Here is a 144,179-nt window from a genome sequence, read left to right as displayed (position 1 = left end):
CAAGTATGTCTCGCTCGGCTGGCATGGGCGAGTTGCCCCGGCAAGGGTCTTGTCGGGGCCGCTGCGGCAGCCCCGGCAAGGGTCCTTGCCGGGGAAACCTGCTTTGCCCATCTTTGTGGCCTTGGTCCTTGTCGTTGCTTTGCTTCGTCTTGGGCTTCGATCTTACCTTGTCTTACCTCCCTTGCTCTGCTCGGTGTGGTCACGGGCGCGGCTCTAACTGCCCATGCATAGGTAAAGGGGTACAAAAATGTGCCCCTATTTTTGTACACCAACAGAAAGCCTCATGTGAAGCTCCCACATCATCAAGTGAGAAACAAACCTTCAATGAAGAATTGAGCCTAATGATGAAGAACTTCAACAAGTTCTATAAGAGTAGAAGCAAAGAGAGAAGTTCCAAGTCAAGGTCCTACAATTTCAAATGATCTTCTAGTCGAGAGCGAAATTGCTACAATTGTGGAAGACCCGGACACTATTCCAATGAGTGTACGGCACCCTACAAGAGAAGAGAAGATTCTCCAAAAAGAAGAAGTAGAAGAGAAGAATCACCGTCAAGATAGAGAAGGAGTAGAGATGATCGTTATGAATGAAGAACATCCCGGAGAAGCAAGGATTTGGAAAGGAAGGACAAGTCATCAAGGAGCTACACAAAACAAAGACATCAAGCTCATGTTGGTAAATGGGTATCCGGCTCCGACTCCGACAATCACTCCGAGAGAAGCTATCACTCTGACTCCGAATATACTCAAGATGAAGGTGTTGCCGGTCTAGCACTTGTGTCAACTAACTCCTACAACATATTTGATTCACCAAATGAAGGACTTGGAAGATGCTTCATGGCTAAAGGCCCAAAGGTATCACACTCCGAGTATGTTGATTTCAATAGTGATGAAGATGACTTGTTAGGTGATGATGATTTACTTGTTGACAACTCTAGTGATGAATACTATGATGAAACGTCAATTAAGCATGCTAATAAAGATAAACGAATGACAATGATAAGGAGAAGATTGAGTTTCTAACTAAAGAACTAAACACTCTTAAGTTAGCTCATGAAACTATCTTAGGAGATCATCGAGAACTTTTAAGGACTCATGTGAAATTATGTTTTGAAAAGCTCAACCTTGAGCAAGAGCATGAGTTCTTAAAGGCAATCAATGATGATCTTCGCAAGAAAAGTTCTTCTTACATTGCCAAGCATTTACTCTTATCCATTTACATGCCTCAAGTCAAGGCTCGTAACAAGAACAAGAAAGATTCTTCCTCTAGTAGTAACAATAATCATGCTAAGTCTAATGTTGTTGCTTCTAGTAGTTCTCTTGATTCCACTAATGATTCTCTTAGACAAGTTACACTTGAGCAAGAAAATAGCTTATTGAAGGGAATTCTAGAGAAAGGTGTTTACAAGAGCCTTGCCGAGAGTAAGCAATTGAAGGAAATTGTACGCAAGCAAGGAAGGCACCGGAAGAACCAAGGTGTTAGTTTTGAACAAAAGTTCAATGCCAATGGAGTTGAGTGGGAAGAAGATCAATACCCCAAGACGAAGTTTTTTCCTCAACAAAAGAAGTATGATCCTACTTCCTTCAAAGGGACACAAGCTCAAGATGATCTTCCACCACATGACCACGAGCAAAAAGGCAAGGATAAGCTTCAAGAGGAAATTTATGCATTTGAAGAAGCACCCCAAGGCCTTGGTCAAGTGGGTTCCCAAGACTACATCAAGTTCTACTTCATCAAGTATGACTACAACTCCAAGGATTCCCATCAAGATGATGTGGATCCAGAAGAAGAAGAACTAAAGAGTTCTTGAGGGTGACTCCGCCAACATACTTCAATCTTATCATTTTGGCAAGAACAAGTGCAATCAACTTCCACATCTTGCACTAGTTCAAGGAGTCACAAACCCTCTTGTTGGTAAGACAAGGGACAAGGTAACCTAATGCTATCATAGACATCATCTTGTGTGTGCAATACTCTATGTCTATGGATATCCTTGTTTGTTCCTTGTGGGACTAACCCGTGTAGGTATTGAAAGTGCAACTCACTCCAAAGGATTGCTCCAAATGATCTACATCAACATTGAGCATCCACATCTTCAACAACTACATGAAGTCATCATCGACAAAACCCAAGGTTAGTTCATCCCTCTTAGGGGGGATCTCATATCTAGGGGGAGCTTTACTCTAAGGATTGAGCTAAAGCAACTCTAATGGTGTGAACACAACAACGCTTTATGTAAAAGTGGTAACCCCACTTGTGCTTAAACGATGAGTATGACCTATGATCAAATGTTCTCATTTGACTCCTAAGTCAATATACTCATATATAGATGACCTAGTCATCGCCAATTGCTTGATAGATGCTAGAATTGGTTGTGCATGCTTTGCCACATATTTCATTTGCCATTTTATTGTGTGAGCATGCTGGTTGCATAATTTACTCATTCGAGGACATCCACTTGTTCTTTTGATTGTTTGCTTCCTTTTTCGTTTGCCAAGTGGATGGACAAGAATGCCTAAGAACCTTCTCTAGCTATCTATGCTTTTCTTGTCTCAAACTCTATTCATGCTACATCACAAAGTTTGATCAAGTCAGATTCGAACCACTCTGTGTGAGGAGCACTCAGAGTCCCTGATTCGTCATAGATTTAAACTTCCAAAACTTGTTTGTGCGTTTCGGTCTGACTGATTCATCCATTTCCGTCATACCGAGATCACTAAGTCGATCTAGGTTTTCAATCTCGGTGCAACCGATTTGAACTTTTAGGTCGCCCCGAGTTGCAGTAACTGCTTGCAGTTATGCATCTCGGTGCCACCGAGTTGTTCCACTCGGTCACACCGACTGGGTGAGGCTATATATATCCCCGGGCCAAAATTTGGAAAATTCTCCAAACCCCTTCGCCCGCGCTCAGCCTGCTCTGCCTCCCTGGGTCTCCGGATCGTCCTCCTCATCACCAGCTGCCTCCCGCCGCTGGTCTCAGCCACCGTCAACGGAAATCGTCTCCGCCGTTGCCGCCGTAGTAGGTCCATCGCCGCACTTAGGGTATGGACTTGATCCTTGTGTAATCTCACTCCGATTCCTAGCACATTGTTTTGCCATGTATCTTGCCATGATTGAGATCACTCTATCCAGCGAAATCACTCCATAGTTTAGTTGTGGATTGAAAATTTAGGGTTAGGTTTCCGCCGAAATCATCTCGAACCAACCGAGTTGTTGAAATCGGTTCCACTGATTTGGCTAAGGCCATTGCACATGTGATTCTTGATCTGACAGAGAATTGCAAATCGGTGTGACCGAGTTCAATTCTTTGTGAAACCCTAGCAGTCTCGGTGCCACCGAACTGTGACTCGGTCTGACCGAGTTCACTAGTTTAGGTTCCAAAAGCTGCTTCGGTATCACCGAGTTTTCAAATCGGTAGATCCAAAATGCTTTCTGTGGAAAACTAAAACTAAGTTTTTGACTCATTCTTTTGCAAAAACCTCTATACTTTGTGATGCTCATCTACTGTACCTCATCTATAATCTATTCACAGGGTCTGCTGTCAGTGTTTGCATCATGTCAGATCAGAGTGATAGTCAGAACAAGTCTGAGGAGCAAGTTCACATGAGTGAGGGCACTACTCCCTCTAGCAGCTATGATGAGGGAAGCAGGAGTACACCCAGCAACTTGCCTAAGGCAGCCACCAGGGCCAGAAAGAAGAGAACCTCAGATTCTGAGGATGAGGACTATGTGGCTGTTGAGGAAAAGGCCACCTCAAAGAAGAAACTTCAGAAAAAGGAATATGGCACAGTTGCTGCCACTAAGCCAGGAATGAAGACAAAGGTTCCTGCCAAGAGAGTTCCTATGTCAAAGGTCAGAACATCCACTCAAGAAAATTTGGGATCTGCACCCAAAGAACAGGTTGTGGAAGAGAAGAAAAGGAAAGAAAGGGTCAAGAAGACCATGGCCAGAGTAATTTGGAACCCTCAATGATGGAAGATGAATAGGAAGAGGTTGCTGCACCAGCACCTAAAGCTCAAAATCTTATGGGAGATGCTATAAGATCAGGGGCTGCTCCATCTAAGCCCAAAGAAGCTCCCAAGGCAGCTGCTCCAAAACCCAAAGCTGCACCCAATAGGAGTACAAGGAATAATCCAGCTGCAGAGAAGAACAAGGCTCCAGTGCCTGAAGCTGCTATAGAAGAAGAAGATGATGAGTCACATGTCTTGAGGAAGTTGAAGCCCAAAATTCCAGATCACAATGATGCTCATCCGGTAGCTGAGGACATGAAGCTCAGGAAGGATGAAGGACTCAGACAGTGGAGATTGACTGATCCCTATGCAGTTAGGAGAAGAACTACTGTGGACTACAGGTTCCATACAAAGGAACATCAGGACTTCTATGTGTAAGTGCATCTAGTGCCACCCCTAGTTGGTTTTGGAGTATTGACGACAAACCTAGTTGAGGGACTAATGTGTTTGTGAGAATTGCAGGATAACACAGGTAGAAGTCCCTCATTGATTCGGTGTTACTACCAGAGATGACCCCTAAAAATGTATGAAGACATTGAAGCCAAAGGTGGTATATGAAGATATTCACATTGAAGACTATGACAAAAGAAGACACGTTATGAAGCCTATGGAGCTCAAAGACTTAGATCTTTCGTAGTTCTTTTTCTTTTGTGTTGAGTCATAGGAACCACCGTACTGTTAAGTGGGGTCCAGGAGAACCAGTCATAATGACTGAAGTGATGCCTAAACCAAAAACCTATGTCTTCGAGTGAAGACAATGAGAGCGAATCTTTTCCAGAGCCGGACAAGTCAGCTTTGCTTGTAGCCCAAGTAAAGTTGCCATGAGAGTTTGAAATCTGACCGTTGAGACACGTGTCAGTTCCTTAGTGACCCAGGGTCATTTCGGACAAATCAGGTCGGGTTGCCAAGTGGCCATAAATAGCCCACCCCCTACAACCATAAACGGTTGGCTGCTCAGATTTTAGTGCACGGCTTTTGTCGTTTGAGAGCAACCCACCTCGAAGCCTTTGAGAGAAAATTCCTAGCGAGGAGAAAAGCCCTAACCACCCAGAGCCAGAGAACATTAGGCATCACTTAAGTCTTCTTGTCTGTGTGATCTGAAGACTTATTACACTTGAGGACTGTGCATCCCCAGACGGTTAGGCGTCGCGTTCAGAGCATCCAAGAGACATTGTGGATTGCCAGTGAACGAAGTCTGTGAAGGTTTGGGAGTCTACCTTGAAGACTTACCAGAGTGATTGGGCGAGGACTAAGTGACCTTAGCTCAAGGAGAATACGGTGAGGACTTGGTGTCCTGAGCTGCGTGTTCTTGACTGGGTGTCCGGGACTGTGTGTCCTAAGGTTTAAATACCTAGCCGCTCCAACCAGACGTACATTTGTCACAGCAACCGGAACTCGTCCAACACATCATTGTCTTCAACGAGTCACTGGTTTCATCTTCACTTCCTTTTACTTACTGTTACTCATTGTGAAGCCAGTGCATGCTTGCTATACCTTTTGTCTTCACAACGTAACTATATGATTTGTTTGGCTTCATAACTTCTTCCTACCTGATCCTTATTACACTGCAGCTACTTGTCATTGTGCTTTCACTCTATTGAATACTTGACCATGGCTTGCCTAGTGTAATCTAACTTCCGCTGCATAGTGATAGGCTTATCTCTACTATTTGTCTTCATAACTTCCACGTTTTGAAGACTTCCATAAAAATTGCCTATTCACCCCCCCTCTAGTCAATATAACGCACTTTCAATTGGTATCAGAGCAAGGTGCTCCCTTGTTCTGTGTGATTCGGTTTAACCACCTGGAGTTTTAGCTATGTCGACTGCAGGGATAATCAAAGTCTCCGCTGCGTGCCCCGTCTTCGATGGAACCGAATATCCCTACTGGAAGAATAAGATGCGCATGCATCTTGAAGCCATTGACGTCAACCTATGGTATGTCGTCGAGAACGGCGTTCCCAAGGCTGGAGAAGGTGTCACTGCTGCTGATGTCAAGAAGTTCACTCAACTGGACTCTACTGCCAAAAATATCATCTGTGGTCATCTGACAAAAGGACAGTATGGCCGTGTGAGTGCCTTGAAGACATCCAAGCTGGTCTGGGACTGGCTCTCCAAGGTCAATGAAGGCATCTCAACCCAGAGAGATCACAGAATCTGTGTTCTTCGCAACCTCTTCAACCGCTTCAAGCGAAATGACAATGAGAATGTCCAGCACACATTTGACCGGCTCACTGACATCACAAATGAACTTCAAGCCCTCGGCGCCACTGAGATCACCAAACATGAAATCGTCAAGACGCTGCTGAGATCACTTGATAGTTCGTTTGACATCCTAGCCCTGATGATTCAAGAACGTCCTGATTTCAAGACACTCGATCCGTCTGACATACTTGAGAGGCTCAACACACATGAGTTCCAGCTTTCTGAGAAAAGAGATGTCTACGGTCCAAACTATGTGCGAACTCGTGCCTTGAAGGCAAAAGCTGTTTCCTCATCTAAAGAAGAATCTGACAGAAGTTCTGATGATCCTGAAGACATTGGAAGGGAACTTGCAATGCTAGTGAAGAAGTTCCAAAAATTCACCAAGAAGAAAGGCTTCAGAAAATCTTCATGATCAAGCTCAAGGAATGATGAAGCTTCTGCTCATGACTACAAGAAGAAAACATGTCACAAGTGCAAGAAAACTGGACACTTCATCTCTGAGTGTCCACAATGGGACAATGAGAACAGAAGGAAGAAGAAGAGCAAGGAATATGATTCTGATGACAAGAAGAAGAAGAAATACTCAAAGTCTTCTTCCAAGTCTTCCTCAAAGTATTCATCACACAAGAAGAGCTCATCTGGCAAGGCACGTGCGTTAGTTGGCAAGGAAATGGATTCAGAGGAGGAGTCCGCTTCTGAGGAGGCAGGGGTGGAATCTGAGGAGGAGTCTGATTCTGGCATTGCGAGTCTGGCTACAGCATACGTCGCCAAGTCCATCTTCAACACTGAAGACAATGACTTCATCATCGACACTGATGCAAATGACAAGAACGACTCCACTCCTACCTACTGCTTCATGGCACGCGGTGCCAAGGTAAACACACGCACTACTCGCTATCAAACATCTAGTGACAATGACTCTGACTGTGATTCAAAACCCAGCTACAAAACACTTGCTAAAATTGCAACTGAACAACAGAAAGCTATGGAACATATTCAAAAACTGTTAGACATAAGCGATGATCTGTTGGGTGCTGAAATGACTCGATCTGAATCCTTAATTGAAGACATAAAAAATCTTCACGTTAAGTATCAGGAACTTGAAGATCGTCTTGATACTCTCTCAACAACTCATGAAAAGCTTTCCTATGATTATCTTCAAAGGAAGCAAGAACTTGAGAAATTGAGAGCGGCTCATGAAGATCTTCAAAAGGAAAACGAATCACTTCGCGGCGAACAGATCAGTTCCGCTCAGGAAGGATTTGAACCACCATGTCTTAAATGCATTGAGCGTGATAATGCTACTTCTGTTGCTGAATGTTCCACTGCTACTGCTGTTGCAATATCTTCAACTGTTGATGTGGTAACTAACCCCTCTGCTGAGGATACCACTGCTATTGCTGATGAGAATGCTAGGTTGAAGACATTGCTTGAAACAGGGATGTACAAAAGTCTTAAAGGACATCAGACATTATGTGATGTCCTCAAGAAGCAGATTCTGAACCGAAACCCTAGGAAAGAGGGTGTTGGGTTCATAAGGAAAATAAATGCAGATGGCTCTTACTGGAAACCTGAGCAGTACCCCAAAACCACATGGGTTGTTGCAAAGGAACCTTCAACAGATCCATCCAATTTATCTGGCTTCACATGTGCTAACCCCATTATTATTGATGAATCCTTTGATGCAAACTATAAACTGTTTAAGAATCAGAATGGTGAAGTGTTTGCCAGGTACATTGGTACTAACTGCAGGAATGGACCGCCTATGAAGAAGATCTGGGTTCCGAAAAAGTGTGTGGAAAATCTTCCTGTGAATGTCTTCATGACACCTCACTTGAAGAAGACAAACCTCAGACCAAAGGCTTCATAAGGTCCAAAGGCTTCATACAAACAGAGGACTCACCTGAGTCACACTAACACAAATGTTTTGCAGGGAAACCATACTCAGGCATATGAATATGAGAGCGGTTCATCGAACCATCATGTTCATATGACCAAAAATTATTCTGCTTATTCCTATGAGTATTATTGTCCACCTGCAAGACTGTTTGCTAAGGCTTCAAGGCTAAAATTCTCAGATGCTGCACTTAGACTTATTGCTTCTAAGCCACCCTTGAAGATGTGGGTGGTTAAGAAAGCTTAACTCTCTTTTGTAGGGAAAGGTCTCCAGCAGAAAAACAAAATCTTCTGACGCTATTGCTGGGGACCTTAAAAATCTTGTAGGGTGCAAGATAAAATGCCCGAATGGCATCATTATGTACTTCGTTCCTGAATCGCATGCTACTCTCCCTATTAGTCCTAATCTGGATCTAAGTTTTCATAACCCACTGGTTCGTCAAATGTTTTTGCTTCACAATTCTCTTCGTGAAGCCTATCCCCCTAACTGCACTATAGGGTACGACACCAGCATCGTCAAAGTCTTCAGAATGGATTATTGACAGTGGGTGTACAAATCACATGACTGGCAAAAGAAGCCTTCTTATGGACTCAACCTTACGTCCATCCGACAAGAGCCACGTCACATTTGCTGACACTGGTAAAAGTAAGGTATTGGGTCTAGGTAGAGTTGCAATCTCAAAGGATCAACACATGGATAAAGTCATGCTTGTTGAATCCCTTGGTTGCAACTTAATGTCTGTCTCAATGCTTTGCGATTTGAACATGATCGTAATGTTTGGAAAATATCGTTGCCTAGTACTAATGGAATCTGACAAGTCTCTAGTGTTTGAAGGGTATCGAAAAGATGATCTGTACATGGTAGATTTCTCAGCAGGGCCACAACTTGCAGTATGTCTTCTTGCAAAAGCTTCAGAATGCTGGCTTTGGCATCGCAGGCTTGGGCATGCTGGCATGAGGAACCTCCACACCCTTGCGAAGAAGAAGCATGTCATAGGCATCGAGGGCGTCAAGTTCAAGAAAGATCACTTATGCGGTGCCTGTGAAGTAGGGAAGATGACAAGGGAAAAACATCCTTCGAAGACAATCGTGACTACAACTCAACCCTTCGAACTGCTTCACATGGATCTTTTCGGCCCCACTCACTACTCAACTTTTACTACTACTACTTGCTCTATGGCTTCGTCATTGTTGATGATTACTCTAGATATACTTGGGTGCACATAATCCTTTACAAGACTGAAGTGCAGGATGTCTTCAGACGCTTCGCCAATCGTGCTATGAACAATTTTGGCGCCAAGATAAAACACATCAGAAGTGACAATGGCACTGAATTCAAGAACACTAGCCTTGATACATATCTTGATACCTTGGGCATCACACATGAATTCTCAGCTCCGTACACGCCACAGCAGAATGGCGTCGTCGAACGCAAGAACAGAACACTCATTGAGATGGCCAGAACAATGCTAGATGAATACAAGACTCCAAGAAAATTCTGGACTGAAGCCATTGACACTGCATGCCATACAATCAATTGTGTTTATCTTCACAAGCTTCTGAACAAGACATCTTATGAACTCCTAACTGGCAAGAAGCCAAATGTCAGTTACTTCAGAGTATTTGGCGCAAGGTGCTGGATCAAGGACCCACACCACACCTCAAAGTTTGCACCAAAAGCACATGAGGGCTTTATGCTTGGATATGGAAAGGATTCGCACTCCTACAGAGTCTTCAATATCTTTCACTACAAAGTGGTTGAAACAGTGGATGTGCGGTTCAATGAGACAAATGGTTCACAAAGAGAGCAACTGCCAAATGTGCTAGATGAGATTCCAGCTAGTGAATCAATCAAGCTAATGGGAACTGGAGAGATTATACCTTCTGAAGCTCATCCTGAAGAAGAACTCATCATCTCAGCACCTGATCAACATGAAGACAATGCTCAGCCTGAAGACATTCCTCCCAACAACAACACAGATCAGCAAGAGCAAAGTCTTCGCCCTGTACATCCTCGTGTTGCCAATGAAGTGCAGATTGACAGAATAATTGACAGCATCAATGCACCTGGTCCACTCACTCGTTCAAGGGCAACTCAGCTAGCAAATTTCTGTGGGCACTTCGCATTCGTCTCAATATCAGAACCCAAGAAAGTTGAAGAAGCCTTCATGGAACCTGAATGGATTCAAGCTATGCAAGAAGAGCTTCAACAGTTTGAGCTGAATAATGTATGGGAACTGGTTAAGCGTCCTGATCCACGGAAGCACAACATAATAGGCACCAAATGGATATACCGCAACAAACAAGATGAGCATGGTCAAGTTGTCAGAAACAAAGCTCGTCTCGTTGCTCAAGGATATACTCAAGTGGAAGGCATTGACTTCGATGAAACATTTGCTCCCGTGGCTAGGCTTGAAGCCATACGCATTCTGCTGGCCTATGCAAATCATCATAACATACTTCTATATCAAATGGATGTGAAAAGTTCCTTTCTCAATGGCAAGATTGAAGAAGAAGTGTATGTTGCACAACCGCCTGGCTTTGAAAATCCAAAACATCCTGACATGGTATACAAGCTCAACAAAGGCACTGTATGGCCTCAAACAAGCCCCTAGGGCCTGGTATGACACACTCAAATACTTCCTGAAGAGCAAAGGCTTCATACCTGGTTCCCTGGATCCCACTCTTTTCACGAAGACATATGATGGTGAACTGTTTGTGTGCCAAATATATGTGGATGACATTATCTTCGGCTGCACCAATCAGAAGTATAGTGAAGAGTTTGGATATATGATGCAAGAGCAATATCAGATGTCCATGATGGGGGAGCTGAAGTTCTTCCTTGGTCTTCAAATACGACAACAACGCAATGGCATCTTCATATCTCAAGAGAAGTATCTCAAAGATTGCCTGAAGAAGTTCGGTATGCAAGACTGCAAAGGCTTCACAACACCAATGCCAGCCAAACATCATCTAGGTCCTGACGACAATGGTAAAGAGTTCGATCAAAAGGTATACCGCTCCATGATTGGTTCTTTGCTTTATTTATGTGCATCTAGGCCAGATATTATGCTTAGTGTTTGCATGTGTGCTCGATTTCAAGCGGCACCAAAGGAGTCGCATCACTTAGCTGTGAAGCGAATTCTTCGATATTTGGCTCACACCCCAACTCTAGGATTATGGTATCCAAAGGGCTCAGAGTTTGATTTGGTTGGATTTTCGGATGCTGATTATGCTGGTGACAAAGTTGATCGCAAGTCTACATCAGGCACATGTCACTTTCTGGGATGATCACTTGTATGTTGGTCTTCAAAGAAGCAGAACCGTGTATCTCTCTCCACTGCTGAATCTGAATACATTGCTGCTGGATCTTGCTGCACTCAGCTTCTGTGGATGAAGCAAACACTCAAGGATTATGGCATTCATCTGAAGCAAGTACCACTTTACTGCGACAACGAAAGTGCCATCAAGATTGCCAACAACCCAGTTCAGCACTCGAAGACAAAGCACATTGAAATTCGTCATCACTTTCTCAGAGATCATGTTGTGAAGGAAGACATTGATATCATACACGTCAATACTGAAGAACAATTGGCAGATATCTTCACCAAGCCCTTGGATGAGAAGAGATTTTGCAAGTTACGGTGTGAGCTAAATATCCTGGAATCCTCAAATGTCCTGTGATCAGGCACACATCCTAACCCTTATGCATATTGATGACTTAGATGTGCAACACATGAAGTAAAGTATATCTTCAATCAATGAAGACATACATTCTAAGTGTGAATACATTAATGTGGAATATGACTTCGGAGCGCCACGATAATTGTGCGCCGTGTCTGGGTCTAATACTTCCTATACGGTGGGTAACGCCACCACCAAACGTTCTATTTTGAAGTGTTTCACTCATGGCGTTACCTTGCAATGTCTTCACATTTGGTTTGGCTTCGAACTCAACATGTCTTCATGATTATCTTCACTACGTTGATTATATAGATGTATACATACTAGTGTTCTGTCCTCTACAGCATTCACTTATAGCTATGTCTTCTTGGTTGAATCTTTTGAACTAAGTGAATGTGATCGGACCCCAAACTTCTCTATGCTTTCGATCTCAAACTCTATCTCTCCAAGTCATATGCATTCTATTGAAACTGTCGAATGTCTTCTCTGCGTCCTTGTCAGCAGAAGACACAAAGACAACATTTAAGTCCGTTTTCAATGCTCATTTATCCACGTGAAATCCGGAGAAGCAGGAACGACCGCCCGACAATCCAGGCATGCGTGGGACGTGGAACAAACCCCAAACTTCCGCAAACAGGCCACGCGTTCCTCAGATGCGAATCGCCAGGGGCACCTATGTAATAGCACAGTGCCGCCCCTGTGCCTATAAATTCACACTTACCGCGGTCATTATCTCCTTCTTCCACCCTCGCACGAACCCTAGCGCCACTGCTAGCTCTCGACGACGCCGGCGACGAAGCGCTTCGCTGCCGCAACCTCTCCGACGCCGTCCTCACGCCGACCGCGGACATTGTTCTCTCCGCCGTCGCCGTAGGTGTCTTCTGTCGCCAAGTTAGGGCACGGAGGACTGAACTGCTCGGCATCATCTCCCACTTCCGTCTAGCAGTTCCAAGTGTGGTAAATAAAACTTCTTTTTACAGCCCCTTTTGATCTCATGGTTCTGTCACTTTCTACCATAAGAAGTTTATCTTCACACAATTTAGATCTCTCAATCTGCATCTCATAACATGCCTAGTATATTCACTTGTGCTTCATGAAGTAGTTAGATTCCTCACTTGTACTGATCTATGGGTTCGTACAAATCTGGAACCAACTTCTTATCTATGAGTGAATGTCTTTGCACGATGAGGTCAATGTCTTCTAAACTGATTAATCTTCAAAACCTTCTGAGAATGCATATGACCTCTTCCCCTTCCCTCGCACCTTAATGCTGTCACAGGTACATGTCCGTGGGAGAATCCTTCGGTTCTCATAGTCTGCATTCATTTGCAGAATTCCTACAGCATCACATAAATTCTCCTGAAGCCAGTTCCTGTTGGTCCAGCAAAAGAAAGCCTTTGAAGCCTTTGAAAGTTTTGAAGCCTTTCAAGTTAAAGTTTATGGCTTCAGAAGCAGCAGCAAGGAAGGGGGGCAAACAGCGACGTGAAGGAACTTCCAAAGATCTGCCTGAAGACCTGGCAGAAATGTATAAAACAGATCCTGAAGAGAATTATGGGCAGCGCAAGACCCGAATCCAATGGATTCGACGCTATTGGGCTGAACAATGGTTCAAATACCGCTTCACAACCCAAGAGTATGCTGAGAAAAGTGCCATCAAAAGACCGTGGGGAGACATCTTATACAAAAACCTTGTACCTAGGTCCAGAGATGAAGCTATTGCCCAAAGCTTCTATCCATGCATGGTTCGTGGGCCACAGCCTGATGATGCACATCCGTCGTCACTACTCTGGTGTCGTGACGACAATCTATTCAAGCGCAATTTCCAGTTTGCCCAACAATCAGCGAAGCAGAACAAGAAGAAGTTGGGGTTAGACTTCAACCCTGGTCCCTCAGCACCAAGGGCAGATGGCATACGCTACGCAGAACCCAATATCATCGGTCCGTATGCCAATCTTGAGGGCCTCATCACCCGCATCTTTGTCCAAGGGACTGCCGTGAATGACCCTCCAGCTGACTCTGAGTCTGATGAAGCTCCTGCTGTACCGAAGCCAAAGCAGTCGAAGAAGCCAAAAGCTTCAAAGCTAGCCCCTTCATCAAAAATCTCAAGGGCGAAGCCATTGGCAACTGCACCTCCTGAAGACAGTGTGCAGTCTGAAGACGTATCCCGCGTCTCCAAGCCCCAGAAGGCCAAGATGCCTCAGCCACACACCGGCAAAGAGCTCATAGCTGCTGCCATTCTGCGCAGCGAAGCCATTGATCTGTCAAGTGATGAAGATCTTGGAGATGATGCTCTAGAGCAGCTCATCAAGAGCAAAGAAGAAGCTGAAATCTTCAACAATTTGCCTCTCTTTGATGTCGCCATCATCCACAACTTCATCGACGAATGGTTTGCCACACCACACATCAGCTTCGACGATCTGCAGCTGCCTGTTGGCCTCAGCGTCGCCTTCCAAGGCGCAATTGCTTCAGAACTTGCCATTGCCCAGTGCATTGTTGAACTGAAGCAGAAAATTGATCATGAAAAGGCTCAGTTCAAGAAGAATATGGCCAAGCTCAGCGTGCAAGAAGTGAAGAGCTTCAAGACCATGTTGCATGAGCTCAAGGAAAATTTTCTGAAGAAGCGTGCAGAAGCTCAGGGCTCACGTGAGCGGATGAAGTCTCTGGCTGAAAGATGTGTACAAGCCTACAATGAGGCTGAGAAGCGCAAGGCACTTGGGCGTCCTGGCATCGACCCCAAGATGGCCGCAAAGAAGAAGAAGCCTGCTATGGCTGAACCAGAGGCACTTAGGCAAGAAGCAGTTCCAATTGTCTTCCCAACTGCAACGACTGGCTCGAAGCCAAAGAGCCGGTCAACAGCTTCAGAGCTCAAGAAGACAAGAACTGCTAAGGCTGAAGCCAAGAAGAGGAAAAGCTCTGAAGCCTCTCCTACTGCCCCTAGCAAGAAGAAGCGAAAGATCAAGAAATCTCGGGCTGCTCCCACAGAGCCCTTGATAGTTGAACCTATCTCTATGGTTCACCCCAACACAGAACGACAACTGACAGTTCATGAGCCTGCTTCCACAGAGGCTCCTGAAGCTGAAGACATACCAGCAGTCGACCCCATTGCTGCTGAAGACATTGGTCATCAGGACAATGTACAAGATGATGCAGCCCTTCCTCAGTATGAACAAAGCGAGCTCATCAGCATTGGTCGTCCTCTGACGCCAATTGCACAAGATGCGTCATGGGCGGATCGCCCTCAAGAGGAAGAAGACAATGAGGCCCAGCCCACTCCAACCCCATAGGCGTCGTCTGCATTCCGCAGGCTTCGTAAAGGTCCAAGGCCTCAAGTCTATGCTGAAGACATTCCGGCTGCATCAGCCGCAAAAGACGCACCACAAGAGCCTACTCCCATGCTCCTCCAAGAAGCAGTTCTCCAGGAGAACGTGCTTGTGATTGACCCTCCAGCTAGTCAAGCGGAGGCTGAAAATGTTGAGGCTGCCACAACCAACACTGAAGCCAATGTGGAGCCCTCCCCACCAAAAGCTTCAGCAGACAGCGAAGCTACTAATCCAGACACTTCTGTTCCTGAGTCTGCTGCAGGTCCTCAATTTGATTACCATGTTGAGCACAGGCCTCATGTCCAGAAGCCAGTCCCAAGGCTGCCAAGGTTCCCGGGTCCTGCATCAGCACCTGGCTCCTTTGACATCAATAGCTTCAAGGCAGACAATACGTTCTTCAACAGCTCCAAGAACCCCTATTCAAGGGAAAGGATTTCATCAGATAGGTTCTGGAGCTATCCTCAGCGCAGCTACTATTCATGCATCCTATACAACCAAGGTCGCATCTTCCCGCACAAGCGCCTTGATGTTGAAGCCATTGCTGGTCTGCCCTGCTTAGAGGAAGCACTGGATTGCTTCAAGCAAGTGGGTCTGCTGCAGTTTATAACTGATGAAGAGCTTCTGTTGCAATTCTATGCCACCTTACACATCAAAGGATACAACAGAGATCCGAAGACTTGGGCCCTGGAGTGGATGACCGACAATGTCCATCACGAAGCCAATGCATTCGATATCATTGAGCTCACCGGCCTGCCCACTCCTGGCGAACTCTTCGAGGAAGACTGTCCACTACACACTGAAGCTCTTGAGAGCATATTCCAGAGGCCTGAACTAAATATGAGTCAGATGCTCTCCATGATGAAGCCATTGCCCCACGATGCTCCTTATCCAACAGAGTTCTTTGTTGAAGACTTTGAGTACCTGCCCAGAACCATCTATCACATTATCCGGCGGACTCTCTGGCCTATTAAAGGGCACTCTCCAAATGCCAAGATCGAGGGTGCAATGAAGACTCTGATATTCTGTATCCTTCATGGCAAATGCTTCAACGCACAGGATTTCTTCATACGCCAACTCGCTGCATCAGGCTCAGATCTATTTGGTTTAAAGTTCTATGCTCCTTGGGTAATGAGACTGATCAAGCTTCACTCTGCGATCTCATATCAGCCCTCAGCCCGCAACCATCGGATCTTCTTGCCAGATGTGGATACCTTTGCTGAAGCTATATATCCTGAGCCTGCCAAGCAACCTTTGAGTCTTCAGAATGCAGAACACCAGAGCTTCACTCAGAACGATGAAGGTGTTGAAGCCATCTCCAGGGTGTATCCTTTGGCTGGCACTACACGTGCACCACACCCTTCTTCAACTGAAGCCACTGATAGTGCAACTGCTTCAAGACCCAAGAAGCGCGCTCGTGTTCTCAATAACCGAGAGCTTCTTGTGGCTCTTCATCAAAAACAAGATAGTCATCACGATTGGCTAAAGCGTCAGATGAAAAGCCTCTTGGTGGATGTTAATCGTCTTCGAAATCTTGCCACCAAGAATGCTTTCGTTACTCATGAAACCTGTCGTCGTACATGGAAAGGGCTATCAATGATGTGTACTGAAGCTGAACTTGAAGAGGATGGCTTCACTGAGCGATTCAAGTTTGACACCACACCTCCTAGAAGGGCTGTGATGCGCAACACACCATCACTTGAAGACTCTGAGTTTTCTTCATCTGCTGCCACAGTCACTGCCAGAATCATTGATGAAGAAGACGATGCTACATCACCACCACCTGCTACAGCACCTCCAAGCTCTTCTGCACCGCCAAACACCTCCAACGACCCTGCTGCTCCTGGGAACGAGTAGACACTCTATGTCTTCAAACCTTTTTGGTCCTTGCTGACAAAAGGGGAAGAAGCACATGGGTTGATAGTCTTCAAGCGAGTCCATATGGGCGGGTGCTTTATGTTTTGCTATATTTTGCTTTGTGCTTACAACTCTCGTTTTTGCTTCATTTGGTTCTTTGAGTTGTAACACTAAAACTCGATGGTCGTCTGCTACTTGTTTGCCACCCTGTTTGCGAAGATAAATTCCGCATGTGCGAAGATAAATTCCGCACTTATCTCATTCTGCAGACGTCCATTTTCCATTATGCATGTCATTATGTTCATATATTTTCACATGCATAGTGGATTGTCATCATAAGCTGAATTGGATCTCCACAAGTACAACCTTCCATGTGCATTTGCATTCCAAAAGCAAATTAACTTATATGCACATCTTCAGGGGGAGCCCTTGAAACTTATGAAGACAATTCCTTATCCTTTACAATTTCACAGACTATATTCCCCGTTGAAAACTTCAACTAGTTTGTCATCAATCACCAAAAAGGGGGAGATTGTAAGTGCATCTAGTGCCACCCCTAGTTGGTTTTGGAGTATTGACGACAAACCTAGTTGAGGGACTAATGTGTTTGTGAGAATTGCAGGATAACACAGGTAGAAGTCCCTCATTGATTCGGTGTTACTACCAGAGATGACCCCTAAAAGTGTATGAAGACATTGAAGCCAAAGGTGGTATATTAAGATATTCACATTGAAGACTATGACAAAAGAAGACACGTTATGAAGCCTATGGAGCTCGAAGACTTAGATCTTTCGTAGTTCTTTTTCTTTTGTGTTGAGTCATAGGAACCACCGTACTGTTAAGTGGGGTCCAGGAGAACCAGTCAGAATGACTGAAGTGATGCCTAAACCAAAAACCTATGTCTTCAAGTGAAGACAATGAGAGCGAATCTTGTCCAGAGCCGGACAAGTCAGCTTTGCTTGTAGCCCAAGTAAAGTTGCCATGAGAGTTTGAAATCTGACCGTTGAGACACGTGTCAGTTCCTTAGTGACCCAGGGTCATTTCGGACAAATCAGGTCGGGTTGCCAAGTGGCTATAAATAGCCCACCCCCTACAACCATAAACGGTTGGCTGCTCAGATTTTAGTGCACGGCTTTTGTCTTTTGAGAGCAACCCACCTCGAAGCCTTTGAGAGAAAATTCCTAGAGAGGAGAAAAGCCCTGACCACCCAGAGCCAGAGAACATTGGGCATCACTTAAGTCTTCTTGTCTGTGTGATCTGAATACTTATTACACTTGAGGACTGTGCATCCCCAGACGGTTAGGCGTCGCGTTCAGAGCATCCAAGAGACATTGTGGATTGCCAGTGAATGAAGTCTGTGAAGGTTTGGGAGTCTACCTTGAAGACTTACCAGAGTGATTGGGCGAGGACTAAGTGACCTTAGCTCAAGGAGAATACGGTGAGGACTTGGTGTCCTGAGCTGCGTGTTCAGGACTGGGTGTCCGGGACTGTGTGTCATAAGGTTTAAATACCTAGCCGCTCCAACCAGACGTACAGTTGTCATAGCAACTGGAACTGGTCCAACACATCATTGTCTTCAACGAGTCACTGGTTTCATCTTCACTTCCTTTTACTTACTGTTACTCATTGTGAAGCCAGTGCATGCTTGCTATACCTTTTGTCTTCACAACGTAACTGTATGATTTGTTTGGCTTCATAACTTCTTCCTACCTAATCCTTATTACACTGCAGCTACTTGTCATTGTGCTTTCACTCTATTGAATACTTGACCATGGCTTGCCTAGTGTAATCTAACTTCCGCTGCATAGTGATAGGCTTATCTCTACTGTTTGTCTTCATGACTTCCACGTTTTGAAGACTTTCATAAAAATCGCCTATTCACCCCCCTCTAGTCGATATAACGCACTTTCACTATGAGACAGTGTTTCTTGACAAGAAGCCTATAGTCTGTGATATGAGATGGGTGGACTGGGAGTACATCAGGGAAAATGAAGAACACTATCCTGGAGTCTATGATAGTTTCAAGTCTTGTGGAGTAGAGGACTTTGTTGGGCAGAAGCTCACAAAGTGGAATGATGAGCTTATTATGCAATTCTACTCCAGAGCTCATTTCTACCCAGATGGAAGGATTGTCTGGATGTCTGAAAGTACTAGGTACCAATCAACAGTTGAAGAATGGGCAAAATTGATCAATGCTCCTGAGGAGAATGAAGATGACTTGGATGTCTATGCCAGGAGGAAGAAGGATCACAACACCATGGCACATATGTACAGAGAGATCCCAGATGCTGCTCTTGAGACACACAAATTTGGATCAGTACATTACCTTCTGTCAGGTTTGCCAACAATCAACTGGATCCTCAGGCACACTCTATTGCCAAAGTCAGGTGACCACAAGATGATCAGAGGCCATGCAATTAACGTGCTTCACATATTTGATGTGCCTCAAAAGTTCAAAGTCATGAGCCTAATTGTGGAAACTATAAAGAGAGCAGCTGCAGATCAGAAGAGAAGTTGTGGGTATGCCCCACAGATCCAGGAGCTAATCAACTCCAAGATGGGACCTGGCACATATCTCTTGGACAAGGAACATATGCCCATCTACCCAGACTTTGAGGACAACACAGTGGTGATGGATGAGAATGAACCATCTTCTGTGCAAGCACAAGCAAAGAGGGAGAAGGCAAGGACTGAAAAGGCTGCAAAGATGCCAACCATTGATGAGGCATATCAGTATCTTCTGAAGAGCAAGCAAGATCAGCTTGGCTACTTGATTGCCTCCACTCTGAGGATTGAGAAGGGATTGGCCACCCTGACTCAAAACCAGGAGAGCTTGGAGAGGATCATGGAGCAGAAGTTCTATGATTTAGATGTGAAGGTCACTGAGATACAGTCAGTTGTTGAGCAACTTCAGGATGAAGTGCAGGAGAAGAAGGGCAAGTCTACCACTGATGCTTTTGCTAGAGTGCCCAGAGGACAAAGATCTGCTGCAATGCCAGTTATAGACACCAGAGCAACTTCATCTGCACCAGCTACAGCTTCAGTGCCACCAACTCCAGCACCCACTCCACCAGCTCCATCTACATCAACTGATGCCTTCGTCCTTGGAGTTTTATCTACACCACCACCTGAAGACCAAGCTTGAGAGTCGATCTAGCACTATGCAATTTTTATGAACTTTTTGGTAACTTGTTGCCAAAGGGGGAGAAAATGTATAGATCATAGGCTTCGAGAGAGAGTGTTGCTCTTTGTTCTCTCTTATTTTTTGGTGGTTGAACTTTGTTATTTGCTTGTTTGAGATACTTTATGCTTTTGTGTGATACTTGGATGATCATGTGTTTGATCATATGCTACCTTAGTGCTTGTTGGATGACATTATCCTTTTATATCCCCATATGATCATTCACTTTGCTTGGTGATGAGTGCATGTATTTAATTATTATCATTTTGAGCGCCCCACCAAGATGTATGTGACATGGAAGAGTAACCCATGATCCTAACTCATTGTGCATTTGTAGTCCAAAGCAAATCTTAAACTATGCACAAATTTAGGGGGAGCTCTTGCTTTTCACATACTTCTCAAAGCGACAATATTTTTTCATTCTTATTATCATTTGTCGAAGCTTTTGATCTATATGTTGTCATCAATTACCAAAAAGGGGGAGATAAAAAGTGCAACTATCCCTAGGTGGTTTTGGTAATTCCTAACAACATATAGCTCATTGAGCTAATGCTATTTCAAGATTAATGTTTCAGGAAAGCTCAATAATTGGCATGGCATGGATGAGAAAAGTGGACCCCTCAAAATGCTAAGACAAAAGGATTGGCTCAAGCTCCAAGCTCAAGACTCTACATTTTCTATTTTAGTGATCCAAGATCACATTGAGTCTATAGGAAAATCCAATACTATCAAGGAGGGATGAGGTGTTGCTTAATGAGGCTCTTGCTCAAAATGCTTAGTGATATGCTCCAAAGCCCTCAACTACTTTCTCACATCCACATATGACCTAAACCAAAAGTCAAACTTAGCCCCACCGATTCTTTCTATTCGGCGCCACTGAGTTCAGATGTCATAGCCACTGCCACAAACCCTAGGTAAATCGGTCTGACCAATAGGGATCTCGGTCTCACCGAGATGGGATTGTAATCTCTCTGTTTCCCTTCGTAACGTTTCGGTCTCACCGAGATGAGCGATCGGTCCCACCGAGATTGCAATGTAAACTCTCTGTTTCCCTTTCGTAACATTTCGGTCTCACCGAAATGAGAGAATTGGTCCCACCGAGTTTACCTGACCAACTCTCTGGTTAGCTTATTACCAAAATCGGTCCCACCGAGTTTGTGTAATCGGTCTCACCGATATTACGTTATGCCCTAACCCTAATCACATCGGTCCTACCGAGTTGCATGTGGGTCCCACCGAAAATCCTAACGGTCACTAGATTTGCTGAATCGGTCCGACCGAGTTTATCAATTCGGTCCCACCGAGATTGGCAAGTTGTGTGTAACGGTTAGATTTTTTGTGGAAGCTATATGTACCCCTCCACCTCCTCTTCATTCGTGGAGAGAGCCATCAGAACGAACATACACTTCCAACTTACCTTTTCTGAGAGAGAACCGCCTACACTTGTGTTGAGGCCAAGATATTCCATTCCCGCCAAATGAATCTTGATCTCTAGACTTCCCCAAGTTGCTTTCCACTCAAATCTTCTTTCCACCAAATCCATATCATGTGAGAGAGAGTTGAGTGTTGGGGAGACTATCATTTGAAGCACAAGAGCAAGGAGTTCATCATCAACACACCATTTGTTACTTCTTGGAGAGTGGTGTCTCCTAGATTGTCTAGGTATCACTTGGGAGCCTCCGACAAGATTGTGGAGTTGAACCAAGGAGTTTGTAAGGGCAAAGAGATCGCCTACTTCATGAAGATCTACCACTAGTGAGGCTCCTTCGTGGACGACGACCATGGTGGGATAGACAAGGTTGCTTCTTTGTGGACCCTTCCTAGGTGGAGCCCTCCATGGACTCGCGCAGTCTTTACCCTTCGTGGGTTGAAGTCTCCATCAACGTGGATGTACGATAGCACCACCTATCGGAACCACGACAAAAACATCCATGTCTCCTATTGTGTTTGAATCCTCCAAACCCTTCCCTTTACATTCTTGCAAGTTGCATGCTTTACTTTCCGCTGCTCATATACTCTTTGCATGCTTGCTTGAATTGTGTTAAGATTGCTTGACTTGTCCAAAGTTGCTAAAATCGGCCAAGAACTAAAATTGGGAAAAGGATAAGTTTTATTTGGTCAATTAGTCTAATCACCCCCACTCTAGACATACTTTCGATCCTACAGGAGGTGGCTGGTGTAGTCGTTCGCATGGGTATGAGGAGCGTTGTCATCGCAGATGTGGCCTAGGGCGATGTTGGCCCTGTTCCTGAGGTCCTGGAGCATGGGGGCGTGCACGCGCTCCAGGGTCAATCACTGAAGCAGTTCCTCCCTGTTCTGCCGCGCGGCGGACTCGGCGTCAGCGACCCGCTACTGGAGAGGGAGCAACTCGGCGCGGGCGGAGGCCAGTTCGGCCTACGCCGAGACCAGGGTGGTTGCAGTGGTCTCCTCGCGTCGCTCCACCTCGGTCAACCTAGACTTGAGGGCAGCAGTCCTACCAGCGGCCTCAGCTTCCACGAGCTTCAACTTCAGGTCAAGCCTACCCTCAAGACCTACGCGAGCCTCGGCCACCCGGCGATCGACCTCCTCCGGGGCCTTGGCCTCGCGCGCGCCAACGACATCCTCTGCTTGGGAAACTTGACGCTCCCTCGTCTCTAGTCGTTCGAGCTCAAGGCTACACTCCACGTCTTCCCGTGCCAGCGCCTCCTCGTGTTTTCGAATCTCTTCCTCCTCGACAGGCGTCCCCCTCAACGACACAAGGGAGGCTCTGCGCGCCTCCACTTGCTGATGCAAGGTGGTGCACCAGGCTTGGAGCTCCCACGCGCGCTTCTCCGCGACCTCGCGACGGCTTTCAGCTTCCCGAGCCTCTTCCAGAGCTTAGGAGCAGGCCTGATGGGAGGCTGCGAGGGAAGCCTCGGCCTTCGCATTATCGAGCTCACACTGGTGGTTCCCGAGGTTGATAGCCACCTTCAGCTTATGCCGCTCCTCCACCAGCCGAAGACCCTCGGCCACGAGGCACGCGTCCAAAACCACGAGCTCTTCAACAAGCCGGTTCATCGCGCCCATCGTCTCCTGAAAGAGCTCGTGGCAGACGATGCTACTTTCTTGCGCCCACTCGAGCATGCTGCTGACTCTGTCCTCCGCCGCGGGGACCGCGGATGGGGCCCAAAGCGGCTCGCCCCCTTTCAGCATAGGGCTGGGGGCTAGCGGCCACCTAGTTGTAGGCTAGGCCTCACGAGGAGCCCGAACGAGTAGAGGCCCACTGCTTGAAGAGGAGCCCAAGACCGAAGCCACCCAGCCACCGTCCACGACCAGGGGAGGAAGCCCTGGCACGCTTGCTATATTCCAAGCAAGGCCGTGAAGGAGAGACGACGAAGGCACGAGCTCAAGACGCCTTGTCGACGGGCTGGCTTCCCCGGTTGACTCCATGCCGTGAGCAGCACGTGGGCTTGCAGCGCTCGAGTCTAGTGGGAGAACCGAGGTGAGAGGAGGTTGCTTCTCAGGAGATTCTGCAGCCTTGGCGGAAGGGATCCTGAAGAAACATCGTCAGGAAGGGAAGCAGCACGCGGAGAATCACCAAGATAAGGTACTTACACAACAACGGCGATGTACTTTCTCCGTTTTAACGGCCCGAAGGTAACGCTGCCGCGGCTTGGGGACCCCTTCCTCTTGCGGAGCTCTTGGAAGTCCACGCAAAGCCGACCGAAGCGCTGGACATGGCGGCCAACACGAGGCGCAACTGGAGAAGCGCTCGAAGGAGCAGCCTCAGGAGCGCCAAGCTGAGGGGAGCTATCGGACTCTGCCTCACAGCATCCTGCCGAGGCCTCAGGAGCCCTGGCCTCGGGAGACGCATGCTGCATCGCCCCCTCAACCGCCGCCCCAGGGCAAGAATCACGAGTTCCCGAGGATGACGCCTTGCGAGCCCTGGGCGACATCAGCACCTCGGCACCTTCGCCATCAGCCCCCAGCGGTGCTCGCCCCCCTGCATCCACACTTGGGGCGAGCTCGAGGCCAGCGGCAGGGAGAGGGACCATGACGATGGGGTTCTCACGGGGCCCCACGAGGCCGACTGGACGCAGCCACCACTCATCGAAGGAGGGCATCTGCCCCGCGAATGTCGCCTTGTTCAAGCAGCAGTACAGGAGGCAACTCTTCCTTGGCATGTCGTCTGGCAACGGGAAACCCGTCAGGACCTCGAGCACTGTTCGCTGTGCCTCAAGGGGGATCCCGGACTCCTGAAGTCTCATGTGGTCCTTGCTGTTGAGCAAGGCCCGCATGGGTCGAGAGTGGCGCTGAAGCGGAGCGGTTCAGCGTCAGACGAACTCCTTCACCACCATAGGTGCAGTCACATCAAGGTCCTTGAGCCTTTTCAGCCTGAGCAAGACGGGGGCAAGACGCGAATCGGCAAGCCTTTGGTGGCACCAACTGGAGTTAGGAATGGTGGGCACTGACGGAAAAGGGAGAAGGGGTTGAGCACTCCGACATCAACAAATACCCACCGTGTCCGAAACTCGCTCGTGGATGGTGGGAGCTCGAAGTCAATCCCCGCGCCGGGCGTCGTCACTGCGTCCTAGAAGCTCAGGCACCCCGAGCTCGGCCAGGCATCAATCAGGTGCAATGAGAAGAAGTGGCGGAGAAGGGCCACGGAAGGAGCAATGCCCACCATGGCCTTGCAAACAAAGGCGAAGACGGCAAGAAGGTTCATGGATTGGGGATCAAGGTGCAACATGTGGCTCTGATAATGGGCAAGCACTGTGTTGAAGAAGGCGGAGAAAGGAGGAACCAGGCCAGCCCAAAGGGCGTCGATGAAGAATGGGACCTCGGTGGCTGTCCGGTCGATGCGAGCATCAGATGCAGGCCAGGCCATCGTCCTTCCCCACTCATTGAAGCTGGAGGCGAGCATGGGACGCACCTTCTCCATGGCTTATTGGTTGAGCACTAGCAACTTGCCAACGGCAGGCTCAGTGGCCGGGCGCAGCTCAGCGGAGGACAGGGGACTTTTCCCTTTCTCCCACAGGTTCGGTGCCATGGCAATGGGAGGATTGAGGTCAGATCGGATCGGGGGGACAGCCTGAGCTACGAGGAAGCGAAGAATTGGAGAGTGCGCGGCAACAACGGGAGGGAAACCGGGTTTGACCGGCGGTGGCCGCCTAGCCAGGTGGGTATCAAGGCAGCATGGGGAAGCAGAGATGCCCACGTCCGATCAACCACCACGGGTCGACCAAGGCCGCGGGCTGTTGGGGCCTGCGGCGCTCCGCACTTGCCCTTTTCCTTCGCCTCGAAGCCAAGCCCGAGCACACCTTGGGCCCGGGGGCTATTGTCGGTGTTCTGGGAATGGGGGTCCCCAGACTTGCCCGCCTGCAGCCCATGGCATGGCTCTGCAAGCGGGCCCGTACGGCCCATCTTCACCAACAAGCATTCAAGACCCTCGCGAGGGGCCAAGCCTCGCGAGGCAGATGACACAAGACCTCCTGAGGAGCAGCCTCACCAGGCTGGCTCGTGAGGGGCGGAGAGATCAAGGCAAGACAAACCTCACGAGGTTCCAGTGGCGTGAGCCATGACGACCAAGGCCAGGCGGGTGCCAGGCGGGCGTCAGCACGCACAGTGTCCTTCTTTCCACTTTGGTGCTAATGAGGCAAGCGCAGACGAATAGTACTGAGGCATCAAACAAAGGTTTCCATATCGGTGCAACGAGACCAAGACCAGTAGGACGGCATGACGTAGTTCACCATGTAGCCCAAGACGGCGTCACCACCAGAGCCTTTGGCAGGCGAAGACTACTTTTGTCAGGATCAGCTGTACTAGCTGTCCCCTTTCAAATTGGCCGTTGTTGGCTCCCTTCCTGCTCAATATTTGGGCAGAGGACCAGGGCCTATATAAACATAACTAGAATATGTTTGGGTAGTCATACTCCACAAAATTCAGTCTAAGCCTCTGCTTGTGGCCTTTACAGGGCTGGCTCGAGAAGGCCGAGGAGATCAGCATTCCGGCTCCACTGCCCGAAGAGCCCCGGTGAACTCAATTGGAGGAGCTGCTGGTCATGGTGCCTTACAAGGTGCCAGAAAAGAAGGGAAAGAAGAAAAAGAATTTACCAGAGGCCAGGGAAGGCCTCCGTCGAAGAGGTCGTCCAGACACCAAGTCTGGAGACACTGCTGCCCCGTCTGCTCAAGACGGGGATGAGGAGGAATACGAGGAGGAGAGCGCCTCCTCCCTCTCCAAGAAGATGGCGACGTCCGGGGATGTCGAAGAGGAGCAACCTCCTCGGGCCGAGAGGAGGCAGTGCAAGTTCAAGCTGGTGCTGGCCAATAGTTCGGACTCCGATGAGGAGTTCCTGGCATCCGAAGAGGTCCCGGAGAAGGAGCTCAGAGTCCTGCCCCCCGCCATGAGGTGCGAACCTCGACATCTCTTGTTTACCTTATTTTACCAGTCTCTTATTGATGGGAACCGATTATGCTATATCATAGCCCACCGCATGGCCACCCTGCCGAGCAGACCTCGGAGGGGACCCCTCCGCCCGCCTAATTGGCGGATAGTGGATCCGCGTCGCGTTTCCGCACCTCCCCTGGTCCCCGAAGAGGCCGGGGAGGTGTTTTCCTGAAGGAACCCTCCCCGTCCGAACACGGAGGAGGGGGGAGACACAGTCATGGCCGACGTTGATGCCTCGGTCATCGAAGACAAGGAGGGTGCGTCTCTCCTGGACAATGCGGGAGGAGAGTCTGGATCGTCCGGACCCTCCGAACCGGCCGCGCCAGAACCCCCAAGGCCCTCACATGTGTCGGTCCTGCCTTCCAACAGGGAAGGCGTTGAGGTCCCGCCGCCGTGCAGAACACCAACAACCAGGAGGCGGTGGGCTGGCCGGACGCGATGGAGGAGTTGGTGAACAACTCCGTTATCATCAACAGGCACCTCGCTGATACGTCTCCAACGTATCTATAATTTTGGTTTTTCCATGTTGTTATATTATCATTCTTGGATGTTTTACAATCATTTTATAGAAACTTTATAGCATTTTTTGGCACTAACCTATTGACATAGTGCCCAGTGCCAATTGCTATTTTTTGCTTGTTTTTTACTTTGCAAAATATCAATAGTAAACAGCGTCCAAACACAGCAAAACTTTTTGGAGAATTTTTTTGGACCAGAAGACACCTGTTGGGCTAAAGAAGTACTAGAGCGGGGCTCCGCACCGCCTCTTTGCTCTATAGATACCCTGAAAATCCAAAAACGCTAGGGGAGTCGATGAAACACAATTCCAGCCGCCGCAAGTTCCAGAACCACCATATCCAATCTAGACACCATCACGGAGGGGTTCATCATCCTCATTGGTGCCTCTCTGGTGATGCGTGAGTAGTTCATTGTAGACCTATGGGTCCGTAGGTAGCAGCTAGATGGCTTCCTCTCTCTCTCTTTTGATTCTCAATACAATGGTCTCTTGGAGATCTATTTGATGTAACTCTTTTTGCGATGTGTTTGTTGGGATTCGATGAACTTTGAGTTTATGATCAGATCTATTTTATACATGAAAGTTATTTGAGTTTTGATCTCTTATATGCATGATTACTTATAGCCTCCTATTTCTTCTTCGAATCTTTGGTTTAGTTAGGCCAACTAAATCTATTTGTCTTGCCATGGATCATGAGGTGTTCTTTCCCAGTGACAAAAGGGGCAACGCACGTATCTATCATTGCCATTAAGGATAACAAGATGGGGTCTATTTCTACATGAATAGATCTTGTCTACATCGTGTCATCATTCTTATTGCATTAATCCATTTTTCCACGAACTTAATACACTAGATGCATGCTGGATAGTGGTCGATGTGTGGAGTAGTAGTAGTAGATGCAGGCAGGAGTCGGTCTACTAATCTTGGATGTGATGCCTATATAATAATCATTGCCTAGATATCATCATAATTATTTTAAGTTCTATCAATTACCCGATAGAAATTTATTTACTTGTCGTATGCTATTTTTCTCGAGAGAAGCCACTAGTGAAATCTACGACCCCCGGGTTATTCTTTATCATATTTGCTTTCCGATCTATTATTTGCCACTTTTATTTTTAGATATTATTCCAAAAACCCAAAAATACCATGCTTCAATTTTTATTTATGTATTTTATTTCTCATTTTCACGAGATCTATTTATCCAAAATCATACAAACCAATCTACTTTTACCCGAGAGGGATTGACAACCCCTCTTACGCGTCAGGTTGCAAGTATTTGTTCTTTGTGTGCAAGTACCGTTTACATAGTGTTGCTTGGTTGTCCTACTGCTTCGGTAAACTTGGTTTCATAACTAAGGGAAATACCTACCATAGCCATGCTGCATCATCCCTTCCTCTTCGGGGTAAAACTAACACGGACACGAGCCATCACGCGACCTTATGGGTGCGGTTCTACGGAATGTTCGGTCCGTCCATACCGGAATGAACAATGACATCCAGGGCCTTTTGACAGGCTTCGAGGTGAGTCAAGTAATTCTCTTTTCTCACGAGACGGATTTAACTTTTTGTAGCCAAAGTTTGAGCAGGCCGTATATATAACAACCCCTGAGACTTTGTAAGGATTGCAAAAACCTTACAGAGGGTCAAATATCCGTAGGACAGTATTTAAAGTATCATGATTGATTTGATATCGCAAGCATCGTTATTGGCCACGGCTGCTAATGCTGCTGCCCTGGAGGAGATGGATTGGAAGCTTAAATGCTCTGATGAAGAGCTTGACCTCGTCAACAAACGGCTTGATGAGGCACAAGGTAAGCTTTGATCGAAATGCATAGTTAACACCGCCAGACACTTTCATTCTGGATTATATGCTGATCCCATGGTGTTCAGTGATGGCAGCTGCCGCCGCGGAGGTTGAGGGCCTCAAGGCGGCACTGAAGAAGGCCGAGGCTGAGGCAGCCGAAAAGAAAGCGGCTGCCAAAAAGGCGGTGGCCGAACTTGAGAAGGTGAAGACCGCCGGCGAAAAGCATGAGGCTCGAGTGGCCAAAGTGCAGGTGGAGCTCAAGGATGCCGTCACAAAATGTGATGCCCTTGAGCAGAAGTAAAAAGAGCAGTCCTCCAAGTTGTCGAAGATGGACAAAGAGCTCCAGGAGGCCAGAATGGAAGTGCAAGGTGTCGGAGAGGAGCTCCGCCAAGTGGAGCAAATCGCAGATGGTAAGAAATACTTACTGCAGAGTGTTTTTGCGGCAACAATTTCGCCTTGCTGATGCGGGTATGGCGCTCTGTAGGCGTTTTTGCCGAGCATCCGAAGAATGCGGTGGGGCATTATGCCATGCCGGAGGAGAACTATGAACATTGGCTTTTCTGGTCGCAGTTCCAGGCGCCCGAGCACCCTCCCCACCTCAGCAACCAGATGAAGCACTTGATGGAGCTCCATTAGATGGCTGAGCCGGCTCTGAAGGATCTTTGCGTCCGGCTGTGGCCTCTGATACGTCTCCACCATAGCTATATTTTTTGCTTGTTCCATGCTATTATATTATCATTCTTGGATGTTTTACAATCATTTTATAGCAACTTTATATCATTTTTTGGGACTAACCTATTGACATAGTGCCCAATGCTAGTTGCTATTTTTTGCTTGTTTTTTACTTCGCAGAAAATCAATACTGTCAGGGATATACCTCGCGGTATGACCGGGCCGGATGTATGACCCGGCCGGACTTGACGACTCACTGGTGACCCGGTCGGATCTCTCCACTCACTGATGACCCGGCCGAGCCAGGTGACTCATTTTTGACCCGACAGGCGGGTCAGAGGAGTGACAAGACCCTGAGGCCAAAAGGCAGTTCATGGAAGGCCGGCTCGTGGTATGGTGGGCCGGCTTAAGAGGAAAGGCATGAGGAATATTTCCTTTACAAGGAAGCAAGATCCGGACTTGTATCCGGCTTGTAATGAAAGATAGACTAGTCCTAATCCTACTAGGACTCCATATGTAACCTACCCCTCCAACTTATATATGGAGGGACAGGGCACCCCAAGAGGGACAAGATTGACAAGTTGAGATAGACATGACAATAGTTCTCGAGAAAGAGGTAGCCAAAGAGCACCCTTGTAATCGTGAGCGCCATGATCAATATCAATGAAGCAAGATGTAGGCTTTTACCTCCACCCTGAGGGGCCGAACCTGGGTAGAAATAACCTCACGTGTCTCGTCCCACTCAACCCCTCTCAAGCTACTACGTAGATGCGTTGGCCTCACGGCTAAGTCCTCACGCTAGGACATCTGCCGTGACAATTCCATGATAGTTGGCGCCCACTATGGGGCCAGCGCACGATGGTGATGAATTCTTGGTGGGATCTACTTTAGGGATCAAGAAGCTCGAGATTAGCCAGTTGGAGAAGGCTTGGTTTGAAAGGATCTACATCAGTTTTTGAGTTCATCAGTTTAGATTTACGATCTGGGAGATTTAAGTTCTACTGAAATTAGGCTTGCGCTCTGTCCACCGTCGTCATATACTTGATTCAATTATTCCCAGGTCACCGAGACCAACAAGAATCCTGCTGAGCTGCCAAACACTGGGTTACTATGAAGAAGCTCGTGATTAACCGGCACAAAAGTATCTACATCGACTTCGAGTTCATCGATTGAGATCAAAAAGGTTTTCGGCGACAGTGAAAGAATAGATCAATCATCGTTAGTTATTTTTTCCCTTGAAGTGGTGTTCACGACGTGGGAATACTATAAGAATGCACAAGGCCTGGGAAACACCAAGTTCTAAGACGGCGGCTACAGTCCGTGTGCCCTGCGTTGCTCATATTACATTGAAAAGAAAAGGAAAAAAGGAGTCCGGAACGGATTCATGCAACCCACTGGACCAGGAGGAAAAGAAAATCATTTTGTCTGTTAGAATCAGGTGAAGTAGAGAAAACAAAAGAGGCCAGATTCAATGACTGAAGACTTGGGCACTAAAATTTATGTATGCAGACCAAGACAAAAAGGACTGGCAGCAAGCCTGCCATGATCTCACATTTGCACGGTTAATTTCCCCAAAGGCACTGTTGATTGTGGTGCTCAGTGGGATGCCCCAAAAGCTCCTCACATGGGGACTAAATACAGCTAAAAGTACATCTAGTACTAAGGCTACACGGATTTCCATGTTTAATTGACACATAGGACAACCACATCTCTGCCTTACGCCTGCTCCTGTGAAGATACCATATTAGCATGCATGCAGTTTTGTCGGTTACCTCCGCCGGCTCGCGTCGCCTCTGTTCTTGCCTTGCCCAAATATTGTGGTCGGTTGCTGCTAATGAGGAAAAGAAAGTGGCGGCATCTAGGGGAGTCCTCGTGAGGATAAACATAAATATCCTTAGTGTGCATATAGGGATTAAATGACTATTCAACAATTCGGTTGAAAAGTTATCTATGGATGCCCCTTATGGATCATCGGTCATCCGAACAAATCAGGTGATATACATCTAAGTTTGTTTTATTAGCACATACAGTTTTTGTCAAAAACAGTTTATCATTGCCTTGGTCTGCAATATTGTTTATGCAGGACAATTATTCACTGCAAGAGCGATGGTCGTGTCATGGATATATAGCTCGCGCCACCATTATCATGCGCTAGCATCTCACCGTTCCATGATGCTCGATGAATATATGTGCAAACCGCCATTTTTACGGCCCAATTTACATCAACATGACATGATTACTCGCCCGTCCGCTCAGCTTACCGCGCCTGCGGTTGACTCACCCGTCCGCGCTGGCATACAACGCCGCGGCCGGTTCATCTGTCTGCTCCCACGGCCGACTCTGCCATGATTGATTTCAGCTTCACCATGGTGATCATCAACTCCATGGTGGATAATTTCTGGTCTAACATATTAGGTGAAATCCATACAGTATATTTTATATTACATATTGCTTTCTTTAAAAGAGCAATTACTCTGGCTTGCAAGTTCTCTAATGCATGACAAGTTGTCTACTGCAAAAGGTACCGTTATGTCACTGAGTTGTTGAATGACTCATACCAAGAGTATATAATAGTCAAATATGCAGAATATTAAGCCAACTCCTCGAGTCATCTTAAGACTTGAGGGCTACATGGACATGGCTCAGTAAATGTTGCCAGTTTAAGCAGATTCAAGAACTCCGGGTCATTGGAGGGAAGATAACCCGGTCCCGGAGGCAACTGTTATATTGATGAAAATTTAAAGGCCGTCAGAAAATTTTCGGCTTAAAATGAAGATTTCCGGTTTAAAATCCGGCTCAAGGGAAATCTGTCTCTCACAATGCTTTGCAGCTCTTAAATATCTAGTTTAAAATTCTGGTTCAAAAATAATCCATCTCTCGCAAGTTCGAGTTCTCATTGAAAATTAAAGGTTGACAAAGAGAACATGCTGCCATGATGCGCGGTTCAAACATGGGTATCCTGCCTTATGGGCTTATCTTATTATGGTCACTTGGGGGCTTCCTGCTCATTGAGCATACCTATGATTACCCTCTTGATCTGGCTTGTACTCCTTGATTGCAAATTACTTAGGGGCTTCCTGCTCATTGAGCATAGCTATGACTACCCTTTGATTCGGCTTATACGCCTCTTTGAAATGACTTGGGGGTTTTCAGCCTAAGTTAAACAGTTACCAAAGACAACTTGCTACACTGTGCAGTTCAAACATAGGTAACCTGACTTGATGGCTTGCTAATAGATCACTTGGAGGCTTCCTGTTTAATGAACATAGCTACATGTTTACCCTTTTGATCGGCTTGGACGCTAGGTGTATTCACCAAAAATCTGGGTTATCCTACCTTTGTATGTCTGCCACTCCGACCAGGTAATCCTGGAATAACTCGCCGTACTCTTGACAGTCAATCTTATAAAGACCCTGAACTTGTCAAAGTTAAAATGACGATTGGTCATGTGAGGCCCGGCTTACAGGTTTGAATAAAGGATTAGCTCAATGGCTATGCGGCCCTTGAATAGCACTTGATGCTGAGGTTTGGTAGCCTATGAAAGCCTCGTTTTTCTGGTTTGATATTTTATTAGAACATTGTTTGGGTTCATATCTTTGTACCATATTGATATATGGTTTAAAATTGATTCAGGCCATGTAGCCTTGATCCCTATGATCCATATTTGAATCTATCGGGAGTTTTGATGACCCGACCTGGCTTTGGATGATAAGTCGCTAGTGTGCTTTGATTATGCGCTTGGAGTTCTGCGCTCTAAGTCTTTGGCATGTTACCCTTGCTGCATATGGCGCTGTGAGCCGGCAGTATGAATAAATTGCACAGGGCATTGCGCTCTAAATCTTTGGGCTGTTACCCTTACTGCATATGGCGTTGTAAGCCGGCAGTATGAACCAATTTCATAGTCCACGTAGCCTTGATTATATGACTCATCATTGAGCATCTTTGGGTTTGATAACCCGCCCTGATAGCAGACTTTAAGTCGCTAGGATATTTTGCCTTGAGTAATCAAAATGATGATATTCCATGACTCCGGGTTGATACTGGCTCCGGATTATAATTATTAAGGCATGACCATGGCATTAATCTACAGGTGCGTCTTTCAATAATGGTATGAATATGTTGGGTTTGGCAAACCTCCCTGGCTATGGACTTTAAATCGCTAGTATACTTTGGATTGCGCAATTGGGATTATGCACTTATAAATCATTAGATTGTTACCCTCACTGGATGTGGCGATGTAAGCCGGCAATTTGAGCCAATTTTCTAGGTATATTTTTAAATAGTTGGATGAATATGTGAGGTTTGATGACCCGCCCTGGCTTTGGACGTTAAGTCACCAATATATTTTGGATTGTGCCATTTGAATCATGTGTTTATAAATCATTGGATTATTACCTTCACTGGGTATGGCGATGTAAACCAGTAGCATAAATCAATCATATAGGTATGTGTTCCTAGTTATATGAATATGTGAGGTTTGATAACTCGCCCTGGCTTTTGACTTTAAGTCGCCAGTACACTTTTGGCTTGGATGGCCTTAATTTTAGTCTTTTCCATAATTGAATAAGACTATATTATGTTTGGGTTGTTACCCGCCATGGTTTTTTGACGTTAAGTCGCCAGGGCATATGTTGTTTAAACTTTGTGTAGGACATGCAGAGCTTTACACATAAGTAAAAATACTGCTATTGCTCATATGAATCATTGAGTTTAAACCCATCATCTAGCCATCTGAAGATATTGCCAGGTGAGGGAGTCCTGGATTAGGGGTCTCCAGACAGCCGGATTATATCCTTTGGCCGGACTGATGGACTATGAAGATACAAGATTGAAGACTTCGTCTCATGTCCGGATGGGACTCTACTTGGCATGGAAGGCAAGCTTGGCAGTACGGATATGGATATCTCCTCCTTTGTAACTGACCTAGTGTAACCCTAGCCCCCTCCGGTGTCTATATAAACCGGAGGGTCTTAGTCCGTAGGACACAACAACATACAATCATACCATAGGCTAGCTTCTAGGGTTTAGCCTCTCTGATCTCGTGGTAGATCTACTCTTGTACTACCCATATCATCAATATTAATCAAGCAGGACGTAGGGTTTTACCTCCATCAAGAGGGCCCGAACCTGGGTAAAACATCGTGTCCCCTGCCTCCTGTTACCATCCGCCTTAGACGCACAGTTCGGGACCCCCTACCCGAGATCCGCCGGTTCTGACACCGACATTGGTGCTTTCATTTAGAGTTCCTCTGTGTCGTCGCCGTTAGGCTTGATGGCTCCTACGATCATCGATAGCGATGCAGCCCAGGGTGAGACTTTTCTCCCCGGACAGATTTTTGTATTCGGTGGCTTCGCACTGCGGGCCAACTCGCTTGGCCATCTGGAGCAGATCGAAAGTTACGCCCCTGGCCACCAGGTCAGGTTTGGAAGCTTAAACTACACGGCCGATATCCACGGAGACTTGATCTTCGACAGATTCGAGCCTCTGCCTTGTGCGTCGCGCGGTCATGATGAGTACGATTTAGCTCTACCATCAGACAGTGTTCAGAAGATCGCACCGGCAGCCGTTCCGACCCTCAATTCGGAGCCAGTTGTGCCGTCCATGGATGGGTGGATGGACCCCGCCAGGGAGGCCTTAACCTCAGCGGCGATCGAGCTGAATATCGACCTTACCCTTCACGAGAGCCGTGTTGCCAAACTGCCGGATCCTTCCCCGGCCATGGACTCCGAACTGCCTGCGCCTGTGCCTATCAAATCCGACTGGGCGCCAATCATGGAGTTCACCTCCGCGGATATCTTTCAGCACTCGCCCTTCGGCGACATACTGAATTCATTAAAGTCTCTCTCCTTGTTAGGAGAGTCCTGGCCGAACTATGTCCGTCAGGATTGGGATGTGGATGACAAAGAAATTCGCCGCCCACCCACCACCCACTTAGTAGCCACTGTCGATGACTTAACCGGCATGCTCGACTTCGACTCTGAAGACATCGACGGTATGGACGACGATGCAGGAGGCGAACAGGAACCACTGCCCACAAGGCACTGGACGCCCACTTCATCACATGACGTATAAATGGTGGACACACCAAAAGAAGACAACGACGAGGAACGGAAGGACACAACAGAGGGTTGTCCCCTCGAGAATCAGTCAAAGCGGCGGCGTAAGCGCCACCCCAAATCCTGCCTCGGCAGAAACAACGATCATATAGACCCAGCCTCAGAGCAGGGTGAACAATCGCCGGACCACAGCAACACGGAGAATCAAACCGAACAACCCGACTCTGTCAAAGATAATAGTCCGGACGACATCACACTGGACGGACACCCGGAGCAACAGAATGCCCGTCAAAGGCTTGTTGCCACCGCGAGGAGTCTAAAAAAGCAGAAGCAAAGGCTCAAGGCTGCGCAAGACACACTCAGAATCAGATGGAGTAAAGTACTCAACACAGCGGCGAAGTACGGCGGTAATCGCCCCACCAAGAGCTACCCGAAGCGGAAGTTGCTACCTGAATTCGATGAGGAGGACCTAGATCCCCCGCAACCAAAAATTAAAACGGCCATCTGGCCGGATAGACGACCTCACGGCTAACATAGAGCGGCAAACAATGCCGCACATAAGCCAATACGCGATCCATGCGAGGGTTCGCATCAAAGGGATGGCGCAACCAGATCCATCTATGGACCACGCAAGCGCGCTCCAGCATACAATGCAACACAACAAACATCCGAACATCATGGTACACCCAGATACAGGGGTGCCGCACACCCCCTATGTTTCACCGACGAGGTGCTGGACCATGAATTTACAGAGGGATTCAAACCCGTAAACATAGAGGCATACGACGGAACAACAGACCCTGGGGTCTGGATTGAGGACTATATCCTCCATATCCATATGGCTCGAGGAGATGATCTCCATGCCATCAAGTACTTACCCCTCAAGCTCAAAGGGCCAGCTCGGCACTGGCTCAAAAGCCTCCCCAAAAGCTCCATTGGAAGCCGGGAAGAGCTCGAAGACGCTTTTCGGGCAAATTTTCAAGGGACTTATGTCCGACCTCCGGATGCGGACGATTTAAGTCATATAACTCAACAGCCTGGAGAGTCAGCTCGAAAGGTTTGGAACAGGTTTCTTACTAAAAAGAACCAAATAGTCGACTGTCCGGACGCCGAAGCCTTGGCAGCTTTTAAACACAACGTCCGAGACGAATGGCTTGCCAGACACCTCGGCCAAGAAAAGCCGAGAACAATGGCAGCATTAACAAGCCTCATGACCCGCTTTTGCGCGGGCGAGGACATCTGGCTAGCCCGATGCAGCACCAGCGACCCAAGTACATCCGAAGTTAGAGATGAAAACGGGAAATCACGACGCAGCAAAAATAATAAGCGCCGGAATAAAGAAGACAACCCGAAGAGCACGTCGGTAAACGCCGGATTCAAAAGCTCTCGGCCAGGTCAGCAAAAGCCGCCCTATAAAGGCGCTAGAGATGAACTGTCCAGCCTAAACAAAATTCTGGACCAAATATGCCAGATCCATAGCACCGCCGATAAACCTGCAAATCATACCCACAGAGAATGTTGGGTCTTCAAGCAGTTCGGCAAGCTCAACGCCGTACACAAGGGGGAGGATACACCAATCGAAGACGAGGATGAGCCTCTCAAGCAAGACACTAGGGAACAAAAGAAATTTCCACCAGAAGTCAAAACAGTACACGTGTTACACATGATCAAGGGGAGAAACAAAGCGGCACTCCCAGAGAAATATGCAGGATTACTCAGCCGATCACTTTTGACCATCAGGATTACTCAACAAGTATCGGGCGTGCAGGATGGGCTGCCTTGGTATTAGATCCAATAATTGACGGATACCACTTCACACGAGTCCTGATGGATGGTGGCAGCAGTCTAAACCTGATATATCAGGATACAATCCGCAAAATGGGGATAGACCCAACGAAAATTTGCCACAGCAATACTACCTTTAAAGGAGTAACGCCCGGCCCAGGGGCTCATTGCACGGGCTCCCTACTACTAGAGGTTATATTCGGCTTCCCCGATAACTTCCATAGCGAAAATTTAATCTTCCACATTGCTCCGTTCCAAAGTGGCTATCAAGCACTACTTGGATGCGAAGCTTTCGCTCGCTTTAATGCAATACCGCATTACGCTTCCCTCACACTTAAGATGCCCGGTCCATGTGGCATCATTACAGTAAATGGAAATATTGAGCGATCCCTGCGCGCCGAAGAGAGTGCGGCTGCCTTGGCAGCCGCACACTAAAACGGCCTCACCAGCTAAAGCATTCGATAGGTCATCAAGACTACGGACACGGTTAGACGACTCTGACGCAGCTATATGTAATTCATACAGGTTTGATGGCCACACCCCTATTACAAATACAAGGGGCTCAACGCGCGCAGACAAGTGGCAATTTTTACTCATCTTGAATTGTACATGGTTTCTTTAATATAACCTACCTTTTTGCACGACAACTTTTCACCTAAGTTCCTCTCTTTTACAGATGACCATCGTGCTACACCCGTCTAGGATACGGCACAATGGAGACACAGGCGCAGACGTGCAGCAGGGACCCGTTCCAAGGATTCTTTTTAGATTAAGACCCTGCGTAAACCTTTCTTACTGTCTCTTGTTGATACACATCCCTCGGATTCTCAGTACTATTGAGAAGGATGCTGACGTCTTGGCATGTGGCCACGTTAGAATAATGCACGTACCTGGACACCAGGGGCTTCTTACAAAGGGCACTGTTTAGGCCCGGTTTATACCATAAAAGACCGAATACCGTAGGGAGTGTTCGCGTCGTGAGTTTGTCCTTATATGCATCAGCTCCGAATCATGTCTTTGGTCAAATGTTGGGTTTGCCCGGCTCCTGTGTTTTGCTGCCTTACATTCCGCTCTATCGGCTAAGGCGGCACCAGGAGAACTACTGCGATTGTGCCCCGGTTCATCCGGACGCGCACCTCAGTAGAGAAAGCCGAAAACTGACTGTCATGATATAGCGTGAGACTAGTCAACCACTCGATGACCCATTGGAATGTTAGAATTCCTCCGCCTTAACGAAGGGCCGTTTCCCGGCCAGGCATGTACGCACCCCGAATTCGGGAGAGTGCGGAGCCACCAGGGACTATATAGTAGTCCCAACGTCAAACTCCTATGGCTAAGTGAAAGTGTTAAAGCATTATAGTCTGGTTGCCTCGTTCGCTGCGCTATCACCTCCTTATTAGGACCAAGACATTGGATTAAGTGTGAACACACGTTTTCTGCAAACACCCCCGCATTATATGCGTGGGGGCTGAAGCCGACGACTGCAATCTTTCAGGTTATATATAGGGTCACGCTATTCGTCACCCTGGATGAGGAATAGTTATTCTTCACCCCCCTCTATTTTACCATCAATGCACTGTAATTTTACGTTTCGTAAGTTTTGTCTTATCTTCGACGCAAAAAGGGACCGTAAGAAAATATATAATCGTCGTAAAAAATATTTTATGTTATGTAAAATTACAAACGTAAAAACATAGTCTAAAATACACATAAACTGCAAATTTTCTTGTCTTATGACCTATATTTTTAAAAAAATTTATGTCAAATTTTACGTAGTGAATCAATAGGAATGTAACTATTTGAATTCGAAACGTAATTTAATTATGAAGTGATCATAAGATTACCTCGGGTGAAAAATAACTTATTGTACACCCTGGGTGATGAATAACATCACTATATATATACATACATAAACGGCCGCACAGGAGGCATCATATTACTTTTAGGCAAAAGTATAAATACAGCCTTAATAAATTTGATAAACATTGTTTTTACAATGGGAATCCATATCAATCAAACATAATATTCTTCGAGCACTGGGCCTCTATCAAACGACCACCCTCAAGAACTTCTTCAAAATAGTGCTCGGCAGCCACTCGGCCTATGGCCGAACCCTGCGCCGCAACAGTGGTAGCATCCATCTCCGCCCAGTATGCTTTGACACGGGCAAGGGCCATCCGCGAGCCTTCTATGCACGCCTATCTCTTCATCGCATTGATGCGTGGCACCGCACCAAGGAACTGCTGCACTAAGCTTTGCTTTTGCGCGGCATCTGTTCGGCTTTCGCTTTTCCGGCCATAGATGATCTACGACGGACCTCATGGCGAGTCCGGAAAATCTATTGAGTTCGGCCAATTTGGACAGTTGATCAGTTAGTGGAAGAGGACGCTCTAGAACGTTAAACTGCGACCAGAATAGCTTGTCCACTTCACGATCTGTTTGATCTCAGAAGTATTCGGCCGCATCGACAGCACTCGCCGTCAAATCCAGATATGCGTTTGCCGAACTCCACAACCGATCCAGAGGAGCATATCGCGGATCTCCGAACTTCCTCCGCAGCAAAAAGGGCCTCCCAGCCACAATATCACCAGCCTCACACAGCTCTTCCTTCTTTGCCCTCATGGAAGAGCGGGTGTCTTTGGCCGCCATCGTGGCCTTTTCGAGGTCCGTCGCCTTCGCTTGGTTTTCTTCTTCAAGGAACCGGCAACGGTCGGCAGTGTCTTTTAACTTTACAGCCATCTTGGCCATCTTTTCTTTGCTCTCGCAATGCGCGGCCTTCTCGGCTCTTAACTCTTCGGCCGCCTTTAAAGCGGCCGCATTACTAATCCTTGTTTGTTCGTTGGCTCGGGCAAGTTCCGCCCGAAGGGTCTCCACGGCGGCAGCTCCATCTGCAGTCATAACATATTAAAGATACTGGCATCATGTTGCTCTTACTATGTGACATTAACCGGAAAAACATTACTTACCCTGTGCCTCGTCAAGGCGCTTGTTAACAAGCTCGATGTCGGCATCTGCCGCATCTAGTTGCCGCTTTAGTTCGGCAAACTCATTAGTCTGGCCAGCCACCGGAGCTTCCATCACCTGCACATAAAGCGGTATGGTTATTACCTGGGACTATGATCCTCTGTTCGCCGCCGTTCTCGGCGACAACCTGAGTCTCAGGGGCTACTATCTACACAGGGCACACCTAAAAATGTGCGGTACCATCACAGATGTACATCATTTTACGTACCTCAAAGCCCGTCAGTAGACTCATGAAGGCGTCATGCAACCCGCTTTCGGCGGATGAAATCCTTTCCATCACCGTACCCATCAATGTACAGTGTTCTTCCGAGATGGTCGCCCGCCTTAGCAGATCCCTCAGTGCATCTGACCGCATACCAGACGGCGCCGAACTCTTTTGTTTGCTCTCTTCGAGAGCCGGATGCTGGGGACTTCGGGTGACTATAGGATTATCTTCTGGCCTCATCGGATCCGGAGAGTCCGGGGGAGGCGTTTCGCTCTCCATCATCTCCAGAAGAAGGTCCCCTAAAGACGAGCTCCGTTGAGAAGGGCTAAGATCCGAACTGTGAGATAAATGCTTCGGTTATTTTCCTCGGAAGTCAGGCAGAATATCTTTACTATTAAGTATTTTTTGATCACTTACGGCTCGTTAGAGGGCTGATCCCCGCGTGGACTTTGTGCGGCAAAAGCACCCTCCGAGGCAGGACCCTCTGGTGGAGACTTCTTCTCCCGTTTGGAAGCCTTGGTTTCCGGATCTTCAGAGGCAGTCCGCTTCCTTCCCCGAAGCGAGAGAAGGTCAGATTCTTCCCCTTGGTTATCCTCCTTCACGGAGGCGCTCATTCCCTCGGTTGGAATTGGTAGCGATGGGGGCCCACTTTCGACCTCATTATTCCCCCCTTTATCTTCCTTTGAGGGCTCCGGGCAAGGTGCTAGCTCGAGCATCTTTTCCAGTACCGGATTCTCCAAACCCTCAGGAAGGGGGGCCGAACACCAAATCATCTTCGCCTTTCTTAGCCAGTCCTGGTCAAAGAGCGATTTCTCAGAATGAAGTCATGGTAAATGAAAGACGGTGTGTTCGGCTAGAGGATTACTTACTTGGTCGGCGGTACGATTGCTGCTCAGGCCCACGTCCTCGGTAGTATCCGGACACTCTATTTGGGGTCCGAAGAATGATGCGTCAGGCCGAGGAAATTCTGAATAGTGCGTGGCCCTTCTGGGTTGAACTCCCACATGCGGACGGGCCGACGTTTGCAAGGCTGGACTCGACGAACCAGCATGACTTGCACCACCATAACCAGACTGAAATCTCCGTCGAAGAGATCTTGAATGCGGCTTTGCAGTATAGGCATGTTGAGGGAGTCCTGGATTAGGGGGTGTTTGGATAGCCGGACTATACCTTCAGCCGGACTCCTGGACTATGAAGATATAAGATTGAAGACTTCGTCCCGTGTCCGGATGGGACTTTCCTTGGCGTGGAAGGCAAGCTTGGCGATGCGATATTCAAGATCTCCTACCATTGTAACCGACTCTGTGTAACCCTAACCCTATCCGGTGTCTATATAAACCGGAGGGTTGTAGCCCGTAGAGGATCAACTCCATACACAATCATACCATAGGCTAGCTTCTAGGGTTTAGCCTCCTTGATCTCGTGGTAGATCTACTCTTGTACTAGCCATATCTTCAATATTAATCAAGCAGGAGTAGGGTTTTACCTCCATCGAGAGGGCCCAAACCTGGGTAAAACAAAGTGTCCCCAGTCTCCTGTTACCATCCGGCCTAGATGCACAGTTCGGGACCCCCTACCCAAGATCCGCCGGTTTTGACACCAACACATGTCCTTGGCTGGACCCCAACTCAGCCCTCTGCTAATCCATGACATCAGTTGTGGTGGAGGGCCCGAGTGGAAAGCAGGGGCGGCCACCCACTTGGCACTTCTGGGAGCTGTGATCTAAAACCACTCCCGCTGCCGTAATCCGGACACCTCTGGAAAGGAACCCTTTGGCGATGGAGCTCCATCGATTTTACTTATTAATACGCCTCTGCACGCTACGTGCTGCCCCTCAACCATCTTCGGCTTCACGTCAAAGGTCTTGAGCCACAGGCCGAAGTGAGGGGTAATGCGGAGGAAGGCCTCACATACGACAATAAATACCGAGATGTGGAGAAAGGAGTCCGGGGATAGATCGTGGAAATCTAGCCCGTAATAGAACATCAAACCCCTAAAAAAGGGATCTAGGGTGAGGACTAGGCCTCGGAGGAAGTGGGAGATGAACACAACGTCCTCGTTGGGTTCGGGAGTAGGGACGACCTGTCCTCGGGCAGGCAGCCGATGCGAAACCTCGGCGGTCAGGTATCTGGCCTCCCTCAACTTCTTGATATCCTCTTCCATAATGGAGGAGGGCATCCACCGGCCTTGAAGGCTAGATCAGGACATGATTGAAGGTCCGAAGCACCTGAACTGGGCTTTGGGTGTTAGAACTTGAGGCGGGGGAAGGATTCGATTGAGCACGGGAGGGAAAAAAGTAAAAGCCTTGTCCCTTTATAAAGAGGGTGAATATCAAGCGTCCTCCTAGTGGTCGTTTGGGACTTGCCTAAAATCTAGGAGTCCTAGGCACGGTTGGGTTACCCACGACCGTATTGATGAGAATCCCGTAATTAGGGGAACACAATCTCTGCTCTGACAAGACGTGTCAAGGAACTGCCTCGCGTTATGTGTGGAGCTGGTTGAAGAAAAACGGTTCGAATAATCACCGAGCCATGGCCTGACGTCATGTTGCCAAAGCGTGTCATTAGATTAAGATTTGTGGAAATATTATTCTCTCTACGGTGGTATGTGGAATTTATTTTGCAGGGTCGGACACTATCCTGGTATTCAAACTCTTCTGTGATATGTTTGGAGGAGGAACCCGCCTTGCAATGCCGAAGAAAACACTGCACGCCGGACTCATCGACATTGAAGCCTTGTTCAGGGGCTACTGAGGGAGTCTGGGATTAGGGGTCTCCGGACAGCCAGATTATATCCTTTGGTCGGACTAATGGACTATGAAGATACAAGATTGAAGACTTCGTCTCGTGTCCGGATGGGACTCTACTTGGCGTGGAAGGCAAGCTAGGCAGTACGGATATGGATATCTCCTCCTTTGTAACCGACCTTGTGTAACCCTAGCCCCCTACGATGTTTATATAAACCGGAGGGTCTTAATCCGTAGGACACAACAACATACAATCATACCATAGGCTAGCTTCTAGGGTTTAGCCTCTCTGATCTCGTGGTAGATCTAGTCTTGTACTACCCATATCATCAATATTAATCAAGCAGGACGTAGGGTTTTACTTCCATCAACAGGGCCCGAACCTAGGTAAAACATCGTGTCCCCTGCCTCCTGTTACCATCCGCCTTAGACGCACAGTTCGGGACCCCCTACCCGAGATCCGCCGGTTTTGACACCGACACTAGGTTATCCAGCTCCGGGTTATATAGCTCAATATTGAGTTTATTGAGGCTATGAGCCGCCAAAGTGATCTTTTCAAAAACTGGACATTACTATGAGCCTCCATGGATGGGGTTATCAATTCCTGATTTTTTGTAAAGGTTATAAGCTGCTGGGTTGCATCCCGGGGTACAATGGATGTGCATTAAGTCGTCATCACCCAAGAGCCGCCGGGTATTGAACTCTGGATTTACTTGTCAACAGATAAGGTATTCAAATCTTTAATATCCAAATTTGGCTAGATTTTCATTATAATGTTGAATGATTGAGGTTTTCAAACCAAACTATATTATTCAAATCTTGAATAGCCAATATGGCTGGATTTTTATTATGGTTATCAATAACCAGTATTATGATTGAGGATTTCAAAGTTGCTTTAGTGCAATGGTTATCATTTCTTTATCAATAGATATGATTCATTCTACAATGAAAGGAATAGTCCCGAGTCGCTGCAGGCACATGACCAGGCACTTGGGGGATACATTATTCAAATCATGATTATATCAAATATGGAAGTCCCATGTCGCTGCAAGCATGCACAATGACACTTGGGGGCTATTGCAAAGTCATTTTTTGCTCGCCTTATTGAAGACCTGACTCATCACATCGTAATGAGCTGGCCCTTAGGGTCTACTAATTTCTCCTATCAAAAATTCCAAGTACACAAGCTTTAATCCATTATATTGAAGGGTCTGTTGCTCAGTTGGTAGAGCACAAGGCTCTTAACCTTGTGGTCGTGGGTTCAAGCCCTATCATGGAGGCTACATCATATGATGTTATTTTCAATGAAGTATATATAAAGTCCTAGCTCGGTATTTTCTTGCTGAGCTGGCTCTTGGGGGCTACACGTTGTTGTTCAAGTCTACAGGATCATTTCTACAAAGTCCCTACCCATTATTGCATAATGACCTGGCCCATGGGGGATACACTGGTTGAAGTTTTTATGAGCATAGGGCAATTACAAGTCCCAGGTTGCTGCAAGCATGACAACCCGGCACTTGGGGGCTACATATGTGGAATATTTAGTTTTGACTAGTTTTTGAGATGAACAACCTGGATTTCTTCAAGGTTGTGACATTTATATTGAAGCAAGTCTTAAGCTGTTACTACGCTCCCTTCTTAAGACATGGGGGCTACAAGTGATATGCATATAAGGGAGGTACATTTTCAAGCTTGACATTAGCAACAATTATGACCCGGTGCCATCAATATTTACAAACCGACAATTTTGGCATTGATAAACCGGCAAGTTCTACATCTTCAAGCTAATTGAAAATCAGATGAGTATTTCAAGACCAATATTTTTTAAGCATTGGGAGCTGAATCAAATGTATTATTCTTCACAATATTTCTGTGAGAAACCAATGTCAGCAAATTGATTATGAAGCTGGCCTATTGACCCGGACTTTCTAGAAGAAGGAAATGACAAGGACTTAAGGATGATCAGGTGCCGGCTTACAAGAACTTTTAACCCGGAGCACAACCTGTCAAATTTGTTCTTGTGTTTATTTTGCAGGATTAGTTTAACATGGATAAATCCAAATTAAACTGGGGGCTAATGTCGGGGATAAACCCCATGGAATGACCCGGCCGAATGTATGACCCGACCGGACTTGGCAACTCACTAGTGACCCACCCAGATCTCTCCACTCATTGATGACCCGGCTGAGCCAGGTGACTCATTTGTGACCCGACAGGCGGGTCAGAGGAGCGACATGACCCGAAGGCCAGAAGGTGGTTCAGAGGAGCGACATAATCCTACTAGGACTCCATATGTAACCCGCCCCTCCAACTTATATAAGGAGGGACAGGGCACCCTAAGAGGGACAAGTTCAACAAGTTGACATAGACAAGACAATAGCTCTCGAGAAAGAGGTAGCCAGAGAGCACCCTTGTAATCATGAGCACCATGATCAATATCAATGAAGCATGATGTAGGCTTTTACCTCCACCGTGAGGGGCCGAACCTAGGTAAAAAACCTCGCATCTCTCGTCCCACTCAACCCCTCTCAAGCTACTACGCAGATGCGTTGGCCTCACGACTAAGTCCTCACGCTAGGACATCTGTCGTTACAATTCCACAACACATACCAAACGGAGTCCAAACACAGCAAAACTTTTCAGAGAATTTTTCTGGACCAGAAGACACTTGTTGGGCCAAAGAAGTACCAGAGGGGGGATCCGAGGGGAGCACACCTCACCAGGGCCTACGGGTTCGTAGGAAGTAGCTAGATGACTTCCTCTCTCTCTCTCTTTTGATTCCCAATACAATGGTCTCTTGGGGATCTATTTGATGTAACTCTTTTTGCCGTGTGTTTTTTGGACCCGATGAACTTTGAGTTTATGATCAGATCTTTTATCCATGAATATTATTTGAGTCTTCTTTGATCTCTTTATATGCATGATTATTTGTAGCCTCGTATTTCTTCTTCGAATCTTTGATTTAGTTAGGCCAACTAGATCGATTTTTCTTGCCATGGGATGAGGTGCTTTGTGATGGGTTCGATCGTGCGGTGTTCTTTCCTAGTGACAGAAGGGGCGGCGAGACATGTATCTGACGTTGCTATTAAGGATAACAAGGTGGGGGATATTCCTACATGAATAGATCTTGTCTACGGCATGTCATCGTTCTTATTGCATTACTCCATTTCTCCATGAACTTAATACACTAGATGCATGCTGGCTAACTGTCGATGTGTGGAGTAATAGTAGTAGATGCAGGCAGGAGTCGGTTTACTAATCTTGGACGTGATGCCTATATATTGATCATTGCCTTGGATATCGTCATAACTATTCAATTTTCTATCAATTGCCCCACAGTAATTTGTTTACCCACCATGTGCTATTTCTTAAGAGAAGCCACTAGTGAATTCTACGGCCCCGGGGTCTATTCTTGATCATATTTGCTTTCCGATCTATTATTTGCCACTTTTATTTTCAGATCTATTATTCCAAAAACCCAAAAATACCTTGCTGCAATTTTTATTTGCATCTTTTATTTCACGTTTTATCGAGATCTATTTATCCAATCTATCACCGTTTTATCCCGTCAACTTGACAATTTCTGGTACCGTTACGTGAAGAAGGGATTGACAACCCCTTATAGGCGTCGGGTTGCAAGTATTTGGTTTTTCTGTGCAAGTACCATTTACATAGTGTTTCTTGGTTTTCCTACTGGATGGATACCTTGGTTAAATAACTGAGGGAAATACCTACCGTAGTTGTGCTGCATCATCCCTTCCTATTGGGGGAAATACCGACGTAGTTCAAGCGACATCAAAAGGAATTTCTGGCACCGTTGCCGGGGAGACATCATCAACATCTATCAGGTTCCTAATCACAAATCTCATCTCCTTACAATTTACATTATTTGCCGTTGCCTCTAGTTTTCATCTCCCCCACTTCACAAAAAAATTCGTTTTCTTCGCCCTCTTTTTCGTTCGTCGTTTTCTCGTTAGATCTGTTTTTGTTTGCAATCTTCCTTGTTTTATCATTATGGCTAGTTCTTCCTTTGTTGCATGTACCCCCGAGAATGAGGTTCTTAATTTTAAACAAAGGGGAAGGGAGAATTTAAAAGATGCTTGGTATAAGATTTGCAATGCTCATAATAGATCTATTCGTAAGCAATCTACCATTGTTCTTCTTCGCAATTTTTATGTGGACATAACCACTCGGTATAGATTCATCTTTGATACGATTATCGGCGGGAATTTCTTGATGTGTCCATCTTTGGGTGCTTTCAATGCCATGGGAGATCTAGTTGGTGCACCACCTATCATTAGGAATGAAACAATCTTAAATCTTTAGCATGCTATGCAAAGATTAGATATTGTTGAAAAGAAGATGGCCACCTTAGAACAAATTGAAATTTTCGATAAAAAAGATTCAGAATCTTGCTAATAAATTTGGGTCAAAATCGAGCGATGTCTTCAAATTGTTAACGGAGAAGGAAGTCGTAATTAACAAAAGAATAGAAGAAAGTCCTTCTCGGATTGATAAGTTGGAGGAAAAAATTAGTAACTAAAGCTCGGCTTTTGCTTCTGCTAAAACTATTGAAAAAACTCTCGTAAAAATTAGCGAGATTTCTCAAGTTACAAGGAACAATGGTGAAACCTCTAGTAATAACAAAGAAGATCTTAAGATGATTAGTATTCACCCCGACTTTGTTGAAGTTGTAAACCCTACTTGCAAGAATGAATTCTTCAATCCTATTCCTAGGAGCATTATTATCAAAAATATGCATGCTAAAACTTTTAAAAATTATGGTTGTGTGATTGAGGAATTGGAAACCAAAGATAACAATACTTGAATCTATGAATTATGCCTCGCTATGAGCATAAAACGATAGCGCTTATTGGAAGGCAACCCAATAAATAAATTTTATTTTTTCCTTTCTCTTTCTGTTCTTGAGATTTTACACAATTATGCTACTATTATAATTGTTTTTTATGTTTTTGTTAGTGTTTGTGCCAAGTAAAGCCTTTGGGATTATGTTGGGTAATAGTTGATTTGATCTGGTTGAAAAAAAGAAACTTTTGTGTCAAGTAACATAATTGTTTAGAATCACAAAAGAGACTAAAAATTCTGATTTTTTTACAAAAGATTGATATATAAATTACCTACATTGTCCTAATTTTTCAGAATTTTTGGAGTTACAGAAGTATACGAAGTTTTCAGATTACTACAGATTGTTCGGTTTTTGATAGATTCTGTTTTATTTGCGTTGTGTGCTTATTTTGATGAATCTATGGGTTGTATCAAGGGGTATAAGCCATGGTAAAGTTGGAAAACAGTAGATATAATGCAAAAATAAAATATGTATGGGTTTGCAACAGTACTTAGAGTGGTGATTTGCTTTCTTATACTAAAGGATCTCACTAAGGTTTTGTTGAGTTTTGTGTGATTGAAGTTTTCAAGTTTAGGTGAGATCGCGATGGATGAAGGAATAAGGAGTAAGAAGAGCCTATGCTTGGGGATGCCCCATGGCACCCAAAGTTATTATCCAAAGAGAAACAAGCAACTAAGCTTGGGATGCCCCTGAGTGGCATCCCCTCTTTCTTCTAACGACCATCTGTATGAGGCATCCCCTCTTTCTTCTAACGAACACCGGTATTTTACTTGGAGCTATGTTTGTATTCGTCACATATCATGAGTTTTGCTTGGAGCATCTTGTATTATATGAGTCTTTGCTTTTTTTGCCTTTTAGTTTGTATCATCTATCCTTGCTGGACACACCTACTTGAGAGAGCCAAAATTATGCTATGATTTGTTAGAATTGCTCTCTATGGTTCACTTAAATTTTTTGAGCTATGGAATTGCTCTAGTGCTTCACTTATATCTTTTCGAGCATGGTGTGCTTTAATATTTTTTGAGAAATGCTCTCATGCTTCACTTAGATTTATTTGTGAGTTAGTAAATTTTTGAATAAATTCTCTCATGCTTCACTTACATTATTTTGAGAGATGAATTTTTTATTCTCATGTTCTTCACTTAAATTTGTTTGAGCTATCAAAAGCAACATATGAAATTAGTCCCAAAGTGATAGATATTAAAAAGGGATATAATAAAAACTTCCATGAAGACCATTGGACAAAATAAACTTTATTACTTGTAATAGTTTTGTGATATGATGATAATGATATGTGAGTCATCTTGGTGAGTAAGTATGCTTTAGTAAGTATATTGCTGTTAAGGTTTGTGATTCCCTATGCAAGCATGAAAGTCAATAGTTATGCAATGATATATCCTACTTGTGGTGCATTATTCGGTGTTAGTTATGCTTAATGCTCGCTTATGTGATTTTTTGTTTCTTGGTTGGTTGCTTCTCAATCTATTTACTAGCATCCGCTTGCACTAAGTAGAAATACTACTTGTGCATCCAAAATCCTTAAACCAAGTTTTCACTATGAGTCCCCCATACCTACCTATATGCGGTATTCCCGTGCCATTCTAACCAAATTTGTATGTGCCATCTCTAATTTTCAAAATAGATTTCCTTTTTGTGTGCTCGTACCACTCATGAAGCGGCAGGGGGTGGCCAATATTTTCCATGCTAGATGTGTTATTCTCAAGGTGAGTGTTTATTCACTTGTCATTGCACGAGAGTACGGCGTTAATAGGGATGCCCAGTCCCGAAATGAAAAAACAAATTTACTTTATATTGTAAAAAAATAAATTCCTCGGAAAGTGTTTGTATGGACGGTACCTATGGATACGGCTCGCCGTGGAACGTGAAAGAATGGTGGAAAAAGGAATAAACTTTATTTTCTATTTGGGAACCGCCAATGATATATCTAGCATGTAAAGTGTTGGGAATAACTCAGTCATTTTCGTTGACGGGAAAAGTATGCCTCTCAAAACAAAATATCTCTCAATTTAAGCTTTGAGCTCTGGCACCTCTACAAATCCCTTCTTACCTCTACAAAGGGCCTTTCTATTTACTTTACGCAAAAAATTATAGTCTCCATCTTCTCTTATAAAGCACAAACTAAGGGGCACTATGATACTTGAGCATTCAATGTAGCTAATATGTGAGTGTGTTTCATTAATGGATCAATGATTGAGCATGATGGGCTCGGGATAACATTCTTTAGTGTTGATATTTTGAACGACATGGTTGCTTATTGATATGCTTGAGTATTGAAATATTCATGTCAGAACTAGACTATTTCTTTGAACCATATAAAAGTCCAAATGTCCGTGCTACAAAAGAAAAAGAATATGTGATGAACATGTTAGGCAACATTCCACATCAAAAAAAAATCTGTTTTTATCATTTACCTACTCGAGGACGAGTGGGAATTAAGCTTCGGGATGCTGATACGTCTCCAACGTATCTATAATTTTTGCTTGTTTCATGTTGTTATATTATCATTCTTAGATGTTTTACAATTATTTTATAGCAACTTCATATAATTTTTTGGGACTAACCTATTGACAGAGTGCCCAGTGCCAGTTGTTTTTTGCTTGTTTTTTACTTCGAAGAAAATCAATACCAAACGGAGTCCAAACGCAGCGAACCTTTTCGGAGAATTTTTCTAGACAACAAGACACCTATTGGGCCAAAGAAGTACCAGAGGGGGCTTCAAGGGGAGCACAACCCACCAGGGCGTGCCTGGGGGCCCAAGCGTGCCCAGATGGGTTGTGCCCACCTCAGTGTCCTCCTGCACCGCCTCACTAGTAGAAAACAGGGCTATGGTCCAGGCCGGCTCAGCCCATTAGTCCCGGTTCAGTCTAGTGTTGGGGAACGTAGTAATTTCAAAAAATTTCCTACGCACACGCAAGATCATGGTGATGCATAGCAACGAGAGGGGAGAGTATGATCTACGTACCCTTGTAGATCGCAACGGAAGCGTTGACACAACGTAGAGGAAGTAGTCGTACGTCTTCCCGATCCGACCGATCCAAGCACCGTTACTCCGGCACCTCCGAGTTCTTGGCACACGTACAGCTCGATGACGATCCCCGGGCTCCGATCCAGCAAAGCTTCGGGGAGGAGTTCCGTCAGCACGACGGCGTGGTGACGATCTTGATGTTCTACCGTCGCAGGGCTTCGCCTAAGCACCGCTACGATATGACCGAGGTGGAATATGGTGGAGGGGGGCACCGCACACGGCTAAGGAACGATCACGAAGATCAACTTGTGTCTATGGGGTGCCCCCTGCCTCAGTATATAAAGGATGGAGGAGGAGGAGGCCGGCCAAGGCTATTGGTGCGGCGAGGATGGGAGTCCTACTAGGATTCCAAGTCCTAGTAGGAGTCCATCAAGAGGGGAGGAAGGGAGAAGGAAGTGGAGGAGAAGGAGAGGTGGCCGGCCCCCTTTTCGCTAGTCCAATTCGGACCAAAGGGGAGGGGGGCCGCAGCAGCCCCTTGGCCCTTTCTCCTCTTCCCACTAAAGCCCATCAAGGCCCATTGCTTCTCCCGTAACTACCCGGTACTCCGAAAAATACCCGAATCACTCGGAACCTTTCCGATGTCCGAATATAGTCATCCAATATATCGATTTTTACGTCTCGACCATTTCGAGACTCCTCGTCATGTCCCTGATCTCATCCGGGACTCCGAACTCCTTCGGTACATCAAAAACTCATAAACTCATAATATAACTGTCATCGAAACCTTAAGCGTGCGGACCCTACGGTTCGAGAACAATGTAGACATGGCCGAGACACGTCTCCGGTCAATAACCAACAGCGGGACCTGGATGCCCATATTGGCTCCTACATATTCTACGAAGATCTTTATCGGTCAGACCGCATAACAACATACGTTGTTCCCTTTGTCATCGGTATGTTACTTGCCCGAGATTCGATCGTCGGTATCCAATACCTAGTTCAATCTCGTTACCGGCAAGTCTCTTTACTCGTTCCGTAATACATCATCTCACAACTAACATATTAGTTGTAATGCTTGCAAGGCTTATGTGATGTGCATTACCGAGAGGGCCCAGAGATACCTCTCCGACAATCGGAGTGACAAATCCTAATCTCGAAATACGCCAACCCAACATCTACCTTTGGAGACACCTGTAATGCTCCTTTATAATCACCCAGTTACGTTGTGACGTTTGGTAGCACCCAAAGTGTTCCTCCGGCAAACGGGAGTTGCATAATCTCATAGTCATAGGAACATGTATAAGCCATGAAGAAAGCAATAGCAACATACTAAACAATCGGGTGCTAAGCTAATGGAATGGGTCATGTCAATCAAATCATTCAACTAATGATGTGATCTCGTTAATCAAATAACAACTCTTTTGTCCATGGTTAGGAAACATAACCATCTTTGATTAACGAGCTAGTCAAGTAGAGGCATACTAGTGACACTCTGTTTGTCTATGTATTCACACATGTATTATGTTTCCAGTTAATACAATTCTAGCATGAATAATAAACATTTATCATGATATAAGGAAATAAATAATAACTTTATTATTGCCTCTAGGGCATATTTCCTTCAGTCTCCCACTTGCACTAGAGTCAATAATCTAGATCACATCGCCATGTGATTTAACATCAATAGTTCACATCTTTATGTGATTGGTTCACATCTCCATGTGACTAACACCCAAAGGGTTTACTAGATTCAATAATCTAGTTCACATCGCTATGTGATTAAGACCCAAAAAGTGATCATGTTTTGCTTGTGAGAGAAGTTTAGTCAACGGGTCTGCCACATTCAGATCCGCATGTATTTTGCAAATTTCTATGTCAACAATGCTCTGCATGGAGCTACTCTAGCTAATTGCTCCCACTTTCAATATGTATCCAGATTGAGACTTAGAGTCATCTGGATCAGTGTCAAAACTTGCATCGACGTAACCCTTTACGATGAACCTTTTGTCACCTCCGTAATCGAGAAACATATCCTTATTCCAGTAAGGATAATTTTGACCGCTGTCCATTGATCTAGTCCTAGATCACTATTGTACTCCCTCTCTTAACACAGTGTATGGTATACAATAGATCTGGTACACAGCATGGCATACTTTATAGAACCTATGACTGAGGCATAGGGAATGACTTTCATTCTCTTTCTATCTTCTGCCGTGGTCGGGCTTTGAGTCTTACTCAACTTCACACCTTGTAAAACAGGCAAGAAACTTTTTCTTTGACTGTTCCATTTTGAACTACTTCAAAATCTTGTCAAGGTATGTACTCATTGAAAAAACTTATCAAGCGTCTTGATCTATCTCTATAGATCTTGATACTCAATATGTAAGCAGCTTCACCGAGGTCTTTCTTTGAAAAACTCCTTTCAAACATTCCTTTATGCTTTGCAGAATAATTCTACATTATCTCCGATCAACAATATGTCTTTCACATATACTTTATCAGAAATGTTGTAGTGCTCCCACTCACTTTCTTGTAAATACAGGCTTCACCGCAAGTCTGTATAAAACTATATGCTTTGATCAACTTATCAAACCGTATATTCCAACTCCGAGATGTTTGCACCAGTCCATAGATGGATCGCTGGAGCTTGCACATTTTGTTAGCACTTTTAAGATTGACAAAACCTTCTGGTTGTATCATATACAACTCTTCTTTAATAAATCCATTAAGGAATGCAGTTTTGTTTATCCATTTGCCGGATTTCATAAAATGCGGCAATTGCTAACATGATTCGGACAGACTTAAGCATAGATACGAGTGAGAAACTCTCATCGTAGTCAACACCTTGAACTTGTCGAAAACCTTTTTGCGACAATTCTAGCTTTGTAGATAGTAACACTACTATCAGCGTCCGTCTTTCTCTTGAAGATCCATTTATTTTCTATGGCTTGCCGATCATCGGGCAAATCCATCAAAGTCCATACTTTGTTCTCATACAAGGATCATATCTCAGATTTCATGGCCTCAAACCATTTCGCAGAATCTGGGCTCATCATCGCTTCCTCATAGTTCGCAAGTTCGTCATGGTCAAGTAACATGACCTCCAGAATAGGATTACTGTACCACTCTGGTGCGGATCTCACTCTGATTTACCTACAAGATTCGATAGTAACTTGATCTGAAGTTACATGATCATCATCATTAGCTTCCTCACTAATTGGTGTAGTAGTCACAGGAACAGATTTCTGTGATGAACTACTTTCCAATAAGGGAGCAGGTACAGTTACCTCATCAAGTTCTCTACTTTCCTCCCACTCACTTCTTTCGAGAGAAACTCCTTCTCTAGAAAGGATCCATTCTTAGCAACGAATGTCTTGCCTTCGGATCTGTGATAGAAGGTGTACCCAACTGTCTCCTTTGGGTATCCTATGAAGACATATTTCTCCGATTTGAGTTTGAGCTTATCGAGATGAAACTTTTTCACATAAGCATCGCAACTCCAAACTTTAAGAAATGACAGCTTAGGTTTCTTGCCGAACCATAGTTCACACGGTGTCGTCTCAATGGATTTAGATGGTGCCCTATTTAACGTGAATGTAGCTGTCTCTAATGCATAACCCCAAAACGATAGTGGTAGATCGGTAAGAGACATCATAGGTCGCACTATATCTAATAAAGTACGGTTATGACGTTCGGACACACCATTACACTATGGTGTTCCAGGTGGCGTGAGTAGTGAAACTATTTCACATTGTTTTAATTGAAGGCCAAACTTGTAACTCAAATATTTTACCTCTGCGATCATATCGTAGAAACTTTTATTTTCTTGTCACGATGATTTTCCACTTCACTCTGAAATTCTTTGAACTTTTCAAATGTTTCAGGCTTATGTTTCATCAAGTAGATATACCCATATCTGCTCAAATCATCTGTGAAGATTAGAAAATAATGATACCTGCTACGAGCCTATTCATCGGACCACATACATCAGTATGTATGATTTCCAACAAATCTGTCGCTCGCTCCATTGTTCCGGAGAACGGAGTCTTAGTCATCTTTGCCCATGAGGCATGGTTCGTAAGCATCAACTGATTCATAATCAAGTGATTCCAAAATCCCATCAGCATGGAGTTTCTTCATGCGCTTTACACCAATATGACCTAAACGGCAGTGCCACAAATAAGTTGCACTATCATTATTAACTTTGCTTCTTTTGGCTTCAATATCATCAATATGTGTATTACTACGATCGAGATCCAACGAACCATTTTCATTGGGTGTGTAACCATATAAGGTTTTATTCATGTAAACAGAACAACAATTTATTCTCTTACTTAAATGAATAACCATATTGCAATAAACATGATCAAATCATATTTATGCTCAACGCAAACACCAAATAACACTTATTTAGGTTCAACACTAATCCCGAAAGTATAGGGAGTGTGCGATGATGATCATGTCAATCTTGGAACCACTTCCAACACACATCGTCACTTCACCCTTAACTAGTCCCTGTTTATTACGCAACTCCCGTTTTGAGTTACTAATCTTAGCAACTGAACTAGTATAAAATACTGAGGGGTTGCTATAAACACTAGTAAAGTACACATCAATAACATGTATATCAAATATACTTATGTTCACTTTGCCATCCTTCTTATCCGCCAATCACTTGGGGTAGTTCTGCTTCCAGTGACCAGTCCCTTTGCAGTAGAAGCACTTAGTCTCAGGCTTAGGATCAGACTTGGACTTCTTCACTTGAGCAGCAACTTGCTTGCTGTTCTTTTTGAAGTTCCCCTTCTTCCCTCTGCCCTTTTCTTGAAACTAGTGGTCTTGTCTACCATCAACACTTGATGTTTTTCTCGATTTCTACCTTCATCAATTTCCGCATTACGAAGAGCTTGGGAATCGTTTCCGTTATCCCTTGCATATCATAGTTCATCATGAAGTTCTACTAACTTGGTGATGGTGACTAGAGAATTCTGTCAATCACTATCTTATCTGGAAGATTAACTCCCACTTGATTCAAGCGATTGTAGTACTCGGACAATCTGGGCACATGCTCACTATTTGAGCGATTCTCCTCCATCTTTTAGCTATAGAACTTGTTGGAGACTTCATATCTCTCAACTCGGGTATTTGCTTGAAATATTAACTTCAACTCCTGGAACATCTCATATGGTCCATGACGTTCAAAACGTCTTTGAAGTCCCGATTCTAAGCTGTTAAGCATGGTGCACTAAACTATCAAGTAGTCATCATATTGAGCTAGCCAAACGTTCATAACGTCTGCATCTGCTCCTGCAATAGGCCCGTCACCTAGCGGTGCATCAAGGACATAATTCTTCTGTGCAGCAATGAGGATAAACCTCAGATCACGGATCCAATCCGCATCATTGCTACTAACATCTTTCAACACAATTTTCTCTAGGAACATATCAAAATAAACACAGGGAAGCAACAACGCGAGCTATTGATCTACAACATAATTTGCAAAATACTACCAGGACTAAGTTCATGATAAATTTAAGTTCAATTAATCATATTACTTAAGAACTCCCACTTAGATAGACATCCCTCTAATCCTCTAAGTGATCACGTGATCCAAATCAACTAAACCATGTCCGATCATCACGTGAGATGGAGTAGTTTCATTGGTGAACATCACTATGTTGATCATATCTACTATATGATTCACGCTCGACCTTTCGGTCTCCGTGTTCCGAGGCCATATCTGTATATGCTTGGCTCGTCAAGTATAACCTGAGTATTCCGCGTGTGCAACTGTTTTGCACCCATTGTATTTGAACGTAGAGCCTATCACACCCGATCATCACGTGGTGTCTCAGCACGAAGAACTTTCGCAACGGTGCATACTCAGGGAGAACACTTCTTGATAATTTAGTGAGAGATCATCTTATAATGCTACCGTCAATCAAAGCAAGATAAGATGCATAAAAGATAAACATCACAAGCAATCAATATAAGTGATATGATATGGCCATCATCATCTTGCGCCTGTGATCTCCATCTCCGAAGCACCGTCGTGATCACCATCGTCACCGGCGCGACACCTTGATCTGCATCGTAGCATCGTTGTCGTCTCGCCAATCTTATGCTTCCACGACTATCGCTACCGCTTAGTGATAAAGTAAAGCATTACATCGCGATTGCATTGCATACAATAAAGCGACAACCATATGGCTCCTGCCAGTTGCCGATAACTCGGTTACAAAACATGATCATCTCATACAATAAAATTCAGCATCATGTCTTGACCATATCACATCACAACATGCCCTGCAAAAACAAGTTAGACGTCCTCTACTTTGTTGTTGCAAGTTTTACTTGGCTGCTACGGGCTTAAGCAAGAACCAATCTCACCTACGCATCAAAACCACAACGATAGTTTGTCAATTTGACTCTGTTTTAACCTTCGCAAGGACCGGGCGTAGCCACACTCGGTTCAACTAAAGTTGGAGAGACTGTCGCCCGCAAGCCACCTATGTGCAAAGCACGTCGGGAGAACTGGTCTCGCGTAAGCCTACGCGTAATGTCGGTCCGGGTCGTCTCGTCCAACAATGCCGCCGAACCAAAGTATGACATGCTGGTAGGCAGTATGACTTATATCGCCCACAACTCACTTGTGTTCTACTCGTGCAAATAACATCAAACCATAAAACCTAGGCTCGGATGCCACTGTTGGGGAACGTAGTAATTTCAAAAAAATTCCTACGCACACGCAAGATCATGGTGATGCATACCAACGAGAGGGGAGAGTATGATCTACGTACCCTTGTAGATCGCAACGGAAGCGTTGACACAACGTAGAGGAAGTAGTCGTACGTCTTCCCGATCCGACCGATCCAAGCACCGTTACTCCGGCACCTCCGAGTTCTTGGCACACGTACAGCTCGATGACGATCCCCGGGCTCCGATCCAGCAAAGCTTCGGGGAGGAGTTCCGTCAGCACGACGGCATGGTGACGATCTTGATGTTCTACCGTCGCAGGGCTTCGCCTAAGCACCGCTACGATTTGACCGAGGTGGAATATGGTGGAGGGGGGCACCGCACATGGCTAAGGAACGATCACGAAGATCAACTTGTGTCTATGGGGTGCCCCCTGCCTCAGTATATAAAGGATGGAGGAGGAGGAGGCCGGCCAAGGCTATTGGTGCGGCGAGGATGGGAGTCCTACTAGGATTCCAAGTCCTAGTAGGAGTCCATCAAGAGGGGAGGAAGGGAGAAGGAAGTGGAGGAGAAGGAGAGGTGGCCGGCCCCCTTTTCCCTAGTCCAATTCGGACCAAAGGGGAGGGGGGGCGCAGCAGCCCCTTGGCCCTTTCTCCTCTTCCCACTAAAGCCCATCAAGGCCCATTGCTTCTCCCGTAACTACCCGGTACTCCGAAAAATACCCGAATCACTCGGAACCTTTCCGATGTCCGAATATAGTTGTCCAATATATCGATTTTTACGTCTCGACCATTTCGAGACTCTTCGTCATGTCCCTGATCTCATCCGGGACTCCGAACTCCTTCGGTACATCAAAAACTCATAAACTCATAATATAACTGTCATCGAAACCTTAAGCGTGCGGACCCTACAGTTCGAGAACAATGTAGACATGGCCGAGACACGTCTCCGGTCAATAACCAATAGCGGGACCTGGATGCCCATATTGGCTCCTACATATTCTACGAAGATCTTTATCGGTCAGACCGCATAACAACAGACGTTGTTCCCTTTATCATCGGTATGTTACTTGCCCGAGATTCGATCATCGGTATCCAATACCTAGTTCAATCTCGTTACCGGCAAGTCTCTTTACTCATTCCTTAATACATCATCTCACAACTAACATATTAGTTGTAATGCTTGCAAGGCTTATGTGATGTGCATTACCGAGAGGGCCCAGAGATACCTCTCCGACAATCGGAGTGACAAATCCTAATCTCGAAATACGCCAACCCAACATCTACCTTTGGAGACACCTGTAATGCTCCTTTATAATCACCCAGTTACGTTGTGACGTTTGGTAGCACCCAAAGTGTTCCTCCAGCAAACGGGAGTTGCATAATCTCATAGTCACAGGAACATGTATAAGCCATGAAGAAAGCAATAGCAACATACTAAACGATCGGGTGCTAAGCTAATGGAATGGGTCATGTCAATCAGATCATTCAACTAATGATGTGATCTCGTTAATCAAATAACAACTCTTTTGTCCATGGTTAGGAAACATAACCATCTTTGATTAACGAGCTAGTCAAGTAGAGGCATACTAGTGACACTCTGTTTGTCTATGTATTCACACATGTATTATGTTTCCGGTTAATACAATTCTAGCATGAATAATAAACATTTATCATGATATAAGGAAATAAATAATAACTTTATTATTGCCTCTAGGGCATATTTCCTTCATCTAGAACCGGGACCAATGTGGGCATTGGTCCCGGCTCGTGAGCCCAGGGGGTCGGCCGGGCCACGTGGGCCATTGGCCCCGGTTCGTCTGGAACTTTTGGTCCCAGTTGGTGGGATGAACCGGGACCAATGGGCCTCGCTCCTGGCCCACCACCATTGGTCCCGGTTGGTGGCTTGAACCGGGACCAAAGGCTTCCCTTTAGTCCCGGTTCATGTCATGAACCGGGACCAATGAGGTGCCTATATATACCCCCTCGCGCAAGAGCAGAGCACAGTGCTCTGTTTTTTCTGGCCGAGGGGGAGAGGGCTTTGTGGTGCTCTAGCTCACCTCCTATGCACATGAGGTGTTCGATGGAATGCCCGAGCCACACTACTTAACCTTTCTCCTCTCGAAGCTCGACCTCCAAGCTCCATTTTCCTCGAGATTTGTCTAGATTTAGCGGTCCGTCACGCCCCGTCCCCGTCTTCACCGCCGTCGATCACCCGCGCCGATCTCATCGCCGACACCACCGTGGTGAGCCTCTTGTTCTTATCTTCTTTCTGGAAGGAAAAATATTCTTACTTGTATGTTTAGATAGATACCTGTATCATTTTCTTACATTTATTATTGCATCTTATATAGTGCGATGGTTTTGGTATCCGCCCCCGTCGGCCCTCGTCCTGTCTATGATTCGGATTTGGTATGTATATTATCTTTATAACTATTGGTTCATTTATTGTTTATGAAAATTATGCCGACCAACGTGACATAGATTTTATTTATCTAGGATGTATGTGAATCGGAAATGCCAACCGAACCTATTGTCGAGAGGTTAAATTTAGTTGAAGAAGAAAACAATTTGTTGAAGGAAAAAATAAAAAAAAATTGAGGAGGAGAAGATGATATTGGAGTTGCATGTTGCGGATGTCGTCGATGATCACAAGATCAAGATGGATGCAATGCGCTTGAAGATTAGAAATATTGGAAAATATGCCATTCATACTGAGGCTTGGTATCATTATGCCGTTGGATCAATTGTTACCTTGGTTGCGATTATGATCGCATTTGTTTTCGCATTGAAATGTTTTACATAGTTTCAATGTATGGTTTAATTAATTAGATGCTCTGGAGAGCTATATGTTGTTAGATGAGAACTATGTATGCACTTTGGTTTTAATGTGATGATGAACTTCTATTAATTTGGACACTTAATTATATATAATGCACGCAGATGAACCGACAATGGATGTACGGTGACAGACACACCCGCGAGTACATTAAGGGCGTGCATGAGTTTCTCGATGCGGCTGAGGCAAACAAGCAGAATGGTTTTATGTGTTGTCCATGCACTGAATGTGGGAATACGAGGTCTTACTCTAACCGGAAAATCCTTCACTCCCACCTGATTTACAAGGGTTTCATGCCACACTATAATGTTTGGACGAGGCACGGAGAAATAGGGGTTGTGATGGAAGACGGCGAAGAAGAAGACTACGATGACAACTATGTGCCCCCTGAATACGGTGATGCTGCAACGGGGGGAGCTAGTGAAGATCAAGAGGAACCAGATGATGTGCCCAATGATGCTGCAACGGGTGAAGCTGCTGAAGATCAAGAGGAACCAGACGATGTGCCCGATGATGATGATCTCCGCCGGGTCATTGTCGATGCAAGGACGCAATGCATTAGTCAAAAGGAGAAGCTGAAGTTCGATCGCATGTTAGAGGATCACAAAAAAGGGTTATACCCCAATTGTGAAGATGGCAACACAAAGCTCGGTACCGTACTGGAATTGCTGCAGTGGAAGGCAGAGAATGCTGTGGCTGACAAAGGATTTGAGAAGCTACTGAAAATATTGAAGAAGAAGCTTCCAAAGGATAACGAATTGCCCGACAGTACATACGCAGCAAAGAAGGTCGTATGCCCTCTAAGATTGGAGGTGGAGAAGATACATGCATGCCCTAATGACTGCATCCTCTATCGCGGTGCATACAAGGATCTGAACGCGTGCCCGGTATGTGGTGCGTTGCGGTATAAGATCAAACGAGATGACCCTGGTGATGTTGACCGCGAGCCCCTCAGGAAGAGGGTTCCTGCGAAGGTGATGTGGTATGCTCCTATAATAACATGGTTGAAACGTCTGTTCAGAAACGAAGAGCATGCCAAGTTGATGCGATGGCACAGTGAGAACCGAAAGAAAGATGGGAAGTTGAGAGCACCCGCTGACGGGTCGCAGTGGAGAAAAATCGAGAGAAAGTACTGGGATGAGTTTGCAAAGGACCCAAGGAATGTATGGTTTGCTTTAAGCGCGGATGGAATTAATCCTTTCGCGGAGCAGAGCAGCAATCACAGCACCTGGCCCGTGACTCTATGTATGTATAACCTTCCTCCTTGGATGTGCATGAAGCGGAAGTTCATTATGATGCCAGTTCTCATCCAAGGCCCTAAGCAACCCGGCAACGAAATTGATGTGTACCTAAGGCCATTAGTTGAAGAACTTTTACAGCTGTGGAATGGAAACGGTGTACGTACGTGGGATGAGCACAAATAGGAGGAATTTAACCTTAAGGCATTGCTGTTCGTGACCATCAACGATTGGCCCGCTCTCAGTAACCTTTTAGGACAGACAAACAAAGGATACCACGCATGCACGCACTGTTTAGAGGACACTGAAAGTATATACCTGGACAAATTCAGGAAGAATGTGTACCTGGGCCATCGTCGATTTCTTCCGACCAACCATCAATGTCGAAAGAAAGGCAAGCATTTCAAAGGCGAGGCAGATCACCGGAAGAAGCCCGCCATGCGCACCGGTGATCACGTGCTTGCTATGGTCAATGATTTACACTACGTAATCTTTGGAAAGGGTCCCGGTGGACTAGCTGTTCGGAATGACGCTGAGGGACACGCACCCATGTGGAAGAAGAAATCTATATTTTGGGACCTACCCTACTGGAAAGACCTAGAGGTCCGCTCCTCAATCGACGTGATGCACGTGACGAAGAACCTTTGCGTGAACCTGCTAGGCTTCTTGGGCGTGTATGGGAAGACAAAAGATACACCTGAGGCACGGGAGGACCTGCAACGTTTGCACGAAAAAGACGGCATGCCTCCGAAGCAGTATAAAGGTCCTGCCAGCTACGCTCTTACGAAAGAAGAGAAAGAAATCTTCTTTGAATGCCTGCTCAGTATGAAGGTCACGACTGGCTTCTCGTTGAATATAAAGGGAATAATAAATATGCCAGAGAAAAAGTTTCAGAACCTAAAGTCTCATGATTGCCACGTGATTATGATGCAACTACTTCCGGTTGCATTGAGGGGGCTTCTACCGGAAAACGTCCGATTAGCCATTGTGAAGCTATGTGCATTCCTCAATGTAGTCTCTCAGAAGGTGATCGATCCAGAAATCGTACCAAGGCTAAGGAGTGATGTGGCGCAATGTCTTTTCAGTTTCGAGCTGGTGTTCCCACCATCCTTCTTCAATATCATGACGCACGTCCTAGTTCATCTAGTCGACGAGATTGTCATCCTGGGGCCCGTATTTCTACACAATATGTTCCCCTTTGAGAGGTTCATGGGAGTCCTAAAGAAATATGTCCGTAACCGCGCTAGGCCAGAAGGAAACATCTCCATGGGCCATCAAACAGAGGATGTTATCGGGTTTTGTGTTGACTTCATTCCTGGCCTTAACAAGATAGGTCTCCCTAAATCGCGGTATGAAGGGAGACTGACTGGAAAAGGCACTCTTGGAAGAGACTCAATAATATGCAGGGACGGATATTCTTGGTCTCAAGCACACTACACAGTTCTACAGAACTCTACCTTGGTGACCCCGTATGTCGATGAACACAAGAACAGTCTGCGCTCCAAACACCCGGAGCAGTGCGACGACTGGATTACATGTGAACACATCAGGACTTTCAGCAGTTGGTTGGAAACACGTCTCAGAGGTGACAACACTGTTTGTGATGAGTTGTACTTGTTGTCCAGGGGACCATCTTTGACTGTATTGACTTACAAAGGATACGAGATAAATGGGAATACATTTTACACGATCGCCCAAGATCAAAAGAGCACCAACCAAAACAGCGGTGTCCGCTTTGATGCAGCAACCGAGAGCGGAAAGGACACATATTATGGTTACATAGTGGACATATGGGAACTTGACTACGGACCTGATTTTAAGGTCCCTTTGTTTAAGTGCAAATGGGTCAATTTGTTAGGCGGCGGGGTACAGGTAGACCCACAGTACGGAATGACAACAGTGGATCTGAAAAATCTTGGGTACACTGACAAACCGTTCGTCCTAGCCAATGATGTGGCACAGGTTATCTATGTGAAGGACATGTCTACCAAACCGAGAAAAAGAAAAGATAAGGAAGCGAATACATCATACGATGAGCCAAAGCGCAACATAGTTCTTTCAGGAAAAAGGGACATCCTGGGAGTGGACGGCAAGACAGACATGTCTGAAGATTATGAAAAGTTTCATGAAATTCCTCCCTTCAATGTCAAGGCTGACCCAAGCATCCTGATAAACAATGAAGATTATCCATGGTTACGGCGCAATAAGCAAATGACACAAGCGAAGAAAAAGCGAAGACTTTCTCCCGCAACTATTATGATGATACCATGCCAAATTTGTAACAGACGAACATGCTACCATTGTCCGTTTTGTACATGCACATGCTATGTGGGTGAAATTATGATACCATCCCAACTTTCAACTTTTTCAGAGTTCATTTGAAATGCTTTCATGTCTTATGGTTTGAAACTTTGATACTTCGAAAGTGATTGTCCATTTTGTACACGAAGTGCATCAAGTTTTTGTCATAACCCTCTCTACTTTTTGGAACATGCTATGTGGGTGAAATGATGATACCATGCCAACTTTCAACCTTTTCACAGTTCATTTTGAAATGCTTTCCAATTTCGGAGTCATTTAGCTCAAAGAATGAATTAATAGCAAATAGAATGAACTACAAAACTTTTATGAAAATAAAAACAATCAATTAAAATATTATGTTATGATCAACTAAAATAAAACTATAATATTCTTCAATAGCAAAAAGAATATAATTTTTGTGACCTAAAATCAAACTATAAGTATTTAATTGTAAGTAGAAAAAAATTCTATTTTTCTAGTAAAGTTATTCATAAACTAGTGATTCACACAAATTTTTAAAAATTCAAATTTAAACTATTCAAAATTTAAACTAATGGCACTAACAGAAAGTTTATAATTTTTGTGACCTAAAAGGAAAAAGAAATCACTAAAAAACTGTAAGTATTTAGTTGTAAGTAGAAATAAAAAAATAAAAAACCAAAAAAATGTAGAAATAAAAAATAAAAAACCAAAAAAAATGCCTCCTACTGGGCCTCCACGGCCTGAATACGACTAGAAACCCTACATGGGCCAGGATTCAGGCCTGCAGAAGGCCCAATAGGCCCACATGCAGTAGCAAGTTTAGGCCCGAAAGCCTGCATTAGAGAGGAGCTCGAATGGGGAGGCACACCCGCTCTTATAAACCAGTGCCGGCGCCCTTCAGCTAGCGATGTGGGACTAAACTTTTGGGCGCGGGGCAGCAAAGGCCATTGGTCCCGGTTGGTAGCACCAACCGGGACTAAAGGGGGCATTGGTCCCGGTTCCTGGCACCAACCGTGACCAATGCCCCCCTTTAGTCCCGGTTGGTGCGACCAACCGGGACCAAAGGCCGCCGCTTCCCGCCCTTTCGGCTATTGAAAATTGGCCTTTGGTCCCGGTTCGTGGCACCAACCGGGACCAAAGAGGGGCATTAGTCCCGGTTGGTGTCACGAACCGGGACCATTGCTCTACCTATATAAGCTAACAGTTGTGAAATTTTGGCCAACCGCTCCCATTCGCCCCCAGGCCGTTCGTCGTCGTCGTCGCCGCCCCGAGCCCGTCGTCGCCCCGCGCCCGCCGCGCACCGCCCCGAGCCCGTCGTCGCCCCGCGCCGCCCCTTACCTGACCCCGTCGCCATCGTCGTCGCCCCGCGCCCGCCGCCGTCGCCCCGCCCCGTCCCCGAGGCCGTTGTCGAGCCCGTCGTCGCCCTGCCCCATCCCCAAGCCCGCTCCGCCCCGTCCCCGAGCCCGCCCCGTCCCCGCGCCGTCGCCCCGCCCCGTCCCCGTGCCGTCGCCCCGCCCCGTCCCCGAGCCCGTCGTCGCCCCGCCCCGTCCCTGAGCCCGGCCCGCCGCGCGCCGCCCCTTCCCTGACCCCGTCGCCGTCGCCGCGCGCGCCGCCCCTTCCCCAACCCCGTCGCCGTCGCCCCGACCACACGCCGCCACTTTCGGTCCGGCCGCCGGCGCCCTTTTTATCACTGATTTTAGGTTGATGATATGATGATGTTGATGATATGATGATGTTTTTTTCTGTTGTTGATATGATGATGTTTTTTTTTCTGTTGATGATATGATGATGTTTTTTTTCATATATGCATTTTTTCATATATGTACTAATTTTTTTAAGTTGTTAGTAGATATCAATTTTAGGTTAGTGCATTTTATCACTGATTTTAGGTTAGTTGATTGATTTAGTGTATTTTATGTTTGTTGCATTTTAGGTTAGTGCATTTTATGTTAGTGGAGAGGAAGAAGGAGAAGACGAGGAGAGGAAGAAAAGGAAGAGGAGAAGAAGAAAGGAATAGAGGAGAAGAAGAAAAAATAGAAATTTTTTTCTATTTTTTCTTCTTCTCCTCTATTCCTTTCTTCTTCTCCTCTTTTTTTTCTTCTTTTTTTTCGCTTCTCCCCCTCCCGATAGGAAAGTTCTATATAGAAAGTTACAATTTTAGAAGATTTTTATATATGCAAAAGTTACAATTTTAGAAAAAGAAGGATAGGAAAGAAGAAAATAAGAAGAGGAAAGAAAGAAGAAGCGGAGAGGAAAAGAAGAGGAGAAATAAATAAGAAGAAGAAAAAAGAAGAAAAAGAAGAGGAGAAGAAGAAAGGAATAGTGGAGAAGAAGAGAAAATAGAATATATTCTATTTTCTCTTCTTCTCCACTATTCCTTTCTTCTTCTCCTCTTTTTCTTCTTCTTTTTTTCTTCGATCTTCTCCTCTAGCTATTCCTTTCTTCTTCTCCTCTATTTTCTTCTTCTTCTTCTTCTTCGGGTCGAGGGTCGAGGGTTCCAGCAGGGTCGTCTAGGGGTCGAGGGTTCCAGGGTTGTCGAGGGTTCGAGGGGTCGAGGATCGCCGAGGGGTCGAGAGAGGTTTCCTAGTGTCAAAGTATTGAAGAAATCCATGCCTTCATCATTAGCCGGAAGTAATCAGGGCATGTTGGTACGAAGTTCTGCAAAGTTGTTCTAGAATGGAGTCCTGGATAGAATAATCCACCTTTTGGTACGAATTCAGCAAAGGCCTTCCAAATAGCGATATTCGGAAGGCTCTTTCTGAACTTTGTACCAAAAAGCGAATTATCCTATCTGGGACTCCGTTCCAGAACAACTTTGAAGAGCTTCGTACCATCATGCACATGTTACTTTCGCCTAATGATGAAGACATGGTTTTGTTGAATCCTTTGACACTAGGCAACCTCCCGACCCCTCGGCGATCCTCTCGAACATGAGAGGAAGAAGAGGATAAAAAAAGAAGAGGAAGAAGAAAAAAAAGAGGAGAAGAAAGAATAGAGGAGATTCTTCTCCTCTATTCTTTCTTCTCCTCTTTTTTTTCTTCTTCCTCCTCTTTTTTTATCGGGAACGAGGGTCGTCGAGGGACATAGATGTAGTGTCGTCGTTGTCGATATATACCCCCTCCCGATAGCTTACTATGATTAGGTAGCTAGTTCTACGTTTGGCACTAATATATCCATCTGTCATGTTTGAATAATAATTGCCATGTTGTAAATATTTGTAGAAACTATGGACACCGCCCTAGACGAAGCAACAAAATAAGCGTTGTTGAGGGACATAATCGCAGGAGGAAGTGATGCCATCTCGTTGTTTCTCAACGAAACCGATGGTCTGGAAGGAGAGGGTGAACAAGCTGGCTACGGTGACCTAATGCCGGTGCAAGAAGAAGAACATGAGGACGGCTCCGGTGACCCAATGCCGGTGCAAGAAGGAGACCGTGATGACGGCTCCGGTGACCGAACCGAGTCCGGCCAGGTATATATATTAGTTAAGCCTATGCTGACTAGCTGATTGATGCATTCATTGTTTTGGTATGTACACATATTAATTAAGTCTTTGTTCTTTTTTCTAGCCCTCCGAATCGAGCACAACTTCGGTAAAGAGACGAGGCCCGAAGAAAAATTGAGCTCGGATGAAAAGTTTGAGATCATAGCAATCGCGCCCGACGGCCAACCTATTGAACCCCTCCGGACAAAGAGTGCATTTGTTGCTCAGTGCGGGGTTCTGGTTAGGGACAAGATCCCGATAAGCATCCAGCAATGGTTTAAGCCGGCTACAGAAGACCCTGGGGTGTCTTATGTCAATGATATGCAGAAAAATGATCTTTGGACTGAGCTGAAGTCAAATTTCACCCTACCGCCTGAGGATAATCCAGAGAACCCAGTTAAAGAGAAATTAATCAAGTCTTTTGCTCTGAAGAGGATGGCAGAACTATTCAGGAGGTGGAAGAAAGAGCTGAATAATTTTTTTGAAAATAATGAGACACCAGAATTCAAGGGCAGATATGAGAAGATCAGAGATCACTGGCCCGCATTTGTGGCCCACAAGACATCAGAAAAGAGTAAGAAGATGTCGGCGACAAACAAGCAAAATGCTGCAAAGAAGAAGCTTCACCATTGCACGGGGTCAGGTGGCTACCTCGTAGCCCGGCCTAAGTGGTCCAAGACTGAGAATGATCTGGTTCATAAAGGGATCGAACCAGAGACAATTAACTGGCCAGACCGTTGCCGGACTTGGTTCTTCGGGGCTGGCGGAACCCTGGACCCTGTAACAGGGAAGTGCATTTGGACGAACGATCAAATGGACATACCAGTCAGTAAGCTTAAGCAGTATATCGAAGCAGCGCAGGAAGGGACGTTCTTTCCAGACAGAGAGAACGACGAGCTCACAATGGCCCTCGGGAATCCGGAGCACCCTGGACGGACACGAGGCACGCCAGGCTCCATTCCGTGGAAGGTTGGGTTTCCGGACGCAGGCGGTTACAAATCCCATGAGAGGAGGAAAAAAGTGCAGCAGACCCAAATACAGGCGCTGCAAGCAAGGGTAGACGCGATAGAGGAACGAGAAGCAAATCGCAACAAACGTATTTCCGAAGCCTCCCCCGAAGCTACCCCGCCATCTTAGCGCAGAAGCAGCGTGGCTTCCACCGAGATGCTTCAGCTGGAGCATGCCTTGACGGCTCCTGCCAGCTGTCCCGTGGATGCTATAACAGAGTCTCAAAATTGCCACCTTATGACGCAATGGATGAATTTGAAGGTCAAGGCGGCTGTTGGCTCTGTTTATCCTACTGAACCCGGCGCAACTTTTCACTGCCGGCCGATTCCAGAAGGATATGCTAGGGTGATGGTGGATGAGATAACGGAAGGATTTGAGGACCTCCAGCTTGACCACCCTACCGGTGAAGGGGAGACTCGGCTGGGGTCTGCTCTGAAGACTCCATGCCTATGGCGGAAGGAGCTCATCAACCTTCCGAACTGGACGCCACCGCCTCCTCCTCCTCCTCCGGCGAGTCAGGGCACTCCGCCTCCACCACCTCCTCCTCCGGCGAGTGACGATCAGGGCCCTCGGCCGGCTCCTTCTCCGGCGCGTGGCGGCACTCCGCCTCCTTCTCCGCCTGCGCCGACGCTCCCGAGTAGCCAGCCTCCTCCTTCTCCGCCTCGTCAGCAAGGGCGGAAGAGACCTGCCACCGCTCCAGCTGCTCCGGCGCGTCGTAGTCCTTCTCCTCCGCCTCTTAAGCAAGTAAAGAAGACAACCGCTCCGTCTGCTTGGTCGGCGTCTAGCAGTACAACCAGAGGCGGGAGGACATACAGATTCGGTCCTTCTCTGAAGACTCCAGAGAAGTTACCATATGAGAGGACCCTAGAGGAGAACGCCGAGATCGCGCGAGAAGAAGTGAGGAACTTCTTTGAAGGGGTGAAAGCAAAGAAACATCCACCTCCGGAGGAGAAGGTAGATCGGGTGAAAGTGAAGCGCACTCTGGCTGCCCTGACAAAACCACCGAAGTCTGATCCGCCGAAAGGAAACTATGAGCGCATTATTGGAAAGGAATTTGCCGAAGCGGAGCGGTCGGGAAGTACTGTCAGTGATCAAAGGCTGAAAGAACGACGAGCTAGGAAACAAAATGCCTAGCTCGGCGAACAAGCGAACCAATCGTGCCCCCCGCTAAAGGTGCCTAGCCACAACGTCGCTACTGATCCGAGGATGGTGCCCGGTTATAGCAATCTTGCAGATTACCTGCCCGACGAAGTACATTATGAACCCATGGACGTGCAGATACAAAGATACGAGAACGGGAAGCCTCTCGTCAAAGATGAAAGATCTCTATCAACGATGATGCGAAGATTGCATGATTGGTACTTGAAAATCTGCAGAGACTCTGGGGGGAGGAGTACTTTGTATGTGAAAGTTAAAAAGGAGCATGACCTCGTTGGAATTGATCTGTTGCCTGTTCCATTTGAGGAGTTCCATCAGTTTTTCAATCAATTGGCCCTCGATAAAACAACGGTCGCCTGCTACTGTCTGTAAGTAGTACTACTTCTGTCATTAAGTTTCTCTATATAGCTTAGCTCTTTCATTGCATGTATTTATAATCATCCTCACTATATTATGCAGATTGAAGATCGCCGAATTGAAGAAAAGACAAGTCGGTGATATTGGGTTCATTAACACATATCTCATAGATGCAACTCAGGTTAAACTTCATGCCGCAGCTACCGAGGCCAACTTGCTACGATCGTTCGTAATAAATCAAAACAAAGATATAATACTCTTTCCTTACAACTTCAGGTGAGTGTTACAGTCTTGTGCGTATTCGGTTTCCCTTATATATTAGTCAAGGCTATAGTAATGTAATTCATGAGTTATGCATGTGTGTGCAGTTTCCACTATATTCTCCTAGAGATTAATCTTGAGCAGGGAGTAGTAACCGTCTTGGACTCTAAACGAAAAGATCCCCAGGAGTATGCGGACATGACTGAAATCCTCAAGAAGTAAGTTAAATCGATCATTATCCACCATATCAGCAACTTTGTTCATTTCCTGATATCAAGTAATTGTTTTCTTTGTCCGGCAGGGTTTGGAGAAAATTCACCAAAACAGTTCCGGGACTGCCGAAGGAGCTGGAATTTAGACACCTGGAAGTAAGTACTATAGTAGCATGTTCCGCGCATCTCCTAGTGATTCAAGCGCTAGTTTCATCAATACCATTTAGCATTCTTGCTTATCAGTTTGATTGACCTCTATTTCTTGTAAAGTGGTTGTGGCCGGAACAAGGGAATGATTTCTGTGGATACTACATCTGCGAGTCCATCCGCCACACGACCTGTGAGCGGGGCGGGTACTCTAACGAACAATATGAAGTACGTAAATAACAACATTCACAATTTTATTTTATTACCATCATTTGTGTTGAGTTTCATTCATTTATATATATATATATATATGTGTGTATTGACCCCCTTCTTCAAATTAGATGTTTCGGAAGCGGGATGAACTCCTAGCACCAGCTCGCATGCGAGCAATTCAAGAGGAATTGGTGGCATTCTTTCTTGACCACGTGATCCCTGAAGACGGAGAATTCTATGTGGACCCTGAGTCCGTATGATTATATTTGTAAGAGATAATTATTGTATATATGTAGCCGATAGTGTCAGATAGATATACGAGAACTTGTTGTTCGACCAATCTCTCGGAGAAGGAGAGGTGGTCGATATCACTTCTCTCTGTATGCATATATGTTCATGACGATCTTCTGTTTCCTTCGTTTGCTTACTAGCTAGCTAGCGTGTCTAGTCCTCTCTATACGTATGTATAGTACGTAGCGTCGACCAAGCATGGACATAACAGAGGACACTTCTCTCTATTAATTATAGCTAGCTAACACAATATATGAAACACCTAAATTAACCCCCAAAAACCCCCAACCCCCCCCCCTTTCAAAAAAAACAAAAACCCCAGCCACAGAAGTGCTGACGCGTGGATGCCTATTGGTCCCGGTTGGTGCCACCAAACGGGACCAAAGGGTCTCCTGACTGGGCTCTGCGCACTGCCCACGTGGAGGGCCTTTAGTCCCGGTTCTGGATTGAACCGGGACTAAAGGGGGGAGGTATTAGTACCGACACTTTAGTCCCGGTTCCGGAACCGGGACTAAAGGCCCTTACGAACCGAGACTATAGGCCCTTTTTCTACCAGTGCCTCTTCGCCCTATAAATGCCCAGATATTCCAGAAACCCTAGGGGAGTCGACGAAACACAATTCTAGCCGCTGTAAGTTCCAGAACCACAAGATCCAGCCTAAACACCATCACAGAGGGGTTCATCATCCTCATTGGTGCCTCTTCGATGATGCATGAATAGTTCATCATAGACCTAAGGTTCCGTAGGCAGTAGCTAGATGGCTTCCTCTCTCTCTCTTTCTATTCTCAATACAATGGTCTCTTGGAGATTTATTTGATGTAACACTTTTTGCAGTGTGTTTGTTGGGATCCGATGAACTTTGAGTTTATGATTAGATCTTTTATCCATGAATATTATTTGATTCTTCTTTGATCTCTTATATGCATGATTAGCCTCGTATTTCTTCTTTGAATCTTTGGTGTAGTTAGGCCAACTAGATCGATTTTTCTTGCCATGGGAAGAGGTGATTTGTGATGGGTTCGATCGTGTGTTGTTCTTTCCGAGTGAAAGAAGGGGCAGCAAGACACGTGTGTATCATTGCTATTAATGATAACAAGATGGGGGCTATTTCTACTTGAATAGATCTCGTCTACATCATCTCATCATTCTTATTGCATTACTCCATTTCTCCATCAAGTTAATACACTAGATGCATGATGGATGCTGCCTCTTGAGCTTGCGTTGGTTTTTTCCCTTGAAGAAGAAAGGGTGATGCAACAGAGTAGAGTAAGTATTTCCCTCAGCTTTTAAGAACCAAGGTATCAATCAATTAGGAGACAACGCACAAGCCACCGCACACCTGCACAAACAAACACCAACTGGCACCCAATGCGACAAAGGGGTTGTCAATCCCTTCACGGTTATTTGCAAAGTGAGATCTAATATAGATGGATAAACGGTAAAGTAATATTTTTGGTTTATGGAACGGAAAGTAAAAGATCGCAAAGAAAGTAAATAGGAAACTAAAATTGTAGATCGGAAACATATATGATGGAAAATAGACCCGGGGCCATAGGTTTCACTAGAGGCTTCACTACAAAAAAATACACTTGTATGATGATACGTGTTTGTCACATTAGGTCATGTTTTTTGTCATGCATGTACAACCATGATGATTTTATGACAGAATCAAGATAGTCATACATGTGCTATCATAGCAGTGTCCACTTCCATGATGATAAATCGCGCGTCATAGAACTGCTTTCGTCAAGGGTGACCGACACGTGGCATCCACCGTAACGGGTCGCCGTTAAGCTATCGGGTCCGGTTTTGGATCCGATAACCCGTTAACAGCCCGGACCAATGGGAATTTTCCACGTGTAAAATTCTGATTCGCCAGAGGAAACACATGTCAGCTCGTCAGTGGGTCGGATAGGCGCCTATGATATGTCGACACGTGTGATGGCCCACCACTGGCCCATTTAGCTTATAAAGGCCGGCCCATTTGACTTGGTCAAAAGTTCACAGGCTGGCCCATGAAAAGCCTGTTAATGGTCTCTTTGCAAATAGCCCACTTTACGGCCCGGCCTGTTAGGGCCTACCCGAAATCGGCCCAACAACGTCATGTGGGTCGTCTAATATAACACCAGCCCGTTTCACTTTCAGCCCATGTATGGCCCACGACGTCTTTCGACCCATATGAGGCCTTTCGTATCTTTAGTCCCTTTAGAGGCCCACGGTGACTCTAGCCCATAATGAACAGTAAATTCTTTGTACCCATTAACGGCCCACGATTCACATGGGCCGTTTCCATCCCGTGTTAGCTTACGGCCTATAGACGGCCCATACGTTCTTGGGATCCTTTCCGGCCCTTGATTACTTCCGGCCCATTATTGGCCTGTTACTCTAATGGGCCAAATTCGGCCCGTGGCTAGAGTCGGCCCGTTTGTGGCCTGTTAACCCGTTGTGTCGTTTCCAGCCCGTCCTATATTCTGGCCCGTAACGACCCATTATGCCTGTGACAGAATTAAGCCTTTGCTATCCTCCGACCTGTTAATGGCCCGTTACCATGCTGGGTCGATACCAATTACGCCCGTTTACGGCCCATGTAGGCCCATTTATCCGGTGGCCCAAGGCCCACCAATTCTACGACCCTGTTGGAGGCCCATTTATCGACAGCCCGTAGGAGGCCCATGGATCCTACGGCCTGTAGCAGGGTCAAGGTTACCATGGTCTATATATGGCCCATGGTTGTTGCGGCCACTAGCAAACGAGAGAAAAGAAGACTAGGAAATAAATAAGCCCGAAACTGACGCTAGGCTATTTAAGGCGATTACACAGATTACATCCACTGGGCATCAAAGATCACCACCAGTGCAAATATAGGGAACACCCTACACTATACAAAAATGGATTGTTGTTTTCTTCGGCCGGTGGCTGCCCATTAAGAAAAAAAATTGTATCGCAATTACAATTAGAAAACAAAAGTTTGGCATAGAAGTTAACAGTCTGGCAGATAAATGCACCACCAGAAGTTCAGAAGCTCAGTTCATTTGACTGGACTGTTATGTTTTCATGCTGTATTGTCCGATGGAGCACCATAACCTTCGCCTTCATTTCTCCTAGGCTCCTGAACAACATCGCAAATGTCTAATAGTCTGGTTTCAAAACCATGCATATCTTGACGACATCGAACAATGTATGTCCTTGTTTCACAAAGGGTCTCTGTTAGGGAATGGACTTGTGTCTGGAGCGCAGATATAACATTGTTTTGAGCTTGCATATATTGATCATGAGGCAATTTGTACGAGATTGCCTTAACAACCAACCCAGTATTATGCAGGAACATGCTTTTGGCACTATTAGTGGACAGGTACTGACCCACTGCAGCAAGAGCTGACATTGCGGTTACAATTGCCTCGCCACCTTCTAAAGGTGGCGGTTCCACCATTTTTTCCATAGCTTGCTGAAAAGTTGAGTTTTCACATTAGTAGTACCAGAACAGAAGATATTAAGGAGGCAGCAAAACCAAACAAAATAGCTTTGGTCTATATACAGAACTTATTCTAGTGAACCCATGTAAATATTTGTTGTATATTACTGCAAAGTACATAATAAAACTAGGTTCCAAACATATGACCATGTATCATGGCTAATGTATTGTCTATTTCTTCACATTGTATTGATAGCTAAGGATAAAGAGACAAAGTTTATAATACGGTAAGCATAGTATGATATCATTCATATCACAAAACAACCAAGAACAGACAAACAGGCAATTGTAACATTGTGTGGGCAAGTCCAGCACGGAACTAGATTACAGATCAAGATGAAACGAACATCACTCCTCTCTTTTAAACCTTGTAAGGTGCAATGATATGCTAAGACAATTGTGTATAAAATTGAAAAGAGTAATAGGAATTGGCTGGAAACTATGCAATTCAAGGCACAAATCAGAGTAATTACTAGTTAAAAGGCATGAGGATTAAGGACTTACAACAGCGGCTTTGACTGGTGTGTTGGGGAACGTAGCAGAAATTCAAAATTTTCTACGCATCACCAAGATCAATCTATGGAGAAGTCTACCAATGAGGGAAGGAGAGTGCATCTACATACCCTTGTAGATCGCTACGCGGAAGCGTTCAAGAGAACGGGGTTGATGGAGTCGTACTCGTCGTGATCCAAATCACCGATGATCCTAGTGCCGAACGGACGACACCTCCGTGTTCAACACACGTACAGCCCGATGACGTCTCCTACGCCTTGATCCAGCAAGGGGATAAGGAGAGGTTGGGGAAGACTCCATCCAGCAGCAGCACGACGGCGTGGTGGTGGTGGAGGAGCGTGGTACTCCAACAGGCTTCGCCAAGCACCGCAAGAGACGAGGAGGGAGAGGGGTAGGGCTGCGCCAAGAAGGAGAGGAACTCATCTGTTGGCAGCCCCAAGTCCTCAAGTATATATAGGGGAGAGGGAGGGGTGCGCCCCACCTAGGGTTCCACCCTAGGGGCGGCGGCCAGCCCCAATCCCATCTAGGGTGGCGGCCAAGTGGAGGGGGAGAGGGAGGTTCACCAGGCAAGGGCCTTAAGGCCCATCTGCCCTTAGGGTTTGCCCCCTCTTCCCCTTAGGCGCATGGGCCTTGGTGGGGAGGCGCCCCAGCCCACTTAGGGGCTGGTCCCTTCCCACTATTGGCCCATGTAGGCCTCCGGGGCTGGTGGCCCCACCTGGTGGACCCCCGGACCCCTCCGGTGGTCCCGGTACACTACCGGTGATGCCCGGAACACTTCCGGTGGCCAAAACCATACTTCCTATATATTAATCTTTACCTCCGGACCATTCCGGAACTCCTCGTGACATCCGGGATCTCATCCGGGACTCCGAAGAACATTCGGTAACCACGTATATCTATTCCCTATAACCCTAGCGTCATCGAACCTTAAGTGTGTAGACCCTATGGGTTCGGGAGTCATGCAGACATGGCCGAGATAACTCTCCGGCCAATAACCAACAGCAGGATCTGGATACCCATGTTGGCTCCCACATGTTCCGCGATGATCTCATCGGATGAACCACGATGTCGAGGATTCAATCAATCCCGTATACAATTCCCTTTGTCTAGTGGTACGATACTTGCCCGAGATTCGATCGTCGGTATCCCGATACCTTGTTCAATCTCGTTACCGGCAAGTCTCTTTACTCGTTCCGTAACACATCATCCCATGATCAACTCCTTGGTCACATTGTGCACATTATGATGATGTCCTACCGAGTGGGCCCAGAGATACCTCTCCGTTTACACGGAGTGACAAATCCCAGTCTCGATTCGTGCCAACCCAACAGACACTTTCGGAGATACCTGTAGTGTACCTTTATAGCCACCCAGTTACGTTGTGAAGTTTGGCACACCCAAAGTATTCCTACGGTATCTGGGAGTTGCACAATCTCATGGTCTAAGGAAATGATACTTGACATTAGAAAAGCTTTAGCATACGAACTACACGATCTTTGTGCTAGGCTTAGGATTGGGTCTTGTCCATCACATCATTCTCCTAATGATGTGATGCCGTTATCAACGACATCCAATGTCCATGGTTAGGAAACCGTAACCATCTATTGATCAACGAGCCAGTCAACTAGAGGCTTACTAGGGACATGGTGTTGTTGTCTATGTATCCACACATGTAACTGAGTTTCCTATCAATACAATTCTAGCATGGATAATGAATGATTATCATGAACAAGGAAATATAATAATAACCAATTTATTATTGCCTCTAGGGCATATTTCCAACAGTCTCCCACTTGCACTAGAGTCAATAATCCAATTCACATAGATATGTGATTAACACTCAAGGTCACATCCCCATGTGACTAACACCCAAAGAGTTCTGGGTTTGATCATGTTATGCTTGTGAGAGAGGTTTCAGTCAACGGGTCTGCAGCATTCAGATCCGTATGTACTTTGCAAATTTCTATGTCATCTTGTAGATGCAATTACTACGCTACATTTGGAGCCATTTCAAATAACTGTTCTACTTGGAGCTATTCTAAATTGTTGCTCCATTATACATATCCGGTATCTCTACTCAGAGCTATCCGGATAGGTATTAAGCTTGCATCGACGTAACTCTTTACGTCGAACTCTTTATCACCTCCATAACCGAGAAACATATCCTTATTCCTCTAAGGATAATTTAGACCGCTATCTGGTGATCTACTCCTAGATCACCTTTGTACCCTCTTGCCAAATATGTGGCAAGGCACACATCAGGTGTGGTACTCAGCATGGCATACCGTATGGAGCCTATGACAAAAGCATAGGGGACGACCTTCGTCCTCCCTCTTTCTTCTGCCGTGGTCGAGCTTTAAGTCTTAACTTCATACCTTACAACTCAGGCAAGAACTCCTTCTTTGACTGATCCATCTTGAACACCTTCAAGATCATGTCAAGGTATGTGCTCATTTGAAAGTACCATTAAGCGTTTTGATCTATGCATATAGATCTTGATGCTCAATGTTCAAGTAGCTTAATCCAGGCTTTCCATTGAAAAACACTTTCCAAATAACCCTATATGCTTTCCAGAAATTCTACGTCATTTCTGATCAACAATATGTCAACAACATATACTCATCAGAAATTCTATAGTGCTCCCACTCACTTCTTTGGAAATACAAGTTTCTCATAAACTTTGTATACACCCAAAAACTTTGATCATCTCATCAAAGCATACATTCCAACTCCGAGATGCTTACTCCAGTCCTTAGAAGGATTGCTGGAGCTTTGCATACTTGTTAGCATCTTTCAGGATTGACAAAACCTTCCGGTTGTATCACATACAACCTTTCCTCAAGAAAATCGTCGAGGAAACAATGTTTTGGCATCCTGTCTGCAAGATTTCATAAATAATGCAGTAATCGCTAATATAATTCCAACAAACTCTTAGCATCGCTACGAGTGAGAAAGTCTCATCGTAGTCAACTCCTTGAACTTGTCGGAAAACATCTTAACGACAAGTCGAGATTTCTTAATGGTGATACTTACCATCATTGTCCGTCTTCCTTTTAAAATCCATATGTACCTAACAGCCTTACGACCATCAAGTAGTTATTCCAAAGTCTACACTTTGTTTTCATATATGGATCCTCTCTCGGATTATATGGCCTCGAGCCATTTTGGAATCCAGGCCCACCATCGCTTCTCCATAGCTCGTAGGTTCATTGTTGTCTAGCAACATGACTTCCAAGATAGGATTATGTACCACTCCGAATTAGTACGCATCCTTGTCATCCCACGAGGTTTGGTAGTGACTTGATCTGAAGTTTCATGCTCACTATCATAAGCTTCCACTTCAATTGGTGTAGGTGCCATAGGAACAACTCCCTATGCCCTGCCACACACTAGTTGAAGAGACGGTTCATAACCTCATCAAGTCTCCACCATCCTCCCACTCAATTCTTTCGAGAGAAACTTTTACTCGAGAAAGGACCCGATTCTAGAAACAATCCCTTATTGCTTTCGGATCTGAGACAGGAGGTATACCCAACTGTTTTTGGTGTCCTATGAAGATGCATTTATCCGCTTTGGGTTCTAGCTTATCATCCTGAAACTTTTTCACATAAGCGTTGTAGCCCCAAACTTTTAAGAAATGACAGCTTAGGTTTCTCTAAACCATAATTCATACGGTGTCATCTCATCGGAATTACGTGGTGCCCTATTTAAAGTGAATGTGGTTGTCTCTAATGCCTAAGCCATAAACTATCATGGTAATTCGATAAGAGACATCATGGTATGCATCATATCCAATAGGGTGTAGTTATGATGTTCGGACACACCATCACACTATGGTGTTCCAGGCTGTATTGGCTGTGAAACAATTTCCACAATGTCTTAATTCTGTGCCAAACTCGTAATTCAGATATTCATCTCTACGATCATATCATAGACATTTTATCCTCTTGTCACGACGATGTTCAACTTCACTCTGAAATTACTTGAACCTTTCAATAATTCAGACTTATGTTTCATCAGGTAAATATACTCAGTATCTACTCAAATCATCTGTGAAGTAAGAACATAACGATATCCACTACATGCCTCAGCACTCATTGGACTGCACACATCAAGATGTATTACTTCCAACAAGTTGCTTTCTTGTTCCATTTTACTGAAAACGAGGCCTTCAGTCATCTTGCCCATGTGGTATGATTTGCATGTCTCAAGTGATTCAAAATCAAGTGAGTCCAAACGATCCATCTGTATAGAGTTTCTTCATGCATATCTACCAACAAACATGGTTCGCATGTCTCAATCCTTTCAAAAATGAGTGAGTCCAAAGATCCATCAACATGGAGCTTCTTCATGCGTTTTATACCAATATGACTCAAATTGCAGTGCCACATTTGTGTGGTATTATCATTACTATCTTATACCTTTGGCATGATAATGTGTATCACTACGATCGGGATGGTATTATTCAAATAAACAGAGTAACCATTATTCTCCTTAAATGAATAACCATATCGCGATAGACATAATCCAATCATGTCTATGCTCAACGCAAACACCAAATAACAATTATTTAGGTTTTAATACCAATCTCGATGGTAGAGGGAGCGTACGATATTTGATCAACCTTGGAAATACTTCCAACACATATCGTCATCTCACCTTTTAGCTAGTCTCCGTTTATTCCGTAGCCTTTTGTTTCGAGTTACTAACACTTAGCAACCGAACCGGTATCTAATACCCTGGTTCTACTAGGAGTACTAGTAAAGTACACATTATAATGCATATCCAATATACTTCTGTCGACCTTGCCAGCCTTCTCATCTACCAAGTATCTAGGGTGGTTCTGCTTCAGTGACTGTTCCCCTTATTACAGAAGCACTTAGTCTCGGGCTTGGGTTCAACTTTGGGTTTCTTCACTAGAACAGCAACTGATTTGTTGTTCCATGAAGTATCCCTTTCTTGCCCTTGCGCTTCTTGAAACTAGTGGTTTTACTAACCATCAATGATTGATGCTCCCTTTTGATTTCTACTTTTCGCGGTGTCGCGAATAGCTCAAGGATCATATCTATCCCTGATATGTTATAGTTCATCACGAAGCTCTAGTAGCTTGGTGGCAGTGACTTTGGAGAACCGTCACTATTTCATCTGGAAGATCAACTCCCACTCGATTCAAGCGATTGTTGTACTCAGACAATCTGAGCACAAGCTCAAGTTTGAGCTTTTCTCCCTTATTATGCAGGCTAAGAAAATCGTCGGAGGTCTTATACCTCTTGACGTGGGCACGAGCCTGAAATCCCAATTTCAGTCCTTGGAACATCTCATATGTTCTGCGATGTTTCAAAAACGTCTTTGGTGCCTCAATTCTAAACCATTTAGCATTACGCACTGAACTATCATGTAGTCATCAAAATGTGTATGTCAGATGTTCGCAACATCCACAGACGACGTTCGAGGTTCAGCACACTGAGCGGTGCATTAAGGACATAAGCCTTCTACTGTCTGCATAAATGCTACTATCAACTTTCAACTAATTTTTCTCTAGGAACATATCTAAACAGTAGAACTGAAGCGCGAGCTACGACATAATTTGCGAAGACCTTTTGACTATGTTCAGGATAATTAAGTTCATCTTATGAACTCCCACTCAGATAGAAATCCCTCTAGTCATCTAAGTGATACATGATCCGAATCAACTAGGCCGTGTCCGATCATCACGTGAGACAGACTAGTCATCAACGGTGAACATCTCATGTTGATCGCATCTTCTATATGACTCATGTTCGACCTTTCGGTCCTCCGTGTTCCGGGGCCATGTCTGTACATGCTAGGCTCGTCAAGTTAACCTAAGTGTTTCGCATGTGTTCCGAGGCCATGTCTGTACATGCTAGGCTCGTCAACACCCGTTGTATTCGAACGTAAGAATCTATCACACCCGAGCATCACGTGGTGCTTCGAAACGACGAACTTTCGCAACGGTGCACAGTTAAGGAGAACACTTCTCTTGAAATTTTAGTGAGGGATCATCTTATTTAAGCTACCGTCGTTCTAAGCAAATAAGATGTATAAACATGATAGACATCACATGCAATCAAATAGTGACATGATATGGCCAATATCATATTGCTCCATTTGATCTCCATCTTCGGGGCTCCATGATCATCATCGTCACCGGCATGACACCATGATCTCCATCATTGTGTCTCCATGAAGTTGTCTCGCCAACTTATTACTTCTACTACTATGGCTACCGGTTAGCAATAAAGTAAAGTAATTACATGGCGTTGTTCAATGACACGCAGGTCATACAATAAATAAAGACAACTCCTATGGCTCCCGCCAGTTGTCATACTCATCGACATGCAAGTCATGATTCCTATTACAAGAACATGATCAATCTCATACATCACATATCATTCATCACATTCTTCTTGGCCATATCACATCACATAGCATACCCTGCAAAAACAAGTTAGACGTCCTCTAATTGTTGTTTGCATATTTTACGTGGCTGCTATGGGTTTCTAGCAAGAACGTTTCTTACCTACGCAAAAACCACAACGTGATATGCCAATTGCTATTTACCCTTCATAAGGACCCTTTTCATCGAATCCGACCCGACTAAAGTGGGAGAGACAAACACCCGCTAGCCACCTTATGCAACTAGTGCATGTCAGTCGGTGGAAACCAGTCTCACGTAAGAGTACGTGTAAGGTCGGTCTGGGCCGCTTCATCCCACAATGCCGCCGAATCTAGATTGGACTAGTAACGGTAAGCATATTGAACAAAATCAATGCCCACAACTACTTTGTGTTCTACTCATGCATAGAAACTACCCATAGACCTAGCTCATGATGCCACTGTTGGGGAACGTAGCAGAAATTCAAAATTTTCTACGCATCACCAAGATCAATCTATGGAGAAGTCTACCAACGAGGGAAGGAGAGTGCATCTACATACCCTTGTAGATCGCTACGCGGAAGCGTTCAAGAGAACGACGTTGATGGAGTCGTACTCGTCGTGATCCAAATCACCGATGATCCTAGTGCCGAACGGACGGCACCTCCGTGTTCAACACACGTACAGCCCGGTGACGTCTCCTATGTCTTGATCCAGCAAGGGGAGAAGGAGAGGTTGGGGAAGACTCCATCCAGCAGCAGCACGACGGCGTGGTGGTGGTGGAGGAGCGTGGTACTCCAGTAGGGCTTCGCCAAGCACCGCAATAGACGAGGAGGGAGAGGGGTAGGGCTGCGCCAAGAAGGAGAGGAACTCATCTGTTGGCAGCCCCAAGTCCTCAAGTATATATAGGGGAGAGGGAGGGGTGCGCCCCACCTAGGGTTCCACCCTAGGGGCGGCGGCCAGCCCCAATCCCATCTAGGGTGGCGGCCAAGTGGAGGGGGAGAGGGAGGCGCACTAGGCATGGGCCTTAAGGCCCATCTGCCCTTAGGGTTTGCCCCCTCTTCCCCTTAGGAGCATGGGCCTTGGTGGGGAGGTGCCCCAGCCCACTTAGGGGCTGGTCCCTTCCCACTATTGGCCCATGTAGGCCTCCGGGGCTGGTGGCCCCACCTGGTGGAACCCCGGACCCCTCCGGTGGTCCCGGTACACTACCGGTGATGCCCGGAACACTTCCGGTAGCCAAAACCATACTTCCTATATATTAATATTTACCTCCGGACCATTCTGGAACTCCTCGTGACGTCCGGGATCTCATCTGGGACTTCGAACAACATTCGGTAACCACGTATATCTATTCCCTATAACCCTAGCGTCATCGAACCTTAAGTGTGTAGACCCTATGGGTTCGGGAGTCATGCAGACATGGCCGAGATAACTCTCTGGCCGATAACCAACAGCGGGATCTAGATACCCATGTTGGCTCCCACATGTTCCATGATGATCTCATCGGATGAACCACGATGTCGAGGATTCAATCAATCCCGTACACAATTCCCTTTGTCTAGTGGTATGATACTTGCCCGAGATTCGATTGTCGGTATCCCGATACCTTGTTCAATCTCGTTACCGGCAAGTCTCTTTACTCGTTCCGTAACACATCATCCCGTGATCAACTCCTTGGTCACATTGTGCACATTATGATGATGTCCTACCGAGTGGGCCCGGAGATACCTCTCCGTTTACACGGAGTGACAAATCCCAGTCTCAATTCGTGCCAACCCAACAGACACTTTCGGACATACCTGTAGTGTACCTTTATAGCCACCTAGTTACGTTGTGACGTTTGACACACCCAAAGTATTCCTACGGTATCCGGGAGTTGCACAATCTCATGGTCTAAGGAAATGATACTTGACAGTAGAAAAGCTTTAGCATACGAACTACACGATCTTTGTGCTAGGCTTAGGATTGGGTCTTGTCCATGACATCATTCTCCTAATGATGTGATCCCGTTATCAACGACATCCAATGTCCATGGTCAGGAAACCGTAACCATCTATTGATCAACGAGCCAGTCAACTAGAGGCTTACTAGGGACATGGTGTTGTCTATGTATCCACACATGTAACTGAGTTTCCTATCAATACAATTCTAGCATGGATAATAAACGATTATCATGAACAAGGAAATATAATAATAACCAATTTATTATTGCCTCTAGGGAAGATTTCCAACATGGTGTAGTCATGCCCTTCGTCTTGCTGGTGTGACAGTCCTTGAAGATTTCCACAACATTTAGTTCAGGTACTTTTTGGTCCTTGCGGGATTTCCTCTGCATTTGGAACAAGTTAATATAGATCTGATAATATGGTCCAGCGAAAAGAGTGAAACAGCAGCTAATTACAAGAGCCTCGCAGTGTGCAATATAGCTACGAGATCCTGTTGTCTGTTGGAATTTCACTTTCGTACAATTGGCCTTGTTCTTTGAACAGTTTACCTACAAGAAGATAGATTTGTGAGGCACATGCGTAAATAGGACTTCAACATGTGATCTGATCACATATATATAATGTACCTGATACTTTGGATAAGACTAGTGTCTAACGAGGCCTCTCCAGTCTTCATCTAATATATTTTCCACTTGAGATGTTTGGGCAAGTTCACTGTTAGCCTTGCCTTCAGAGTGAGTTTTCCTCAAGTTATACCGATACTATCACAGAGCAGACTTGAAAACATGGGTGCAAGCTTGTATGGTTGCATCATCTTGGCTATCCAACTTGAACCTCATCTATTGAAAATTATGGGAGTCTCATCATCAGCAACCTAGAAAGTATGGGGTAGAGCAAGACGATATTACTAGTTTCCATACATAACCATACTTACAGATAAATGGTCGAGGAAGGTGTTGAACTGGGTTTTGTCTTTTTCATTGCTGTACTGAATCCATGTTGGGATGATACGTACATGACACCTAATGGCAACCATTGCCTCTGATACTAACTTGGTTGACTCTGTAGCATCACGTGTTAGGTGGCAAGGGAGCTTGGGAATGTGCTGCTAGCTGAGTTGACCAACGAGTAACTCATGCAGCTGGTGGTACCGTGGAAGGTGTTGCAACAACTAGGGCTGTCTCTACTTGTTTGGTGGGAGCTATTGGTTTCTCTTTGGCTTGTTCTACAGCTGGCATAGCACGGGATACCATGTTGTACAATTTTCCGCTGGACTTTGACCTTCTATTGCACCATCAGTACCAGCAGAATCTGCATGATTCTTCCACTTCCTTTCCCCTATCATTCTGTGTTCCTTCCTCGTTCTCTATGCCATGTTAAGTCAAGCCGACAAGAAAAACGAATAACAATATAGTTCTTCAGAATAAATTGATGCGTAATACAGATGAACTGAACTTTGATGTTAGACAACCACATGATAGGAGGATGTAATATGTACGAAAAACAGGACGGCATGAGATAACCACAACTATGATGTGTAAACTAAGAAGAAGACATTTCACTAAATTAGAAGCAATGCAATGGAAGGTAGACACCATATGAAAGATGCTAAAAATATCGCTCTGCGAAGTTAACAGTGTCTCGTCATAAATGGCATTTAAACAAATGTGAAGCAGTACAAGAAATAAATCGTATGCAAGATACAAACAACATCACACTACCAAGTTAAAGGTCTCTCGTCATTAGTGCAATTGCATATTCATAGCATTGCATATTCATAGCTTATGATGTGTAAACTAAGGGGAAGGCATTTCAACAAATTAGAAGCAATGAAAGCTAGACACCATATGAAAGATGCAACAAATATCACTCTACCAAGTTAAAATTGTCCCGTCAGAAGTGCCATTTCAACAAATTAGAAGTAGTACAAGCTAGAAAAGGATGCGAGATCTAACCTATATCACACTACCAAGTCAAACATGTCTTATGATAAGTGATTGTTGCAAGTTACACAACAGTAGTACTTTGATGTAAGAACATGGTGTGATAGACATATATTGTATGTTCTAGAAATAGGAACACGTGTCTTATTCACAAGTATAATGTGTAAAGTAAGAAGATGGAATTCAACAAAATTAGAAGCAATAAAAGCTAGACATCATACATAACATGCAACCACATATAACAGTGTCAAGTTAGAGGGAGCACCTATGATGGTGCACTAGGGGAGACATGCTCATCATCAACACAACTACGTTGAGTGTCTATGCATGTGTTGTCTTGCAAATCTTCTTGGGGGGTGGTGGAGTAGAATCTGTAAAGGCCCTCCGTTTGGAAGGAGCACCTATATCCGCTGCCTTGCTACTTTCCTTCCGCTTTATTGATTTTGAATTGTCAAGTAAAACCGACAAGGAAAAGCAATAAAATTCACTCTTTGGAACTCATTCGTGCATGGTACTGACAATCACTACTTTGATGTAAGGTAAACACATGATACTAGGATGCAATATGTACGAAAAACAGGACGGCATGGCATATTCACAACTGTTTGTGTAAACTGAGCAGAAGCCATTTCAACAAATAAGAAGCAATGCAAGCTAGACACCACATGAAAGATGCAACCAATATGACTCTGCCAAGTTAAAAGCATCCCATCATAAATGGTGTTTCAACAAATTAGAAGCAGCGCATTCTATAAATCATATGAAAGATGCAACTAATATTACACTGCATATACTAAAGGTGTCTCGTCATATTGATTCATGCGGGATACAAAAAACAATAGTTTTATGTAAGGACATGCTTAATAGATAGATGTACTATGTACTAAAAACAGGAAGACATGTCACATTAATAGGTATAATGTATAAACTAAGCAGAATAGCACATGCAATTTAACCAGATTGGAAGAATTATAGTCTAGACACCATATGCAACATGCAACCACATATCACGCTGTCAAGTTAGAGAAAGCACCTGTGATGCTGGTGTAGGGGAAATGCGGTCATCATCTACAGAGCTACGTTCACTATCTTCATCTAGCCTTGTTGTTTCTTGATAATCATGTGGGCAGGCTGACACTACATTCTTCAAAAGAGGATCTTTTCTCAAAGTAACCGACTAGGGTGACTATCTCATCATAAGTGATTGATAAGGGATACATAAGAACATTAGTTTGATGTGAGAACATGGTTAATAGACAAATGTACTAGTATGTACCAAAAACAGGAAGGCATGTCATATTCAAAGGTATAATGTGTAAGCTAAGAAGATGCAATTTAACCATTGGAAGCAATACAAGCTAGACATCCGGCTGGAGTGGTGAGCATGATCGTCAAGGACCTGAGAGCCTGGTGGGAGGCGGGCTGCTTCGCCACCGTTGTGGCTTTTTAGTTGGCTTCCAGGTGATGCCTGTCTGTGCTGGGATTGTCACTGGCTCGTCCAGTGCCCTGACTAGCTATTTGTCTTCTAGTGCTCCCGAGATGGTGGTTCATGTAAAAAATATCTTTCCTTATCTTAATAAAGAACGACTTTTCGGCCTTTCGAATACAAGCTAGACACCATATGCAACATCTAACCACATATGACACCACAAAGTTAAAGCAAGCACCTGGGATGGTGGTTCATCGCGAGCGAGGTCATCAACTCCAGAGGTATGTTTACTGTCTCCATCCGCTGACACTGCACCCTTTATAAGGCTGAAACGTGTCTGGCCTAGCCGCATGCCACGCTGAAGCGACTTCTATCTTTTCTTTTCTGCTTCGGGAGCAGGGTCTGAAATACCCTTGCATAAAAACACAATAGTGAGAGTATGGGTGAAGTGTGTGCAGAACTAGTGCACTGTAAAGTAGCAGATAGCAGGTGGCTGAAAAATAAATGACAGGAGACATATGATAGCTCTACAACATTGCATGACAAACAAAATTAGATTATACTCCGTATGATTTTGTAATATATGAGCACATGGATGGCTGGGAAATGCAGGTACTCCTCCAGCACACCACCACATGTGGTCCTATCAAAATAACAATCGACTGAAAATAAATAGGTTAGTCGATTTTTTATGACCGTCCGATCTATAAGGAACGGGTAGATGGCCTTCGTCTACCTCCCGCCAGTCACTATTGACGATCTTTCTCGAGCCGCCAGCGACCACCGGCATAGATCCCTGCCTCTGGCGCCCCGCCCTCCCCTTGACCTCACACTACCTCCGTGCTTGGAAGCGCCCCAGACCATCCCTTTAATCTCGGCCGACCTCCAGATCGGGTGCCAGCAGCTCTAGGCCCCACACGCCCCTAATATAAACACCGAGGCGCTGCTTTCCCGACGTAATAGGCGGACTAGCGCCTGTTACACCGTGGAATGCTTCCGGTAATTTGGAATCAACTGACCAGGAATTGAAATCCAGGGGGCAGCGGACCTCTAGCTAAGGTGAAATAGTATATATGAGGAGAAATCTTGTGCATCGCGAGTTACTAGGAACATCTAGTATCAAGAAGAAGCGGACAACTAGTGTCTTATGCGGGATGAATACCGTGCAAGCAAGACACGTAAGATTTGCACGAATAAGGGAAGAGGAGTACCATTTCCAGTTGCCAGTGTTGTGTCCTTCATATGTCGCAACGATGTTCTTCTTTTTGCCGGGTGAACCGATGTTTTGGAGGAGGGTGTAGCCTTGGACGAACCCATGGCCAAATTATTGACTGTGTTGCCGTGGTCATATCTCAGCGAAGGGGAAGCAGATCCGAGGCGGCGAAGGACGACGTATAAGGAGCAGCTCCGGTGCGGTGGATGGTAGCGAAGTTGAAGCGGCAGTAGTGAGGCGTAGGACGACATGGTTGAACTGGCTCGGGTACGGACAGCTCGGCTTCGGCTTCAACTACTAGCCGTGGAGGGCGTTGCGGTTGAGGTTGCGGTGGACGACGACGTTGGGGTATCGGCTTCGGCGTGATGGAGGAGGGCGGCGGTTGATGGTTGGGATGGGGTGGTAGACGGAGGAACCGGGGTTTCATGGCTGGTGGAGAGGTAGTTTGGCGCGTGAGGGAGTCCTGGATTAGGGGGTCTCCGGATGGCCGGACTATATCCTTTGGCCGAAATGTTGGACTATGAAGATACAAGATAGAAGACTTCGTCTCATGTCCGGATGGGACTCTACTTGGTGTGGAAGGCAAGCTAGGCAATACGGATATGTACATCTCCTCCTTTGTAACCGACCTTGTGTAACCCTAGCCCTCTCCGGTGTCTATATAAACCGGAGGGTTTTAGTCCGTAGGACAACAGATAATCATACCATAGGCTAGCTTCTAGGGTTTAGCCTCTTTGATCTCGTGGTAGAACAACTCTTGTAATACTCATATCATCAAGAACAATCAAGCAGGACGTAGGGTATTACCTCCATCAAGAGGGACCGAAATTGGGTAAACATCGTGTCCCCTGCCTCCTGTTACCATCCGCCTTAGATGCACAGTTCGGGACCCCTGATACGTCTCCAACGTATCTATAATTTTTGATTGCTCCATGCTATATTATCTACTATTTTGGACTATATTGGGCTTTATTTTCCACTTTTATATTATTTTTGGGACTAACCTATTAACCGGAGGCCCAGCCCAGAATTGCTGTTTTTTGCCTATTTCAGTATTTCGGAGAAACATAATATCAAACGGAGTCCAAATGGAATAAAACCTTCTGGAACGTGATTTTATCACCGAACGTGATCCAGGAGACTTGGACCCTACTCCAAGGAGTCAAAGAGGCAGTCACGAGGGTGGGGGGCGCGCCCACCCCCCTAGGGCGCGCCCCCTGCCTCATGGGCCCCTCGGTGCTCCGCCGACGTACTCCTTCCTCCTATATATACCTATGTGCCCCCAAACGATCAGAAGGGGAGCCAAAAACATAATTCCACCGCCGCAACTTGCTATATCCACGAGATCCCATCTTGGGGCCTGTTCCGGAGCTCCGCCGGAGAGGGCCGTCATCACGGAGGGCTTCTACATCATCATAGCCTCTCCGATGAAGTGTGAGTAGTTTCCCCAGACCTTCGGGTCCATAGTTAGTAGCTAGATGACTTCTTTTCTCTTTTTGGATCTCAATACAAAGTTCTCCCCCTATCTCGTGGAGATCTATTCGATGTAATCTTCTTTTTGCGGTGTGTTTGTTGAGACCGATGAATTGTGGGTTTATGATCAAGTCTATCTATGAATAATATTTGAATCTTCTCCGAATTCTTTTATGTATGATTGGTTATCTTTGCAAGTCTCTTAGAATTATCCGTTTGGTTTGGCCAACTAGATTGGTAGTTATTGCCATGGGAGAAGTGCTTAGCTTTGGGTTCAATCGTGTGGTGTCCTTTCCCAGTGACAGAAGGGGCAGTAAGGCACGTATTGTATCGTTCCCATCGAGGATAACAAGATGGGGATTATTTCATATTGCATGAATTTAGCTCTCTACATCATGTCATCTTGCTTAAAGCCTTACTCTGTTTTTAACTTAATACTCTAGATGCATGTTGGATAGTAGTCGATGAGTGGAGTAATAGTAGTAGATGCAGAATCGTTTCGGTCTACTTGTCACGGACGTGATGCCTATATACATGATCATGCCTAGATATTCTCTTAACTATGCTCAATTCTGTCAATTGCTCAACTGTAATTTGTTCACCCACCGTAGAATACTTATGCTCTTGAGAGAAGCCACTAGTGAAACCTATGGCCCCGGGGTCTATTCTCATCATATCAATCTCCATCACTTTTAATCTTGCTTTGCCTTTTTACTTTGCCTTTTACTTTTCACTTTGCATCTCTATACCAAAAATATTATATCTATCAGATCTCACTCTCATAAGTGACCGTGAAGGGATTGACAACCCCTAATCGCGTTGGTTGCGAGTAGCTATCGTTTTGTGCAGGTACGAGGGACTTGAGCGTGGCCTCCTACTGGATTGATACCTTGGTTCTCAAAAACTGAGGGAAATACTTACGCTACTCTGATGCATCATCCCTTCCTCTTCGGGGAAATCCAATGCAAGCTCAAGAGGTAGCAACCCCCTACCTGAGATCCGCCAATTTTGACACCGACAACGCACATGGAGTACGAATGGCAAATCGGACGGGGGGCGGGGGTGGCGGGAGCTAAGGGAGAACCATTGTGACGCCCCCAATTTGACCATACACTAATCATACACGCAAACGTGTACGATCAAGATCAGGGACTCACGGGAAGATATCACAACACAACTCTACAAATAAAATAAGTCATACAAGCATCATATTACAAGCCAGGGGCCTCGAAGGCTCGAATACAAGAGATCGATCATAGATGAGTCAGCAGAAGCAACAATATCTGAGTACAGACATAAGTTAAACAAGTTTTCCTTAAGAAGGCTAGCACAAACGGGGATACAGATCGAAAGAGGCGTAGGCCTCCTGCCTGGGATCCTCCTAAACTACTCCTGGTCGTCGTCAGCGGGCTGCAGGTAGTAGTAGGCACCTCCCGAGTAGTAGTAGTCGTCATCGATAGTGGTGTCTGGCTCTTGGACTCCAACGTCTGGTCGCAGCAAACGGGTATAGGAAAGGGGAAAAAGGGGGAGAAAAGCAACCGTGAGTACTCATCCAAAGTACTCGCAAGCAAGGAGCTACACTACATATGTATGCATCAGTATCAAAAGGAATAAGGGTATCATATGTGGACTGAACTGCAGAATGCCGGAATAAGAGGGGGATAGCTAGTCCTATCGAAGACTACGCTTCTGGCCACCTCCATCTTGCAGCTTGCAGAAGAGAGCAGAAGGTAAGTTCACCAAGTAACATCGCATAGCATAATCCTAACTGGTGATCCTCCCCTCGTCGCCCTGTGAGAGAGCGACCACCGGTTGTATCTGGCACTTGGAAGGGTGTGTTTTATTAAGTATCCAGTTCTAGTTGTCATAAGGTCAAGGTACAACTCCAAGTCATCCTGTTACCGAAGATCACGGCTATTGGAATAGATTAACTTCCCTGCAGGGGTGCACCACATAACCCAACACGCTCGATCCCATTTGGCCGGACACACTTTCCTGGGTCATGCCCGGCCTCGGAAGATCAACACGTCACAACCCTACCTATTGCTGATTTGCTGTTGCTGATTTGCTGGTATTGGGATTCCTCGGCTAACCAAATAATCAGCGTTGTTGCATTCCCCCACATCAGCAACTTCCCAGAAATACAAATCACACGAATCTTCCCTTTTCTGCATGAATCAAATTGGAAGATCATCAACCAAACTATTAAAAAAACCAGCAACAGAAAGTAGCAGAACAACACTTAAACATATTATTACCCCATGATTCTGGAATTTGTAGAAAACTTGTCTAGGGTTTGAGGATTGTGCTTGAGACGCGACGGATGACTCTGCGTGATTTGCAGCTGTGGCACCACACCAACGGCAGCGGGTTGCAACGAGAAACCGGCTGCGGTGCGTGTGCTGGCGGGGGTGTGATGAGACCCACAGGCGATGGTACAGGTGGCGACTTGGCGCATATCTGGTTGTTGCCTGCTGAAGAGCAGGTGGACAAGCAGCCAGCAGACATGGTTGCTGCGGCCAGAGCTTCTGATGCTAGGCAGAGTAAGTAGAGAAGTGGATAAGCGAACGTTGGATATGTCAGTTTCATTACTTGCAGCGTAGCATAGCACCATATATAGTCATAGTCTAGGTTTGGATTCGAGCTAGCTACAGGAGCATGTCTCTCTTTTTTCTAAAACTTAGCAATGTCTCTTTACTGGTACACTAGCTTGTTCTATACACCTTCTCAAGTCTTTGATTTTCTTTCTTTTTTTGCGAGGAAGGAAGGTGGACAAAATTGAGAGTTCCTGGGACTCGAACCCAAGAGCTCTCAGTTGAAAACCAAGGGTGCTAGTCACTTATGTGGTGAATGTTCCCTTGGAGGAGGATGGCAGACGAACGCATTTTCGTTGCAATATTAGTTGCGACGCAAGATCGAACGGTCGCAGTTTCGGGAATGTTATCAGGCGAACAAGCCCAGTTTTTCTTTTCTTCCTATATATAAAAAAGTATGCTACTTGGTGTCAGCTTAGTCAACAAACGATTGTGCCAACCTTGACCGTTGGATTGACATGCAACGTCTGTCGTGTTTCTTCAGTCTGTTATTCCTCCAGCCGCCAAAGCTAAACCAGCTCCAGCGGGACCTCCTACTCTCGCCTCCCACGGCTGGCTGTGCTGCCGCGCATGTATTGTGACCACATCGCGCCCTAAAACTCTGCGCATCTTCCCCGACTCTTGTTCGTTCCCGTCCGAGGCCTCACCATCATCCTCTGCCTTGGTTCGCTCGCCGCGGCGCCGCCCTCCGGTGTTGTCAACATGGTCAACGACCGAGAGGAATAAGGAGATGACTGTACATGGTGAGGATGACAGTAGGGACCCAGCAGCGCGCGTAGTAAATTTGTTTTTTTGGGACGGAGAAGGGTATCAACTGCGTTGTTCAGGAGTTGTGGCCCATCTAGGACAGGCTTTTATTTCATATGTTTAGCACATGACCAGCCCAGTTTGTTTTTTTCCTTTCTGAAAATGGCTAGCCCAGCTATTTTGTTTTTTGCAGAATAACCAACGTAGGCCTACTTGCTTTTCTACGCCCTGCTGGGCTAGAAATCTTTCAAGATGAGGAGGGATGCATTTTGCCCAGAAAAATGGGCTAAGAGTAATAAGAAATGGGCTATAAGTAATATTAAATGGGCTGTAAAATGAAAAAAAAATAGCAAACGGGCAATTAGTTCCAAAATACCCTTTTCTTTTGGATTTTGATATTTTAAATTTCATTGTTTTTTTTGCATGTAAAATTTCGTTGGATTTAAATTAAGGCATGTTTAGTTTTAAATTAATCTGAATCTGGCTAGAAATTTTGGGATGTATGCTGTTTGGGACAGATTTGGAGGCTGACTTGTGGGTCTACTAGGTTGATGTGTACGAAGGCTTTGTTAACTTAGTCCACAAGCGATTCTAGCAGAAGTGACCGTTGGATGTTAATCCCACGACCGTGTTGCTTCTTCAATATCTGATCTTGCTCCAGCCGCCCAAACCAGCGCCGGTGGGACTGCATGCTCCCGCCTCCCATGGCCGGTTGTGCTGCCACGCAGGCCGCACTAATACATCTCCAACGTATCTGTAATTTTTCATTGTTCCATGCTATTATATTATCTGTTTTGGATGTTTAATGGGCTTTATCATGCACTTTTATATTATTTTTGGGACTAACCTATTAACCAAAGGCCCAGTGCAAATTGCTATTTTTTTTGCCTATTTCAGTGTTTCGCAGAAAAGGAATATCAAATGGAATCCAAACGGAATGAAACCTTCGCGAGGATCGTTTTTGGATATATTGTCATATGATTTCTTATGCTAAAGTAACAATTCATTCACAATTTCAAGTATGAATCAGAAACTTTATTGAAAACTAACAAACTATAATCTCAGTCATTGAAGCAATTGCAATTTATCATAACATCGGAAAGAGTCAATATAAGAGCTTTTCAGCAAGTCCACATACTCAACTATCATTTAGTCTTTCACAATTGCTAACACTCATGCAATACTTATGGGTATGAAGTTTTAATCGGACACAGAGAAAGATAGGGGCTTATAGTTTTGCCTCCCAACCTTTTACCTCAAGGGTAATGTCAACAATAATGGTTTATGAAAACCCACATCCAATTAGCTATATATATTAGGATCTTTCCAACAAATAGTACTTGCCAAAGGATAAAATGTAAAAAGGAAAGGTGAATATCACCATGACTCTTGCATAAGGTATAAGACAAAAATAAAAGATAGGACCTTCGCATAGGGAAGCACATGTTGGCATATGTTTTATGGTTGGATGCACGAAATCTTAATGCAAAAGATCGTCACTTTATATTTCTCTTGTGATATGGACCTTTAATATGTAGTCTGTCGCTTTTATTTCTTCCACATCACAAGATCGTATAAAGCTTTTTTTCTCCACACTAATTAATAATACATATTTAGAGAGCAATTTTTATTGCTTGCAACAATGACAACTTACTTGAGGGATCTTACTCGATCCATACACTAGTGCAGAACCGGGCTTTAGTCCCGGTTCGTAAAGGCCTTTAGTGCCAGTTCCATAACCGGCACTAAAGGGTGGCACTAAAGGCCCCCCTTTAGTACCGGTTTGGCACGAACCGGCGCTAAAGTGCAACCACGTGGCATGAGCCAGGCCACGGGTGCGGCAGATCATTAGTACTGGTTGGTAACACCAACCGATACTAAATGTTTGTGGGTTTTGGTTTTATTTTTTATTTTTCCTTTAAATTTGTGTTATCAATTTAATTTAGGATTTTTTTACGCTATAATGAGTTGTTAAAGCATTAGGTGAAAGTACCGCAGATTAGTTTCGACTGGATGCATATGTGGATTAGCTAGTTGAGTGATCAAGTATATGCCATATATACATATATAGTACTTGATCACCTAAGTCATCGAGTAATATGGATATGGCATATATATATATATACTTGATCACTTAGCTAGGATCCATCCAGTTCAAACTAATTTGTGGTTTCTTTCATGAATGATATATATAATAACTCATCATCATCACCATCATCTCATATTAATATATAAACTCTTGCATCATATCATCACCAACAACAGTATATACTAGCTAGCTAAAAATCATCGTAGTCGTCATTACCACTATTTAATCATCATAGTCATTACCGCTATCTAATCACCACCAACACTAGCTTAAAGAAGAAAATTCATTTGTAACAGAAGGAAAGATATCATCGAGTTCAACATGGTCATGATATTATAAGCGTTCACAAGAAAATCACTCTTTGAGATTAATTAAGTTTAGGAAGAGAATACAGACATGAGAGGACAAGTACTAAGAGCATGAACTAGCTAAATCATGCCTGCTGCTCCCTCTCAGATAAAATAGCATAGAACATGTATAGCTCTCCTAATTCATCATACTGGAGCATGCAGATGAATCTGTCTGCTAATCGTGGGATGCGCTTCTCCTTGCTGCCCCCTAGTACTTCTTTGGGATCATTAACAATTTTGCTCCAATCTTTCACTATTAAGCATTCATCACTTTCAGAAATCTTAAATGCACTCATGTGCAATGTAGGATATCTTGGTCGTAAGCTAACCATTGACATGCGACCTTTTGTCTCGATCCACTGAGGCACAACTGTCATCGGGAGTCCCTGTTGAAGAACATCGTATAATAATTAATATACTTAGCAATGAAAGTTTAGCTTCAAAAATAATGTATGCAAAAGATGCACTAAGGACAAATAGTAAAAATCTTACAATCTTTCCATTATAGATGTGACCGTAGTTCAATACGATCACTATTGGTCGCACGTTTTGAGTACTAACATTTCTAAGTGCAGGAAGAAAATTTGTCTTGACAGTATGAAGATCCTCAAGCCATGAAACATAATGACTTATCTCCTCACAGTTTAGTTCAGCCCCGGGACAGTAGTAGGTCCTGTCTACCAAGCGCCGAACATGTTTGCTTGAACCGAAATAAGCTGACAATAGAAATTAGCTGTCAACTATTTTTGAATAAACAATATCAAAGACATAAACATGGTTGAGAAAAACTCACATAATGGTAGAACTGGAGACATCTGCACATCGACCCAGATGTCTCTATTACCTTGAATATCATCTTCTGGACGAATATCAAAGGTGATAACCATATCAGGCTCAAATGCATAAGCCTTGCATAGTGCTTGCCAAGTTTTGCATTCAAAATGGGTGTATGTGTCTACATTGTATAATTTGACGTTGAAAGTATACCCATGCTCGGTCGTCAAGTAAACTCTCTTTACCTCCATATCATTCATCGCACTGAAACCTATCTTATCCAAGACAAAAATTCGAGCATGGCAGGGGATGCGCTAGTAGAATAGTGAAACTTTAAAATTATAAGTTCAAGCAAATGAAGCATAAGTCATGCTTTATTACGAAAAAATACTTGTCGTTGTGACTTACTGTATCCACTTCGAATGTCTCATCCAGCTTGATGCTGAAGCGCCTATTATCAACAAGGAAATTTCTATCGCATAGGCCGCGTTGGTCTTCACAGTGTTCGCACATAATGAAATATTTTTCATCGTTAGACGACATTTACTACGTTCATATAGGTGAAACATTAAACACTTACTATCTAACATTAATTAATATCTAGCTAATTCTAATATTCATCTAACATTTGACATTAATATCTAACATATATTTCTATCTAATTCATCTAACATTTGACATTAATCTAACATTTATATAAACTAAAAATACATATAAAAAATTAAAAAACAAAAAAATCATTAACAAATAATAGAAAAAATCATTAACATTAACATCTAGCTAGTTAAGTTCTATATATAGGTGAAACATTACTAGTTCTATTATTTCAACTAATTCAACTAGTTCTATTAATCCAACAAGTTCTATTAATTCAACTAATTAATTGAACTAAGCATTTACTAAAAATAAACTAGTTATATTAATTCAACTAGTTCAAATCTCATATACCTAATTAATATCTATAGCTAATTCATCTAACAATTGACATTAATATTTAACTTTTCTATCTAATTCATATCTAACATTTCACATTAATCTAACATTCTTATTGAGGTAATTCATCTAATTAACAATTTGATATGCATTAATCTAAAAAACAGAGAACAGAAAATAAGTAAAAAAAATTGTGTGTGTATGTGTATTTGTGTGTGTACGTACGAGCGGGGGCGGCGACGTACGGGCGGCGGCGCGAGACGGCGACGATGGGGACGGCGCGATGGGGGCGGCGGCGTACGGGCGGCGGTGCGACGGGAGCGACGACGGGGACGGCGCAACGGGGGCAGGGACGGCCGGGGCGCCGCGCGCGACGACGGGTACGGGGACGACCGGGTGCGCGCGACGACGGGGGCGGGGACAGCCGAGGCGCGTGCGACGCTGGGGACGGCCGGGGCGCGACGATGGTGACAGGGACGGGGCGGGACGACGGCAACGGGGATGGGGCAGCGACGAAGACGAATAGAGGAACTAACTGAAATTTTTCGTAAGTGTTGTATATATAGGAGAGGCATTTAGTACCGGTTGGAGCCACCAACCGGTACTAAAGGCCAACTTTGGCTAGGCCAAGAGGCAGGAAGAGCAGGCCATTAGTACTGGTTGGTGGCTCCAACCAGTACTAAAGGTCACCCTTTAGTACCGGTTGGAGCCACCAACCGGTACTAAAGGTGGTGCGCTGCCACCACAAAGTTTAGTCCCACCTCGCCGGGCGAAGGGCAACCGCACTGGTTTATAAACCCAGCCGCGGCTGCCCTTTCGAACTCCTCTATAAAGTAGGCTTCTGGGCCTAACTACAGCGCGCTGCCCTGTGAGTCTGCTAGGCCTTGTGGGCCTGAAATTGCATGCCCGTGGTCTAGCAGGCCCACAGGGCAGCGCCCCAAATTTTTTTATATAGTTTTTTTCTTTTCTGCTTTATTTTTTGTATTTATTTCTGAGTAGTTTTTTCTTTTCTTCTATATTTCTTTTCTTCTATTTATTTCTAAGTATTTTTTTTATATAGTTTTTTCTTTTCTGCTATAGTTTTTTTTCTTTTCTACTATAGTTTTTTTCTTTTCTCCTTTTTTTGTTTTCTTCTATTCATTTATTTTTATATACCATGCCAAGTTGATGGTTGAAACTTGATGGTTCAAAGTCTGGAGTTATAATAAGTTTAAAAAAATGAAGTTCCGGTGTAACAGATGAGTTTTCGTTTGAAACCGGCCCTGATACTTTGAAAGAGATTGTCCAGTTTGTACACAAAGTGCATCCAGTTTTTGTCATAACAGAAGAAGTCCGGAGTTGTAATAAGTTATTAAAAATAAAAAAGAGGTGCAATGCTCGTTAATTAGCTTCAAGCCTTTCAGAATAGTGTAAACGGCACTGAACATAGCTCCGTGCAGTCTACCATATTCCTCAAGGCTTGAAGCTAAGCAACGTGAGCATTGAGCCTCTTCTGCATCGTCTCTGCAGTCAGGGCTTATAAACTGCTCCTAGTGCCTCTCTCTTCGCGTGGTGGGACTAAAAAACAGCTTACTAAGAAACTGTAGTACTGGTTCATGCCATGAACCGTTACTAAAGGTGCTCGTGGGGCCCCAGCCTGACCTGACACAACCTCATTAGTACTAGTTTGTGGCACGAACTGGTGCTAAAGGTTCGCCACGAACCAGTACAAAAGAGCTCCTCCCGCCTAGCAGTTGGAACCGGCACTAATGGACACATTAGTGCCGGCTCAAATTCAAACCAGGACTAATGTATCTCATTTTGTAGTGCTTTTCAATTTCAGGGTCATTTAGCTCAAAACAAATCATTAAATGCATGAAAAATAGCAAATGAAGGCAGAAATGGTTGAAAGTTGATGGCGTCGCTTTGAATGGTGCATACTGAATGCACAAAAAGTATGGATTTGTAATAAGTTTGAAAAAATGAAATGCCTTTGTAAAAGATGAGTTTAATTTCGTCAGAAACCCAAATACTTTGAAAGAGATTGTCCAGTTTGTAAACGAAGTGCATCCAGTTTTTGCCGTAATCCTCTCTACTTTTTTGCACATGCTATGTGGGTGAAATGATGATACCATGCCAAGTTTCAACATTTTCAGAGTTCATTTGTAGTGCTTTTCAATTTCAAGGTCATTTATCTCTCAAAACAAATCATTAAATGCATGAAAAATAGCAAATGAAGGCAGAAATGGTTGAAAGTTGATGGCGTCGCTTTGAATGGTGCATACTGAATGCAAAAAATATAAGAGCATTTAGATCATGATCTTATATTTCTTTACAGTCTGAATTGTCAATATGATCTTATACATCAAAAATACTTTGATCATCAATGATCTTTTTGTGTACAATCTGAATTGTCAATATGAGTCCTCAACGATTTGTAAACCGATGAAGACTCATATTGCGGCCACAAATTCTACACATAGAGTTCAATGAAGACCAAGTGCTTGTGATAGTTTCAGAAGTAACATATTTAAGGTGGTAAAAGCCTTGTTAGGGGAGCGAGGTGAGACTAAAACCAGCTTGCCATAACCTCATTAGTACCGGTTCGTGGTACGAACCGGCACTAAATGGTGATGGTGGGGCCATAGCCTAACCGCAGGCTGCCACAGCCTCTTTAGTACCGGTTCGTGGCATGAACCGGTACTAAAGGTTCGGCAAGAACCGGTACTATTGATCACCGCCACGAACTGGTACTATTGATCACATTAGTGCCGGTTCTGTTACAAACCGGCACTAATGTGCTTCACATTTGACCCTTTTTTTCTACTAGTGATAGGTAGATATGGTGGACTCTCATGGCAAAACTGGGTTTAAGGATATTTGGGAGCACAAGTAGTATCTCTACTTGGTGCAAGGGATTTGGCTAGCATGAGAGGGAAAGGCAAGCTCAACATGTTGGATGATCCATGACAATATAATTTATTTCGGATGTAAGAAAACATAACCCATTACGTTGTTTTCCTTGTCCAACCTCAACTTTTTAGCATGTCATATTTTAATGAGTGCTCACAATCATAAAAGATGTCCAAGATAGTATATTTATATGTGAAAACCTCTCTTTATTTGTTACTTCCTATTAATTGCAACGATGACCAAAACTATGTTTGTCAACTCTCAACAACTTTTATTCATCATATTCTTTATATGTGAAGTCATTACTCTCCATAAGATCAATATGATCTCTTTATTTCTTTTTGTTCTTTCTCTTTTTTCTCAAGATCATAAGAAGATAGCAAAGCCCTTGACTCAACACTAATATTTACTATATATAGCTCTCAGACTCGATTACATAGAAGGATCATAAGGCATAACTCAAAACTAGATCATATTAAAACTTTACTCTACTACATCAAGATATTACCAAAAGGATCGAACTAAGAAAAACGGTGTCGAATCACAGGTTCCGGCAAAACCTTTAAGGTTCGAACACTGGGGTGCGTGCGAAGATCCACCCCTATCGATCCGCGCCCTAACTTAGCCTAGATCTCACGAACTAACTCAACAAACTCGCAGCACAAAGCACACGAGATTTATACTCGTTCGGGCCACTGTTGTGGTGTAATACCCTACTCCAGTGTGGTGGTGGTGGATTGCCTCTTGGGCTGAGGATGAACAGTACAAAGTGAAGAACGGCCTCCTCAGGTTGAGGTGTTCTTGTGCTTGGTGCACTTGTGTGGCTGATGATGATCTTGGATTCTCTCCCGCCTACGGTGGTGGCTAGTCCTATTTATAGAGGCCTGGGTCCTCTCCCCAAATATTGAGCGGAAAGGGATCCAACATCGGCCAATTTGAAAGGGGACAGCTAGTACAAGCTATCTTGACAAAAGGTAGTCTTCGCCTGCCAAAGGTTCTAGCAGTGACGCTGTCCTGGGCTCCATGGTGACCTCCGTCTTGCCGTCCTTTTGGTCTTGTTGCACCAATATGGAAACCTTTGCTTGATGCCTCGGTACTCTGCGCCTACGCTTGCCCCCTTAGCACCAAAGAGGAAACAAGGACGTTGCGCACGCTGGCTCCCGCCTGGCGCCCGCCTAATCTCGATCATCATGTCTTTCGTCACGAGCACCTCGTGAGGTTTGCCCGACCTTGAACTCTCCGCCCCTCACGAGCCGGCCTGATGAGGCTGCCCCTAAGGAGGTCTTGTGTCGTCCACCTCGCGAGGCTTGGCCCCTCGCAAGGGTCTTGATTCCTTGTTGATGAAGATGGGCTGTACAGGCCTGCCAGCAAAGCCACGCCATGGACCGCAGGCAGGCAAGTCTGGGGACCCCCGTTCCCAGAATGCCGAGAGTAGCCCCCAGGCCCAAGGCGCACTCGGGCTTGGCGTCGAGGCGAAGCCAAGGGTCCAGTGCGGAGCGCCGCAGGCCCCACTAGCCTATGGCCTCGGTCGACGCGTGGAGGTTGATTGGACGTCGGCGTCTACGCTTCCCCACACTGCCTCGACAACTGCCCGACTGACAAGTCCCTGCGACATGCAAGGAAAACCATCATTACCTGTGATCGTGGGGGTGCCAGTTGGCCTTCTCCTGGTATAAATGGGTGGGGGCGGAGCCCCCGTCGCCCATCTTTCCTCTGCCTCCCCTGCTTCTTCTTCTTCCTCACTCCACTTCTTGCTTGTGTAGACATCGCGCCGATCCGGAGGTTCTCAGCCGCAGAGAAAGGCAAGGCTCCCCTCAACGTGCCCGAGCTGCTCCTGCCGAAGAAAAGGACGTCTCATCGCCTCGAGGTGGTCGTGAGGCCGGTGGTGTCGAGGCCTTGGTATGAGAGGCTGCCTCCTGGGTACCCGCTGCCCTTGTACGCTCACGCTGATGATTCCGGAGGGAGGAGCAGTGAGCGGCGCCGCCGCGCCAGGACCGTGGTCGCCGTGCCGCGGTGGAGCACGTCGTCGCCCCAAGGGTCCATGATGCGGAGTCTTTGCGCAAGTTCGTGCTGTGGGCGGCGATGCCCCTGAGCACCTGGATTTGCCTACCGCCGTTCTTCGCCGCCGAGATGCCGCCGAGGGGCCTTCGTGAACTTTGGTTGCAGCACGCAGACTGCGACGCTCTGGCAACTTGAGCGGATATTGGAACCGTCACCTCTGGGAAGATCTTCATGACCCAAGGTTGGGTGAGATTGCCCGAGTCTGCTGCGTGGAGGGAGCCCTCGCGATCCACTTTGAGTACGATGGCGCCTCCATGCTGTTCTTCAAGATCTTCGACGAGGAAGGCCGCCGCCTGGAGTGCTTCCCCGAAGGAGGTCGCCAGGGCGACGCTGTGGCGGGCGCGGGGCCAGCCACCGGTCTCGGATGCAGCTCCTCCAGTGATAGCGGCGACTCCTGGTGGTCCAGCGACTCTCCTGAGCTCTTGGAGTCTTCGGAGACGGGAAATAACAGCTACATGCCCCCAAGCTCCCGCCGAGCCCGAAGCAAGGCCGCGGCGTCCAGCCGTCGTCGCCGCTGATCTGGATGGGGTTGGTGCCGTCCTCACGTGGCCCACTGTTGATGATGGCGTCGACGACACCTGCGAGGAATCAAGAAACAGGCCCCATGGGGGTGTGTGTAAAGCGTTTGTAATGCCTTTTGTCAATATAGCCCCCATGATGAAGATTTGTGTGCGCATATCCTGCCGAGGCTCGGCCTCCCCTTTCCAATCCTGCGGCAGCTTGATGCTCTATGCTGACAGGTCCTGGTCCCCAGGCAGGCTGCAGCTGTCGCTGGTATGACAGGTCGCATGCCGTGGTCAAGGCCAGGAGGTGAGCGGCCCGAGTTCCAGTAAGAGCTCCTGAGGCGCGATGCTCAGGAGGTCCCCCTTAGCGCGCAAGCAGCTGTCTTAGAACGGGAAAGGAAGAAAACGTTGCCGCAGCAGGGCAGCGAAGGGAGTGAGTGAGGGTCTCGTGCTGCAAGCGACTGGTGGATCCAGAGCGACAACTTATCTTTGGTTGTATGGGGTCTGGTCCTCGGGTCGTGTCAGACTCACTCGTCGGTCCCTGTAGTGTGGCTAGGTCTGGCCCATGTAGGCCTCCCCCTCCCCTCCATGTCCTTCTCGGTGCTCTGCGTCCTCAGGTCCCGGCCCTCGAGCGAGCTAGCCGCCGCTGGTATGCCAGGTCGCGTGCCGTGGTCAAGGCCCGAGGGTGAGGGCTGGAGAGCTAGTAAGAGCTCCTGAGGCGCGATGCTCAGGAGCCCCCCTTTTAACGCGCAAGAGAATCGCATGAGAGGAGGGAGAGAGTCTGTGGTACCGCCTGCCGTGGCCCTCATGAAGTTCCTGCAAGCTAGCACAAGTAAGGGCACCGGTCGTCGTGGTGATTAAGGGTTTGCTTCTGGTGCGTGAGTGGGGACTCCCTGTTGCGGAGAGCCCCCGGGGTATGTACAGCCCCGCCCTGACACGTGGCTTGCACGGCAGGGCTAGACGAGGTGTATCTAGGCACTCGTGAGCCAGTGCGGGACTCATGAGGCCCTACCTCAAGGCGGGTTGCGCCTAGTCTTGATTCTTGTTTGCTGTCTTGGTTCTGCGAAATGGTTAGACAATGCGAAGGGTCCTGAGGAAAGACGGCCGGCGCGATGATCTCACGGTGGGTGACAATCAAGCAGGAGATAGTCATAGATAGATTAAGCATGGAAAGCAACCCAGCTCGGGTAAGTGCTGGGAGATGCATGCCACCGGGTCCAGCCTGAGCGGCTTGGGGATGATGCAGCCCAAGGGGCGCCCCCCATCAGGGTAAGCTAAAGACATAAAAGGAAGGATACATGCCACAGGGACAGACCCACACGGCCTGGGAATGATGCAGCCCTGGGGGCGCTCCCAGCTGAATGAACTTTGGAAGATGTCACCAAGCTATGTTGATGAAGGAGAGTTGAGGTAGCTGAAGGCGTGCGGCGAGAGGGCTGCCCCTCATGAGCCACTTGGGCCCTGAGGCTCGGGAGGCCCTGGGGGCCCAGGGGGTTCCTCGAGGACCGTCTTCATCTCCGTCAGCACGGCATGGTGCCTGTTCTCCTGGGCCGCAAGGATGCTCCGTGGGTTGCGGTGATAGGCGGCCGCCATGCTCGGCAGACCGAAGGGCATGCGAACGTAACTGTGAGGTGGGCCCTCGCAGCATCCCACGCACGAAGGCCAGAGAAGCTCCTGAGAGGCCGTCCGATTGAGCCCTGGAACGTCGATGCAGACGCGTAGCCCGGCATCCTCGCCTGGTGAGCGACGGCTGCCGTGCATGGCCCTCGCGTCTTACAGTTCCTGAGTGGTCTTGGTGATGAACTCCTGAGCGGTGGGCATTCCTTGCCCTGTTTTCTTCTGAGGGAAACGTGTCGCGAAGCACGCCTCCAAGTGGTGCCCAAGCGCCTCCCTTGTGATGCTAGCAAAGCCTGAGGCCCTCCAGAAGAGAGCCCCCAAGCCCTACCCGAGAGGGGCGCTAGGCACGCCTCCCTATGCGATGGAGGGTGGTGTCCTAGGCGCGGACGCCGATCCTGACGAGGCGCCGCTTGCTTGAGGCCTTGTGTGACGCAACTGCTTCTTCTTCTTGGGGGTGGCCTCAGGAGGGTGCTCTCCCTGACTATCGGGGTCGTCGATTGCTGTAGCTTGGAAGGCACGCTCGAGGGAGCACACCGCGTCTCTTTCTTCGCACGGGACTGTGATGATTCCGCCGCTTCCCGGCATCTTGAGGACATTGTAGCCGTGATGGGTCACCGCCATGAACTTGGCCAGGGCAGGATACCTGAGGATGGTGTTGTATGGCAAGTGGATGTAGGCGACGTCGAAGTCGATGAGCTCGGTGCGGTAGTTGTTGTGTTCTCCGAAGGTAACGAGGAGGCAGACCTGCCCGATCGGGGTGGTTGAGCGGTCGGTCACTCCTGAGAAAGGCTTGGTAGGCTGAAGCTGATCATATGGTACTTGGAGGTTGTCGAACGTGTCGATGGAAAGGACATTGAGCCTTGCGCCGCCGTCGATGAGGGTCTTGGTAACTTGCACGCCGCTAATGACTGGCGAACAGAGCATTGGTAGGATGCCAGCAGTGGCCGTGCACTTGAGCTGATCTGCCGAACTGAACGTGATGGGGCTCCTGGACCATCTGAGTGGGCGTGTGGCCTCGAGCTTGGGGAGAATTGCATTCACTTCACGGGCAAACTGCTTGAAGATACGCTGCGAGGCTGGGGCTTGAGCTCCGCCCAAGATGCAGGCGACAGCGCGTGGCTCCTGGAAGCCCCCAGCCCCCTCGACTTGATGGTGGTCGTCATTCCTTCTTGGTGGTGGTGGTAATGGAGGAAGGCCTGCGTTGCCTTGAGGATGAGCCTCATGGGGCTGGTCCCTCCAGGCGCCCTCGCGAGGTTGATCCTGCCAGCGGTCCTCATGAGGCCGGTCGTGCCACACTTGGCGCAGGCCACGGTCGTCCCAGCGTCCGCCACCACATCCTCCTCCTCAGTCATAGCCCCGGTCGCTGCGCTCGGGGCGTCGACCGAAGCGTCCTTCTCGAATGGCTCTGAGCTCTTGACAGTCTGGTGTTGTGGGTATGCATGTTGTGGAAGGCGCAGAACGGTCGGCTGCCCTTGGATGACTCGGGCTGGTCTCTGCCGCGATTGGTGTCTGGTTCCGCCGCAAGCACGACTGCTCCCTTGCGCTTCATGTCCTTGGCCTTGGTATTTTTCTCCTCTGGGTCTGCAGCAGGGAGCTCGAGGAGGGAGAGGCGCACCTCCTCAGCTCTTGCACACTTGGTTGTGATGTTGAACAGCTCCAGGGTCTTGCACAGCTCTTCGTGGATGGCAAGCTCTTCCTTCATCTTGACGTCGCGGACACTGTCGGAGAACGCTGAGATGATGGCCTTGTCGGTCACCTTGGGGATTTTGATGCACGCGCTGTTGAAGCGCTGAATGTACTTCTGCAGGGTCTCTCCTGGTTGTTGCTTGATGCGGCACAGGTCACCCGCGATCGGGGGGGCTCTCGCGAGTGCCCTGGAAGTTGGCGATGAAGTGGTTGCGCATTTCGTCCCAGGAGAAAATTGAGCCAGGAGGCAGGTTCAGGAGCCAGGAGTGGGGGCCATCCTTGAGAGCCATGGGAAACCAGTTCGCCATGACTTTCTCGCCGCCGTTGGCTGCCTCGATGCTCGGCTCGAAGAGCTGCAAGAACTTCGCGGGATCGGGGGTGCCGTCATAGCGAGGGGGCAGATCTGGCTTGAACTTGCCTGGCCAGGCGACGCTACGCAGCTCGGGAGTGAAGGCGCGGCAGCCGGCCATGGTCATCAGGGCCCGCCTTGGAGGTGCAGCTTAGCCTTAGCGCCCGCGCGCCGTTATGGCCAGCAGTGCGGGGCCTTGCTGCAGCAAACGATCCTGGCGCGGCGGAGCGAGGAGTGACGGAGCATTCGCTTATGATCGAGGGACTTCTTGGCAGCTTCTTTCTTCGCGCGTGGATGCCAGACGCGGTGGGTCGCATCACGGAGCCGCGTGCCTTGGCGCTAGGGCGCCTCTTAGGGCAGAGGTGGCAGAGGTGCTTCTTGAGCTGCGTCCCCCGTGGCTGGCGGAGGGCGAGGCAGAGAGTGGGATGACGCAGGGGAGCCTCCCACGGCGCGGACAAGCTCGGCGATGCGATCAAGCCAGTCCTCGTAGAGGTCGTCGACCGGGCAGTAGCGCAGGAGCTTGTGCACCATGAGGAGCGCGGCCCGTGTGTCCGTGGGAACGCGACGAGCGTGAGACGAAGAACCAGCAGGAGTCAGTGATGGAGTGGCGGTGCGTCCGTCCTGTCGCACCGAGGGGTGCACCGAGGATGCTTGCTGCTCGTTCCCCGCCAGGCCGATGGCGGCGTTGGCGGCAGGCGACGGAGAGCGACGGGGTGGCCCACCGACAGGGGTTGTCTGAGCGAAGCGGGTGGCGAGGGCAGCCCAGGGCTCGGCACGGGCGCGACGTGCGTCTGCCATGGAGACGATGGAGCGACGAGGTGCGAAGCGACGGAAAGGAAGCTTCGACGCACCCCTACCTGGCGCGCCAAATGTCGGATCACGGGTTGCGGCAAAACCCTTAAGGTTCGAACACTGGGGTGTGCGCGAAGACCCCCCCTATCGATCCGCGCCCTAACTTAGCCAAGATCTCACGAACTAACTCAATGAACTCGCAACACAAAGAACACGAGATTTATACTGGTTCGGGCCACCGTTGCGGTGTAATACCCTACTCTAGTGTGGTTATGGTGGATTACCTCTTGGGCTGAGGATGAACAATACAAAGGGAAGAACAACCTCCTCAGGTTGAGGTGTTCTTGTGCTTGGTGCACTTGTGTGGCTGAAGATGATCTTGGATTCTCTCCCGCCTATGGTGGTGGCTAGTCCTATTAATAGAGGCCCGGGTCCTCTCCCCAAATATTGAGCGGAAAGGGAGCCAACAACGGCCAATTTGAAAGGGGATAGCTAGTACAAGCAATCCTGACAAAAGGTGGTCTTTGCCTGCCAAAGGTTCTGGCGGTGACGCTGTCCTGGGCTCCATGGTGATCTCCGTCTTGCCGTCCTTCTGGTCTTGTTGCACCAAAATGGAAACCTTTGCTTGATGCATCGGTACTCTGCGCCTTTGCTTGCCCCCTTAGCACCAAAGAGGAAATAAGGAAGCGGCACGCTGGGACCCTCCTGGTGCCCGCCTGGCGCCCGCCTGGTCTCGATCGTCATGGCTTACGTCACAAGCACCTCGCGAGGTTTCCCTAACCTTTAACTCTCCGCCCCTCACGAGCCGGCCTGATGAGGCTGCCCCTGAGGAGGTCTTGTGTCGTCTGCCTCACGAGGCTTGGCCCCTTGCGATGGTCTTGATTCCTTGTTGATGAATATGGGCCATACAGGCCTGCCAGCAAAGCCACGCCATGGGCCGCAGGCAGGCAACTCAGGGGACCCCGGTTCCCAGAACACGGACAAACGGTAAAGATAAAAGTGTGATGGCGATAAGATACCGGGGCATTCCCCCAAGATTGGCGGTTGCCAAGGGGAGAGCCCATACCCAATACTCAATTCTCATTTGGTGGTGAAGAAGAAGTTGTTGATGATGTAGGCTTGTCATCCAACATCGAGCGCAAGAGGTGCTCCATCTTACTAATAATGCCCTTGAGTGCGGTGATATGCTCTTGCAACAGAATATTTTCATGAGTTAGATACTTGTTCTGCACCCGAACAATTTCAATCATCTTGAAAGCTTCAGTTTCAGTAGGGGTAAGTAGATTGTAATGAGGTTGAAGGATGTCTTCTTCTTCCATTGCCTGAGCTTGATCCTCCACGGCCTTCTTGATCCTATCATCCTTGTTGATCTCCACGGGTTCTTCTCTCTTCACCTCTATCTTCATTAGCCAAGCATCGTCGCCCTCATTGTTGGAAGAGGGGGACGACGTGATGCCTGGCATTGACAACTCTAGCAGGAAACAACTCGAAACAAAAACAGAGGATATTTGCGTGGTACGATGGTCAAAACCTTTGGGAGATTATATAGTGAATTTTTACAGACCAAAAGAAGTATCGTGCAAGAAATCGGAGTCCGGGGGTCACACGAGGTGCCCACGAGGTGCCCACGAGGTAGGGAGGCGCTCCCAGGGGGTAGGGTGTGCCCTCCACCCTTGTGGACACCTCGTGTCCTTTCTGGACTGCTTCTTATTTTCCTATTTTCTTAAATATTCCAAAACGGAGAAAAATAGCTATTAGAACTGTTTTGGAGTCGGTTTACTTACCGTACCACATACCTCTTCCTTTTCGGAGGCTGAAACATTCTGGAAGGTGTCCCTTATATACTCCTCCGGGGTTATGATTTCAATGACATTAGTTTCAACGTTTATCGGATTACCTGAGATATAATGTTTGATTCTTTGACCGTTCACCACCCTCGGATTTGTTCCTTGGAAGTTGTTGATTTTATGGCACCGGAACGATAGACCTCCTCGATAACGTAAGGACCTTCCCATTTAGAGAGGAGTTTTCCTGCAAAAAATCTTAAACGAGAGTTGTATAACAATACATAATCACCTACATTAAACTCACGTTTCTGTATCCTTTTGTCATGCCATCTTTTAACTTTTTCTTTAAACATTTTGGCATTCTCATAGGCCTGGGTTCTCCACTCATCAAGTGGGCTAATGTCAAATAGTCTCTTCTCACCGGCAAGTTTGAAATCATAATTGAGCTCTTTAATGGGCCAATATGCCTTATGTTCTAGTTCGAGAGGTAAATGACATGCTTTTCCCTAAACCATTTTATATGGAGACATACCCATAGGATTTTTATATGCAGTTCTATAGGCCCATAATGCATCATCAAGTTTCTTGGACCAATTCTTTCTAGATCTATTAACAGTCTTTTGCAAAATTAATTTAAGCTCTCTATTACTTAGTTCTACTTGACCACTAGACCGTGGATGATATGGAGATGCAATTCTATGATTAACATCATACTTAGCAAGCATTTTACGAAAAGCACCATGAATAAAATGTGAACCACCATCAAGTCATTAAGTATCTAGGGACTCCAAACCTCAAAAAAATAACTTCTTTAAGCATCTTAATAGAGGCGTTATGGTCAGCACTACTAGTTGGAATAGCTTCTACCCACTTAGTAATGTAATCAACAGCAACTAAAGTATGTGTATACCCATTAGAGGAAGGAAACAGTCCCATATAATCAAAGCCCCAAACATCAAATGGTTCAATAACAAGTGAATAATTAATAGGCATTCCTTGACATCTACTAATATTACCAATTCTTTGACATTCATCACAAGACAAGACAAACTTACGGGCATCCTTGAAGAGAGTAGGCCAATAAAAACCGGATTGCAATACCTTATGTTCTGTTCTATCTCTAGCATGTAGTCCTCCATATGCCTCGGAGTGACACTTGCGTGGGATTTGTTCTTGTTCATGCTTAGGTACACAACGTCTAATAACACCATCTACTCCTTTATAAAGGTGTTGGTCATCCCACAAGTAATATCTTAAACCATAGAAAAACTTTTTCTTTTGCTGGTATGTGAAACTAGGTGGTATATATTTAGCAACAATGTAATTGGCATAATCAGCATACCATGGAGAGGTACGAGAAGCATTTATGACAACTAATTGTTCATGAGGAAAGCTATCATCTATAGGTAGTGGGTCATCAAGAACATTCTCTAACCTAGACAAGTTGTCTGCAACGGGGTTCTCATCTCCTTTTCTATCAATAATATGCAAATCAAATTCGTGTAGTAGGAGAACCCATCTAATAAGTCTAGGTTTAGCATGTTTCTTTTCCATAAGATATTTAATAGCAGCATGATCAGTGTGAACAGTTACTTTGGAATCAACAATATAAGGTCTGAACTTATCACAAGCAAATACAACTGCTAAAAATTCTTTTTCAGTAGTAGCATAATTCCTCTGGGCACTGTCTAGAGTTTTAATAGCATATTGGATAACATTTAATTTCTTATCAACTCTTTGTGCTAACATAGCACCTACAGCATAATCACTAGCATCACACATAATTTCAAAGGGTAAATTCCAATCAGGAGGTTGAACAATAGGTGCAAAAATCAAGGCTTTCTTAAGTATTTCAAATGCTTCTACACAATCATCATCAAAGCCGAAAGGAACATCTTTTTGTAAGAGATTAGTCAGAGGCTTGGAAATTTTTGAGAAGTCTTTAATGAACCTCCTATAAAACCGGCATGAACAAGGAAACTTCTTATACCTTTAATATCCTTAGGACAAGGCATCTTTTCAATAGCACCAACTTTAGCTTTATCAACTTCAATACCTCTTTCAAAAAAATTCTGCCCCAAGACAATACCTTCATTAACCATAAAGTGGCACTTCTCCTAATTCAAGACTAGATTAGTTTCTTCACATCTCTGCAAAACTCGATCAAGGTTGCTTAAGCAATCATCAAAAGAAGTTCCATATACAGAAAAACCATCCATGAATACCTCAATAATCTTTTCACAAAAGTCAGATAATATAGCAGTCATGCATCTTTGAAAGGTAGCAGGTGCATTACATAAACCAAAAGGCATACATCTATAAGCAAAGGTACCGAAAGGGCAAGTGAAAGTGGTCTTTTCCTGATCCTCTTTCAACACAGGTATTTGAGAGAAACCAGAATAACCATATAGAAAGCAAAAAGGTGTATGTTTAGATAATCTTTCTAGCATTTGATCAATAAAAGGTAAAGGGTAATGATCATTTTTAGTAGCTATAAAATGTAACAATTCTTTGTGGGGTCAATTCATCTTTATCATTAGGAACAACAATAATACCTCCCTTCTTAGGGACACAATGGACATGACTTACCCACTGACTATCAGCAACAAGATAAATTACACCTGCCTCAAGAAGCTTCAGAATTTCTTTTCTTACCACTTCTTTCATCTTGGGATTTAACCGTCGTTGGTGATCAACAACTGGTTTAGCATCTCTCTCCAATTTTATTTTGTGATAGCATAGAGTGGGACTAATACCCTTAAGATCATCAGGAGTATATCCAATAGCAGCACGGTGCTTCTTCAGAGTTTTCAGTAATTTCTCTTCTTCCTTCTTTGAAAGGTTAGCACTAATAATAATAGGATATATCTTCTTTTCATCAAGATAAGCATATTTAAGAGTATCAGGTAATGGTTTAAGCTCAAACACGGGATCACCCTTGGGTGGAGGAGGATCCCCTAGAATTTCAACAGGCAAGTTGTGTTTCAAAATAGGTCCCTGTTTAAAGAATACTTCATCTATTTCCCTTCTTTCATTCATAAACATATCATTTTCATGGTCTAGCAAATATTGTTCTAAAGGATCATTAGGAGGCACATCAATAGAAGCAAGAACAATAATTTCATCTTTACTATGCAATTCTTTATCATGGGTTTGTCTACGAAATTTTGCAAAACTAAAATCATGAGACATATCCCCTAAACCAATAGAAACAATATCCTTTTTGTAGTCTATCTTAGCATTAACAGTATTCAAGAAGGGCCTACCAAATATAATGGGACAAAAGTCATCTTGTGGGGAACCAAGAACAAGAAAATCATCAGGATATTTAACTTTTCCACACAATACTTCAACATCTCTGACTATCCCAATCGGTGAAATAGTATCTCTATTGGCAAGCTTAATTGTAACATCAATACCTTCTATTTGAGCAGGTGTAATATCATGCATATTTCTTCATATAAAGAATGAGGTATGGCACTCACAGTAGCACCCATATCACATAAGCCATGATAGCAATGATCTCCTATTTTAACAGAAATAACAGGCATGCCTACAACAGGTCTATGTTTATTTTTAGTATCGGGTCTAGCAATTCTAGAAGCTTCATTACAAAAGTAAACAACATGCCCATCAATATTATCAGACAAGATATCTTTAACCATAGTAATACTAGGTTCAACATTAATTTGCTCAGAGGGTGTAGGTGTTCTAATATTACTTTTTTTGACCACAGTTGAAGCTTTAGCGTGATCCTTTATTCTAGTAGGGAAAGGTGGTTTCTCAATATAAGCGGTAGGAACAATAGGGTCAACATTATAATTGATAGTCTTTTCTTCAACTTTAATAGGTTCTACTACTTTTACTTCAATGGGAGGATGATATTTAAGCCACTTCTCCTTGGGGAGATCAACATGAGTAGCAAAGGATTCCCAAAAAGAAGCTACTATCTCAGAGTCAAGTCCATATTTAGTGCTAAATTCACGAAAAGCATCGGTATCCATAAAAGATTTAACACAATCAAACTTAGGTGTTATACCTAACTCCTTAACTTCGTCGATTTCCCAATCTTTAGAGTTGCGTTCAATTCTTTCCAATAAATCCCATTTGAATTCAATAGTCTTCATCATAAAAGAACCAGTACAAGAAGTATCGAGCATGGAGCGATAATTGAGAGAAAGCCGAGCATAAAATTTTTGAATAATAATTTGTCTTGAGAGATCATGATTGGAACATCAATATAACATTGACTTAAGCCTCCTCCAAGCTTGAGCGATGCTTTCTCCTTCACGAGGCCAAATATATATATATATATATAATTACGATCACGATGAACCAGATGCATAGGATAGAACTTTTGATGAAATTCCAATTTCAATCAGTTGTAGTTCCATGATCCAATATCATCACATAGCCTAAACCATGTAAATGCCTTTCCCTTCAAAGATAAAGGGAATACCTTCTTATTGATAACATCCTCGGGCATACCTGCAAGCTTAAATAATCCACAAACTTCATCCATATAGATTAGGTGCAAATCGGGATGCAATGTTTCATCTCGTGTAAAAGGGTGAGCCAGCAGTTTCTCTATCATACCCGAAGGAATTTCAAAGTAAACATTTTCAGTAGGTTCAGTAGGTTGAGGAGCAACTCTTTTCTCTACTGGTTGGGGTGAAGATACCCCGAACAAGCCCCTCAAAGGATTATGTTCCATAGTAAGAAGTGAAAGTAAATTTCAGCACACTATATAAATTTTTCCTTACCAAATTCAACCTACCAAAGGCGCTTCACTCCCCGGCAATGGTGCCAGAAAAGAGTCTTGATGACCCACAAGTATAGGGTATCTATCTTAGTCCTTTCGATAAGTAAGAGTGTCGAACCCAATAAGGAGCAGAAGGAAATGATAAGCAGTTTTCAGAAAGGTATTCTCTGCAAGAACTGAAATTATCGGTAACAAATAGTTTTGTGATAAGGTAATGTGTAACAGGTAACAAGTAATAAAAGTAAATAAGGTGCAGCAAGATGGCCCAATCCTTTTCGTCGCAAAGGACAAGCCTGGACAAACTCTTATATAAAGGAAAGCGCTCCCGATGACATATGGGAATTATCGTCAAGCTAGTTTTCATCACGTTCATATGATTCGTGTTCGGTACTTTGATAATTTGATATGTGGGTGGACCGGTGCTTGGGTACTGCCCTAACTTGGAAAAGCATCCCACTTATGATTAACCCCTCTTGCAAGCATCCGCAACTACAAAAGAAGTATTAAGGTAATCCTAACCATAGCATGAAACATATGGATCCAAATCGGCCCCTTATGAAGCAACACATAAACTAGGGTTTAAGATTCTGTCACTATAGCAACCCATCATATACTTATTACTTCCCAATGCCTTCCCCTAGGCCCAAACAATGGTGAAGTGTCATGTAGTCGATGTTCACATGACACCACTAGAGGAAAGACAACATACATCTCATCAAAATATCGAACGAATACCAAATTCACATGACTACTCATAGCAAGACTTCTCCCATGTCCTCAGGAACAAATGTAACTACTCACAAATCATATTCGTGTTCATAATCACAGGGGTATCAATATGCATAAAGGGTCTGAACATATGATCTTCCACCAAGTAAACCAACTAGCATCAACTACAAGGAGTAATCAACACTACTAGCAACCCAGAGGTACCAATCTGAGGTTTTGGGACAAAGATTGGATACAAGAGATGAACTAGGGTTTGATATGAGATGGTCCTAGTGAAGATGATGATGGAGATTGACCCCCTCCCGATGAGAGGATCGATGGTGATGATTTCGCCCCCCCCCCCCCCGGAGGGATGTTTCCCCTGCAGAACAGCTCTGCCGGATCCCTAGATTGGTTCCACCAAGGTTCCGCCTCGTGGCGGCGGCGTTTCGATCCGAAAGCTTAATTATCATTTTTTTTCCAGGGCGAAAGACTTCATATAGCCAAAGATGGGCACCGGAAGCCTGCTAGGGGCCCACGAGACAGGGGGCGCGCCCAGGGGGGGTAGGGCGTGCTCCCCACCCTCGTGGATGGTGGGTGGCCCCCCTCTGGTGCTTCCTTCCCCAATATTTTTTATATATTCTAAAAATGTCTCCTATGGAGTTTTAGGACTTTTGGAGTTGTGCAGAATAGGTCTCTAATATTTGCTCCTTTTCCAGCCTAGAATTCCAGATGTCGGCATTCCCCCTCTTCGTGCAAACCTTGTAAAATAAGAGAGAATAGACATAAGTATTGTGACATAATGTGTAATATAAGCCCATAATGCAATAAATATCGATATAAAAGCATGACGCAAAATGGACGTATCAGCAGTCGGCCCGAAGACTTTAACAACGCAGCAAGCGGTGGCCGACCCCAACCCGCCACCTCCCAACCCAACCACCCTAGTACAAGTGGCCATAGTGGCAGTTGAAGAAATTCAAGCACCATCATGGGCACAGCCCATGCTCAAGTTTCTGGTGACCAGAGAACTGCCGGCTGACGAGATCTCGGCCTGGCAAGTGCAGCGCCGAGCAGGAGCCTACACGATAGTAAACAGAGAGCTTGTCAAGCGCAGCGTAACTGGAGTCTTCCAATGGTGCATAGAACCAGAGAAGGGTGCGGCCACCACGTGGCCTCCAGTTCCCTTGTCGCCAAAGACATCAAGGAATTGGTCAAGCATTGCAAAGGGTGCCAGAAGTTTAGCTCCAAACAACATCTACCGACTTCTACACTCAAGTCCATCCCCCTCACTTGGCCCTTTGCCATGTGGGGGCTGGACATGGTGGGACCGTTCAAGAAAGCACGCGGCGGCATGACCCATCTGCTTGTCATTGTGGACAAATTCACCAAATGGATTGAAGCGAAGGCAATCAAGAAACTGAACAATCTGACTGCTGTAACCTTTATTACAGATATCACCGTCCGATACGGTGTGCCACACAGCATCATCACCGACAATGGCACGAACTTGGCCAAGGGAGCCTTGGCCTGTTTCTGCGTGATGCAGGGCATCCGACTGGACTTAGCGTCTGTTGCCCATCCGCAGTGAAATAGCCAAGTCGAGCGAGCAAACGGCCTCATCCTCTCTGGCATCAAGCCCCGACTGGCCGAGCCATTGGAGCGCTCGGCCGACTGCTGGATCGATGAGCTGTCGGCCGTCCTCTGGAGCCTTCGCACCACTCCGAACAAATCAACCATCTTCACTCCATTCTTCCTCGTGTATGGGGCCGAGGTCATCATCCGAACTGACATCGAGTTCGACTCGCCTCGTGTCACCATGTACACAGAGGTGGAGGCAAAAGAAGCAAGAGAAGACGGTGTTGACCTGCTTGAAGAAGGCCGTCTGTTAGCACTCAGTCGAATGGTCAAGCCAAGATCGTTCCAAGAGGGAGATCTTGTGCTCCGGCTAATCGAGGGAACAGCCGGCCAGCACAAGCTCTCGGCCCCTTGGGAAGGCTTGTTCATCATTAGAAAAGCTTTGGGCAACGACTCCTACTATCTCATCGACGCACAAAAGCCTAGAGCGCGCAAGAGGGATGACTCGGGCAAGGAATCGGAGCATCCATGGAATGCGAATCTCCTCCGAAGATTTTACAGTTAATGCAGTATGTACCACGCTACCTTTTGTATTAAGCGTTAAGACATTGGGTCCCTCGAGGAGTACTCGTGGGCCACCCTTTTTATCTATATGATAAGTTCTATGCCTATGAATGTGTTATTTCACTATTCCGCTTGGCACTGGGTTTGACCAGTCGGCCCGGGGCTTGCCGCCTTGTACTATGTCAATGCTACCTTCAGTCGGACAAGTAGTGTGCTGGCACCTCAGCCCTCTCTTGCCATCAGCTGCAGCTCATAGAGCGACTGTCGGCTGGCTAGAGTTAAAGGTAGGAAACTATGCCCACACCAAAAATGGCTAAGGACCAAAGCATTCACATAGACCAAGCTGGCTCCTCACCTCGCCGACCGACTGTTGAGCAGCCGGCCGACCGATTTCTAAAGTTAAGCTGCTAGGCTCTACAAATGGCTAAAAGTACTTGCCTTCCCAAAACGGCCAAGTACTTGACCCAGCCACAGACCGCAGAGCGGCTGTGCGGTTGGCCAGACGACAGCTAAGGGAAGGCGGCAAAGGAAAAAGACAAGGGAGCAGAAAAGCACGACAAGTCGAAAAATCGGCAAAAATAATTTACATAGCAAAGGCCCTTGGCCAGCATTCAACGGAGTTTGAATACACCCCCAGCGGGTGGAACTACGCAAATCTAACAAATTTGTTCAAAGAGATCACAAAACAAGAAAGAAAGATAAATTGGCTGACTAGGCCAAAGGAGAGGCAGCCGGATCGGAGGGGTCGGTGGTGGCCGAGGCTCCAGGTGGTGGAACAGCCGCCTGGTTGGTCTCGACCTAGTCAGCACCGGCAGTAGTCGGCTTGCAGGCGCGTTGCCCGTTGGTCGAGATTTGGTCAGGCTGAGGCCGGCTGTCGTGTCCATCATCCAGCGCATCGTCTTCGCCATCCTCATCCTCCTCCGCCTCCTCCTCCTCATCTTCATCACTAGAGGCGATCTCCTCCACCGAGTCCTCGCTGTCTGCCGGTTGAGCCTGAACTAATCGGGCGGTGCCTCGGCGCCCTCCTCATTTAGCTCAGGGAGAAAGACGCTGGTGTGCGTGTACTCGGATATCGCCGCGGCACAATGATAGAGCTCGGGCGCCACCGCCGCCAACTCCTCGCTGGTTCGGCACGAAGAGTGGCCATTCGGGCTAGGTTCGGCCCAGGGTACCACCCCTTGATGAACTCCAAAGACCGCCATGCACCTGCCCGGGCTGCGAAGCCCTTCCAATCTTTGAAGCGGCCGATAGCCACCTCTATCCAGTCGGAGGTACGACTGGGGGTGCGCAGAGCCGGAGCACCCAGCCAGAGGGCAGAGACCATCTGGGCTACAGCGCGCTGCAGCCGGCGGAGCGCCCGATCGGCCGGTTGGAGATGAGCTTGCATGGCAAGCAGCTTCTCGACGTGGGTCCGAGGGGTGTTGGGCGCGATTTATGCACCAGCCAGCCTTCGCTCGTCACGACGAGCTTCAATGGCTTGGCTGGTAGCAATGGCGTGACCAGGGAAATACTTTGCAAAAGAAGGAAAAAAGAAGTATGAAGTCGGAAGCAGGCTCAAATGTGAAGTCAGCAGGCGAAGGAAAGGGAAGAACAACTCACCATCGAGCATGTCCTCGATCTCGCCGTAGCCGTCGGTGAGCCTTCTCCCTATGGACCCAGTTCGAGCGCCGAGTCTCGAACTCGGCCTCGAGGGCCTCCTCCACATCCTCGAGCTTTTGCAGCTCCGCCTGGTGACGATCCTCCTGGTCAGCCAATTTCTTGGCCAGGTGGTCGCGCTCCTGCTCCATCTTGCTGCGCTCCTCCTCCTTGGCGTGCAGCACGATCTGGGCTTCGCCCAGCTGCTACTGTAAGGTAGCGTTGGCTCCTGCAGAAGACAAGAAATAAAGGATAGTCAGCAAGTTAACAAAAGAAAGAAAGTAGTCGCTGGAAGATCCGGCCCGACTGCTCAGCAGTCGGCCCGAATCTCGGGGGCTACACCCCGCGGGTGCGCTGGCGCACCCCCACGAGAATAAGGATGAAGCACTTACTCCGACTGCCAGCCAGTTCAGTAGTGCACTTGGTCAGCTCCCGGACATGAGAGTTGAAGGCAGCCGCGCGGATGTTTTGATAGTCCTGCATCAAAGACAAGAGAAGAAAACAGAAAAGGTTAGCACTCGGAACTTGCCTTAAGTTCCGAGCCGCCTGCTCAGCACCTTGCCCCCATGGAAGATTTCAGAAAAATACAAGGATCAGAAACAAGCGATCAGGAGACATACCCGGACGGCAGCACGCGTCGTCAAGAACTCCTATGGGTACAGCTGGAGGGCGGCGCCCTGGGCCTGGACATTGTTTACGGCACGATTCAGCATGCTTGTCCCGCCTCCATGAGTCCATTCCGGTAGGGCGGCGCTGCTGGCCACGGCGTCGGGGGCTGAAGAGGTCGCGGCCCCAACCTCCAGTGGCATTAGCACCGATGCCGCCTTCTCCGGGCGACGACGCCCCAGAATGCATGCCACGAGAGTCGAGCCCACCACCAACTTGTTACCAGTTGATGGCACCGGTGGCACCTCAAGCCGACTGCTTTGTGCGTCAGCAGTCGGCGCGTGAAGGGGCTCCTGCGCCCCAAGACGACAGCGTCGCCTCCTCCACTCTCCGCGACCAGCTATTCATCGCCAGCTCCTCTAGTCGACGATTGGATCCTTGGCATCGGCGGAGCGGCGCGCAGAGAATGACAAGTTGTGGCGCCTGGCCGCGTGTGGCCTTCTACACCCGTGCTCTAGCGACCGTGTCCGCCCGCTCCTTGGCCATGACGTCGGCCTGGGCCTTGGCGGCCGCGTCGGCTTGCTCCTTGACCGCGGCGTCGGCCTGGACCTTGGCGGTCCCATCGTCTTCTTCCTGCGCCGCCTTGGCCGCCGCAGCCTTCTTCCGTTCCGCCTCCTCCCACTCCTCGCTCGCCTCTGGCACGTTCCACTGCGTTGCCGCCTGGAGCTCGGCGCGCGGCTATACGCGGCGGGTGTTGGCGGAGCCCTCCAGCCCCCCGATGATGGAAGCATAGGTTGACCACTCAAAAGAGAGCGGGGCCCTATTCAAGCAAGACGAAAAGAAACTCAGAAAGGGTTTTGCAAGTAAGACAAAAAGAAAAAAAGGCAAGAATAGTCAAGCACTTACGCGGACACCGTTGGGGCTGCTTCGGGGTCCTCTGGAACTGGGCCGCCTTTGCGGCGGCCTCCTTCCTCTTGGTTGCAGCGGCCGGGTTCTTCGGCTTCTTCGGCCGGCTGCCGAACAGCGGCTTGGCGGTCCGGTGCTTCTGTGCACCGCCTGGTGCTGTGTAACAACCACAATGCGGCTATATCTCCCACGTGTCAGGGCACGACTTAGAGGCATAGCCGCATGGTAGGCATGTCGCAAGAGGGGTAATCTCTACACATCCCATGTACTGAATAAGAAAGGGATAAAGAGTCGGCTTACAATCGCCACTTCACAAAATACATAAATAATCCATACATCATCCAAGGTACAATCAAAGGTCCGACTACGAAACCAAAATAAAAGAAGACAACCCCAAATGCTAGATCCCCAGTCGTCCCAACTGGGCTCCTCTACTGATCATCCGGAAAAGAAACATAGTAACAGCCTGAATCCTCGTTGAACTCCCACTTGAGTTCGGTAGCGTCCCCTGCAGTGGCATCTTCGGCACATGCATCTGTTTGGAAGTATCTATGAGTCATAAGGACTCAGCAATCTCACACCCGCGAGATCAAGACTATTTAAGCTTAAGAGTAGGAAAGGGTAGTGAGGTGGAGATGCAGCAAAGCACTAAACATATATGGTGGCTAACATACGCAAAAGAGAGCGAGAAGAGAAGCAACGCACGGTCGAGAAGCTAATAATGATCAAGAAGTGATCCTGGAGCTACTTACGCTCAAGCATAACACAAGGCTGTGTTCACTTCCCGGACTCCGCCGAAAAGGGACCATCACGGCTACACACGCGGTTGATTCATTTTAATTAAATTAAGTGTCAAGTTCTCTACAACTGGATATTAACAAATTCCCGTCTGCCCATAACCGCGGGCACGGCTTTCAAAAGTTCAAAACCCTGCAGGGGTGTCCCAACTTAGCCCATCACAAGCTCTCACGGCCAACGAAGGATATTCCTTCTTCCTGGAAGACCCGATCAATCTCGGAATCTCGGTTACAAGACATTTCAACAATGGTAAAACAAGACCAGCAAAGCCGCCCGATGTGTCGACAAATCCCGATAGGAGTCGCACGTATCTCGTTCTCAGGGCACACCGGATAGATCAAGCTACGAGTAAAACCACCCCTCAAATTGCCCCGAGGTGGCCCCGCAGGTTGCCCGTTTCGGACCAACACTCAGAGGAGCACTGGCCGGGGGGGTGGGGTAAAATAAAGATGACCCTTGAGTCTGCAGAACCAAGGTTGGGCCTTTCTGGAGGATTTTTATATTTAAAGCGAACTATCAAGCGGTTCCCATAACACCCAACCGCGTAAGGAACGCAAAATCAAGGAACATAACACCGGTATGACGGAAACTAGGGCGGCAATGGTGGAACAAAACACCAAGCATAAGGCCGAGCCTTCCACCCTTTACCAAGTATATAGATGCATTAAAGTAAATAAGAGATAATAATGATATCCCAACAATATCCATGTTCCAACATGGAACAAGCTTCATCTTCACTTGCAACTAGCAACGCTATAAGAGGGGCTGAGCAAAGCGGTAACATAGCCAAACAACAGTTTGCTAGGGAAGGTGGGTTAGAGGCTTGACATGGCAATATGGGAGGAATGATATAGGAAGTGGTAGGTAGCGCAGCATAGCAATAGATCGAACAACTAGCACAACAAAGATAGAAGTAATTTCGAGGGTATGGTCATCTTGCCTGCAAAGTTCTCGGAGTTGTCGAAAGCTTGATCCTCGTTAGCGTACTCAACAGGTTCCTCTATCACGTACTCGTCTCTCGGCTCTACCCAAAGCAAGAACACAAGCAAAGGACCAACAATCAATCACGATGCAATGCACAAGCAACATGATGCAGAACATGCCGGAAATAACATCAGGAAGAGTGAAAATACTAACATGCCAGAAATAACATCAGGAAGCCATGTTTAGAGCAAGCAAGCATGACAAAAGTGCAAAAGATATCAGCTTCACAGACTGTGAAAATACTAACATGCCAGAAATAACATCATGAAGCCATGTTTAGAGCAAGCAAACAACATGCTACAGGAACATATCATAGCAATACAAGGCTTGGCATGAATATACTAAATGTATAGATCAAGAGTCCCTTACTGAACATGAGCCAAAAAGGAAAACAAGATATGATGGCACCCATGTAAACATAGCAAGTTTTATTAACAGTCTCAGACTTAGCAGAAAACAGAGCATGGCATAAACAGAATTATGAAGGCATCTTTGCGAGCTCAGACCACTCATCACAAAGATTGCATGACAAAACAAGCATAGCAACAGGAAGATGACATGTTCACGAAGCTAACCATGGAAAGAGCAAGTTCATAGCATGCATTTATCACTAGCAACAACCATGGCAAAATTGATTAACATGTAAACAATCTGCCATGAATATTTTATAGAAAAAGTAGAGCAAGAATAAGACATGCTAGGGCACTCCATAATTGCAAACAGGGGTATGGATGAATAGAGCATAACCATATGTTCCAAACACCCTTACTGCAGATACTCAAACAAAGCATGGATCTCACTGTAGCTTCATGTTTACATGGCATCAAAATAACAACAGGAAAAGGACTTAGCAAAATCCTAAGTCCCTGAAAACAACAATATCACGAAGGCTACTTTACATGCTTGTGCTAGTCACCACATTGATCACACAAATACATGGAAAGCTCCTCTACAAATATGGCATGTCATAGATCAAAACACATGTAGATCTCATGCCCATATGAAGCACACATCAAATGTGACAAAAATGACAAATCACCATAGACTGATAAGTAGCAGCAGTAAACATTTTATAGCACTCTTCCATCAATGATTAGGGCATCAAGATGAACTCAAACAAGCATGCCACAATGCAATTAAATGAAGAGCATCTCACAATGAACATTTGGATATATTATATGCAGGAAACGGAGCTACGGTCATGGAGATATGAGGCAATGAACAGAGCATGAAAAAGTTGCAGAAAAAGGACTTAGAGAAAATATACCCCTCTGGACCAGATCTAGGGTTTCGGGGCATGTTCTTCAAGGATCACCGGAAGGTCGCTGGAGGAGCTGTCGGAGAGGAGGGAGACGACGGAGAGATGTGGGGCTTGCCGGATCCGGGTCCGGGGAGGAGGAGGCGGCGTCGGTCGGCGTGCGGGGCGACAGTGGAGGAGCGGCGGGGCGATGGTGCGCGCCGGCGAGGCAGCGGAGGAGCACGCCGGTGAGGCGGCGGCGGGCACGGCGCGCGAGCGCGGGCGCGGGGCGACGCGGAGCAGGAAGGCGGTCGCGCGGCGTGGGCCTGGAGGGCCGGCCGTGGGCTCTCCGGGCCGCGGAGGGTGGCGGTGGCGGGAGGACGCGTGGCACGCTCCTATTGGCACGGGCGTGGCGAAGAAGTTGTCCGGCGGCGCACGGACATGTCCGGTGGCGGCGGGGGAAGTTTGCTAGAGTTTCATCCGCGAAAAAATCGAGGAGGGGCACATATTTATAGCTAGGAGGAGGTAGGAGTGTCCAAATGGGTTGTAGTTTTCACCCACACGATCGTGATCTGATGACGGCGGAAATGGGAGTGGTTTAGATGGGTTATTGGGCCGTTTTGGATGGGTGTTGGGCTGCAACACACAAGAGGCCTTTGGAGTTACCCGGTTAACCGTAGGAGCATAAAACAGACTCCAAATGGAACGAAATTTGACAGGCGGTCTAACGGTGGTGTACCAAGGCCACTTGGCAAATCTCGGTCCATTCCGAGAATGTTTAACACCCTCTCACGAAAAGAGACAAAAGGGGCACGCCGGTGCACGTAGGAGTGTCGGATTGCAAAACGGACAAAGGGGAAAATGCTTGGATGCATGAGACGAACACGTATGCCAATGCGATGCACATGATGACATGATATGAAATGCATGACATGAAGAAAATGCAAAACGAAGACAAAACCAAACCATAAAGGGAAACTCATAACTTAAAGCTGAAAATGGCAGAGTCAGAGTTACAATTATGGCAAGTTACATTCGGGGTGTTACAACACTCCACCACTATGAAAGGATCTCGTCCCGAGATCTAGGACTGAAAGAACTGCGGATATGCGGAACGGAGGTGGTCCTCACGTTCCCAGGTGGCTTCTGGGTCGGAATGGTGTGACCACTTCACTTTTAGGAATTTGATTGACTTGTTGCGAGTCTTGCGCTCGGATTCTTCAAGAATAGCAACAGGATGCTCATGGTAAGACATATCTTCTTGGAGGTCAATCTCTTCGAAGTTGATGGTGCGCTCAGGAGTCTTGAAGCACTTGCGAAGTAGTGACGCGTGAAACAAATCATGCATGTTTGGGAAGTTGGACGGAAGCTCAAGTTGATAAACGAGATCGCCTCTGTTGCCAATGAACTTGAAAGGACCCACGTATCTAGGGGCAACCTTCCCTTTTATACCGAAGCAACGAGTGCCTTTCATTGGAGAGACGCGGAGGTAGACATGGTCTCTGATCTCGAAAGCCAAGTCACGGTGCTTGCTATCATAGTAACTCTTCTGGCGTGATTGCGCGGCTTTGAGATTTTCATGGATTACTTTGCACATTTCTTCAGCTTCTGTGATTAAGTCATTGCCAAGAAGTTGGCGTTCACCAGTCTCTGACCAATTGAGAGGTGTACGACACTTTCTGCCATAGAGAATTTCGAATGGGGCCTTACCCGAACTCGCTTGGAAGATGTTGTTGTAGGAGAACTCGGCATATGGAAGACAATCTTCCCACTTCATACCGAAGTAAATGGCACAAACCCTGAGCATATCTTCAAGGATTTGATTTACTCGCTCGACTTGGCCACTAGTTTGAGGATGGAAGGCTGTGCTGAAGCGAATGTTGGTGCCCATGGCCTTCTGGAAGGAGTCCCAGAACTTAGAAGTGAAGATGCTTCCATGATCTGAAGATATCGATTTTGGAATGCCGTGCAAAGAGACAATCCTGGAGGTGAATAGCTCTGCCAACTGAGCTGTTGTGATAGATTCTTTGATTGGAAGGAAATAAGCCACTTTAGTAAGCTTGTCGATGACAACGAAGATAACATCATTTCCATGCTTGGGCCTGGGAAATCCAGTCATGAAGTCCATCTCAATATGGTCAAACTTCCATTCTGGAATAGCAAGAGGTTGGAGGAGACCAGCTGGTCGTTGGTGTTCTGCTTTCACCCTTCTGCAGACATCACATTCATTCACGAACTGGGCAATTTCTCGCGTCATTCGAGTCCACCAATACGACTGCTTGAGGTCATTGTACATCTTTGTACTTCCAGGATGAATGGATAGGAGGGAATTATGCACCTCGTTCATAATGACTTTCCTTAGATCGCCTTTAGGAACCACAATTCGATCCTCAAAGAAAAGAGTGTCTTTGTCATCAATGCGATAGTACTTGTATTTGGGTTGGCTCTTGGCAATCCCATATTTCACCTTCTTCACCATGGAATCCAGCAGTTGTGCGTCACGAATTTGATCTTCCAACGTAGGAGAGACTTGGAGGTTGGCAAGAAAGCCTTGAGGAACAACTTGGAGATTCAATTTGTGGAAAGGTTCACAAAGGTCCGGTTGGAAGGGCTTGAGAATTATGCTGTTGCAGTAAGCCTTCCTACTCAAAGCATCTGCAATGACATTGGCCTTGCCTGGAGTATATTCGATACTCAGATTGTATTCTTGGATCTTTTCGAGCCAATGAGTCTGCCTGAGGTTGAGGTTGGGTTGAGTGAAGATGTACTTGAGACTCTTATGATCAGTGAAGATGTCCACTTTCCTTCCCAACAAGAGATGTCTCCATGTTAATAATGCATGGACAACTGCCGCCAACTCAAGGTCGTGAGTGGGGTAGTTCCTTTCTTGGGCTTCAACTGACGAGAGGTATAAGCCACAACTTTATTCTCTTGCATGAACACAGCACCGAGACGTTGCAGGGAGGCATCACAGAAGACTTCAAAAGGCTTGGATTTGACAGGAGGAGTCAAGACAGGAGCTGTGACCAGCTTCTCTTTGAGGGTGTTGAAAGCTACGTCACATTCAGGCGTCCAGACATACTTGACATGCTTCTGGAGGAGGTTGGAAAGAGGCTTTGCAATCTTAGAGAAATTCTCAACGAATCTTCGACAATAGCTTGCAAGCCCAAGAAAACTGCAGAGCTGCTTAACATTCTGAGGAGGCTCCCAATTCACAATTGCATACACCTTCACGGGATTAACAGCGATGCCTCCGGCAAAGATGATATGACCAAGGTAAAGATCTTCATCAAGCTAGCACTCACACTTGGAAAACTTCGCATAGAATTGATGCTCTCTGAGATTGTCAGGTACCAATCTCAAATGCTTGGCATGATCCTCCTTATTCTTGGAAAAGACCAAGATATCATCGAGATATACTAGGAAGAAATCATTTGTGTAAGGGTTGAAGATGAAGTTCATCATGCGAGAGAACGTTGGAGGAGCATTGACAAGGCCGAAAGACATGACAGTATATTCATAAGAACCATAGCTTGTTCTGAATGTTGTCTTGGGGATATCTTGTTCACGAATGTGAATCTGATGATAACCCATATGGAGGTCAAGCTGGGAGAATACTTTAGCACCTTTGAGTTGCTCGAATAGCTCATTGATGTTGGGAAGTGGATATTTGTTTTTATTGTCTTCTTGTTCAATGGACGGTAGTCGACGCAGAGTCATTCCATTCCATTCTTCTTCTTAAATAAAAGAACACCACAACCCCATGGAGATGAACTCGGTCTGATTAGACCCATACTCTCTTGTTCATTGAGTTGTTTCTTCAACTCCTCTGGTCCAAGCTTGTAAGGACGTTTGCGAACAGGTTCCGTGCCAGGCTCAAGATCGATAACGAATTCAACTGGCCGGTGAGGAGGCATTCCCGGAAGCTCTTCTGGAAAGACGTCTTGATATTCACAAATGACTGGAATCTGAGAGATGGCATTCCAATCGCCCTTCTCATTGAGAGAAAACAGTGGAATGGTATCATCACGAGCAGCATAGATGATCACATCCTCAGAAGAGTGTGTCAATTGAATTTGCCTGGCAGCACAATCAAGCTGAGCCTTGTGCTTAGAAAGCCAATCCATGCCGAGAATTAGATCCATATCCGAGTCACGAAGAACAATTGGAGAAGATGGAAACTTATAGTTGCCCATCTCGATTGACACATCAGGAGCTATCAAACTAGAGCTCAAACGTTTACCCGGAGAAATGACAGCCATGGGTTTAACCAAAAGTGAAGTAGTGAAGTCATGCTTGGCAAAAAAACGGTCTTGACATGAAACAATGCGATGCACCAGTGTCAAAAAGAACTTTTGCAGGAATAGAGTTAATTGGAAGGTTACCCATGATCACTTCTGAAGAATCCTCTGCCTGAGCTGCGTTCATCATGTTCACCTTAGCATGCTTGGGATTATGCTTCACCACTGCATTGCTGGCAGATCTCACAGGAGGAGGAGGCGGAAGGTGCCTTCGGTTGAAGAACTTGTTTGCATAGTGCCCTTTCTGCTGACACTTGTTGCAAGTAACCTCTGAGAGCGGACGGTGATAAGGAGGACTTGACCTTGGAGTATGAGACTGACCTTTGTTCTGATAGCCTGGGTTGGGTGGGTGGGAAGATCCATTGCCACCTTTGCTCTTCTGCTAATAAGGCTGACGAAACGGAGGAGGAGGAGGCAACCAGAACTTCTGTTGCTTAGCTGCCACTTGAGTTGAAGAAGAAGAAGATTGAACTGCATCCCTGACTCTCTCCTTAGATGCCTCACACTTGAGTTGAGCAGCTTCTTGCTTTAGTTCCATGTTGTAGAATTGATCAAACTCAGTCGGCTCAAGAAGCACGAGAGCTAATTGCAGATCTTCTCTGAGGCCACCTCTGAATTGATAAATCATACTCTTTTCATCAGGGACGTCTTTTTAGCGAACCAAGCGAGTTTCTGAAACTGGATATTATATTGATACACGGACATGCTTCCTTGCTTGAGATTACGGAACTCCTCACGCTTGCTCTCAGCAACGCTTGGTGGGATGTGATGAGCTTTGAAGTCTTAGCGGAAATCATTCCAGGTAATCACACAACCTCCTCTGGAATCTTTGTATTGTTGATACCACTCAGCAGCTTGGTCCTGGAGTTGAAATGAAGCAAACTTGACAACATCCTCAGGCCTGACATTACTACATTCAAAATGTTTGCAGATATCCACGAGCCAGTCGTCGGCGTCTGTGGCCTCGACACAATTGCTGAAGGACTTCGGCTAGTTTGCGAGGAACTAGTTGAGTGTAGCAAATTGAGGTTGATTGTTGCCTTGGCCTTGATTTCCTTGGTTGCCTTTCCCTTGGTTGCGCTCTTGCAAGAGTTGCAAAAGCATCTGAGTGTTGGCGTTGGTGGCTGCCGTGACAGCTTGCCATGCCACCGAAGGTGGAGGTGGTGGAGGCGGGTTCGACTGTTCCCCATCATTGCGGTCCGGATTCTGACGCGTTGGAGGAGCCATCCTGAAAAGGTTGACATCCGTTAGCATCTTGAAAGATGTATATTCAAGTTGAATCAATGGATCGAAATTGCAACATAAAGTCATAACATTCGAACAAGGATGAACGAATGAATTCCAAAGTAAATCATCACACATCCATAAAGTTTAGAAGCCACTTAGATAAAGGTAGATGAATAAATCAACAAGGTATGGATATGAACAAATAATTGGTAAGGATTACCCAATCACAAAACAAATATCTGTGGGAAGAAATACTAGAGCTACATGAATTCCCACCTATAAAACTCCCGAAACTTTCTGGTTATGCAATCAGGTGTTGGGGATACAGGGGAAGCATAATATCTCACCCAAAACTAGCAAATCCTACATCCAGCTGTATCCATCCTTCAACACATAACCAAGAAACCTTCGGAAATCATTTACCTCAACCTTCAAAAAGCATCCGTTATACGAGTTATGGCAATACTCCTGAACTGCCGCCCCAGTACTGGGTGGCGTCGAGGTTATCTCACCCACAACTGCATAAAAGACATTTTCGATGTCGGCGAACTCAGGTATTCCAGAACTGCAACGATAAAATTGTGAAGACAACACCTCGGAGCTCAACTCCCTGGGACACTGCCACAACCCCTAAATGCTAGGTGGCACCATGAACAATGTTCTCGTCACAAAACCATCGAAACGATTCCAAGATACCCGCGTGATCCTAAATTTTTTAGTGAAATTTGAGGAGAGAAGAGTGAAAACTCTACGTCAAGAGGCCTCACCAGAGCGACGAAGGGACTAAGGAGTAAAAAGAATCCTACTCTGCGATATATATAATCCTAAGACTCAAAACATTTTGTTCTAGACTCAACGACGTCAACGATTCGATCAAGCAGGGGGCTCCTAAGTCGGGGAAGGCTCTGATTACCAACTTGTAACAACCACAATGCGGCTATATCTCCCACGTGTCGGGACATGACTTAGAGGCATAGCCGCATTGTAGGCATGTCGCAAGAGGGGTAATCTTTACACATCCCATGTACTGAATAAGAAAGGGATAAAGAGTCAGCTTACAACCGCCACTTCACACAATACATAAATAATCCATACATCATCCAAGGTACAATCAAAGGTCCAACTACGAAACCAAAATAAAAGAAGACAACCCCAAATGCTAGATCCCCGATCGTCCCAACTGGGCTCCTCTACTGATCATCCGGAAAAGAAACATAGTAACGGCCTGAATCCTCGTCGAACTCCCACTTGAGTTCGGTAGCGTCCCCTGCACTAGCATCATTGGCACCTGCATCTATTTGGAAGTATCTGTGAGTCACAAGGACTCAACAATCTCACACCCGCGAGATCAAGACTATTTAAGCTTAAGGGTAGGAAAGGGTAGTGAGGTGGAGCTACAGCAAAGCACTAAGCATATATGGTGGCTAACATACGCAAAAGAGAGCGAGAAGAGAAGCAACACATGGTCGAGATGCTAGTAATGATCAAGAAGTGATCCTAAAGCTACTTCGCTCAAGCGTAACACAAGGCCATGTTCACTTCCCGGACTTCGCCGAAAAGGGACCATCATGGCTACACACGCGGTTGATTCATTTTAAATAAATTAAGTGTCAAGTTCTCTACAACCGAATATTATCAAATTCCCATCTGCCCATAACCGTGGGTGTCGGTGTCAAAACCGGCGGATCTCGGGTAGGGGGTCCCGAACTGTGCGTCTAGGCCGGATGGTAACAGGAGACAAGGGACACGAAGTTTTACCTAGGTGCGGGCCCTCTCGATGGAGGTAAAACCCTACGTCCTGCTTGATTAATATTGATGATATGGGTAGTACAAGAGTAGATCTACCACAAGATCGAGGAGGCTAAACCCTAGAAGCTAGCCTATGGTTTGATTGTTGATGTGTATGTTGTCCTACGGACTAAAACCCTCCAGTTTATATAGACACCGGGTAGGGTTAGGGTTACATAGAGTTGGTTACAATGGTAGGAGATCTTCATATCCGTATCGCCAAGCTTGCCTTCCACGCCAAGGAAAGTCCCTTCCGGACACGGGACGGAGTCTTCAATCTTGTATCTTCATAGTCCAGGAGTCTGGTTGAAGGTATAGTCCGGCTATCTGAACACCCCCTAATCCAGGACTCCCTCAGTAGCCCCTGAACCAGGCATCAATGACGACGAGTCCGGCGCGCAGATTGTCTTCGGCATTGCAAGGCGGGTTCCTCCTCCAAGTACTTCATAGAAGATTTTGAACACAAAGATAGTGTCCGGCTCTGCAAAATAAGTTTCCACATATTGCCATAGAGAGAATAATATTTGCACAAATCTAATCTGCTGACGTATTCAGTAGTGTGACATCACACCACGGCCAAGCTTTTATTCGAACCGTTTTACTGTCCCATCTCAGCGCGTTATGCGAGGTGGCTTCCTTGGCACGTCTTGTTAAAGAAGAGATCGTGTCCCCTTATCCCGGGATTCTCATCAATACGGGCGTGGGTAACCCAACCGCGCCATCGATTACGGCGTTTGGAGATAAGCGAGTTTTATCAGGCTGGTGGGGACATGTAGCTGCGTCCACCCATATAAGGGGATAAAGATCCACCTTTTCACCTACGCCTTCTTCCTCCTTCGGCTATCCATTCTTGCGCACTCGAGCTCCAGTGCCCAAGTCCGCACTCCCAACCTCAACCTTCTCCAGCCATGTCCACAGCGGGAGGCAAGTGGATGGTCTCCTCCGTCACGGAGGGACATATCAAAAAGCTGAGGAAGGCCGGATACATGTCTAATGACATCGCGTACCGGCTCCCTGAAAAGGGGCAGCTCATCCCCACCCCTAGGCCCCATGAGAGGGTGGTGTTCCTCCCCTATTTCCTCCGTGGACTGGGCTTCCCTCTCCACCCATTTGTCCGGGGGCTCATGTTCTACTACGGCCTGGATTTCCACGATCTGGCCCCGAACTTCGTCCTCAACATCTCGGCGTTTATCGTCGTGTGCGAGGCCTTCCTCCGCATCCGCCCCCATTTCGGGCTCTGGCTCAAGACTTTCAACGTCAAGCCGAAGGTGGTGCATGGCAGCCAGGCGGAGTGTGGAGGTGCCATGGTGGGCAAGATGGCCAATGTCCTCTGGCTCGAGGGATCCTTTGTGGAGACCCTAAAGGGGTGGAAATCGGGGTGGTTTTACATCACCGAGCCGCGCAACACCGAATGAGTCGCGCCCCCTGAGTTCCGGTCCGAACCCCCAACGCGGCTCACGTCCTGGAAAGAGACGGGCCTGTCGTGGGGTAAAAAAGGAGAGCTTACCGGACTCCAAACATGCGTCAAAACCCTGGTGGACAAGAAGCTCAAACTTGTCAATGTAGTCCAGGTTATGCTCATCCGCTTGATCCTCCTGTGCCAACAACAGGCTTTTAACCTGTGGGAGTTCGACCTGGCACGGCACCAGACTCTGAGCAGGCTCTTCGACACAACGTACGAAGATGCCTGGAAGATGCTTTTCAAGGGCGCCGAGGCTCCCGCATCCGCTACTGAGGATCGCGGATTCAGTGTGCAGTGTCACGCTCTCGCGGTAAGCTGTTTTTTCCTTTTATAGGGTATCAGTTTTTCATAGTTTGACTCCATGCGGGATCTAAACTCCCTTACCTTTGACAGGATTGGCAAGTGACCTCCGGACAGATCAACTATTCGGCTCCTTTGCCCGAAGGCCCAGTGGATGCTTGCTTGGCGAAGCTGCTGGTTCCGGCACCCTATGTGGTGCCGGAGAAGAAGGTCAAGAAGAAGGCCACAGGGACTCGAAAGAGTGCCCGATGCCCGGAGGTGTCAGATTCATCATGCGACGAATCCAAGACGCACTCCTCCCGCGAAGATGAGGAGGAGGAAGAAGAGACCCCTCCCCCTCCAGCGGGGGAAGGGAAGAAAAGGAAGGCCACCCCAACTGGGGAGGCCGAAGGGTCCAAGAAGGGGAAAACCCTTCCTCTGGACTGCTCCACCGACGCCAACGGCGGCGGAGAGGAGTGGGCGGCTAGGGCCAAGCCCCTGGAAAAATCGTAAGTATCCGGATACCAGAGCAATTCATAGTATTCGTTTATTGCACAGCTTTCCCTTACGTAGAATATGTTTATGTAGCCCACCCAAAGACCGGCTCGACGCGTCGTCGAGCGGCTCACTGGACTCGTCGGATGTGAACTTGCTTTCGACGGCTTCCTCCCCCCGCCCTACGGACGAAACCGAAGTGTTGTCTCAACAGGTTCCAAGACAGGAGGAGGTGGTCCTGGAGGCGCCGCAAGGCGACCTCCCGGACTCCAGGAGTAGAGGGGATGAAACCCCTCAGGGTTCCAAGTCCGGCTCTAGGCCGGACACCGCTCCGGAACCTTCAAAGGTTCCAGAGTCCGGCGGGGGACCTCCTTCCAGGAGGAGAAAGTCCGCCGTGCCGGTGGCCCCTGTCCAACCGGAGGCGCCGGACAATATGTTGGAGGCGCTCCAAGGCGCCTCCATCGACGAGGAGCACCGTGCCATTATGAGTGTGGTGGTCCAGAAGGCTCAGTCCGCCAAGAGCGGACTGACTGAAGCTTGTACTAGCCTTTTGACAGGCTTTGAGGTAAGTAAAGAATGTGTAAATAATAGTACCGCATAGACAGTAGCCCCTGATGCTTTGTTTGGCGTTCGGGAAGAAAAGCCGAATAGAGGATCAAATAGAATTCGCAGGAGTCTAACAAAAATGAGTCAATATGCGTATGCAGGCTTCCCTGCTTGCGTCTGCCGCATTGACTGCGGAAGTGGACACGCTAAAGCAGAACCTCGAGCTGTCCGAGCAAGAGCTCGAGCATGCCAAGAAGCAGCTCGAGGAGAATGAAGGTAAGAAATACCTTGTTAAAAGTATATATAAAAAGGTGCAATTGCAAAGAATGACAGGATTATCGTGGCTATTGTAGGGGCCACGTCTGAAGTGGCGACCCTTAAGCAAGCGCTGGTCGAGGCCGAGAAGAGTGCGGCCTCAGAGAGCACCGAGCGGGAGAAATATGAGGCCGAGGTTGGCAAGGTGCGGCAAGAGCTCCAGGCTCTCATGGAAAAACATGAGAGTTTGGAGCTTGACTCGAAGATGCAAGCGTCCGAGCTCGCGGTGGCTATTGAAAATGCCAAATCTGCCAAGGCCGAATCCTAGAAGACCCTCCAGGAGTTGGATGAGGTGAACAAGATAGCGGTGGGTAAGGCATTCTTTATGCAAAGCAAACACATAAACGTGAGTTACTTGTTACTTACCCGAATCCGGAGTTCTCCAGGAGCATTCGCAGATCTTCCCCGGAGTGTGTCCGATGCCGCCGCATTCTATCAAGCCGAGGTGGGCAGCTTGACGGAGAAGGTGTTCTGGTCTCAGTACGCTGAGGCCGGACACCCTGTGCCCCTGAGCGACCAGCTGAAGCAACTGGTCGAGCTCCACAAGGCGGCCGAACAGGCCATGAAGGGCCTTATTGTTCGGCTGTGGCCTGGAGGGACTCTGCCTGGGAGCTATTTCGGGCTGGTGCGGCGGTTGGTGGAGGCCTGTCCAAGGCTTGAAGTCATCAAGCGCTCCGTCTGCATTGAAGGTGCCCGTAGGGCCCTTGCCCGTGCTAAGGTGCACTGGGGTAAGCTGGATGCTGAGAAGCTGGTGAAGGACGGGCCACCGCCGGGGAAACAGCATCGCAAGCCCGAGAATTACTATAAGGATGTTCTGAAGGGTGCCCGCCTTGTGGCGGATGAATGTTCTAGGGATGTAATTTTTGAGTGAAACTTGCTCGTTTTTGTCGGCGTTCTGGGAACGGGGGTCCCCAGACTTGCCTGCCTGCGGCCTACGGCGTGGCTCAAGGGGGGCCCCAGCACGGCCCATCTTCATCAACACAGACCCAAGACCCTCGCGAGGGGCCAAGCCTCGCGGGGCGGACGACACGGAGCTTCCTTAGGCACGGCCTCATCAGGCTGGCTCGCGAGGAGGTGGAGAGATCAAGGCGGGGTACCTCACGAGGTGCCCGTGACGCAAGCCATGACGACCAAGGGCGCCAGGCGGGTGCCAGCCCGTGCAGTGTCCTCCTTTCCTCTTTGGTGCAAAGGGGGCAAGCGCAGCCGCGGAGTACCGAGGCATCAAGCAAAGGTTGCCATTTCGGTGCAACGAGACCAGGACCAGGAAGACTGCAAGACGGAGGTCATCGTGGAGCCCAGGACGACGTCACCACCAGAGCTTTGTGCAGGCGAAGACTACTTTTCTCAGGGTAGCGAGTACTAGCTGTCCCCCTTCAAATTAGCCCGCCATTGTTAGCTCCCTTCCCGCTCGATATTTGGGAAGAGGACCAGGGCCTCTATAAATAGGACCAGCCACCCACAGAGGAGAGGGGGTTCGATCAGAGAGAGAGAGAGAGAGAGAAGGGTGGCTGAACTCCACCCAGCAGTTCATCGCCCCAGCCAAGAACAGACCCTCGCGAGGCTGTTCTTCCTTGTATCATTCATTATCATTAGCCCAAGAGGCAATCCACCACGCCACACACTGGAGTAGGGTATTACACCACAACGGTGGCCCGAACCAGTATAAACCCTGTGTCTCTTGTGTTGTTCTTTCCATAGCTTAGATCTTAGCGAGACGGAGGGGTGCAGGAAGGTAGGAAGCAAATTCTCCATGCGCACCCCAGTGTTCGAACCTCAAGGGTCTGCCGGAACCCGAAATCCGACATTTGGCGCGCCAGGTAGGGGTGCACCGGAGTTTTCTCTTCCACCACCGCCACGGCCTACCTCGCGATGAGTAGCGCGTCGCCTGCTCCGGCTGCTGGTGCCAGCACGGGGGCCAGGGGGCTCCGAGCCCTGGCCCCAGCCCTGTAACGGGTACGGTGGCCAGACGAGTTCAAGCCAACAACGCCGCCGCGCTACGGCGGCGTGACAGATCCGTTGGCATTCTTGCTGGCGAGCGAGGAGGCCCTCCTCGAAGCTGGAGGTGACGATAGGGTCATGGCCAACTGGCTCCCCATGGCTCCCACCGGTGCTCTGCGCACATGGCTGCTCCACCCGCCCGCAGCCTCCGTGGCCTCTTGGGAAGAGCCCCGCGGCCTCTTCCCCGCCCATCGCGCTACACCAACACCCCCGGTCGTCGCGGCCCTCCTGGGCGGCTCGCAGGCGCCGCCTACAAGTCACCACGTCAAGCCGTTCATCCGCCGGGTCAGTGCCGCTTCCACGCGGCAGGGGGCTCTCCCGGACCGGGCGGCGCCCAAGGCCGGCCTGATGAGGCCGTGCCTAAGGAAGCTCCGTGTGGACCACCCTCCCAACTCGGCCTTCTCGGGTGCGCTCCCCATGCTGTGCACCCCACCATCTGCCAGGTGGCCGTCACCAGAACTCTCATCGATGGCGGTGCGGGCCTCAGCGTGCTCTCAGTCGAGGCCTTCGACCTCCTCCGCATACCCCTGGAATGGCCGCAACCCCGCCAGCCCTTCTCAGGTGTTGGGGGCGGATCATCCAGCTCCTTGGGACAGATCCGGCTCCCAGTAACCTTCGGCACCTACAACAACTTCCGTACGGAGCTGGTCAACTTCGACATCGCCCCCATCGGCCTCCCCTACAACGCCATCCTCGGCTACCCAGCGCTGGCCCAATTCATGGCCGTGATGCACCCGGCGTACAACCTCATGAAGATGCCCGGGAGCAGCGGTGCCCTCACCGTGCACGGGGACACCGGAGACGCGCTGCGGGTGCTCAAGCTCACCTTCAAGACGGCGGCGTTGGCGCGGCCCGCCGACTTGGAGACCCCCGAGCCCAAGGGGGCTGCACCCGCCAAGAAGAAACAGTTGTTCACCCAGGACAAGGCAGAAACCAAGCAGATACCCGTCGATGAGGACGGGTCCACCAATGCCACTTTCACCATAGGCGCCAACCTCGAACCCGAGCAGGAGGAGGCCCTGGTCGGGTTCCTACGCGCAAACAAGAAGGTATTTGCTTGGGAGCCTGACCAGTTGGCAGGGATCCCTAGGAGAGTAATCGAGCATCACCTCAATGTGTGCCCCAACGTGCGCCCTGTGAAGCAGAAGGCCAGGCGGCAGTCCACAGAAAAGCAGGCCTTCATCGTCCAAGAGACCCGCAAATTAGAAGCCGCTGGGGTCATTCGCGAGGTCCGATACCCGGATTGGTTGGCCAACCCTGTCGTTGTGCCAAGGAAGGGAAGGAAGGAGCGCATGTGTGTCGACTTCACCAACCTCAACAAAGCATGCCTGCAAGATCCGTTCCCTCTTCCCCGCATCGACCAGATCGTCGATTCCACCGCGGAATGCGACCTGCTATGCTTCTTGGATGCCTTTTCTGGGTATCACCAGATCAAGATGGCGGTGGAAGTCGTCGAAAAGACAGCCTTCCTAACCCCGTGTGGGGTGTACTGCTACACGTGCATGCCACTCGGGCTGCGTAACGCAGGGGCGACCTTTCAGCGGCTGATGCACATCACCTTGGGCCCGCAGCTCGGGAAGAATGTTGAAGCTTACGTCGATGACATCATGGTAAAGTCTCGGGAGGCCAGGACCCTGATACAAGACCTGGAGGAAACCTTCGCGAGCCTCAACGCAGTGAACCTACGGCTCAACCCAGAGAAGTGTGTGTTCGGAGTCCCCTCGGGCAAGCTCTTGGGTTTCCTCGTGTCCCACCGAGGCATCGAGGCTAACCCGGAAAAGGTCAAGGCGGTGGAAGACATGAGCCCGCCAAAGACCCTCAGAGAAATGCAGAAGCTCACCGGGCGCGTGACCGCACTAGGGCGCTTCATCTCCTAGTTGGGGGAACGAGCGCTGCCCTTCTTCCAGCTAATGAAGAAAAAGGGGCCCTTTGAGTGGACTGAAGAGGCCGACAAGGCGTTCCAGGATCTCAAGAGATACCTGACCAGCCCACCGGTCATGGTGGCTCCGCGCCCTCAAGAGCCCCTGGTGCTTTACCTTGCCGCCACTCCGTACTCCGCCAGTGCAGCCCTGGTGGCGGTTAGAGAGGAGCGTCGAATCAAAACCGCAGCAGCAGCCCGGGACAAGGCAAAGCATGAACAAGGAAGACCCACAGAAACCGCCACCGCGGCTGAGGAGGATCAGCCGCCGCAGAGGAGTGCACCGGAGGCGGAAGAGGCACCTCCCCCAGATGGCCAGCCTCAAGAGGCGGCATGGTCTCCGAAGGGAGCCGCCAGCACTGATGCGCCCAACCTCGTAGAGCACCCGGTGTACTTCGTCAGCACGGTGTTGCGGGATGCGAGGGCACGGTACCCCATGCCTCAGAAACTCCTCCTCGCGCTACTGGTGGCCTCGCGCAATCTGCGGCACTATTTTCAGGGTCACCCCATCAAGGTCGTCTCGTCATACCCCCTGGAGAGAGTGCTCAGGAGCCCTAACTCAGCTGGAAGGGTCGCTGAGTGGAACATAGAACTGCAAGCGTTTCAGCTCGAATTCAGCACGACCAGAGTCATCAAGGGAGCAGCGTTGGCGGATTTTGTGGCATAATGGACGGAGGCGCCAGGCCTCAAGGCCGACGAGGATCGGTCCCTATCCCCGGGAAGCGAGGCGCCAGATGGTTGGGTCATGTACTTCGATGGGGCGTTCTCCAGGCATGGCGCTAGGGCTGGGGCGGTGCTTATATCGCCCACTCAGGACAAGCTCTATTACACTATGCAGCTCTGTTTCCAGCAAGGTGGAAAGGTCTCCAACAACATAGCGGAGTATGAAGGTTTAATAGCGGGCTTGAAGGCCGCAGCTCCCCTGGGGGTGAAATGCCTCACCATCAAGGGCGATTCGCAGCTCCTTGTCAATTTCTCCAACAAGGTGTACGAGCCGAAGGATGAGCACATGGAAGCCTACCTTGCGGAGGTCCGCAGGATGGAGAAGCAGTTCTGGGGGTTGGAGTTGCAGCATGTGCCCCGTGGCACCAATCAGGAGGCTGACGACATCGCCAAACGGGCGTCCAGATGGTTACCTCAGGAGCCTGGCGTTTTCGAGGAGCGGCTCTTCAAGCCCTCAGCCCTGCTGTCATTATCAAACACGGCTCAGCCCTGGGAGGAACTCCCCCAGCCACCTGCCTCAGGAGCTCCGGCCTGTGGCCCAGCCTCAGGAGCACGCCTGCTCCTGACGATGGAACCTCAGGAGGGATGTTGGATCACGGAGCTCCGGAGTTACTTAATGCAAGGGACCCTGCCGGAGAAGCAGGAGGAAGCGGAGCGAGTGGCACGCCAGGCCACGGCATACTGCATCAAGGATGGAGAGCTCTACCGGAAGCGACCAAACGATGTATCCCTGCACTGCATCTCCAGGGAGCAAGGGAAGGAACTGCTGGAAGATATACACGGCGGAGACTGTGGGCATCATTCATCATCACGGACCCTCGTCGGCAAGGTGTTCCGTAGTGGGTTTTATTGGCCCACCGCGCTCAATGACGCCGTCGAACTAGTGAAAGCTTGTGAGGCCTGCCAGTTCCACACCAAGCAGATCCATCGGCCAGCAGGAGGCCTGCAGACTATACCCCTTTCGTGGCCATTCGCAGTCTAGGGGCTGGACATCTTGGTCCCGTTTCCTCGGGCTCCAGGGGGCTACCGCTACCTCTACGTCGTCGTGGACAAGTCCACCAAGTGGGCTGAAGTAGAGGCTGTCCGCACCATTCCCGCGGGTTCCGCGGTCAAGCTCATCAAGGGCATCGTGAGCCGGTTCGGGGTGCCGAACCGCATCATCACGGACAACGGTTCGCAGTTCACCAGTAACCTCTTCAAAACATATTGTGCTAACCTTGGAACGCCGATATGCTACGCTTCGGTGGCGCACCCCCGAAGCAACGGCCAGGCCGAGCGAGCCAACGCGGAGGTCCTGAGGGGCCTCAAGACCAGGACGTTCAAGAAGAAGCTGGAGGCCTGCGGCAGAGGTTGGTACGACGAGCTTCAGTCCGTGTTGTGGTCCATCCGCACAACCGCGACCAAGCCGACTGTAGAGACCCTGTTCTTCCTGGTCTACGGAGCCGAAGCGGTCCTCCCTCACGAGGTCAGACGTCAATCCACGCGGGTCCTGGCGTTCGACGAGGCGCAGCAGGACGCCATGCGGGGGATGGACCTCGTGCTGGGGGAGGAACGTCGCCGAGAAGCCGCGCTACGAGCGGCGAGGTACCAACAAGCACTGCGGCGATATCACTGCCGCAACATCCTCCCCACAACTCTCGAGGTAGGAGACCTGGTGCTTAGGCGGGTTCTCTCCAGGGAGGGGCTGCACAAGCTCTCTCCCATGTGGGAGGGCCCATTCAAAGTTGTTCATGTTTCCAGGCCCGGCTCCGCGTGCTTGGAGACTAGGGAGGGGGTGCCAGTCCAGAACGCATGGAACATCCAGCACCTCCGGAGGTTCTACCCCTAAAAAGGCCCGGAGCCTGTGAAGAAGGCGAATGCCTGTGAAGCCATCGCGTTTTGGAAAAGGCCCGGAGCCTATGAAGAAGGCGAATGCCTGTGAAGCCATCGCGTTTTGGAAAAGGCCCGGAGCCTGTGAAGAAGGCGAATGCCTGTGAAGCCATCGCGTTTTGGAAAAGGCCCGGAGCTTGTGAAGAAGGCGAATGCCTGTGAAGCTGTCGCGTTTTGGAAAAGGCCCAGAGCCTGCGAAGAAGGTGAATGCCTGTGAAGCTATCGCATTTTGGAAAAGGCCCAGAGCCTGTGAAGAAGGTGAATACCTGTGAAGCTGTCGCGTTTTGGAAAAGGCCCGGAGCCTGTGAAGAAGGCCAATGCCTGTGAAGCTCGCCGCCCGTACCACTCTCACGTAATAATGAGTTGGGGCTGTACAGGCCCCGGAGTCTCAGGAGCACCGGCCTCAGGCCCTGGGGCTCCCTCCCGCGCCCAGTGGCAGCACTTAGCTCCGCGCTGGTGAGAAGACGTCAAAGACTAGATTAGGTGCCGGACGCGGCTTTTCATTTGCTTTTCGCAGTTGGCTTGCTCCTTCTCATTCGAAGTTTTATTGAAGTTGTTGCCGTCTTTGGCTTGTGGTTCTTCAAATTTTTGCTGTCCCGCCTCGATTTCTCTTTTGCAAGGCCTCGCGAGGGAGGGGGACAGCCGAGCGCCCTCGCAAGTGTTCCTATCCTAGTCACTCAAGGGTTTCGCAACCTGGGTCCATTACAGGAGCACCCCTCCAGTCTGTGCCCCACGGGCACCGCGACACGAACACATGGCCTGGGTCGGTCGCCCCCACGGCTGGGGCCGGGAACTACCCACGCGCGGGCACGTCGCCAGAAGGCACGATAGCGTAAGCAAATGATGATTAACGACAATAACCCAAACATGCCCCCGCGGGGCTCCACACTACTGTCTTTTTGCACAGGAAAAAGGAAAAGAAAGAACAAATCGGGCGCAGCTCGCCTCACACCGGCCTGCAGGGAGGACTCGAGCCGCCCACGGGGCTCAGGCAGACTCCTTCTCGCGCTTCACCGGGGCGCGACGGCGGGCAGGCACGCCACCACCTCCCAAGCAGATACGACGGCGTGGAGGCTGACCGCGGCCACCGCTAGGGGAGTCGCCACTTGAAGAAGAGCCGGAGAAGCTTGAGGAACCCTGAGCGCCGCCATTCACCCGAGCGCTGTCCTCTCCATCATCGTCGGAGCTGGGTTCCCGGCCGCGGTCGTCGTCCTCAGGGCAGCACCACGTGCGGCGACCATCCTCCCCAAACACCCTCACATAGAGGGTGGCATCGCCGTCAAACTTGAAGTGCAAGGTGCACCAACGGCTCAGGCCACGCGCGCGGGCAAACGTCTGCCAACCGCGGGCCAAGGCCAGGCTCCCAGCTGCGGAGACCTCCAGTGAAGCCCATGAGGCCCGGCTGCAGTAGCCGTCAGCCTGGAGCCAGAGGCCACCTGGGGCGCCAGCCGGGAGCTCGCCGAGGAGGAAGCGAGGAAGTGGAAGCCGGGTGCTAGTCGACTCCGCCGACCACACAACGAACTCCGGCAGCACCTCTGCAGCGCGAAAGCGCGGCCTAGGGGGACGTGTGACCGAAGCGCACCCCCCGGCTGCAGCAGTCCGACCGTCACCATGCTGGGAATCGTCTCCGCGGCCGCGGGGAGCTACCGTGGAGACCACAGGATGCTTGCGAGGGCGCCCTCGGCCGCGCTTGGGCGGGGAAGAGGCAGGCTCTACCCGGCGAGCCTTCCGCTTCTCTGCGGCCGAGAACCTCCTCGACGGGGCCATGAAGAAGAAGGAGAAGCAAGGGAGAATGAACTGGAAGAGCGCGCGCCAATCCGTACTTATAGCCGGCGAAGGCCAACCGCCGACCTCCACGATCGCAGGTAATCATGACCCGCTTTGCATGCAGGGACTTGTCCAATCCGTGCAATTGCCGAGGCGCCATGGGTAAGTGGAGACGCCCACGTCCAGTCAACCGCCTCGCGGCGCCCAAGGCCACAGGCTGTTAGGGCCCGCGGTGCTTCGCTCTTGCCCTTCCGTCTCCCTGCACGGCCAAGTCCGGGCGCGCCTTGGGCCCGGGGGCTACTGTCGGTGTTCTCGGAACGGGGGTCCCCAGACTTGCCTGCCTGCGGCCTGCGGCATGGCTCAAGGGGGGGGGCCAGCACGGCCCATCTTCATCAACACAGACCCAAGACCCTCGCGAGGGGCCAAGCCTCGCGGGACGGACGACACGGAGCTTCCTCAGGCACGGCCTCATCAGGCTGGCTCGCGAGGAGGTGGAGAGATCAAGGCGGGGTACCTCACGAGGTGCCCGTGACACAAGCCATGATGACCAAGGGCGCCAGGCCGGTGCCAGCCCGCGCAGTGTCCTCCTTTCCTCTTTGGTGCAAAGGGGGCAAGCGCAGCCTCGGAGTACCGAGGCATCAGGCAAAGGTTGCCATTTCGGTGCAACGAGACCAGGACCAGCAAGACTGCAAGACGGAGGTCATCGTGGAGCCCAAGGCGGCGCCACCACCAGAGCTTTGTGCAGGCGAAGACTACTTTTGTCAGGGTAGCGAGTACTAGCTGTCCCCCTTCAAATTAGCCCGCCATTGTTGGCTCCCTTCCCGCTCGATATTTGGCAAGAGGACCAGGGCCTCTATAAATAGGACCAGCCACCCACAGAGGAGAGGGGGTTCGATAAGAGAGAGAGAGAAAGAGAGAAGGGTGGCTGAACTCCACCCAGCAGTTCATCGCCCCAGCCAAGAACAGACCCTTGCGAGGCTGTTCTTCCTTGTATGATTCATTATCATCAGCCCAAGAGGCAATCCACCACGCCACACACTGGAGTAGGGTATTACACCACAACGGTGGCCCGAACAAGTATAAACCCTGTGTCTCTTGTGTTGTTCTTTCCATAGCTTATATCTTAGCGAGGCGGAGGGGTGCAGGAAGGTAGGAAGCGTAATCTTCGCGCGCACCCCAGTGTTCGAACCTCAAGGGTCTGCCAGAACCCGAAATCCGACAGTTTTGTCCTGTGCGCTGAAAACTTGTTTATATGCACTAAGCAATGCTGTTGGAATTTAAAATATTACCTTCTGTGTGGCTGTTTATCAATTCTGAGAGATGGCGAGTCGTCGGCTTCTGCCCCCATGCCGCTAGTGCTGGGGTGTTCGGGGATAAACCTGAGCGCTCTTTTTTCCATGTTTGGGTCCTTCGAGGGAGGCGCTCTGCCCAACGAACAAGGCAATCGGACTATAATGCGTGAACACTCTCACTTAGCCATAGAATTCTATAATTTTAAATTTCGGCGAAGCCCCTGGTATTGCGAAGACCGAGTTCGGGGCGCTATCCACGCCTTGGCCGGACAGAGCCGGCTCCTCGCCCTAAGCGGCATAAGTCTTTAGGGACTCAAAAAAAAACCCTCTCGAACAGCGACCAGCTCTCTCTTCATCATGACAGTCAGTTTGAGCTTTCTCCACTGAGGTGCTCGACCCAGCTCAACCGGGGCACAATCGCAGTGGTTCTCCTAGTGCTACCTTAGCCGATATAGCGGAACGTAAGGCACCAAAACATAGGAGCCGGGCAAACCCAACTATTGACCCAAGACATGATTCGGAGCCGATGCATATAATGCTATAAGTTCGGGGTGCCGCACTTGTTAAAGTGTTCAGACTTCTCACACCATATTGAGGGGTACTAAAGCCCCTGGCGTATTTTGGCCGTACCAACGTGTACGGGTGCAACATGTCGTTAAGGAACATATATAAAGAAAAAAATGTAATGCAAAAATAGACGAAAGCTATGCATTGTTTATTAGAAAGGGCTGCGATCAAAGCAGAACGATACAGATAATGCGATAAGTGGAAGGTTGGACTAGTTAACATGTCCGTTCTAGGGGCAAGCTGCGGAATAGTATGCGGAACGGGTACACTGCTCGTGATAGAGACCACCTGGAAGTTCCGTAGTGTGGCGTGGCTTGTCTGCTTCCCTGGTTCCTGCATCGTTTGTGCGACAATTGAACTGCCGAACAGGCCTTCCGAAGGATGAAGTCCTGAAAGTAAGAGAAAATTTAAAAAATCGGCAGCCCCTGGTACGGTTTAAGCCGTGTATGGGGCATGCCGTGATGGTGCCCCTCCCCATGGTATCTCTAGAGCGTAGTTATGTACGCGAAGTACTGGTGTCGCCTTTTTGCGAGGGTTGGGGTTGGGGCCGCATTGCTACGCCTGCTCGGATCGTGCCAGGTGATCTTGTTGTAGGTTACTCCGGGCGCCCTTCACGGTGTCCGGTCGTTTAGTGGCCGGACTGGAGAACTACCTGGAGTGGCTGCTTTGAACTTCTGCTGCAAGGGCCGCCGTGTGCTCCTCCGTTCGAAGGGAGCGTTCGCTGTTTCCATTGACCGTAATTACTCCTCGAGGGCCTGGCATCTTGAGCTTAAGGTATGCATAATGCGGTACCGCATTGAACTTAGCGAATGCGGTTCGCCCGAGCAGTGCGTGATAGCCATTGCGAAACGGGACTATGTCGAAGATTAACTCCTCGCTTCAAAAATTATCCAGA

This window comes from Triticum urartu, chromosome 7A, assembly GCF_056163025.1.
Source record: "Triticum urartu cultivar PI428250 chromosome 7A, HENAU_Tu73, whole genome shotgun sequence".
NCBI classification, from domain to species: Eukaryota; Viridiplantae; Streptophyta; class Magnoliopsida; order Poales; family Poaceae; genus Triticum; species Triticum urartu.
This window is presented reverse-complemented; position numbering follows the sequence as displayed.